This window comes from Cibotium barometz, chromosome 51 (genome assembly GCF_041138505.1).
Source record: "Cibotium barometz isolate CiBa-2024 chromosome 51, ASM4113850v1, whole genome shotgun sequence".
Classification (NCBI taxonomy): domain Eukaryota; kingdom Viridiplantae; phylum Streptophyta; class Polypodiopsida; order Cyatheales; family Cibotiaceae; genus Cibotium; species Cibotium barometz.
This window is the reverse complement of record NC_141096.1, coordinates 45,773,449-45,917,627: the sequence shown is the minus strand read 5'-3', so window position 1 is coordinate 45,917,627 and position 144,179 is coordinate 45,773,449. Positions and strand designations below refer to the sequence as shown.

General features: G+C 42.9%; 1 protein-coding gene across 7 annotated transcripts; it reads left to right on the top strand.

The window, feature by feature from the left end:
- Window positions 1-50,742: 50,742 nt before the first annotated feature.
- Window positions 50,743-139,919, top strand: LOC147609683 (P-loop containing nucleoside triphosphate hydrolases superfamily protein). Of its 7 annotated transcripts, none has more exons than XM_086787396.1 (10): window positions 50,743-51,013; window positions 51,090-51,162; window positions 51,304-51,413; window positions 51,575-51,680; window positions 79,052-79,160; window positions 99,251-99,603; window positions 99,750-99,823; window positions 99,999-100,303; window positions 126,820-127,066; window positions 139,259-139,919. In XM_086787396.1, exons 3-10 carry the CDS (start codon window positions 51,402-51,404, stop codon window positions 139,514-139,516), a joined length of 1,464 nt encoding a protein of 487 aa, XP_086643522.1. In that variant the 5' UTR covers window positions 50,743-51,013; window positions 51,090-51,162; window positions 51,304-51,401; the 3' UTR covers window positions 139,517-139,919. The 7 variants fall into 7 exon arrangements, with proteins under 7 accessions (XP_086643522.1, XP_086643520.1, XP_086643516.1 ...); XM_086787394.1 differs by having other exon boundaries at window positions 51,530-51,680; XM_086787390.1 differs by having other exon boundaries at window positions 50,747-51,013; window positions 51,537-51,680.
- The last annotated feature ends 4,260 nt before the right edge of the window (window positions 139,920-144,179 follow it).

Genomic DNA, 144,179 nt, shown 5'->3' with positions numbered 1-144,179 from the left:
GAGTCTCGATTTATGGATCCATCAGTCCAGCCTAACCCCATCCAGTCCCATGGGTTAGCCAACCGCCCAACCACTGTAGTGATGGGATCCAATTTAGAATTTGGTTAGGTTTTGTCCCAAGTACTAGGGAAAAGAGTTCCCAGGCCCCCTAGCCGGATATTCATGCAAATTTAACATTAGTCATGCCACTTACACACCCAATATGAAATTGCCTTTTTTCACAGATTCAGCCATCTTTAAAACAATCATTTAATGAAACTATAGTATCACCGATCACAATCCTCCAAAATATCCGGTTGAATCTTAATTTCTGATCGTTCCTTTATCGGAATATCTATGGCATCATTTGCAACCGGAACGCTCACCACCTGTCCACTCAGGGGCCTTTTCAATAGTTTGTAGCTCATAGTACCCGGCAATATAATCACTTATAAAAATCAAGATGAAATCTCTGTTCATGATCAGCAAGATCAACCAACAGATCCATATAAAAGAGCCATGGACTCATCCGTTGAGGACCAGCAAGTTCGATCAACCAGATCCATGCCCGGTTTCAGAAAACAACTCTTACTCCTTGTTTCAATATCTTCCATGACGCACGTGTGGGTATCTTCGGCGACCCAGAGCCCGAGCACCGTATGGTCAGCACCCTCTAGGATCCTTCGCAGGTCACCTAGTGCTTCACTCATAGGCCGCTTCCTTGGTCCCTCATCCACCGTACCGGAAGCTCACCATTTAAATCGAACCGAGGCTGGTCAAGACCTCGGCCGACCATGCTACACGAGACGTCCTCCGTTGACTCTCCGTCAGCTGTTGCAACTTTATCAGTTACAAACAGGTCACAAATACAGTTTCTATAATGAAATCTCGTCTTTCCACATTATCCCTCATCAGTCCACATTACTTATTCCACATTCCATTCATATGTGTACTCATTCTCATCCAATCATATCATTTTCTATCTCATCACATCAGATTCATTCACATCACCTATCATTTATCAGTTAGGTCTCCACGACCTTAATCACAAGACGGTCAAAATGCTTCCCCAGCATTCTTGACATAAAACAGTCATTTACAAACAAGTCACAAATACAGTTTCTATAATGAAATCTCGTCTTTCCACATTATCCCTCATCAGTCCACATTACTTATTCCACATTCCATTCATATGTGTACTCATTCTCATCCAATCACATCATTTTCCATCTCATCACATCAGATTCATTCACATCACATATCATTTATTCACATCCCAATTCACATGTCATCACATCTCATCCATTCACTCATATCGACGTCACATCATTTCACATACACATTCGCATTCATTATTCCACATACACATCCACATTCGTACACCCACATCCATACATCCACTTCCACATCCGCATTCATACATACACATCCACATTCATACATCCACATCCATACATCCATTTTCACATCCACATCCACATCCATACATCCATTTTCACATCCACATTCATACATCCATATCCACATCCATATCCACATTCATACATCCACATCCCCATTCACATTCATACATCCACATCCACATCTACATTCTTACATCCACACATCCATTTCCACATCCACATTCATACATCCACTTCCACATCTGCATTCATACATACACATCCATATCCACATCCATACATCCAGATCGACATTCATACATCCACATCCACATCCACATCCATACATCCATTTTCACATCCACATCCACATCCATACATCCATTTTCACATCCACATTCATACATCCATATCCACATCCACATTCATACATCCACATCCACATCCACATCCATACATCCATTTTCACATCCACGTCCACATCCATACATCCATTTTCACATCCACATTCATACATCCATATCCACATCCACATCCACATTCATACATCCACATCTCCATTCACATTCATACATCCACATCCACATTCACATTTATACATCCACATCCACATCTACATTCTTACATCCACACATCCATTTCCACATCCACATTCATACATCCACTTCCACATCCGCATTCATACATACACATCCATATCCACATCCATACATCCAGATCCACATTCATACATCCACATCCACATCCATACATCCACATCCACATCCACATCCACATCCATACATCCATTTTCACATCCACATCCACATCCACATCCATACATCCATTTTCACATCCACATTCATACATCCATATCCACATCCACATCCATACATCCATATCCACATCCACATTCATACATCCACATCCCAAGTCACATTCATACATCCACATCCACATTCACATTCATACATCCACATCCACATCTACATCCATACATCCATTTTCACATCCACATTCATACATCCATATCCACATCCGCATTCATACATCCACTTCCACATCCGCATTCATACATACACATCCATATCCACATCCATACATCCACATCCACATTCATGCATCCACATCCACATCCACATCCACATCCACATCCATACATCCATTTCCACATCCACATCCACATCCATACATCCATTTTCACATCCACATCCACATCCACATCCACATCCACATCCATACATCCATTTTCACATCCACATTCATACATACATATCCAAATCCACATTCATACATCCACATCCCCATTCACATTCATACATCCACATCCACATTCACAGTCATACATCCACTTTCACATCCGCATTCATACATCCACATCCACATCCACATCCACATCCACATCCATACATCCATTTCCACATCCACATCGACATCCACATCCACATCCATACATCCATTTTCACATCCACATCCACTTCATTCACACATCAAACCACATCATCCATACATCAATCTACATTAATCTACATCATTCACACATCAAACCTCATCATCCATTCATCCATCTACATCAATCCACTTCATTCACACATCAAACCACATCATCCATACATCAATCTACATCATTCACACATCAAACCACATCATCCATACATCAATCTACATCATTCACATATTAAACCACATCATCCATACATCAATCTACATTAATTTACATCATTCACACATCAATCTGATTCCTATCACATATCACATCTATTTATAGAATGTAAGAGAATTCTAATTTTTTGATATAAAGATTCTTTACGCATCTAATTAGGCATAAAGATAACTTTAGTAGGAATAACACTTTTATAAAAATCCTTTTATGCATCTATTTATGCATAAATTTAATTTTAAGGAAAATAACACTTTCAAATTAAAAATAAACCTTTTATGCATTTCACTATGCATAAATTCCATTTTAATGAGAATAACACTTTCAAAATAAAAATAAATCTTTTATGCATCTATCTATGCATAAATTCAATTTCAATGAAAATAATACTTTCGAAATAGAAATAAATCTTTTATGCATATTTCTATGCATAAAATCAAAATTGATAAGAATAACTCTTTTGGATTAAAAGTAAAATTCTTTATGCATAAATTAAAATTGATGAAAATAACTCTTTTGAATTAAAAATAAAATTCTTATGCATCTTTCTATGCATAAAATCAAAATTGATAAGAATAACTCTTTTGGAATAAAAATAAAATTCTTTATGCATCTATTTATGCACAAAATCAAAATTGATGAAAATAACTCTTTTGAAATAAAAATAGATTTCTTTATGCATCTTTCTATGAATAAAATCAAAATTGATGAGAATAACACTTTTGGATTAAAAAGAAATTCTTTATGCATCTTTCCATGCATAAATCCAATTTAGTAGGAATTACACTTTTAGAATAAAAGAATTTCTCTTATACATCTTCCCATGCATAAAAACTAAATCCAATGAAAAATAACTCTTTTAAAATAAAAACTTTCTTTTGTGCATCTATCTATGCATAAATTCAATTTTGATGAAAGTCACACTTTTATAATAAAACAATTTCTTTTATGAATCTACTTTATGCATAAAATCCTTTTATGATGAAAATCACACTTTTAATATAAAAAAATCTTTTATGCATATAATCATTTATGATGAAAATCACTCTTTTAATATAAAAGAATTTCTTTTATGCATTTATTCATGTATAAAAATAATTTATGATGAAAATCGCACTGTTAATAATAATAAAAATCTTTTATGCATATGTTTATGCATACAAATCATTTATGATGAAAATCACTCTTTTAATATAAAAGAATTTCTTTTATGCATCCATTCATGCATAAAAATCATTTATGATAAAAATTATACTTTTAATATAAAAAAAATCTTTTATGCATATGTTTATGCATACAAATCAAGAGTGATGAAAATCACTCTTTTAATATAAAAGAATTTCTTTTATGCATCCATTTATGCATAAAAATCATTTATGATGAAAATAACACTTTTATAATCAAAATAACAATTTCAATATGCTTCCTTCTAAGCATAGAATTTAGTTCTAAAGAAAGTAACACTTTTTTAATAAAATATTTTAGTATGCATTTTTCAATACCTAGGATGAAAAATAACACTTTAAGAATACATATACAATGGGATTTACTCTTTTTGAATAAAAAAAGTAAAACTTATTTTACACAATTTTAGAAAATTTTGCCATAACCTCCTTTGTATGGCTGACCATTTTTCAATTTTTAACTCTCTACAATTAATTAGAATTTCATCAAGAGTATTTAAATCATTCTTATGTAAACATTTTCTACTCATTTAAGAGAAACATTATGAAAAACTTGATTTTATCCATTAATCATTCATCTAGGATAAAGAATGGTTGGATTTACTAAAGAAGACAGGGGAATGCTATTTTTCAATGAGGCATAACATCATATTCATTTTAGAGAAGACAAAAATCATAAAAACCATAAAATGAATAGAAAAAAGAGAGAATTTTCAACTTACGAAGGAATTTGAGAGCTTTCCTTTGGCTTGATGGTTTGAGGGATCTACTCTTGTTTGAAACAAGAGTGGCCACCAATCTTTAGAAGAGGGAAGGTAAAAAACTAATGAATTATGAGAGTAAATTCACAGTTTTTGGCTCTTGGGAGAAGCAGGGTAATAGTGCAAAAAACACTATTAAGCTTCAACAAAGGGGGAGGCTTCTATTTATAGGAAAAAGTGAGCCTCTAACCAAGAAAACTGATAATAGAATTTTTCAGATCAGTTTGGTCAATTTTTGACCATTTTTAGGTTAGCTTAGAGAATAACTCTTTTGGAATAAAAATAAAATTCTTTATGCATCTATTTATGCACAAAATCAAAATTGATGAAAATAACTCTTTTTGAAATAAAAATAGATTTCTTTATGCATCTTTCTATGCATAAAATCAAAATTGATGAGAATAACACTTTTGGATTAAAAATAAATTCTTTATGCATCTTTCTATGCATAAATTCAATTTAGTAGGAATTACACTTTTAGAATAAAAGAATTTCTCTTGTGCATCTTCCCATGCATAAAAACTAAATCCAATGGAAAATAACTCTTTTAAAATAAAAACTTTCTTTTATGCATCTATTTATGCATAAATTCAATTCTGATGAAAGTCACACTTTTATAATAAAATAATTTCTTTTATGAATCTACTTTATGCATAAAATCCTTTTATGATGAAAATCGCACTTTTAATAGAAAAAAAATCTTTTATGCATACAATCATTTATGATGAAAATCTCTCTTTTAATATATAAAAGAATTTCTTTTATGCATCCATTCATGCATAAAAATCATTTATGAGATGAAAATCACACTTTTAATATAAAAAAATACTTTTATGCATACAAATCATTTATGATGAAAATCACTCTTTTAATATAAAAGAATTTCTTTTATGCATCCATTCATGCATAAAAATCATTTATGATGAAAATCACACTTTTAATATATAAAAAATCTTTTATGCATATGTTTATGCATACAAATCATTTATGATGAAAATCACTCTTTTAATATAAAAGAATTTCTTTTATGCATCCGTTTATGCATAAAAATCATTTATGATGAAAATAACACTTTTATAATCAAAATAACAATTTCAATATGCTTCCTTCTATGCATAGAATTTAATTCTAAATAAAGTAACACTTTTTTAATAAAATATTTTTAGTATGCATTTTTCTATACCTAGGATGAAAAATAACACTTTAAGAATACATATACGATGGGAATTACTCTTTTTGAATTAAAAAAAGTAAAACTTATTTTACACAATTTTAGAAAATTTTTCCATAACCTCCTTTGTATGGCTGACCATTTTTTAATTTTTAACTCTCTAAAATTAATTAGAATTTCACGAAGAGTATTTAAATCATTCTTATGTAAATATTTTCTACTCATTTAAGAGAAACATTATGAAAAACTTGATTTTATCCATAATTTAATCATTCATCTAGGATAAAGAATGGTTGGATTTACTAAAGAAGAGAGGGAAATGCCTTTTTTCAATGAGGCATAACATCATATTCATTTTAGAGAAGACAAAAATCATAAAAACCATAAAATGAATAGAAAAAAGAGAGAATGTCCAACTTACGAAGGAATTTGAGAGCTTTCCTTTGGCTTGACGGTTTGAGGGATCTACTCTTGTTTGAAACAAGAGTGGCCACCAATCTTTAGAAGAGAAAAGGTCAAAAACTAATGAATTATGAGTAAATTCACAGTTTTTGGCTCTTGGAAGAAGCAGGGTAACAGTGCAAAAAACACTATTAAGCTTCAATAAAGGGGGAGGCTTCTATTTATAGGAAAAAGTGAGCCTCTAACCAAGCAAACTGATTCTAGAATTTTCCAAATCAATTTAGCTTACTTTTTGAAACTAGACTTGAATTTGGTCAGTTTAGCTTACTTTTTGGAACTAGACTTGAATTTGGTCAGTTTCCAAATTCAAGTCTAGTTCCAAAAAGTAAGCTAAACTCCACCAAACATGTGAAGTAGGCGCCTCCTTCATGAGGGGGAATCCCCATCTTGAGGTGTCAAAAATTTATTATTTCACTAAATATCTCTTCTTTTTTAACTAATATCCTTGTCCTCAGTCAACTCTTCATCTTATGTGAGTATTTACTCATTTTTGGGGGACTTTTCTTTATTTCTTCCATTTATCTCCTCCACACATTTGGATGAATCTGATTAGCCTCTCAAAACCTTAATTTAAAATTTTTAGAAAATCTGGACCCCCAGGATAAGGCCTTTTGAACAGATTATAATTTATTTCGAATGCACCTTCTGAAAATCTTTTTCAACTTCTGTTTTGGGGAAACTTATTTAAATATGAAGAGATATTTTTCCATCCAAAAATATCCAAAATTTGAATAATCTCTCTCTAGAACATTTTCTCTCTCTAGGCCAAAACAGGTAGAAACAAGATCTTTTATATTTCTGAAGAGGGATTTGACTACAGGAGAAGATACTAGACATCCTGAGAGGCTGGGGAGGAATCTTACACAAGCTATTTATGTCGTTAAGATGAATCTGATAGACATAAAATGCAAGGCTAAAGAACTAGAGTGGTTAAGTGAGTATGCAGATGTGTTCCCTGAAGAGCTAACTGAGATGCCTCCGTCTTGCGAAGTAGATCATGAGATTGACATAACCCTCGGAGCTTCGCCAATAGTCGAGCGTGCATACAAAATGCTAGTCCCTGAAGCCATAGTACTTAAGGAACAATTCAGACAACTGTTACAACAGGGATTCGTCAAACCCAGTGTCTCACCTTAAGGTGCACCCGTTTCTTTCAAAAGAAGAAAGATGGAATGTTAAGGCTCTGTATTGAATACAGAGGATTGAATCAATTAACAATTAAAAATAAGTATCCTATCCCTAGGATTGATGAACTTCTGGATCAGTTAAGTGGGACCCAAATGTTCACAAAGATAGATCTCAAATCCGAGTACTACCAAATCAGAATCAAGGAACAGGACATCCCGAAGACATCATTCAATACTCGCTATTTTACACAGTCATGCTATTTGGATTAACTAATGCCCTGACGACGTTTAATCGTCTTATGCACGATATTCTTAGAGAATACTTCGATGATTTTGTTCTTGTCTTCTTTGATAATATCTTGGTATACTCAAAGAATGCTAGAGATCATGAAGATCATGTGTGCAAGGTCCTGGAAATCATAAGGAAACACCAACTCTTTGCAAAAAACAGTAAGTGTTCTTTCTCTGTTGTGACCAGGTAGAATACTTGAGATTCATAGTGTCAAAAGATGGGATTTCTCCTGACCCGGCTAAGATCCAAGCAATCACAGATTGGCCAAAACCCAAGACGGTAAAGGAAGTCAGAGGATTCCTAGGATTAACTGGATGGTATAGGATCTTTATACCCAGGTATGCTCAGATAGCATCCCCTTTAACTAACCTTCTCAAGAAGAGTACCCTATTTCAGTGGACTGCAATGTGTCAGAGTACCTTTGATAAACTGAAGACAACCTTAGTAACCAACCCTATCCTTAAATTGCCAGATTTTACCAAACCTTTTGGGGTAGTTATTGATGCCAGTGGGTTTGCCTTAGGCAGTGCTCTTATGCAACAGGAAGGTCATGCAGCAGTGGCCTATTAATCCAGAAAACTTAGAACACATGAGAGAAATTATGCCGTCCACTTGGAGTTACTCTCAGTAGTTTATGCTCTGAAGTTGTGGAGACATTATCTTTTATGATAGAGGTTCACCTTGATGACAGATCATCAAAGTTTGAAGTGGATCTTCACCCAAAGGGATTTCAACATGCATTAAAGGAGATGGATGCAGACCCTGCTAGAATTCGATTTTGAAATTAAGTATCGACCAGGGAAAGAAAATGTGGCCGTAGATATGCTCAGCAGAAAAGCCTCCTTGCTTGCAATTATAGTGGTGTCAAACCCATTAATCAGTGAAGCAAGGGAGAAAATCATGCAGGATAAATTCTTTGCCCCTATTGCTACCCTTCTGATGCAAGAAAGCAAGACTCCTCGAGAAATGAGTCGAGTACTTGGGTAAAAATTGGATGAAGGATGCATGCATTATAATAATCAGCTATGCATTCCCAATGATGAGGGAATAAAGGGAAGAATTATGAGAGAAGCCCATGATAGACTGATAGCTGGACATCCAAGTTTTATAAAAACCTATATGTCTGTGAAGAAAAGCTTCTTATAGCCTGGATTCAAAAAAGATGTACTTGATCATGTGCGGCAATGCTTAATGAGTCAGAGAGTCAACGCAGAGAGAGTCAAGATGCCAGGGAAACTGCAGCCTCTAGACATTCCACAGATGAAGTGGGAATATATCAGTATAGACTTTGTCATTGGATTACCTTCAATGCAATCAGGTTACAACTCCATTTTTGTGGTAGTGGACAGACTAACAAAAGTTGCCCATCTGATTCCAGTGAAAGAAACATACACTACAGTGGATGTTGCCAGAGTTTTCCTTAAAGAGATCTTCAGATTGCATGGCTTAGAGGATAGTAAGTGACAAAGATCCTAAATTCACATTGAAATTCTGAACTATATTCTTTGAAGCAGTAGGAACCTTCTTGGACCTCAATATAGCCTATCACCCTGAAACAGATGGCCAGGCTGAAAGAGTGAATCAGGTAATAGAAGATATCCTTTGGTCATGCTGTGTGGTAGGGAACCCAAGAAGTGGCTAAGCCATTTGCATCTGGTTGAATTTTCATCTGGTTGAATTTGCTTACAATGCTTCTTATCATCGAAGCATTGGGATGAGCCCTTTCAAAGCTTTGTATGGACAAGATTACCTTACACAATTGACTTGGTCTGACCCATTGATTAGAGTCGAGATGTCCAAACAAATGCTTGATCACATGGACCAGCAAATGTAATCAATCCGTAAAGATATTAAGGCAGCCCAAGATAGGCAAAATCAGTATGCAGATAAAAAGAGATTAGAGAGAGAGTTTGAAGAATCAGATATGGTCTTCATTCGAGTACGATCAAAAAGAAGTTTCTTATCTTTAGGGAAGTACAAGAATCTCTCTCCCAGATATTGTGAACCGTATGCTGTTATAAAGAAAGTGGACGATCTAGCTTATAAACTTCTTCTACCTCCCCATCTCAAGGTACATAATGTATTCCACGTTAGTTTGCTTAAGAAATATGTACCCACGGCCCGAGTCACGTGCTTGTTGATGAACAATTGATTTTTCTGACTCAAGGCCAGATGGTACTCTAACCTGAAAAAATCATTGACGTTCGGGAGAAGGTTCTCAAGAGCAGAGTCCTCAGAGAGTTTTTAGTCAAGTGGAAGTTCTTCCCTCTAGAAGACGCCACCTGGGAGAAAGAAGAAGAGTTGGCAAAAGATTACCCTCACTTTGCGAGATGAGGACAACTCGCATTCCTCAAATGGGAGAGGATGTAAGATTCCCTCTCATCATAATTAATGAATAAGCTTTTATTTCAATCCCCTGTAATCATTTCCTATTTCTGAATACAAGAAAATAAAAATTTTCCTTGTTTTTGTCTCGAGAGAAGAAAAATTCTAGAGAGAGGTAATTTAATATTGAGATATTTTTGGATAGAAAAATTCTCCTAATATCAATAATATATTTCCTTAAAACAAAAGTTCAAAATAACTTCTCCAAGGTGCATTAGGAATCAATTAAAAATGATATAAGTGACCTTAGCCTAAGGGTCAAGATTTTTAAAATTTTTTGGATTATGGTCCAATTAAGGTTCCAATGGATCAATAGGATCAATCCAAGTGTTGCAACAATGAGATAAATCTAATGAATAAAAGAAAATACCCAAAAATGAGTAAATGCTCACATAAGATGAAGAGTTGACTGAGTACAAGGTTTATTAGTTAAAAATTAAGAGATATTACTAAAAAAATGAGATATTTTGGAGGAATGATGAATTTTTGACACCTTGGTAGTAAGGAGAGGGGTACCTTTGAGGTATGCACCTCCTTCACATGTGTGGGAGGGTTTTTAATTAAAAAATATTGTGATATTTTTATCTCTCCTCTTTCATGGATCAAACTGGATCAAAATGGGAGCTAAATTGGTCCAAATCTTGTCCAAATTCAGCCAAACTAAAGCTGGAAAATTCTAGAACTTAGTTGGACTCAGTTAATGGCCTCTCTCACCTATAAATAGACCCTCATTCTTTTGTATTCTCATCTGTGTGCTATACCATGCCAGTATTACATTAAAATAATCACATTTTTTATTATCCCTTAAAAATCCTCTACTTTTGGAGAGATTGGAGCTTCTCTCTCTCTTCAACAACTCTTGGAGCTTTCTTCTCAACTTACTAAACCAATTGATTGGTTGGGGGCTTCACTTCTAGATAAAGAAGCAAGCCAAACCTTGAGGTAAGAAGGAATTTCATGGTTTTTGTTAATATTCTCAAAAGGTTTCACTTCTCAACCCCTCTCAAGCTTGAGAAGTTTCTAATTAGTTGTTTTTAATGCAAATCAAGCTTTCCCTAAGAATTTTAATGATTAATCACAAAAAAGTTAATTTTTATGTTTTTTATGTATATCTCTCTCTCCCAAAAGAATAGTCATTCCTATGGCTATTTCATTAGAAAAAGAATACTTCTCATTGATAAATTCTTAATTCAAAACCAATCTCTAAGCTTGTTAAGATAGAGGATAAGAAAATGGTATTTTTATGCTTTTATGATGATAACAAAATAATGGTAAATTCTTTTAAATTATTTATAAGTAGTTAAAAAACTACTTTAAGTGATTCTGAATGTGAAAGAGATAATCCTATCATTTTGAGAAAAGAGGAATAATAGACATAGCATAATCTAGTAGAAATAACCATAATTAAGTGTATGAATATTGCTAAATTTATGATTTAATTTCATAATTTAAATTTAAGTTTAAGAATAGATCTTCTATCATAATTGTATTGCAATTTCTTATTCTTTTCTAGAAAAATTAAAAATTATCTGTAATGGCAGCAAAGCTACGGTAAATTTTTTAGAAAATAATACATATCTTATTTTTATGCTGGTAAAAGAGGACTTCCTACCATATTTTATGATGGGATATCCTATGCTAAAAGAATGATTTTCATCATATTCATGAGAAACTAATTTTTATTATTTATGCGTAAATAATGAATTAAAGTAAAGAGAAATTTTTGGTAATTTTATTTTTATGCAAAAAGAAGAATTCCCATGATAATGGAGATCCATGTAATTAAATGAAAAAAGAGAAATTTTGGAATAATAAAATAATGGATGTTTTTATTTAATTTTAAGAGAATTTTAGATAAATTTATTTTATGCATGAGAAATTTTAAATGATAAAAGAGGAATTCCCATGACATTTGGAATTCAATCATTTAAATGGTAAAAGTGGAATTCTTGGCATATTTGAAATAATGGATATTTTTATTTTAATTAAAGAAAAGATAAATTTTAGATAAAATTATTTTATGATAAAAGAGGGATTCCCATGACATTTGGAATTCAATCATTTAAATACAAAAAGAGGAATTTTAAGCATATTCAAAAAAATGGATATTTGTATTTAATTAAAAGAATAATTTTTGTGGTATTTAAGTAGAGAAAGGTTTAAATTAAATTTTAGTGATAAAAGAGGAATTTTCACCATAATTCCACCTAGAGAATTAGGGATGATAAATTAATTCGTTAGAAAGAATATCCTTAGATATTTTATGTGGATAAATCACCAAATTGATATTTACCCAAAATTAGATTAAATGGAAGAAGAGTATTTTCATAAAAATCCGATATTCTCATATAAAACCATTTCTTAATGTATTATGGTTAGAATAAAATTCATAAAGTTGGAATTTTCTTATGGTTAGAAGTTCAGTAGATGTTTATCTAAAGAAAATCCTTGGAATCAAAGTTAGAATTAAACGGAATAATTTTGGTTAGACCACAACTGTGAGAGGGATGGCCAGTAAACTACTTGCCCATCTCTTGATCTAAATCAAGTAAAAACTTCGTGACTAATTCCAGTTCTTAATATAAAGAATAGACTACCATTGAATTAGCATAGTTTAACCTTAACCGAAATCACTAAGAATCTAGTTGGAAATTCAGTTAAATGATGGGTAGATTACCTTGACGAGAGATCAATGATTCTCATTAAGAAAACATGGATTAACGAAAAAGGATTTTGTGGAATCAATCTCAAACTGGGAAGTTTACTTGCATAGAACCTCTGTTTTCTTTTAAAGGACTGCTTTATGCCAGAATCTTGGAGGAAGAATTTTGTATGTGTTTAACTAAGAAGAGGCTCGTTTTGCAATAGCTTGGTGGGGAGTCGTCGAGGGACGTCGCTCACGACAAAGGCTGTCGAGGACTTGACGAGCCTCGGTATACTTAAAATGGTGTGCTTTCGGTACGATGGGCGAGGACCAACGAAGCGATCCCTGAGTGCAGTGCTAGGACACCTAAGTAGGATCCTAGAGGGTTCTGACCAAGTGATGCACGGGCTCGCGGTTGCTAGGACACCCATGTGTACGTCGAGGAAGATTCGAATGGACTGAAAAGAATGACTTTTGTGAATTGAATTTTGATATATTGGATCTCGTTGGTTGACCAGGTGGTCTTCAACAGAGAGTCCAGATGATATATTTTGTAATACAATAGACTCAATATTTTGGAGGATTATGATCAGTAATACTATGACTTTCATTGAAAGATTGTTTTAAAGACAACTGAATCTGTTATAATGGCAATTTCATATTGGGTGTGTAAGTGGTATACCTACCTTAAATTTTGCTTGAAACACTGGCTAGGAGGCTTGGGAACTCTTTTCCTCGCTACCCGGGCAAAACATAACCAGATTTTTATAAAGGAATTCCACCAATACAGTGGTTGGGCGGTTGGCTAACCCATGGGCCACAGCTGGATCGGGGGATTCCTGCGATACAAATAGTTACGTTAGTTGGATTAAGTCCTAGGAAGACCCTTGTTCTGTGGGAGGGAATCAGTGAGACTGTGCCTGGTTCAAGGAGGAAAAAAGCGATGATTCTATGGATAAGGTGCAAGTCTCTTCTTTGATCTGACCATGTGACTTTGGGTTCGGTTGGATCAGTTTGGAATAGTTAAGACTTTGACTCATTAGATCAATTCGTGCGTTAGAAGATTTTAGTGGTGGAATCGCCCGTGCCTTCCGGGCGAGGGAAGTTTTTTCGAGCTTGGTTTTGGAGGAACCACCGGGTTGGTCTCTTATAAGGACATCCGTGGGCAAGGCCTCGAGTGTGGATCCCTACCTTGCGCGAGAGGCTGACGCTGCTTCCATCGCCAGTGCCCTTGGAGGGGGCATGCGGAGGGGGCGGGGGTCTCACAGCTCATATTAGAGCTTTGTTGAAAGCTAATAAGGAGAAATGAATTCTTATCAGAAATTTATAATAAAAACTTAGAAAGAGCATTTACGTATTGTATTTTCATTCCTTAAGCTTCATTAATGAAGATTTTTAATAAAAGAATTTGGTTTTATAGATGGAAGTTCCACACTTATCTGGTGTTCTCGATCTCACCCAGTCACACAAGATATGAATGCTTTCGCCTTCAAACATCTCATCTCTTTTGCTATAACTCAAACGAGCTGAGCCAGAATCGCATGCCATTTCAAGGATTTATATTTCCCAGATCCAGCGGAGAGACGGTAGCACAAGTGGTTTGTAGGGCAGTATGTCCACGCCTCTTGCGACCAGCGTGTGATGCTAAGGCAAAATATCTCATTGGCCATGATTCTGATGAGGCTAAAAGTGATACGTGGTGTTATTTTATATCACCCTACACCTCAAGATTTTGGACTTTCCTACCATATCTATAGACTTCTTAGTCGCTTTATTCCTAAAAGGAGAAGATAGTAGCTTCCTTGTTGTGGCAGTAAGGGAACATTTGTATAGGGGCATGTCTATAGCTTAGTATCGCCGTCTTATGCGTCTCCCGAGGAGATTTTGACTTTCTAGAGCCGAGATGCTCTATGTATATATTGCAACCTTTATATAAATAAAAAAATGTTTTGTGGAAAAAAATTCCCTATTGTATAAGTGATTGTTTATTATATGACGAATTGATGAAGCAAAATCTGCTATTGGGACATATGTCATAGATCTCCAATAAGATCGTTTATCTTGTTTAAGAAATTATTTTTCGAACCTCTTAAGTCTTAGGATCTCGTTGACGAAATCAAAATAAAAATTTAATAATGTATCATTTTTGGCAGAATCATGAGGCGAGGGAACCGTGGCCGTCAGCCAAATCCTCTCACTAATGAGGAAGAGCTTGACCCCAACGTTTGCAAGGCTCTTCACAGAACTCAGCCAGGACCCTTCTAAAGGTGAAGGGGAGAACTTGGGCGAGGCTATCGAGAAATGGGTTGAAGCCATGGAGGAATATTTTGATATCACTGGATACAATGAGAGGAGCAAAATGGCTCTTGCTAGGCTGAAGATTGTGGTGGAAACAGCCAGGGTGGCATGGAGAAACCATTATGATACCAACCATCTGGATATGAATACCCAGTCCTGGAATGATCTTAAAGCCTATCTAAGGAAGAGATTTTGTCCCCCCAGATTTTTAGAAATCAAGATGAATGAATTCTTAGAGCTAAACCAAGGGAGCAAAACCATTGAAGAATATCACCAGGCATTTGCTCTTCTCCTCAAGTACTCACCACCGCTAGATAAGAGCAACTCATGGCCAGGTTCATTCGGGGAATGAACGAACCTTTAGACACCCTGATCAAGAATGCCAAGCCAGTTTCCATGGCAGAAGCTGTAAGAATGGCGAAGGACTTCTCCAAAGCCTTCATCGTTAAAGTCCTGCCAAAGTCATCTCCTTCATCCTTCAAGAGATTCCAGACACTGGGAAGTTCTTCCAACCTTCCGCCTCCAAAGAGACACCAAGGTCCCAACCAGAATCTGGAGTCAAGAAGTTTTAGGAATGGAAGACCTTTCCTTGAAGTTCTTTCTCAAGAACTCCAGCTCTTTCAAGAATGCAGAGAGAAGAGCTTCGAAGTGAACATGTGCTTCGGATGTTAGGGGTTTGGGAACCAGCTAAAGAACCAGAGTGGTTAAGTGGGTATGCAGATGTATGCCGTCACTATAGTTGAGGAAGCGGAGGAAGAAAAAGGATAGATCTATGCCGCAATAGAGCGTCAAGGGAATAATCGTCAATTTTCAGTCCTCCAGACTCCAGCAGAGTACCAGGGTAAGCAATTCAAGCTTTTGATTGATCAGGTAGTACTCATTCTTTTATTTCCCCAAGATGTCTGCGTAAGTTTGTCCTAAATCAAAAATCAGGGAAACCTATGCAAGTGGAATTGGCTAGTGGAAAGATTCCTTTCACACACCTTGAGACACACACCTTGAGATAGACCCTATTTAGTTTAATCTAGATGGAAACGTAACAGATCAGAGTCCCGCCCTTGGGAGTCTATGATGGAATCCTTGGAATGGATTGGCCCCATAAGAATCAAGCTGACATTCATTGTTCACAAAGGAACCATCTCTTTCCTTGACCTTCATGGGAATAAAGTTCAAGGAACTGGAATTTCTGGATCCCCAGTGCTGCAATTAGTCAAGGCTTCTAAATTGTTAAAAGGGCTCAGAAAGAGGCAAGCTGTTTATGTCATTAAGATGAATCCGAGATAGACATAAAATGCAAGGCTAAAGAACTAGAGTGGTTAAGTGAGTATGCAGATGTGTTCCCTGAAGAGCTAATTGAGATGCCTCCATCTCGCGAAGTAGATCATGAGATCGAGTTAACCCCCGGAGCTTAGCCACCAATAGCCCAACGTGCATACAAAATGCAATTCTCTGAAGCCATAGAACTTAAGGAACATGTAAGACAACTATTAGAGCACGGATTTGTCAGACACCCAGTGTCTCACCTTGGGGTGCACCTGTTTCTTTCAAAAGAAGAAAGATGGAACGTTGAGACTCTATATTGACTACAGAGGATTGAATCAATTAACAATTAAAAATAAGTATCCTATCCCTAGGATTGATGAACTTTTGGATTAGTTAAGTGGTACCCAAATGTTCACAAAGATAGATCTCAAATCAGAGTACTACCAGATCAGAATCAAGGACCGAGACATCTCGAAGACATCATTCTCAATACTCGCTATGGGCATTATGAGTTCACAGTCATGCCGTTTGGATTGACTAATGCCCCGATGACGTTTAATCATCTTATGCACGATATTCTTAGAGAATACTTGGATGATTTTGTTCTTGTCTTCTTTGATGATATCTTGGTATACTCAAAGAATGCTACAGATCATGAAGATCATGTGCACAAGGTCCTGGAAATCCTAAGGAAACACCAACTCTTTGCAAAAAAGAGCAAGTGTTCTTTCTCTGTTGACCAGGTAGAATACTTGGGATTCATAGTGTCAAAAGATGGGATTTCTCCTGACCCCACCACAAAGATCCAAGCAATCATAGATTAACTGGAACCCAAGACGGTAAAGGAAGTCACAGGATTCCTAGGATTTGTAAGATTCCTCCCCAGCCTCTCAAGATGTCCAGCATCTTCCCCTGTAATCAAATCCCTCTTCAAAAATATAAAAGATCTTGTTTCTACCTGTTTTGGCCTAGAGAGAGAAAATATTCTAGAGAGAGGTTATTCAGATTTTGAATACTTTTAGATGGAAAATATCTCTTCTTATTAAAATAAGTTCCCCCGAAACAGAAGTTCAAAAAGATTTTCAGAAGGTGCATTAGAAATCAAGTATAATCTGTTCAAGAGGCCTTACCCTAGGGGTCCAGATTTTCGAGAAATTTTAAATTAAGGTTTTGAGGGGCCAATCAGATTCATCCAAATGTGTGGAGAAGATAAATAGAAGAAATAAAGAAACTCCCCCTAAAAATAAATAGAAGAAATAAAGAAACTCCCCCCAAAAATGAGAAAAACTCACATAAGATGAAGAGTGGACTAAGGACTAAAGGAATTACTAAAAAAATAAATTTTTGACACCTCACAATAGGGATTCCCCCCTCATGAATGAGGCGCCTACTTCACATGTGTGGTGGAGTTTTAAATCATCAAAAATTGAGATATTTCATCTCTCCTCTCTCCTAATTCAAGACTAGTTCCAAAAAGTAAGCTAAAAAAGTAAGCTAAAGTGACCTAAAAATGGTCAAAAATTGACCAAACTGATCTGGAACATTCTAGAATCAGTTTGCTTGGTTAGGAGCTCACTTTTTCTTACAAATACAAGCCTCCCCCTTTGTTGAAGCTTAATAGTGTTTTATGCACTGTTACTCTACTCCTCCCAAGAGCCAAGACCTGTGAATTTCTTAATAACTCACTAGTTTTTGACCATTCCCGCTTCTAAAGAATTGGTGGCCACTCTTGTTTTGCAAACAAGAGTAGAACCCAAGCCAAAGGAAAGCTCCCAGAATTCATGTAAGTTAGAAATCTTATATTTTTCTTTAATCTTTTATTGGTTTTATAAATTGTTTGTTATCTTAAAATGATAAACAGATGCTATGCCTTCTTGGAAAGGCTTCCCCCCTCTCTCATTCTTAAAATCAGCCCTTCTTTATCCTAGTTAAGTGATCTAATTGTTGGAATTAAACTTTTCATATTATTTCTCTCTTAAAAGTGAAAATTGATTAGTTTAGAATGCTTAAACTAATTGGGGATAATTCCTAAGTAGATTAAGGTTAGAAAAATTGAAAAATGGTCAGCCATACAAAGGAGGTTATGGTAAAATTTTCTAAAAATTTGTGAAATAAATTTCATCTTTTATTAATCAAAAGAGTAATCCCCATCGTTTGTGTATTCTAAAAGTGTCATTTTCATTCATGCATAGAAAGATGCATATTGATTATTTTTATTATTATAAAAGAGTGATTTTTAATAGAATTAAGTTCTATGCATAGAAAGATGTATATTGATTATTTTTATTATTATAAAAGAGTGATTTTTAATAGAATTAAGTTCTATGCATAGAAAGATGCATATTGATTATTTTTATTATTATAAAAGAGTGATTTTTAATAGAGTTAAATTCTATGCATAGAAAGATGCATGTTGATTATTTATTATTATTATAAAAGAGTGATTTTTAATAGAATTAAGTTCTATACATAGAAAGATGCATATTGATTATTTTTTATTTATAAAAGAGTGATTTTTAATAGAATTGAATTCTATACATAGAAAGATGTATATTGATTATTTATTATTATTATAAAAGAGTGATTTTTAATAGAATTAAGTTCTATGCATAGAAAGATGCATATTGATTATCTTTTTATTATAAAAGAGTGATTTTTTATAGAATTAAATTCTATGCATAGAAAGATGCATATTGATTATTTTTTTATTATAAAAGAGTGATTTTTAATAGAAATAAATTCTATTTTCTATGCATATTGTTTATTTTTTATTATAAAAGAGTGAGTTTCAATAGAATTAAGTTCTATGCATAGAAAGATGCATATTGATTATTATTTTTTAATTATAAAAAAGTGATTTTTAATAGAATTAAATTCTATGCATATTGATTATTTTTTTATTATAAAAGAGTGATTTTCAATAGAATTAAATTCTATGCTTATTAGAAAGATGCATATTGATTATTATTTTTATTACAAAAGTGTTAATTTCATCAAAATGGATTTTTATGCATAAATAGATGCATAAAAGAATATTGTTTTATTTATAAAAGTGTTACTTTTATCATTATGGATTTTTATGCATAAATAGTTGCATAAAAGAATATTTTTTTAATTATAAAAGTGTTACTTTCATCATTATGGATTTTTATGCATAAATAGTTGCATAAAAGAATATTTTTTTATTATAAAAGTGTTACTTTCATCAATATTGATTTTTATGCATGAATAGATGCATAAAAGAATATTTTTTATTATAAAAGTGTTACTTTCATCAATATTGATTTTTATGCATAAATAGATGCATGAAAGAATATTTTTTTATTATAAAAGTGTTACTTTCATCATTATGGATTTTTATGCATAAATAGATGCATAAAAGAATATATTTTTATAAAAGTGTTACTTTTATCATTATGGATTTTTATGCATAAAATGATGCATAAAAGAAATTTTTTTATTACAAAAGTGTTGCTTTCACCAATATTGATTTTTATGCAAAAAAATGATGCATTAAGATTTTTTTTTTAAATCAAAATAAGAGTTCACTTTAATCCTATGTTTAAATCCCATGAATATTGGAAAAATGAATAAGTAAATACTCAGTGAAGGAAAATTATACCGTTTTATATTCTCTAGGATAGTAATGAGAAAATTCAGAAAAACTATCGAAGTCAAAATTTTAGATAAATGACTAATTTATTTCTCATAGGAATTCGTGTTTAGTTTTGAATTCAGTAAAGTAGTAATTGAATTCTTACCTTCGAGAAAGATAGATCAGGGAGAACCTTTCCAGATTCAAACCCTGAAATCAGACTATAACCAAGATATAACTCCTTCGTCAGTTTCATGAATTGGCGATGTGATCAGTTCAGTAATCTATACTTAAATCACCCACCGAATCTAAAACTAAGTTGAGACCTTTGATTTTGATCTGAGGATCAAGAATTCAGAATTCGAGGAATTCTTCTTGGGAATCCAGACCTGTGATCTAGAAGTCTTGGGATACGGAATTAAGATATACTCATTGTATTCAAAACTGAAAACTTGCATAGAAACCCTGTTTTCTTAAAGGACTGTCTTATGCCAGAATGCTGGAGGGAGCATTTGGTATATGTGTTTTTCTAAGGGAAGTTCGGTTGCAACAACTGGCGGGGAGTGTTCAAAGGACAACTCACGCACGGCAAAGCCTTGACCAGCCTCGATATGGTTAAAATGGTGCGCTTTCGGTACGATGGATGAGGGCTGACGAAGCGGTCTCTGAGTGAAGTGCTAGGACACCTAAGGAGGATCCTGGAGGGTTTTGACCAGGCGATGCACGGAGTCGCGGTGCCGAGGACACCCATGTGTATGTCGTGGAAGATATATATGTATGATGACGAGAAACTTATTGTAATCTGTTACTGGATCTCGTTGTTGACCTGCTGGTCTTAATGGAGAGTCCAGAGTGATACTGTTTTGTGAGAAACAAGGATTGAATGGAAATTTTGAGTTGTGACATCTGTACCCAGTAATTGTTTGTCAATGGATTGTTTTATAAATTAAAGTTTAAAGAGGAGTGTGTGAGTATCTGTATTCTAAAGCAAAAGTTAAGAAAGGCTTTCAATTATGGGTGGGTGAGTACTTGTCTGGTTCTACTATTCCAGTGGTGGTTGGGCGGTGGCTAACCGGATGGGGTTAGGCTGGAATCAGTAGAGTTTTATAAATTAAAGTTTAAAGAGGAGTGTGTGAGTATCTGTATTCTAAAGCAAAAGTTAAGAAAGGCTTTCAATTATGGGTGGGTGAGTACTTGTCTGGTTCTACTATTCCAGTGGTTGGGCGGTGGCTAACCCATGGGCCGGATGGGGTTAGGCTGGAATCAGTAGAGTTTTAATAATAAAATTGATTAATAGGATTACGCTTAGAACTCGAGTAGTTTCCTTAGCCATGATTCTGATAAGGCTAGGGCTTGTTCAGCATGTGCAACTCTTTGATCATTCACCCAGGAACTTCAGAACTTCATGCCGAGTTTTTAGGCTTCTTAGCCGCTTTATCCCTAGAGATAGAATTACAGCACCTCTTTTTGTAATGAATCGTGTGTACCATGGTATGTCTTCTTTGCAATTTTGCTTCTTTATGCGAATATGATTGAGGCAACAATTTTTGGGAGCCGTGATGCTCTGTGTATATATCGAAAACTTTTGATAATAAATGATGTTTTGCAAAAAAATTCCAAATTATTTTCCTGATTGTGAATATGGTTAATCTTGTTTCATGAAGTATGATGAAATAATTATCTATTTAAAGAATAAATTATAAAAATTAAATAATCATAAATCTGTTGTCAAAGTTAAGTTGACAAAAATCTCGTTTTGTCAGAATCATAAGGCGCGCAGCCCGTGTAAGGCAACCGGATGCTCTAACCGATGACGAAGAGTTAGATCCAGATGTTCGAAAAGCCCTGCACAGATCCCAACCTGGTCCCTTCAAGGGTGAAGGGGAACAGTTAGGTGAAGTAGTGGAAAAGTGGATTGAAAAAATGGAGGAATACTTTGATCTATCTGGCTACAATGAGAGAAGCAAGATGGCTCTCGCCAGGTTAAAGATTGTGGAAATGGCCAGGGTCGCTTGGAGGAATCACTGTGAGACTAACCGTCTCGACTGGAATACCCAGACCTGGACCGATCTTAAAGTTTACCTCAGAAAGAGGTTTTGTCCTCTGGTCATGGATAGCATAATTCCTCTCATGCATTCTGAGTTTTTGGGATTCATAGGCCACTTAATGACCTTCCCGCATGAGTGCACCTCCCAGGGCAAAACCACTGGCATCAGTTACTACCTCAAAGGGTAGAGAGAAATCTAGTAACTTCAGAACGGGATTGGTTTACCAAGGCGGTCTTCAGCTTATCAAAAGCACTCTGGCACCTGGCAAACCATTGAAACGGGATATTCTTCTTGAGAAGATTAGTCAGGGGGAAAGCTATAAGAGCATACTTTGGTATAAAAATTCTATACCAACCAGTCAATCCCAAGAATCCTCTGACTTCTTTCACTGTCTTTGGTTCGGGCCAATCTATGACTACTTGGACTTTCGCGGAGTCTGGAGAAATTCCATCTTTGGATACCAGAAAGCCCAAGTATTCAACATGGTTGGCAGAGAAAGTGCATTTGCTCTTTTTTGCAAAGAGTTGGTGCTTCCTTAGAATCTCAAGAACTTTTCTGACATGAGCTTCATGGTCAGTTGTATTCTTTGAGTAAATCAGAATATCATCAAAGAAAACAAGAACAAAATCATCTAAGTATTCTCTGAGAATGTCCCGCATTAAGCAATTGAATGTAGCTAGGGCATTTGTCAATCCAAATAGCATGACAGTGAATTCATAATGCCCATACCGAGTATTGATGGCTGTCTTCGGGATATCTTGCTCATTAATCCTGATTTGATAATACCCTGATTTGAGGATCTATCTTTGTGAAGATCTGGGCTCCACTTAGCCTATCTAGAAGCTCATCAATTCTGGGGATAGGATACTTATTCTTAACTGTGCTGATTGAGACCTCTGTAGTCCACACAGAGTCTTAGCGTTCCATCTTTCTTTTTTTGAAAGAGAACTAGCGTACCCCCAGGTGAAACACTGGGTCTTACAAACCCTTGTTCCAATAGTTGTCTAAGCTGTTCCTTGAGTTTGATGGCTTTAGGAACTGGCATTTTGTACATGTGCAAAGGCTACTGGGGCTGAGCTCTGGGGGTCAATTCTATGACATGATCTACTTCCCAAATTGGAGGCATCTCTGTTAGCTCTGCTAGGAATAAATCATCAGAATCACTTAACCATTCAAGTTCTTTAGCTTTTAACTTTGAGTCTCCCGGATTCATTTTGACAAGATAAATGCGCTGCTTCTTTCTAAGTCCTTTTAGTAACTTAGAAGCCTTTACTAACTATAGACTTGGGGATCCTGAATTTTTGGTTCCTTGAACTTTGTTTCCGTGAAGGTCAGGGAAGGATATGGCTCCATTATGATAGTGAATGTCAGCTTGATTTTTGTGGAGCCAATCCATTCCAAGGATCCTGTTGAAAACTCCCAAAGGTATAACTTTGAACTGACAGTCAGTTAAATTCCCATCTAGATTGAACTGAATACGATCTGTCTCAAGGTGAGTAAAAAGAATCTTCCCACTTGCCAATTCAACTTGCATAGGTTTCCCAGATTTCTGATCTAAGACTAGCTTACGCAAGCATCCAGGGGAAATGAAAGAATGACTACTGCCTGAATCAATCAAAATCTTAAAAGTCTTACCCTAATACTTAGCTGGAGTATGAATGATGAAGAATTGACGGTTTGGCCCTTGGTTTTCAATTGCAGCATAAATCTGTCCTCTTTCCTCTTCCACTACTTCTGTAATTGTGATTGCTATGGCTACTGCAGTCTGAGGCTGAACTCTTTCTCTTTGGTTGCCCCAATTCTTCTGGGAAGGAGTTCTGAGGCTACTCTGGACAGAGGCAGATGGCTGAGCTGGAGTTCTCCTAGGATTGCTCTGATTTGGGCAATATGGACCCTGATTTGACTGATAGGAAGGGGTTGGTCTTTGCACTCTTGGTCCTTGACTTCCCTGTCCCCTTGACATGGTAGGAGTTGGGCAGTCTTTCAGCTGGTGACCAAAACCCTGACATCCAAAACACCAGTTCTCACTTCTGAGCTCATCCCTCTGAATCCTTGAAATAGGTGGGGCTCCTGAGAAAGTGTTCTGGGGGAAGGGTCTTCCTTCACTTCTGAATCTTCCCGCATCCTGATTCTGATTTGGGCCTTGCTGCCTCTTTGGGGGAGGAAAGTTTGAAGTACTTCCCAGGGTTTGGAATCTTTTAAAGTTAGAGGGTGCAGGCTTTGGCGAGACCTTAACAACAAAGGCTTTGGCAAAGTCCCTCGCCATTCTTACTGCTTCGGCCATTGAGACAGGTTTGGCATTCTTCACTAAGGTGTCCAATGGCTCATTCATTCCTCGAATGAACCTGGCCATCAGCTGCTCTTCATCCAACTGAGGGGAATATTTGAGAAGAAGGGCAAAAGCTTGATGGTACACTTTAATTGTCAACTACTTTCAGTAGTATATGCCCTAAAGTTGTGGAGACATTACGTACCGGGTCAAAGATTCACTTTGATGACAGATCATCAGAGCTTAAAGTGGATCTTCACTCAGAAGGATCTCAACATGCGCCAGATAAGGTGGATGCAGACCCTGCAGGAATTTGATTTTGAAATCAAGTACCACCGCCCAGGCAAAGAAAATGTGGTAGCAAATGCCCTCAGCAGAAAAGCCTCCTTGCTTGCAATTACTGTAGTGTCAAATCCTTTGATTATTGAAGCAAGAGAGAAGATCATGCAGGATAGATTCTTTGGCCCTATTGCTACCCTACTTATGCAGGAAAGCAAAACTCTACAGGAGTTGAACCGAGTTCAAGGGTACAGCCTGGATGATGGAATTATGTATTATAATCACAGGCTATGCATTCCCAATGATGAGGGAACTAAGGGTCAAATTCTGAATGAAGCCCATGACAGCCTTATTGCAGGACATCCAAGTTTCATCAAAACCTACATGTATGTGAAGAAAAGCTTCTTTTGGCCTGGTCTAAAAAAGGATGTGCTTAATCATGTATGTCAATGTTTGACCTGTCAAAAAGTCAAGGCCGAGAGAGTAAAAATGCATGGGAAATTACATCCATTAGACATCCCCCAGATGAAGTGGGAATGCATTAGTATGGATTTTATTACTGGATTACCTTCAATGCAATCAGGTTACAACTCCATCTTCATGGTAGTTGATATAGACTAACCAAAGTTGCCCATCTGATTCCAGTAAAAGAAACCTACACTGTAGCGGATGTGGCCAGAGTGTTCCTCAAGGAAATCTTCCAATTGCATGGCCTACCCAGAAGAATAGCGAGTGATCGAGATCCCAAATTCATGTCAAGATTCTGGACTGCATTTTTTGAAGCAGTAGGAACTTTCTTGGATCTGAGCACAGCTTACCACCCTGAGACCGATGGGACAAACAGAAAGGGTAAACCAAGTAATCGAAGATATACTTCGGTCATGCTGTTGGCAGGGAACCCAAGAAGTGGCTAAGCTATCTGCACCTAGTTGAATTTGCCTACAATGCTTCTTATCACAGAAGTACTGGGATGGGTCCTTTCAAAGCTTTGTATGGACAAGATTGCTTAAATCCATTAACTTGGTCCGACCCATTGATTAGGGTTGAGATGTCCAGACAGATGCTTGACAGCATGGAGCAGTAGATGCAGTCAATTCGCAAAGATATAAAAGCTGCCCAAGATAGACAGAAGCAGTATGCAGATAAGAAGAGGACAGATAGAGAATTCGAAGAAGCACATATGGTCTTCATTCGAGTACGTCCCAAAAGAAGTTCTCTATCTCTTGGGAAGTACAAGAAGTTATTCCCCAGATATTGTGGGCCTGCTTCTTGCTCAACCAAGATATGCATGAGCTACCGAGCATGAAACAAAAACCACTTGTGGACACTCTTGTGTCATAGCAACTAGCCCAATCTGAGTCTGAAAAAGCATGCAAATCTGGCGGCAACGATCCCCCCTTGGGATAAAACAACCCAAGATGTATGGTGCCACTCAAGTAGCGAAAGATGCGTTTAACTGCCTTCCAATGCTGAGACCCAGGGCTATGCATAAACCTGCTCACCTGTGAGACTGCAAACTGAATGTCCGGCCTCGTAATGCATACATAAATGAGGCAACCAACAGCTGTCTGATAGAGTGTGACATCAAAGTGATCTCCAGCATCATGAAGACTCAACTTCAAACCTGTCTCCATTGGAGTAGCAATAGGCTTGCAGTCTTCAAGGCCAAATCTCCGCAACAATGTCTCAATATACTTTGTTTGACACAAAGCAATACCTCCATCATATTGCTTAAACTGTATCCCCAAATAATGATGCAAATGCCCCAAATCTGACATCTCAAAAGAGGCATTCAAATCAGCCTTAAAATCAGCAATATGACTCTCATTTGGTCCTGTGAGCAGCATGTCATCAACATATAGAGCAATGATTAGATGTACATCATCCACATGTTTTTCTGTTGGACTATTCTGAAAACCTTGTGTAGTCAAATATGCATGTATCTTTTCATACCAAGCTCGTGGAGCTTGCTTTAAACCATATAAAGTCTTTTTCAACCTGCACACTTTGTTTTCCTATCCTCTTTGAACAAAACCACGAGGCTGCGATACATACACCTCCTCATGCAAATCTCCATTCAAGAACGCAGTCTTTATGTCCAACTGATGTACATTCCAACCATTATGAGCTGCCAATGCACAAATGCTACGAATGGTAGTCATACGACAAGTGGGAGCAAAGGTCTCATCAAAATCAATGCCCTTTTCTTGAGCATAACCCTTTGCAACAAGTCTAGCCTTATAGCGATCAACACTGCCATCTGGCTTTTGTTTCAACTTAAAAACCCACTTACATCCAATGGCCTTTTTACCAATAGGCAAATCACACAAAGACCATGTACCATTCTTCATTATAGCATCATATTCACTTTGCATTGCAGCCAACCAATTTTCTAATTTTTGTGCCTCATCAAATGAAAGAGGTTCTTCCTCTTCACACATACTACACACAGCCAAAGCATAACAATTTGATGCATAAGAGGCACACTGAAAACCTGAACGAGTACGACTAGACATAGGTACATCAATTTTACTATCACGCAAGGTTTGCACTAGCCATTTAGGCATACCTCTAGCTTGCTCATTTTCAGCCCTATCCTCATAGATTACATCCTGTAAATCTGCATCAGAAATAGGCTGATCTATGATGTCGTTTGAAATCTGCATAGGCTCAATATTTGCCTCATTAGGACTTACATTTGAATTTCCACCTGTAAACAGAGGCAACAACGTATCAAATACATCCCGTGAGCTCACACCTGTCTCTTTGGTACATGATAACAAAGGCTGTACAACATCTTCCACAAAAACAACATCTCGACTAATCAAGATACGCTTTGACTGCGAATGATACAATCTGTAACCCTTGCTCTCAACACTGTAACCAACAAAAATGCATTTGACAGCCTTATCATCCAATTTTCTGCGTTGTTGCATAGGCACTAAAGTATAGGCCAAGCAACCAAAGACATGCAAGTGACTAATAGAAGGCTTCCTGCCATGCCAAGCTTCATATGAAGTAATAGACTGCAAGGCCTTAGTGGGACACCTGTTGAGTACATATGCAGCACACATGACAGCCTCAAGCCAAAACGCATGTGGCAAAGCTTGGCTCTTGACCATACATCGTGCCATCTCCATAAGTGACCTGTTTTTCCTCTCAGCAATACCATTTTGTTGAGGGGTATACGGCACTATACATTGGTGTTTTATCCCACGACTAGCCAGAAATGCATCAAACTCTTTAGACATGTACTCCCCCTCTCGATCAGAACGGAGGGTGCCCACAGTACAATTAGATACATTTTCAACTATAAGCATAAACTATTTGAAGCACAAAAACACTTCGGACTTTGCCCTTCAGTGGATATACCCATGCATGCCTTGAGTAATCATCAATGAAAGTCACGAAGTAAAAGTGTTTACCAAATGACGGAGTTTGCATAGGCCCACATACATCACTATGTACAAGTTGCAATTTGCGAGTGGCCCGCACAGAACCATCCTTTGGAAACGCAGAACATTGCATTTTGCCCAAAATACAGCCTTCACAAACATGTTTCAATGGTGCCTCAAGAGGGGGCAATAAAGCAACCATATCAAATTTCTGCAAACGCAGCAAAGTAGCAAAGTTCAGATGACCAAAATGAGCATACCATAGTTTTGCATCTGAAACTGCCTTTCCATCCGAAACTGCATTTGCTGAATCTTCCACACACTTGTCATAAGAATTGAGCCTATAGAGTCCACGAAACAAGGTGCCAGATACAATAATCATATCACCAGAAGTCAAATCATGAACAGTACATCTGTCATCCACAAATTTGACTACAAGTCCAAGTCCACAGCAAGCACAGAGACAGACAATAGATTCTTCTTTATCCCTGGCACATACAAAGCATCTGAAAGTGTGAAAGCGCTGCCATTTGCAGCAGTAAGCATAATTTTACCAATGCCCTTCATTGGGTAAGAAGTATTATTGGCACATGTGACAGTATTCCCATTAGGGACAGCCTCAAGATAAGTGAACATATCACGATGCGAGGTAATGTGCTTTGTAGCACCACTGTCAAAATACCATACATGAGAGTCAACAGAAACTGCCAAACATGCATCATGTACAGATGGGTCATACTGGCAATACACGCTAAACGCCCATTCTGTATCCTGCACAACATTTGCAGCATCTGCATTTGTAGAAGCATCCGCTATTGTGGCTGCATTTGACTCTTTTTTCTTTGCCTCTTTAGCCTTTAGCTTAGGGCAATTCTTAATGACATGATCATTTACCTTACAATAGTTATACCTGATCTTTTTCTTGCCTTTATCAAGAGCCTTCTCAGACTTATTGTTGCTACCTGTGGAAGGAGAAGAAGCTGCAGATCTATTAATAGGAGAAGAAATAGTGGAAGGGGATGCCTTACCACTTCTGATCAACTGCACGCTGCCTAGCCCTGTTTTGCCTGGACTGTGCTTCTTGTAAGAGCTTGTTGACTAAATTATCATACTTGGCAACATCAGGTCTGTCCTCAGTAACAAGTCTCCACGTGGAAGCAAAAGTCTAATATGACTCAGGTAAAGCATCAAGAACAGTCTGCACAAGAGAATGATCAAGAATAATCTCACCTGCAGAAATCAACTATTCCTTGAGATCTTTAATCTCAGCAAGAAAAACATTCATGTCATCATCTTCCTACATAATCTTCGATTCTAGCTCTTTACGCAGGTAAGAGATTTTTGCCTCGTTATGACCTGTATACAAACCAGCTAGAATATCCCAAGCCTGTTTTGCTGTTTTAGTTGAACGAATATGTGGGGTGATGTTACGTTTGACAGAAAAAGTTAGCCCTAGAATGATGGGCGTATATACAAGCCGGGGGAAAAAACCTCCTAAAGAGAGAAAAAGTGCCCCGGCGGTCCTAAGTGTGTTCACACACATCACTGCCTATATATATGGCAACAGTGGTCCTATATGATGCATCATGTATTGGTTTCCAAAGGGCTTTGGAATGTTGTTATTGGCATTGGGGCATGTCTTATCTTGCTAGCATGCAATAGTATAGGTACTTTGAATGGTGTCACTAGTTTAGATGTAAATGTGGCATCTGCCTTTGCGCCTCCCATAGCGAAAGAAGCCATGTGGGATGGTAGGAATACATAGACACATGCATTGGTAGCACTTTCCATGAAAAGGAGCATTATTCCTCATATTCGCTCATGTAAAACTATCAAGTAGGCTGCGCTTGTTGCTACGTTTTACCAGGCACGAGTGGCATACTTGTGCAAGCAATTATTTAGTTATTAAGACACAAGAGGAATTAAAACCAAAACCCAAATAGGCGAGAGTCTTAGACATTGTATACCCTAGCACCTTTGAGATGGATATTTCAATTTTACCAACACCTTTATATGGAAAGGGGGTGATGGGTTTGTCTCTAAACATCCCTAAACTGTTAGATTTTATGGCTTCACAGACAAGCACAACTAGCACTCAAGCAAGATACATTTTAATATCTACACATACTATGCTACAAAGACTATGTCATAAAATGGGCTAAAGCAAGAGCTTCGAGGATGGTAGCACTATAGCCATAGCTAAGTTTCTTTATGAGAACATTATTACCTATTTTGACTATCCTTTTGAAATGGTAAGTGACATGTAATCAAATATCTTACCAGAACGTTCATGATTGGACATTGCAAATCCACACTATACTACCCACAAGCAAAGAGCGCCAACGAAGTCCTTATTTCTATACTAACTAAAATTGTTGAGTCTCAACACAATGATTAAAATTTTAAGCTCAATGCAGCTTTATGGGCTTATCACACCTCTTACAAAGTTGTAATTGGTTACACACCTTTTAAGATGATATATGGAGTTGAGGCAATAATGTCTTGGGAATTCATGGCACCTAGCTTAAGGGTAGCCATAGCTGAGAGATTTGAAGGTAATATGTTGGCAAACTGATTATTCATTATTGAACAACTTGAGGAAGTAAGACAAATTATTATGTGCAAAACATGTTAACTGAAAAGAATTGCCAAAAAAATGGTTCGATAATAATCTCAAGAATAAAGAAATTAAAATTAGAGATAGAAATACCAAGGTACTTGGAATACTAAAAATTGACATATATTATGATAATAAGCACTTGGTGTGGAAGACTTCCTAGTTATGTTTGTAAGAACACCTATCAACATAAAACCGTGCCCTATCTTGAGTACTCCTGATAGAATCCCAAGCTTCGGTCAACATTTCTTGCATATCACGCAAGAAATCCCTCGATACATCAAGCTCGATGTCCTTAAGACCGACATCAATAGGTGCCCTGGGTTAATACCCATACATAAGCATGAACGGACTAAAACCAATAGTCGTATGTTTAAAATTGTTATAAGCAAATTCCATCATTGGAAGATATTTTTCCCAATTAGATGCTTTTCCAAAGACATATGCATGAAGCATATTCTCTACAATCTGATTCATATACTCTGTTTGCCCATCAGACTGCGGATGATCATACTCAAAGTAATTTCCTCGTCGTAAACCATTCGGAATAAAGTAGGAAAACATGGCATTATAATAGCAAGAACTAGGGATTCATCAGTGCCCTGCACATCTGCTCATGGAATTATCGGTGTCCCGAGTTACCCATATCAATATATAGAGGGTCATTAGCGTCTCGATGAGTCACATATGTCCATCCGTAAACCATTAGGTTGACTGTATAAATCACCTAAAGTACGGACCTAGAGAAAAAAATGCCAACAAAGGAAAGATCCAAATTTCCTTAATCTGAACACAACAAGATAAATTCGTTGAACTCTAAAGAAAGAGATTTCAACAAGTAAAAATGTTGACGAGATTACACTCATCAGTACATGTAGGCTATAGATAAAAGAAGTTTATCTAGAGAATGCCCACACTATAACTTTAAATGAATTCAAAAAATGAGATTGTCTTTGAATGTTGAGGTCAACATGCTAAGTGATGTAAGCAAAGCAACAATCTTGAGCCCAAATTATCCCATAAGATAATATATGTGAGGGATCACTAGCGTCCCATACCACCATGATACCACCCATACATACCTTAACAATTTGAAACTCCCTAGTATGCCGTCTAGGAAATATGAATAAAATCCTGTATAAAAGGAATAAGATGGCCTTATCTTAGACTTTCACATACTAAAACCTGTCTCTATATTCTTGAGACCACATCAAGGAATAACTCTTTCCCGAGTACATCATTAGAAAAGAAATTGAATTATTGGTGCCTTTCTAATGATAACTACCCAATAAACACAATAAAGTTGGGGTAGAAAAATAACTCACCTAGATACATAAGCAACTAGGTATCTAAGTTGGAATATGTACAAAAAGTACAAGAAGGAACATAGTCCAAAATTATGTACAAAAAACCGAAGACAAATACTACCTTGAAAGCACATGATATTATCCAAAAGATCAAAAGATCCTTATAAAACCATGGATAAAAGCATAGAAGCTCCTCGAATCCATGAAAACCATAGTTGATCATAAAAATTAATGCATACTATCTAATGGTCATTAATCATGCCAAAAGAAGCATTAAAATTGGTGACCAACTCATCAATCTGGAGTATATGAACATGGTGTCGTTCAAGCAAAACTCCAAAGTAAGCAAGTGAAACACATGTGTGTAGCACTTATTAAAAAACCCCTAGACACAAGTGATCTAGGCAAAACCTAATGAGTCCAAATAAAACTTGGAAAACATCCAATAAAATCCACCAAAACAAACCGATCAACTAATCCATGATAGAATTTGTCTTAGGCTTAAGAAATTAAGCACAAACCACACTTAAACAAGTGAAAAATAAATTATCATGGAAAAGTGTCAAAGGTGAAATACACTTTGAATGCATATTATAGCTATAAAAAGAAATTAAGGAACATGTCCAAAAAGAATGGCTAAACAATGGTAAAAAATCATGAAAACATCGTTTAGAATTAATCCAAACAAAAATAACTACTAATACGAGGTACAATCATATTAATAATATGCGAATAACCCACATCTATCTAATGTCAGTACGAGAAAACGTACTTTAACATTAAATAACCCTCAAAAATATTAAATTCTTGAGAAAAAGAATTATCATGATTTTTCCTAATTTTATAAGACCTCAAAATATGATAATTTTAAATTTCACCAAACCTATCTTATGGCATTCCCAAACCTATATTTTTCTTTTAAAAAAATAGCAATTAGATTTGCCAAAATACCATTGATATTTAAAAAATACCAATTTTTAAGATTTTTAAAAATAATTTCTAGAAAATTTCTATTTTTTTTTAGAATCCCATTGTTCACGAAATTTCTAATTCCGCTTGACAATTCTCAAATCCAATGAAAATTTATAATTTTAATAGATTTTCTAATTTTTTGGGTTAAAAATATATTTTAAAAGGAATTTTAATGGTCACGGGTGCCCGAATGGACACACCACATGCCAAATACCAAATCCACATTTTTCAAAAATTTAAAATAATCTTTGTCTAATTTTTCACTAATTTTCAAGAATTTTTAAAAAAATTTAATTTACCCTGAACGCATTTAGAATACGAACGGTCAAAAAATTTCAGAATCCCAACGGTTTTCCTAGAATACAAAAAGCCAACAGTTCTGAAAAAATCAAAAGACAAAAAAAATCGAAATGTGAAAGGTCAAAAGTTTCCAGAATCCGAAAGGTCAAAAGATTTTCCGGAATTCGGAAAGCCAAAAGGTTTCCCGGGAATGCGGAAAGCCAAAAGGTTCTCGGAAGATGAAAAGCCAAAAGGCACTAAGAAAAAAAATTTAGAAATTTTCAGAGAATTTTTTTTTCTCAGATTTCAAATTTTCTCTAATTTTTAGACTTTTTCCAAGCTTTTTTTTAAAACAATTTCAAAAGCCTTTTTTTGTAAATAACAAAAAACTCATTAAAAAAACAATTTTAATAAGCTTTAGTTAAAAGCTTATAAAAAAGTTTTTAGGGGGGGCAATTTTCACCCAGCGGGGGCTGCAGCGCAGTCCTCCCCTCTTACGTGCGCCAAAATCCAAGGGAGGGAGAGATGGAGTTCTCTCCCTTCTCCCCTCTCTCCTCTCCTTTTTCTCCATTCCATTATCTCTCCTCCCATCTCTTCTCTCTCTATTAATCAGACAGGTTAACATTTCATGAACTTTTAATCAGCCTTTTTAATCATAATTATGATTAATATTAATAAAAAATATGTTTTTTTAAGAGAGGTTTATACACACGAGAGGAAAATTCAGAATTGAGAGACGAAGAGGATCCCATGCACACAGGAGAGCATTCCATGCATCAACATGCTATCCCACTGAATTTTAGTAGAAAATTGGTAGAAATTTGATTGCATACCCGCGGAAAACCCGTAAAAATGTATTAAAAATATATTTTGTCATAAAAATGCTCTAAACAATTCTAAAAAATAGGAAAAATTTTCTAAAATTTCTAGAAATTCAGGAAATCCATTCTACCAAAAATATCCACAGTAAAATATGTGGTATTTTTGTAAAAATTTTCATTACTGCTTATTTTAAGCCACAAAAATAGAAAAAAAATAGCATTAAACTCATGGAATTCCCTCGCAATGTCGATTCGTCCATTGAATAGTAGTAACAAGCGTTCTAATCGCCATATCAACAATCCACATTTAAATCATCAACACAAATCAACAAAATAACATTTTTATTAGTAGTAAATATTAAAATTTACTTCAAAAAACTATCAAAAATTATAATAAAAAAGAAGAATAAAAAATAATTAACTAGAGATTGCTCTGATACCACTGTTAAAACCCTAAGATCTCTCTAGATAATTGTTATGCATAAATCAGGCATAAACTCATCCACCCAACCACCCCCGAGCCCAAGGGATGCACACATGAAATATAATGAAATACATCATACCTCTACCTTGATGTACCATACCATCAAGAGGTATAACTCCAATCCAATAGCATTTAGCTATATTGTGAAATGGTAGGTGAGTAGTTATGATCCTCTACATAAGAGAACATAACATAACCTAAGCCTTCTCAAGATAACATAGCCTTGGCCTCCACCAAAGCCCCAAGCCTCCCTTGAGTGTGCCCCATGCCCCTATTATATAGGAGGACCCTCAAGTGACTCTTGACTCTCCATTTCCCATGTGTGACCCTTGGATGCCTGACCCTAACCTTAACTCTTAACGTTAGTCCTAACCCATGTTCCACTAGAGCTTGTTCCCATGCTCCCATGCTCACAAGCCTAATGTGGGTTAGCCTCCTAGTATATGCACACATAATGTGCATATAACAGGATCCCTAAGTAAGAACAAGTACCCCTAGCCTCACTGATGTAAGTCTCATTAGTGGTCACAAGCTCTAAAGGTTCAAAATCACACACGCAAAAAACAAATTTAGATGAACCTTCACCATCATCACCTAGTAAATCAGGATCCTTAAAAGATACCCAAGGTTAATAAGTACCTCAGAAAGGGGAATGCGTGGGGAATCTTCTACTTCTATGTAAAAGGTTACAATACCCTTATTAATATCCAAATCCAAATCCCATTCATGTCCCAAGGGGAGCCCATCACATAAATAGAACTCACCTTACCTTGCAAGCACCACCTCCAATGCTCATTGGAACACCTCATTTCGGCACATTTATTTCCAGCTTCAAGGTTGGTAAGGGGCTTTCATAAGACCGAATGGGGCTTATGGGATTTCGCTCATGTCTAAACAACTAACATTCATAGAGAAAAGCTAGAGAGGATAGTTAAGTAAGACCTACAACACCTTTTGAGATACAAAGGTATGACATGAAGTATGAAGGGGGGATGTTATATGTACATTATGTGTGCTATGTTATATGCACACATAATGTGTATATAAAATAGCACACATAATTATGTTATATGTACATTATGTGTGCTATGTTATATACACATTATGTGTGCATATAACATAGCACACATAATGTACATATAACATGGGACAACGTGCTAGTTGCTACACTTCCACCCCAGGTCTTTGCTCCTTGACAATTTTCATGCACATATAGGGAGGGAGCTCATTGGGAAAAGCTAGCCCCACAACAATATGGCTTGCACCAACATGTATAATAAGATATCACATATACACAAAACAAAAAACAATTTAAAAAAAGATAATGAAAGAGCACAAATTAATTTTTATAATTTTGCTAAAAAAGAGAGAGAATAAATGTAAGTCTATCTTATATTACTTTTGTTACTATAGGCCTTGAGTAGGGACTTTTAATCATGGATTGATACGGGTGCCCCTATCCTGGACATAGATTGTATGGAGTGGTAATATTAAGGGGAGTTAAGTATTCCCCTTTCCAAACTCAGTCTGCTATTTTTGTGCATCATTAGGTTCCTTATTAACTTAGAAAGGTGGCTAGTCAGATCACTTGCGTGTAATATTTTTCATGCCATTTTAAAGTTAGCATGCCTTAGAACATTGCCCCATACATCTGAGGAGGTGTATCTATTAGAGACAATACGTGAGGAGGAGGATGACCCTAGTGAATATAAGTTAGACTTGGTGTATGAGTTATAGCTCTATCTGATGATGAATTGTTATGATGAGATTAAAGATATTTTAAGGTTCAATAGGATGCAACCACTAAAAGAAGTCTACATAATACATGATACCATTCTACAAGAGAAACTTCCAAGCCATACGATCAACTAGGTGCATTTAATACCAATTCTCACGTGTCTCTATTATTTTTAATTTTTATTTTTATTTTTTGGTGTTTAATTGAGTGTCTAATCATGTTTCATATGTCTCGTTAAAATTTCGTCTAGTTATTACGTGGATGAACATTATCGCAAATTTTCTCTCTTGGAAATGGTCCTAGTTCAATCTTTACTTCGATTGGACCTTAAGGTATGCCAAAGGAGTATGCCGAGCACTCCACCTTCCTTTAGTGTGTCCTCTCTAGTTAGAGTGTGGCCTTCTAGGTGAGTTGCAAAGGTGAGGATAGTTTTATTTAAAATTAAAAAGAAAAAGAACAAAATTCTAGAATTTAAAGAGAGAAGATAACCATCGCCATGTTAGATCTTGGTAGGTCTTTTGGCTCCTAGTTCCAGTGCCTTGGGGCCGTAGCTTTGACCTTCATGGGGTGGGACCTTGTCTTTGAAAACGTGCTAATAAAAGGCTAAAGCAAAACTATCATTGAAATCAAGAGGTACTTATTAGCAGTTCTTAGATACTCTTGATAGAGGTCTTTGGGCCATTGCTTTGGTCTCTGCAAGGTAGTGCCTTATTACTAATTATTTATTTTAGATTAAATAATATTAATTAAAAATAGCTTTATAAATAAAACACTTAGGAATTTTACTTATAAGGCTAGACTATGGCTTGAGATGTGTTCACATAAGTGATAGTGTATTGAGACTAAGGCCATAACCATAGGTGTATTCTTAAGTAAGTTTTGGTTTCATAGAATTTGGACCAACTTTAATATTAATCCTTGTAATAACCAGGGAAATTCGACCAGTCATAAACAGAGTTTCATGATTGCATGTTTAAGTATTAAATCATTGTCAAAGTGTTCTTATTGAACTATTTGCCATGTTGTCATGTAGATCTTGCTAGACTTCTCGACACATTCCCATGAGATCTATAACACAATCATGTAACATGGACCTATCCTGCATATAGCATCAACTCATCTTCATTAACATATTCTGAGGGTAGAATCTACATTAAGAAGGGGGGGCATGTTAGCCCTCACTATAGAGACGTCTTAACTATCAATGCAAGCCACTGTATCATTTTCTTCTCTTTTGACCATGGGCATGGGCATTGGAAGGCCGAATTTACATGGGCATTAAGAAGGGGGGCATGTTAGCCCTCACTATAGAGATGTCTTAACTATCAATGCAAGCCACTATATCATTTTCTTCTCTTTTGACCATGGGCATTGGAAGGCCGAATTTACATGAAATAATTGTAATGTATTATTTTACTTGCGTGATTGCCACTTGAAAGGCATGCCATGGGATAGCTTAATTAAGGATACCAATGAGTATAAGGTTTACACTAGTGTAAGTGGTCTGGGAGGCCTACATCTAATTTTTAGCTTTGGCTGCCTAAATGGTGTAAACCCTAAAAACTGAGGAGATAAGGCAACATGTAGCCCCATTTCCTTGCTTGATTTGAGCTCTAGTATGTTTATCTACACATGTGTGAGTGTTTGTGTGTGAGCTACGAGAGGAGGCTGGAGCTTCCCTTGTGCGTGACGTCAAGCTCTCATGTGCTCTATTAGTGATGCTTCCTACGAGGATTGAGGAATCCAAGAATTCACAAGGTGTTTAACCACAATGGTTAACATTACTCAAAGCGTGGTTACACTTCATGTAATTTATTCTTTTGCAAAACCGTACTATAGGCGCTTCATGTAAAAAGATACGAGATGACCGAACTTAGGCAACATGTGTAATGCCTACCATGAGCTACAAAGTCTAGATGTACATAGAGCTAGAGAACCAATTCGGGCCCCAAATTATTAATGGGCAGCTGGGCAGCTGGCCATTGTAAAAAAAGAGCTCATGTATATAAGTGATTTAATGAAATTTGAAAAGGATACAATCCCATTATCACAATTGAGTCTTCTTCTTCTTCTTCCCTCTTTCTCTCTTGTGGCTATGGTGGTAAGCTTATGTGTTAGTGCTTGCTTGATTGTGAGTGTGCTTATAGGTGATGCACCCTATCTTCTGTCCATCTTCTTCTTCTCCCTTATCTCTCTCTCTCTCTCTCTCTCTCTCTCTCTCTCTCTCTCTCTCTTGCACACATGAAGGCATTAAGATAGGGGTTAAGCTTTCCATAGCTCCTTTTCTCATTGCTCTCTACCTAGCTCAATGAAATCTCCACTTGGGTTCCACAAGTGGTGGTGGAGTGAGCCCCTAGTGGCTTCACATCGAGGAGTTATCTTTGGCACCATGGGGATAACACTTAGCTTAGGGTCCTTCACAATCTCTTCCTAAAAGCTAGAGACTTATGTTGCTCGGATGGAATGCAAATCCACTCGTTGTAGGAGTTTGGTATGATATTCTTGTTTGATTTGTGTTCTTTTTGTCTTTCTTGGAACAATGGAGTTGAAATGGAGCATTGGGAGTAATAGGAGATTTGGAGACTACATCAAAGGTGGAACTACGAATAAGTGCCTTAATTTTGCCCTTGATTCTAGTGATTTTGGGTTTTTTCTTCAAGTAGATAGAAAAATTGGATGTCAGCTTAATCACACCATTATTGCTAGAATATTAGGTTAAACCAGGCATTCCTTGCATTATTAGGTAGCTTAGGACTAGCCTAAGCTATGCATAAAAAGAAAACCTCAAAAAATCACTAAGGAGGAAAAATCAGGGAAAAACCAAGAGAAAACTAGGCGCAACTCTTGGGTTGCATTTTTGAGAAGTGAACACCCGTTCACTTCACAGAAGTACAACTATAACTTCTTTAGCCACACTTGTTCACTCCCAGCTAGAGAATCTCTCCAAATCTATTTCATGAATGAGAGTAATGGGCATTAAAAGAGCATAAATGTTCTATAGTTGACTATGTTAGGAGAATATTTAGAGGTGGCTGTCAGAGATACATTGTTTTAGTGTAGTGGAGACACCTGCTTTACTAATTTGTGAGAGCGAACGTCCGTACCCTCACAAACCAACGTCCATTCCTCCATGAGTGGATTACCATACCTAGACAAGCCCATGACCGTTTCCCCATCGGTGAACATGCTTTTCCCAACACTACCATGTGGCAGTACCTTCTAAAAATCGAACATCTATTCCTCTACAGAAGAGTACATGTTCTTATACCTAGCCATGGTTGCACCTTCTTGACATACAAATTCTTGTTCCTCTGTGAGAGAATGTTCATTCGTGTTCTAGCCCATGACCATACATGAGACGACGGTCATAGCTCTAGTTAAATAGCTCTAGTTAAGCCATGCCCATACTCACAATAGACCAATGTCCATTCCTTTGAGTGTGTAAGATTCCTCCTCAGCTTGATTAATGAATAAGCTTTTACTTCAATCCCCTGTAATCATTCCCTATTTTTGAATACAAGAAAATATTATTTTTCCTTATTTTTGTCTAGAGAGAAGAAAAATTATAGAGAGAGGTAATTTAATATTGAGATATTTTTGGATATAAAAATTCTCCTAATATCAAAAATATATTTCCTTGAAACAAAAGTTTAAAATAAATTCTCCAAGGTGCATTAGGAATCAATTAAAAATGATATAAGTGATCTTAGCCTAAGGGTCAAGATTTTCAAAAATTTCTGGATTATGGTCCAATTAAGGTTCCAATGGACCAATAGGATTAATCCAAGTGTTGCAATGAGATAAATCCAATGAATAAAAGAAAATACCCAAAAATGAGTAAATGCTCACATAAGATGAAGAGTTGATTGAGTACAAGGTTTATTAGTTAAAAATTAAGAGATTACTAAAAAAATGAGATATTTTGGAGGAATGATGAATTTTTAACACCTTGGTAATTAAGGAGAGGGGGACCTTTGAGGTAGGCACTCCTTCACATGTATGGGAGGGTTTTTAATTAAAAAATATTATGATATTTTTATCTCTCCTCTCTCCTCCTGGATCAAACTGGATCAATATGGGAGCTAAACTGGTCCAAATCTTGTCCAAATTCAGCCAAACTGAAGCTATACCATGCCAGTATTACATTAAAATAATCATATTTTCTATTATCCCTTAAAAATCCTCTACTTTTGAAGAGATTGGAGCTTCTCTCTCTCTTCAACAACTCTTGGAGCTTCCTTCTCAACTTACTAAACCAATTGATTGGTTGGGGGCTTCACTTCTAGATAAAGAAGCAAGACAAACCTTGAGGTAAGAAGGAATTTCATGGTTTTTGTTAATATTCTCAAAAGATTTCACTTAACCCCTCTCAAGCTTGAGAAGTTTCTAATAAGTTGTCTTTAATGCAAATCAAGCTTTCCCTAAGAATTTTAATGATTAATCACAAAAAAGTTAATTTTTATGCTTAATTAGAATGCTTTTTATGTATATCTCTCTCTCCCAAAAGAATAGTCATTCCTATGGCTAGAAGTGAAGCCCCCAACCAATCAATTGGTTTAGTAAGTTGAGAAGAAAGCTCCAAGAGTTGTTGAAGAGAGAGAGAAGCTCCAATCTCTCCAAAAGTAGAGGATTTTTAAGGGATAATAGAAAATATGATTATTTTAATGTAATATTGGCATGGTATAGCTCATAGATGAGAATACAAAAGAATAAGGGTCTATTTATAGGTGAGGGAGGCCACTAACTGAGTCCAACTAAGTTCTAAAATTTTTCAGCTTCAGTTTGGCTAAATTTGGATAATTTGGACCAGTTTAGCTCCCATTTTCATCCAGGAGAGAGGAGAGATAAAAATATCATAATATTTTTTAATTGAAAGCCCTCCCACAAATGTGAAGGCGGTGCCTACCTCAAAGGTCCCCCTCTCCTTACCAAGGTGTCAAAAATTCATCATTCCTCCAAAATATATCATTTTTTTAGTAATATCTCTTAATTTTTAACTAATAAACCTTGTACTCAGTCAACTCTTCATCTTATGTGAGCATTTACTCATTTTTGGGTATTTTCTTTTATTCATTAGATTTATCTCATCCTAACACTTGGATTAATCCTATTGGCCCATTGGAACCTTAATTGGACCATAATTCAAAAATTTCTAAAAATCTTGACCCTTAGACTAAGGTCACTTATATCATTTTTCATTGATTCCTAATGCATCTTGGAGAATTTATTTTGAACTTCTGTTTCAGGGAAATATATTTTTCATATTAGGAGAATTTTTATATCTAAAAATATCTTAATATTAAATTACCTCTCTCTAGAATTTTTTTCTCTCTAGACAAAAACAAGAAAAAATAATATTTTCTTGTATTCAAAAATAAGGAATGATTATAGGGGATTGAAGTAAAAGCTTATTCATTAATCAGGCTGAGAGGGAATCTTACATCCTCTCCCAATTGAAAAACGCGAGATGTCCTCATCTCGCAAAGTGGGAGTAATCTTTTGCCAACTCTTCTTCTTTCTCCCAGGTGGCGTCTTCTAGAGGGAAGAACTTCCACTTGACTAAAAACTCTCTGAGGACTCTGCTCCTGAGAACCTTCTCTTGAATGTCAAGGATTTCTTCAGGTTCGAGTACCATTTGGCCTTGAGTTGGAGAAATCAATTTTTCATCATCAAGCACGTGTGGTTACATATTTCTTAAGCAAACTAACGTGGAATACATTATGTACCTTGAGATGGGGAGGTAGAAGAAGTTTATAAGCTAGATCGCCCACTTCCTTTATAATAGCATACGGTCCACAGTATCTTGGAGAGAGCTTCTTGTACTTCCCTAAAGATAAGGATTTTCTTTTTGGTCGTACTCGAATGAAGACCATATCTGATTCTTCAAACTCTCTCTCTCATCTATTTTTATCTGCATACTGCTTTTGCCTATCTTGGGCTGCCTTAATATCTTTACGGATTGATTGCATTTGCTGGTCCATGTCATCAAGCATTTATCTGGACATCTCGACTCTAATCAATGGGTCGGACCAAGTCAATGGTGTAAGGCAGTCTTGTCCATATACAAAGCTTTGAAAGGGCTCATCCCAATGCTTTGATGATAAGAAGCATTGTAAGCAAATTCAACTAGATGCAAATGGCTTAACCACTTCTTGGGTTCCCTACCACGCAGCATGACTGAAGGATATCTTCTATTACCTGATTCACCCTTTCAGTCTGACCATTTGTTTCGGGGTGATAGGCTGTACTACTGAGATCCAAGAAAGTTCCTACTCCTTTGAAGAATGCAATCCAGAATTTTGATGTGAATTTGGGATCTCTATCACTTACTATCCTCCTAGGTAAGCCATGAAAATTATGACATCTTGGATAACATTGTCGATAAACTCGACCTGTTTATGCTAGATGATATACCAAAAACACCGGCCAACTACAAGGTGGTTGCACGTAGCTAATCAGTGGATCATCAGCCAACGGATGGTTAGAATTTTATAATAAGCATCAACATTTAAATATTTCAGAGTCTTCTCTTTATCATCCATTTGTTATTATTAAACTTTACCACAATATCCATAAACATTTGGAGGCTATGATAACTAATGTAATTTATAACTTTGATAAAACACATATCAAATATCCTAACATTACTACAGAAGATCTCACTGACCTCCAAGAGTTCATGAAAATTAACAAGCCTACCCACCCACCCCCAAGTTCAGGTGAGGGTGAGGAAGAAACATAAAGCTCATCCATTCCAACTACATATCCAGTGTTCTCTTCCATTGTTGCAAGCAAATTACTAAACCTCTTTCCAAGTGTGACTCCTACTAACAAGACTGAGGTAGACTACATATTCTCTTACATAAATTCTATCCCTCTAGATTTTCCCACTAACATTCCTGCCCCCGAGGAGATGCAGGCAACAAATTTGTCTCCACCCCACGGTCGTTTCATGAGGTATGTCCTATTCATCCAGAAGATGACATTGAAACTTTCACTGACAACAATATCCTTGAGTCCTTGTCATGTACAGAATATGAGGGTTTATCAGGGTAGGCAACCCATTATTGAAGCCAAAGCTCATGTTTAAGGTGTTGATGCAAATCACACCATTTGAACCAAATCAAAAGGATCTTGCCAAATGCCTATTCTGCAGTGACATCAACACGACAACCTTATGTGCCCTATCCTCTCCATGCACCAATGCCAGATTTGGAAGAGCTCTTACCAATTACACGAGAAAGTACCTTATGGGAAAATGTGGCAAAGCATACAAAGCTGGCAAACCCCCACTTAGCGGACATGCTCGAGATCAGAATTGTTACATTCATGATTAGTTACTATTTCTGCAGGTGGTGCAAAGCAAATCTCGTTCACACAAGGGGGGTTACACAACCATCATTACAGACGATACCAATCCCCGCATTGAGGATTTTGGTATACACCCAGAGTGGCATAAGGAGTATTTGACAATTCTTGAATATAGTTAGCAGTACTAGTGCTCCCCACCAACTCACAGGATTGATCCACTATACATGTCTATCAAGTGGAGGCTGACACCATTAGAATTTCATGATGCTAAACGCCAGGATTCTCATGTCTGCTATAATTTTCCACAGTTTGCACCATCATCATTTCCAGATATTATGAGCCAAAGGCAACAAATGCTCACCTGGATACGAGTTTGAAACCGTATTCCAAATCCAGATATTGTGGCAACAGTCAAATTTTTTAAGCTGATAGTGGTCTTGATAGATTAACCTAAAGAAAGATATAATGAATTTGCATCTAGACAGCTCTGCTTCGACATGACCATATGTCCTAATGACGGAGGAATGATGTTATACTATCATTGCCTAAGGTGTCTTCCAGGCTACATGGATATTACATTTGAAGATATGGTCGACACTGGGTTCAAGACGTCACACACAGCTTTTAAAAGAACCCTAAAAAAGCTTCAGTCACGTCACAACTTCTACAGGCATGAGTTCGGCAACCACGTCTTTAGACCTCGGTAACAGGTTTTGAGGACAGAACCTACATCAGGTAAGGGGGGATGTTAATCCCATTTTGGGATTAACAAATATGCTCCCCATTTGAGGACATTAATAAGTGTTATGCAAAGGCACTATAAAAGTTGTATATTATGAGATACTGGCCATCCAAGGCCTTAGTTAGTATATTATGAGATATTGGCCACCCAAGGCCTTAGTTAGTAAGTTTTGGGAGCCCAAGTGTGAATAAGAGACAGTTGTATATAAGGTAATCTCTCATAATGGAAAAACACAATCTCCCTTTGTGCTATGAGAGCTCTTGTACTTTGGAGAGAGAGAGAGAGAGAGAGAGAGAGAGAGAGAGAGAGAGAGAGAGAGAGAGAGAGAGAGAGAGAGAGAGAGAGTTCTCTAGTACGTATGCCTCTTTCATGCATGCATGTGTATGAGGAAATGAGAGGTGGTTGCCTTGCATTCGTGGTGTGAGCAACTTCACGGTGACAACATGGAGGTGGTGTTCGGAGGAGTGGAGCTTTCAAAGTGAGCTTAGGAAGCCTCAATGGACACAAGCTTGAAGCATGGTAAGTACCCAACGATTGTTGTGTCTATTGCTTCTCCCATTGGTGTTTGTGTGGAGTTCCTTCTTGGGAGGTGCGGTAGCCCATAACATACATGCTTTAGACACTTTGTTTCTATGGCTAAAAATATGTCTACATGTAAAGTTGGCACCCTTCGAATAAATCGAGGGGGGGAGTATATGTCAAAGGAGTTTCGTGTATATATGATTGGAAGAGGGCATAAAATATCAATGCACTTTGCATGGTTATAAGGCCTCGTGTTTTTTGGTTAGAGGCAATTATGTGTACCACTTAAATGCCCCGCCAAGGCCTTGTAGCCCCCCTTACGAAGCTTTTAATGGCAGGAAGCCTTCTATAGCACCTTTGTGTGTTTTTTATTGTCTTGCTTATGCTCTTTTGTCTGAGCAACGACACAATAAGCTGGACAATAAGGCCATAAAATGTATTTTTGTGCAAAGGATATAGACTCTGCCATCTGACCTACAAAGTGGATTTTGGTGAGTAGAGATGTTGTCTTTGTTGAGAGGTTGAGAGCTTAGTTCAGCCCATGCTTTTATGTAAAAAAACAATAAAATGTATGCTCACGGGACATCTTTGATACACTTCTACCTTTGTATAATGGTAGGTAGCCATATGTGGAGCAAAGGAATGCTAAAAAAGGTGCTACAAATTAGCTTGTACCAACTGGAAAATTAGCTTGAATTTCAGTCCACAACCTATTGATGATGCAGAGGAAAAGGCAGTCATACAGCCATCCTTTGCCAAAATGGATGTGCAACATAGCAAATTAGCTACTCGTTTACTTAGTAGGACACACACATGTTCTCATCGTGTATCTTATTCTTTTATAGATCACGCTAATGAAGTGGAACCTGTTTCCTTTGAGAGGAAGCACATGAAAATGATTATTGGATGTAGGCCATGCATGATGAGTACGACTCAATCCTCAAAGATGACACTTGGTATTTAGTAGATTTGCCTTATGGGCAAAAGGCCATTGGTATGAAGTGGGTTTATAAGCTTAAGCATAAAGTTGATTGCTACTACAAGGTTTTTTACAAAGGGTTATGCTCAAGGGATGAGATAAGACCTTTACACCCACATCTTGTATGACTACGATCAGGTGCCTTATGGCATTGGCAATGCATCATGGACATCAGTTAGATATCAAGATTACCTTCTTAAATGGTGATTTGCATAAGGAGGTTTATGCATCTTTGCCTCGTGATTTTGCTAAGAAGGGCAAATCACCATTTAAGAAGGTAATCTTGATATCTAACTGATGTCCATGATGCATTGCCAATGCCATAAGGAGGTTTATGCATCTTTGCCTCGTGATTTTGCTAAGAAAGGGTAGGAATCTAAAGTATGCAGGTTAAGAGAAGCTTTATATGCCCTTAAGCAAGCTCCAAAGCATGGTATGAGAAGATTAACGCCTACTTAGTTGCAATAGTCCAACTGAGCATACCCTCTACGTAAAGAGGAGTAAAGATTATTTTTTTATCATCATTTTATATGTTGATGACATGTTGGTCACTGGACATAATGAGGAGAAGATTTCAACCTTCAAGACTGAATTACATGTTTCATTTGAGAGATAACAGATTTGGGCTCGTTGCATTATTATTTAGGCATACAATTTATGCAACGTGATGATGGTATTGTGATGTTACAGTCAAAGTACATACCAAGGTTGCTTACATGGTTTGGACTTGAAGACTATAAGCATGTTGCTACGCGAGTAGAGACAGGTGCTAGTCTTAGTCTCCACGATACATGTGAAACATTTAATGCATCATTTTATTAGCTGATGGATGCCTCATCTATCTATGTAATACGAGGCCATGCATTTAGTTTAGAGTCTCTGAATTAAGCAGGTTTATGTAGTTTCGAAAGTAAGCTTTGGCAAGTTGCCAGTGTTTAGATACAATTCCTTAGCTTATTTTATACTAAGGGGGGGGGTGATGTTCAATTACATGCTTTTAGTGATTTTGACTTGGCTAGATGTTATCACACCAGTGTCACCTAGTAGATTTTGCTTTCACCTTGGTGATTCATGTATGGCTCAACAAAAGACGCATCCTCGACAATGGCCACTTTGAGCTATGAAGCTAAGTACATGGCAGCTCTTATATAGCGACTGTGGAGTGTGTATAGCTCATTTATATGTAGTCATGTGTGGACGTAGGTTAATAGATGGACGAGCACTTTTTTACCTTTTTAGGAGGTTTTTCCCCCCGAGTATATGTACGCACTCTTATGAATGTGTGTGTAAGTGAACTTATCATGTCACTTCGCTTATCCTCTACTTTGAGTGTTGTGCTTGCATCTATTTCTCCATGCTTATTGTATTTATGTGTGTATGGTGCTACTTTGATCTTCACTCCAACAAGAGCATGTCCACCCTTGGAGCTGATCTTTTGCTAGTGTGGAAATCATTGCCAAGGCTGTCTACCCATGTTCCCATTAGGAGTGGTTTCTACTAGCCAGACTGTAGCCTACAACCACCACTGAGCCTATCCACTCTTAGGCCACAATTGAAGCTACTTTTATGCCAATTTAAGCCCTTGCTACCTAGCCTATCCGCCGCTGCTCCAATGCCACTTTGACATCCCCCTCACCAGCATTGCAATTTTCTTTGGATCTAATTCCTTGTCATTTGGACTGCATAATTCATTCCAAGTATGGATGTGTCCTCTTATCCCTTATCATCGAATTTAGGGATCGTTCATAGTTAACCCACTTGAGGTCTTATTTCTGTATCTTCTCTATGCCCACTTTTCCTTTTAGGGATGGGTCTCTTTAGGGCTGAACAAGGTCCAATTATCTCCCTGATCTTTGATGTTTCCTTAAGAATATTCGACTTTCTTGGGTCTCCAAGTAATATGAATGTGATCTTGTTTATCCCCCTGATGGTCTTCTCTTAAGAGTTAGGAAATCACCTCATGAAGTTTGTTTTAGGAGGGTAGGGTCTTATGGTTTGTAACACTAAAACTTGATCCTCTATCCCTTTACATGGTTAGATCCTTAGAGGATAAAGAATCCTTCCCTTGTCTTACCAAGGATCTTAAAGGATATTTTCCTAAAATTTGACTTTAAGCTATAGGAAATATCCCTTTCACTAACTCTCCTTAAGAGGATAAGGGTATCGATTAAGTATTCTTAGTTTAACCAAGGATCCTTTTTCTTCCTTCATTAGTATTTAGAGATCCTATAATCTTTAAAGACTTTAGCTAGATCATTGTACACTCTAACCCTCATAAAGTCCATAACAATCCTTAACCCTTTGTATATTTAGAGATCATATAATCTTTAAAGACTTTAGCTAGATCATCGTATACTCTAACTCTTGTAAAGTCCATAATAATCCTTAACCTTTTGTATGTTAGCCCTTAATAGTCAATAATCAAGATAATTAAGGTTGCTTAAGAAGTTAGTCTTTGTTTCCCTTTTGGTCTTAACAACTAATAGTTAAGGTTAATTAAAGCTACCAAATGATTAACTTCCTTCTTTTTCTTGTAGCCTTATAAACTAATAATTAATAGAAATTTATGGTTACTTAAAAGTTAAATTACCACTCCTAAATTTATGGGCTTTTAAAAGTTAAATCACTGCTCCTAAATTTAAGGAATGAGCCCTAGGAGTTTAGGTTATATAGGTAATATTTAGGAAAATTTAGACAAGGATTTGCAACTCTTCAATCCTAATCTTAAATCATAAATGATGATCTTCATTAATCCATTATTAACAACTCATAATAAGGACATTTGGGAATCTAGACACGAGATTTCATCCTACTCCATCACATTGACTAGGTCCATCTCTTCCCCTAAAAACAATTCAACTTTCTAATGATCTACACCCTAATAATTAGCAACCACTTAATCAAGCTTTTTATAAGTGATTATCAATACTAATATTTTTCGAAGGTTTTTATAAGTGGTTATTAACGTTTGATCATGCTAATATTTTCATAAGGTACATAAACCCTCATTCTTGTTTAAACTATTGCCTAATCTCAAAATAACAATCTAATTTACCCTTAATCTTTATTAATTACTCTTAATTACTTAACTATCTCACTGATCACCCTCTAAAAAAGGAAGAACAAGCCTTTAGCTCATAATCAAGAGCCAATGATTAAGAGAGCCTAATCAAAATGTATAATCTCCCCTTATGCCTTAAGATCAAGTTAAGAAAACCTTTAGATGAGCTAAAAATTCCTTAATTATTTCCTACGCATGCATTAATTTTATGGTTTTTTAACCAAAGCATCAAATCTCAATCATTCAATAGTGCTAAGAGCTTAGCAATGAGGGCCAAAAAATTAGATTGTGATTATCTAGCCTAATTTAGTGATTAAGAGCAAAACGAGTTCACTAATCACCCCATAATCTATGACGAGGAATTCTGATAGCCCTTTGAGCTTTTGCTAAACATAAACCCCTAAACAATTGAGCCCTTAATCATCAGCTTTAATGAAGACTAGAGCCTTAATTGCAAATCATAGAAATAAAAGACTTAATTGATGCAATTAACCACTTACCTGATGCAAAGAAGCTGGGAATGAAGCCTTGAGTTGAGTAGAAGCTTTGAGCTATACCTAAAAAGCTCCGCAATGTAGAAGATAGCATAGATTAATGCTTGATCTACTCTTAATCACACCCACCAACTCTTAATGCTCTCCCAAGGCACTTTATTTATAGCTTGTGAGGGCTCCTCTCCAAGACTAGGAGCAAGGATTGAATGGGACTTACTTGATGCAAATAAGCTAGGAATGAAGTCGTGAGTTGAGTAGAAGCTTTCAAGTGCACCCAAAAAGCTCCCCAGTGTAGAAGATGCTGTTAAAAATAAGAAAAGCAATGCTTAATCTACTCTTAATAACACGCCCGCCTGCCTTAATGGTTTCCCAAGCCACTTATTTATAGCTTGTGATAGCTCCTCTCCAAGGTTAGAAGCAAGGTTTGAGGAGGGAATGGGTATGGGAGCTCTCTCATGCCGGTGAGCTTCTATTTCTAGTTTTTTTGGGAATATTTTATCATATATATTTTTCTTAATTAGAGATTAATATTATGGTTTTGATCCTTTTCCTTATATTCTCACAAGGAGACCATGGCTCTATTCTCACTTTCCACACTCTCCAAAACTTATTATTAATAGTTTTTCAATTACTCTTATTCAATTTTTAGACCATGTTCGCATTAAGCCATGCTTGGAGGGTCGGATTGCAATCCTTGTTTTCTCAATCAATCTCGAAAGGCTTGGATGAAGAATTTTGAGTGGTCACGGGACCTCCTCCCCACCCGAACGGCCATTTACTGACTTTTCGACCAAATCAAGTGAGTTTACTAAATCGCTTTTGACGCCATGATTAAAATTTTGACCCAAACGAAGTTTGATGTAATTTCGAGCATATCCACGTGTTTGTTAGACTTAATAGAAAATTTGTAAATAATTATTTTTGTGAAACCAATTTCTCTCTCATAAAAATACTCAAATTGAGAAAAAAAGGTACAAGCACAAGTGCCCAAGCATTCTAGTTGACACAATATATTATGTGAAATCTAATACATTAGTAATAATTAGTCTATTTATATAATTGTTTATTTACTTTTTTTAATTAATATTGATTTGTGTTGGGTTTGTAAAGGGGCCGAGAGAGAGATTTTACCCATTTGCAAAAGGGTACCTTGCCACTATCTAGTGTACACACATTTATACTAAATCTATTTTTTTTTCATAAACAAAAATTACATAGAAATTCTCCCATCGTTGGATCCCAGTAGGCAAGACCATAGATAGTGTTTTGCCATTAGGAAAGACAAAAAAACAGAGGAGAAAAAGAGAGAGAAAAACATCTGCCTGCACAGTACCTTGAAACCCTTGCAGGTTGAGAGTGCCATCGCCATCCAAAACAATGAAGAGGAGAAAGAGAGTGCACGCAAGCGAGGAGGAGGAGACAGAAGCACCCGAAGAAGAGCAGCGCACGCCTTTTGTCTCCTGCCGCTTCCAGGACCTGGGCCTTTGTGACACACTCTCCACCCACATGCACGGTACGCATGTGTGTGTGTGTGTGTGAGAATAACTATCTCAAGCTGATGAATATCTGGGGTTGCCTGTTTTCTACAGAGCGAATGGGCTTTTCTGCTCCTACCCACATTCAACAGGCCGCTATTCCTATAATCCTCTCCGACAGGGATGCGTATCCTGCTGTTTAGTGCATATAATCTGAAGCTCTAGAAAAAAAAAGAAATAAAATTTGAAAGAGGCAGCTGCTGCAACGGCATTCATGTATTTAAGTAAGTGAACATGGGGTTATCTTCCTTTACTGTATTGCGCTCAGGCTGGTGAATGCTGAGACAGGAACTGGAAAGACAGTTGTATATCTGGCACCAATCATTCATAAATTGCAGGCTAATATGAAAAAGATATCCCGGTCTGATGGCACATACGGTACGCTGAGTCCTCCCATTGCTATCAAGATTGTGTTCTAGTCAATGTTTTTGAAAAATCTTCCACCATAATCTAAGATTGAAGCAACAACTTGAGAGAGCATGTTAATGGATCAGGCAGCAGCATTGGTGCTTGTTCCCACCCGGGAGCTATGCTTGCAGGTTTACGAAATTGTAAAGCAACTAGTGCACCGTTTCCAGTGGTTGGTTCCAGGCTACGTGATGGGAGGAGAGAACAGATTGAAGGAGAAGGCACGGCTACGCAAAGGTGAGTGAAATGGTGTAACGCTACACCAAAGGATGCAATCGATGACATTTCATTACTTCTGTAAACGAACAAAGCTGATGCAGGATAGTCGAATCTATGGTTGTTTTTCTATCATCATTTCCTCCAAGACTGAAGATGATTTCAAACTTTGATCTCGTGAAGATTATGTGTGTTTCTCACACCGTTGTATTCATCAGAGGATGCTAGCTTTTTACTTCTAGAAATGCTGGGGATTAGGCATAGGAGGACAACAAGGGAGTTAGTAGCTTTTTCTTGCAACTGTAAGTAGCAAGCTAGAATTTTGTCTCCATGTCATTTGGAAACTATTAGCAAGACAAAGTAAAATAGCAAACCTAGTCCTATTAGACTTGCTAAAATTTTATGTGGTTGAGTAGAAATAGCCTAATAATGTAGAAACATTGTACACCTCCTACAAAAGCACATGCATTTGGACCCTACAAAAGAGGTCTTACACCCATTCAACTTAAACGGTGCAATTGGCATTGATTGGTCTCCAGTGCTACTTGGACCTTGCTGCTTGGTGTAAAAATTGGTCCTCACTTGAATGGAAGCTCCTCATTGCTGCCAAGTCTCAAAGACGCCATCTCTAAAAACCAGATTATGAATGTTGCTCTTCAAAAACTACAAACCAAAATACCACTTTGACCATATTACAGGTAGGGAGCAACATCTCCATAAACCAACCTTTATAGGTACGTGAGCAAGCCAAGTGTGACACACCTCACTTGTGGTACACAAAAAAGATAGGTTCTTGGGAAGGGGCAAGTGCACCATGGCAGGTCGTGGACCTGGCTTACATCAATAAACGGACCAGTAGCATTGGTGCATACATATTATATATACGTGGGTAGCCAAATTGTCATAATCATGTGCTTTCCTCAACGTTGTGTAGCCATTTTATATGGTAGTGAATCATGATGTGTGGACGTAGGCTAATAATGGACCGGGACACTTTTTCCCTCCTTAAGAGGTTCTTTTCCTTGAGTGTGTGTAAACGACATTATTAGGTTAATAATGGGCCGGGGCACTTTTTTCTTCCTTAGTGTACACACGCTTGGTAGAAAAGTCCTAAGGAGGGAAAAAGTGTCTTGACCCATTATTAGCCTACGTCTATACATCACTACCATATAAATGGCTACACATCATGTCACTTACATACACTCATAAGTGTACACATGCTCAGGGAAAAAACCTTCTATGGGAAAAAGTGGCCCAGTCCATTATTAGCCTATGTCCATACATCACTATGATATAAATGGCTGTAAATTCCCCCTTAGTGATGATGTGAACATATACAGGGATCATGTGATTGAATCAATCTCCAAATGGCAATAAGTCCAAAGCTTTGCGAAAAGCTTCTCTTATGAGAGAGCTTTCATGAACATATCTGCTGTGTGTGTAGAGACATAAGCCATGCTAATCTCTCTTGTGATGAGCCTCTCCCCCCTAACATAATGTGTAACTATTTGGCCCTCCTAGCTCTATTTCACATAATGAAATCCACGCCCGGACACCAGACAGGTGGAAGAAGACATGGGGACAAGGTCCATAAAGATTGATTAAGAAAAAGCACCATTCTTGGTCAAAAAGCAAGAAAAAGTAAAAAGTCAAAAACAGGATTGACCACAAGTCAAGGGCACCATTGGAAAGAGGAGACTAAGCCGGACCAAAAAGCTAAAAAAGCCACTTTTCCAAAAAGTAGCTCTAGGGTTAAAAAGCAAGGCCTTGAAGTTGTAAAAGCACAAATCAAGAACTTTGGCTATTATTAATAATATTTAATAAAAAGACAAAAGCAAAGCAAAAGCATTACTTTTTGGCAAAAAGCAAGGATTCCCCAAGTATAAAAGAAGCATGAGCCTCTCTTGAGCATCAAGTTGAAGAAGAACCTCTTCATCGTGTTGCCATCTTCGTTCAAGCGTGGAGATTATCTTCTTCATCATCTATGAATCAAATCATGGAGTTTTTCATCGTTACCCACTGATTTCAGAGCGACTTCAACAACTGCAGTGCCACGTCACCATCTTTCCGTGTGACTGTACGGATTCGCGACTGCACGGATTCGTACAGTTGCACGGACATAAAATTTCAAAAACCCTAAAACTGCTCAAAAAACCCGAAAAATTACTTTTTGGAGGTTTTGATCGCTCGAAAACCATTAAAATAGTTTTTATATTAGTTTTCTTGCCAGAAAGAGCTTCTCTAGGGTTTTCATCATCGACAAGGCTATAGGAATTGGGGAGATTATTCATGGGATGAGCGAGTGGATTTAGAGCTTGGACATGGAACTTGGGCATAGAGCTTGGACATGGAAGCTTGAACTTGAGCATAGACATGAAGAACTTGGACATAGAGCTTGGGCATGAAGCACAGAGCTTAGACATGGAGCTTGGATTTTGGACTTGGACTTGGACTTGGATTTGGATTCATTGGACTTAGAGGATCCATTGGATTTGGATATTGGATTTGGTACTAGCCCGGTGAAAGATACTTGTGGGTCATCCCCGTGGTGTGCTCGACATTAGAGATCTTGTGCGTTGACATCAACATCGACTTGGATATCCTACATTGGCATATTTGTTTGTTTTGTATTCATCGATTGTATTGATCTTGGCCAGTGTGCCCGTGGATTGTTCTTGAATAAATTCCTGAAAGGGGGCGGGGCCTGTTCCCTGCTCAATGTGGTGTACTGTGCAAGATCCCCATTCCCTTTTCTCTCTCCCCTCTCTCTTTATATTTTTATCTCTTGGACACGTTGAGTCTGTCACTGCATGCCCCGCTGGCCTTACATAATGATAATGCACCTCAATGTGCTTTGTGTGAGCATGAAACATTGGGTTTCTCACAATGGCTAATGCATTGTGGTTGTTAGTGAAGATGGAGGTGGGGACTGTTGTCCAACACCAAGATCTGTCAAAAGGTGTTTGAGCTATACATACTCCATAGTCGTCGTTAAAGCTGCCGTGTACTTAACTTCATAGCTCGAGGCCACCGTTGGCTACTTCTTGCTCACCCATGGTATGAATCACCAAGATTAAAGCAAAAGCTACTAGTGGACATACACGTCATAACTCCCCTTAGCATAGAATAGCCAGAGGGATCAAGTGTCGTGTAAGTATCGGAATACTCGCTTGGTAGCCTGCCAATGCTTACTTCTGGGTCTGTGTATAAACTTGCTCAATTGGGAGACCCTAAACTGAATGTTTGGCCTCATATTGCATAGATAGATGAGGCATTCAACAGCTTGTTGATAAAGTGTTGTATCAAATGGTTCACCTTCATTGTGGAGATTGAGTCTATCACTCGTCTCTACTGGTGTAGCAACAAGCTTATAGTCTTTAAGACCAAACCGTATAAGTAGCCTTTGTATGTACTTTAACTGCAACATCACAATACCATTATCACGTTGCATAAACTTATGTTGAAGTAATAATGCAACGAGTCCATGTAATTCAGCCTTGAAGGTTGAAATCTTCTCCTCATTAGGGTACGTGAGGAGCATGTCATCGATAAAATGATGACCAAAAAGTAAATTTTACTCCTCTTTATATAGAGGGTATTCTCAATTGGACTGTTGCAAAAACCATTTGCAATTAAATATGTGTTTATCTTCTCATACTATGCTCTGGGGGCCTGCTTAAGGCCATATAAAGCTTTTCTTAATTTGCATGCTTTAGAGTCTTGTCCCTTCTCAACGAATCCACGAGGTTGAGATACATAAGTTCTCAGCAAATCACCATTCAAGAAGGTAGTCTTGATATCCAACTGATATACACTCCAAAGGTATGGTCTACAGGCTGAAAAAGGCCTTGTATGGTTTGAAACAAGCCCCCAGGGCTTTGTACAAGAAGATTGACGCTTTCTTTCAATAGAAGGGTTTCAAGCAGTCAGTGACGTATCCAAATCTCTACATCTTTCTTGAGAAAGGGTTGTATGCTCTTATCATTCTCTATGTGGACGACTTGATCATCACAGGCAACCATACAATGCACATTGCTTAGACAAAGGTTGCCCTCAGTAAGGAATTTGAGATGACAGATCTCGGGTTGCTTCACTTCTTTCTTGGATTGGAGATTTTTCAGCACTTAGATGGCATATTCATTTCTCAACAGCGGTATGTTACACGGCTGCTAGAATCTTTCAGGATGACAGATTGTAAGCCCATCACTTCCCCCATGGATCCCAGCATCAAACTCTCCTCTTTTGGATCCGATCTAGTGGCAGATACACTTTTGTATAGGTGGTTGGTTCCTTGATTTGGTTGCTCAACACAGCTTGATTGTGCATTTGTGGTGGGAACTCTCAGTGCTTTCATGCATGCACCTTTGGATGTTCACTGGTAGGCAACACTCCGCTTGTTGCAGTACTTGCAAGGTACCAAGGATTTTGGTATTTTCTATGGAGAGGGGGCCACTTTATGTGGCTGGAGCAACTCCGACTGGGCTGGAGATGCAGATTCCCGATGATCTACTACAGGGTATTGCTTTACTCTTGGATCTTGAGCAATTTCATGGACAAGTAAAAAGTAGCCTACGGTGGCGCTTTCATTGACCAAGGTGGAGTATCGAGGGGCATGTTCGGCTGCTTGTGAGGTGATTTGGTTGTAGCGGCTACTTGAGGAGATTAGTTTTTGACAACAGTAGCCTATCCTTATCTCATACGACACAACTAGTGTTGCTTGGCTATTGCTAAGAATCCGCCATTTCATGCGTAGACCATGCATATAGAGATCCTTTATCACTTTGTGCGGGAGCGGATCTTGGAGGGAGACATTATCCTTGAATATTGCCCTACTTAGGACAGTGCTGCTGCAAACTTGTTCACCAAAGGATTATCTTAGTCAGCTATTGGCATTCATTGTAGCTCCTTGGGCCTTGGGCCACCCCCAGAACCTGAGAGGGGGTGTTAACATATATCTGTTAGAAGTCATCTCTTGTCTATATTTATACACCAGGGCCTCTGTTGTGGGTGTGCCCGCCCTGTATAAGGTGTTTTATCATTTTTCCTCACTCCCCGTATTTTTCCCTATTTTTTCCCATTTTTCCTAGTGGTGGGGAGGGATGCCAGAGGTTGGCAGGAGCACTCCAAGGCTGGCCGACTGTCCCAACAGCAGTCCTGTGGCTGGCCGACTGCACACAGATGTTGCGTAGGCTTTTGGATTGCTGGCCGACTGCATTCACACAGTCGTGGACTTCTTATGTTGGCCGATTGCATTTATGCAGTCGTGGACTTCTACAGTGCTGCCGACTGCTCTCCCAGGGGCATATAAATAGGCCCCTTGCCCCCACCACTTCCTCATTCAGTTTTCTCGGGCTCTTGTGTATAGAGAAGAGTTTACACATCTCTCTTTGTGTTTCTTGTGCTGTTTATTTTCTGCAGGCTACTTGCTCTTGTCTACCCAAGTTTGGTTATCATTTCCGCTGCATATTCTGACATGGTATCAGAGCCCTAGGCTCGAGATAGATCTTGGGAGTTTTTCTGAGCAAGAGGGGGAGCGTTAGGCTGCTGATTGGTGGACTGTTTTGGGCTGTACGGGAAGAGAAGGCTCCGCGATGGCAGATTTCCTAGAGATGGCTGAGAAGCACGTGAAGATTCCGACTCTCCCCACGTTCCCAGTGGATCGTCAGTTGGATGGATCCAATTACGGCATCTGGAAGGTCATGATGGAGTCGGTGCTGGAGTCATATGACCTTGCTGATTTTATCATCATCGGGGTTCCACGGCCGGAAGCTGAGGAAGGGGAGTTACTGTCGACGAGGAAGGACCGAGAGGCACAGGCACACATGTGGGATCGTGTCAACGCCAGGGTCCGGTCGTTTATTTTCCTCAATTGCACACCACAAGTGATCAATCATGTGAAGCACATGACGCTGGCGAAAGGCATATGGGAGCACTTGGCTTCTTTGTATAACAGGGTATCACCCATGAAGCGGATCTCCTTGGAAGTGCAGATGCGGGTGATGAACCCTGCAAAGTCTTCGACGATGCGGGAACACATTAACAAGCTGCAGGCCCTTCAGCAGGAAGTCCTACAAGTTGGGAAAGAGATATCATCTGAAGACATGGCCATCACTTTGCTGTCCCACTTGCCTGGTCAGTATTCTGCTTTCTATTCCGCGTTGATTACGAGTGGCAGGCTCAGCACCATAACCTGGGAGGAGCTTGTGCCAATGGTCTTGGACCAGGAGGAACGTTTCACGAACCCTCCTCACAGCGGAGGTTCGGAGGCCTTAACTGGCCAACGATCGAAAGGCCGGAATAACAACAAGGGCAAAGGGAAGGCTTCACCGGAGAAGTCTTTTGAGAAGAAGCCTGATTCAGAACGAGAGAAGCTGAAGGTCGAAAGATCTTGTAATGATTGTGGCGAGAAAGGTCACTACTGGAGGAAGTGCCCTAAGGGGATAGGGAAGAGTGTTGATTCTTCAGCCTCAGCTGCAAAGACTCCGGCATTTGTGCACTTAGAGATGGTGGACTCCGATGCTTCATCATCTTCGAGCGAGGAGGCAGTTGGCTTCACCGCGAAGGATACCCGGGAATGGATTCTCGACAGTGGTGCTTCCAGGCACATGACTCCATCCCGTGACTTCTTTCTGGATCTGAAACGGCAGTCAGGTCGCATCTTTATTGGCGATAACTCCACTATTCCGATACATAGTGAGGGCCGGATGGAGATTATTCCCGACGGCAAGGGGGGCAAGCATGCTTCCCGTGTTCTTTATGTCCCTGCTCTGGGTTTTCATCTTCTGTCAGTGCATGAGGTATGCAAGACTGGCTTTCGGGTGGAATTTGAGGAGCATTCAGTTGCTCTAAGGGACCGTGAGACTGGCCAGGTTGTTTGGGAAGGCGGTGTGGAGAATGGTATCTACAAGCTCTCTGCACTCTCCACATTGACAGGTTCTCAGGTCGGAGATTTGTGGCACTTTCGTTTTGGCCACTTAAATGTGGATGCATTGAGGCGAGCTTTCCGGGACCAGATGGTGGTTGGCTTGCCAGATGCTGGTAGTAGGCAAGGGCGTTGCAGCTCTTGCATACGTGGTAAGCAGCACAGGGAATCCTTTCCGAAAGCAGGCTTCCAGGCGGGCTTCGAAACCATTGGAGTTGATTCACACTGACTTGTGTGGACCTCAGCAGATACCATCTTTGGGAGGATCTCTCTACTTTATGCTGCTTGTTGATGATTGTACCAAATTCACGTGGGTCTACTTTCTTTCCCAGAAGGACCAGGCTTTTGCTCGGTTCAAGGATTGGCACGTGATGGTGGAGAAAGAGTCTTGATTTCAGGTCAAGACTCTCAGGGCTGATAAAGGAGGTGAATTCTCCTCGACTGTATTTCTCAGATTTTGTGCAGATCATGGCATCAAAAGGGAACTGGCCAATACCGGATCTCCTTCGGAGAATGGAGTTGTTGAACGCAAGAACAGGACTGTGGTGGAGATGTCGAGGACCATGCTGGAGCATCGTGATCTTCCTCGTCCACTTTGGGGTGAGGCTGTGGCAACGGCTGTCCATACCATTAACCGATCTCCGACGAGTACCCCATATGACTCCATTTGAGGCATACTTTGGCAGGAAACCTGATGTCTCGCACTTCCGTGTCTTTGGGAGTGACGCGTATGTACATATTCCGAAGAAGCAGAGGGGGAAGCTTGACTCCAAGTCCCGCAAGCTGGTATTTGTGGGGTATAACTCTCTTTCCAAGGGATACAGGTTGTATGATCCAGACAGGAATGAGATTGTTGTCAGCCGGGATGTGGTCTTTGACGAGCATGTTCTAGCATCCACTGTCGAGGAGCTGCCACTTCTTGGAGATCCAGAGGAGTCTGATGATGATTCACAGTCTATCATTCCAGTTGATCCACCTCAGTCACCACAGGAGGTTGAGCCCGCAGCTGGAGTAGAGCCCCCGCGACCACAGGAGGCTTCACGATCTGTTCGAGTACCTAGGTGGTTGTTAGACACCCTTCGAGAGTCAGGTGTCACGGAGCTACCCTCCGAGTGGACCACAGAGGACAGCCCTCGATGATCACATAGAGTCCGAAATAAAAGCAACACAGCGGAGCTTCTTCAGGTGAACTATGCTTTGATGTCTCGTATTATGCGGGATAAAGAGTCCACTTCCGTAAAGGAAGCCCTTTCACAGGATACTTGGAGGAAAGCCATGCAGGTGGAACTTATGCCATCGAGAAGAACAACACTTGGGAGTTGGTACCGAGGCCGTCGAAGCGGTTAGTCATTGGTGTCAAATGGGTCTTTAAGACCAAATACGCGTCTGATGGGTCGGTGGACAAACACAAAGCCAGACTTGTCGCTAAAGGTTATGCTCAGCGGCCAGGCATCGACTACAAGGATACCTTTGCACCGACAGCGCGGATGTCCACGATTCGGACCGTTCTTGCCCTTGCTTCTTCTCAAAGGTGGCCCGTGTATCAAATGGATGTAAAATTTGCGTTCCTTAATGGTGACCTGCAGGAGGAGGTGTACGTTGAGCAGCCTCCAGGCTTTATTGTTCCAGGATCGGAAGGGATGGTTTACAGGTTACGTAAGGCCTTGTATGGTCTTAAGCAGGCTCCCAAGGCATGGAATCAGAAGATTGATTCCTTCTTTATTCGGACTGGATTTCAGAGATCGGTTGCAGATCCGAACCTGTATCTCTTTCGGGAACGCGGCATGGTCACGCTTATCATCCTTTATGTGGATGATCTCATTCTCACCGGCGGTCATGTGGAGCACATTGGAGTGACGAAGGCTGCCTTGTCAAAGGAGTTTGAGATGACCGACTTAGGCTTACTCCACTTCTTTTTGGGATTGGAGATCTGGCAGACCCAGAGGGGGTTTTTTGTCTCTCAGTAGCGGTATGTTCATGAGTTGCTTGAGGCCTTTGGGATGGAGAACTGCAAGCCTATTACTTCGCCGATGGACCTGAACACAAAGTTAACCGTTACTGATCCTTGTGAGCTTGTTGATGCCTCGCAGTACAGGAAGTTGGTTGGTTCATTGATGGTGAACACCAGATTGGACTTGAGCTTCTCCGTGGGACTGTTGAGCTCTTTTATGCAGACGCCATTGAAGTCTCATTGGGACACAGGATTGCGGATCCTGCGGTATCTGCAGAGTACGAAGGATCTGGGACTCTTTTACACAAGAGGGAATGGAGTCAGGCTCCAAGGTTGGAGTGACTCAGATTGGGGAGGAGATCCAGACACGAGGAGATCTACTTCAGGATACAGTTTTACCCTCGGCTCAGGAGCAGTTTCTTGGAGCAGCAAGAGGCAGCCAACTATTGCCCTTTCTTCGACAGAGGTAGAGTATCGGGCTGCTTGTGAGGTTGTAAGGCTGCTAGGCGAGATTGGGTTTCAACAGAGGGAGCCCACAGTCATCGAGTGCGATAACCAGAGTTGTTTAGCTATTGCTCGGAACCCGGTTTTCCATGCCCGGACCAAGCATATAGAGATACAGTATCACTTTGTACGTGAGAAGATCTTGGCTGGTGACATCTTGCTACTTTATTGTTCGACGGAGGACAATGCGGCGGACCTCTTCACGAAGTCTCTACCTTAGGCTACGCTCAGGCGGCACTCCAGCTCCCTTGGGTTGGTTTCACAGCTAGGAGCTGAGAGGGGGTGTTAGAAGTCATCTCCTGTCTATATTTATACACCAGGGCCTCTGTTGTGGGTGTGCCCGCCCTGTATAAGGTGTTTTATCATTTTTCCTCACTCCCCGTATTTTTCCCTATTTTTTCCCATTTTTTCTAGTGGTGGGGAGGGATGCCAGAGGTTGGCAGGAGCACTCCAAGGCTGGCCGACTGTCCCAACAGCAGTCCTGTGGCTGGCCGACTGCACACAGATGTTGCGTAGGCTTCTGGATTGCTGGCCGACTGCATTCACACAGTCGTGGACTTCTTTTGCTGGCCGACTGCATTTATGCAGTCGTGGACTTCTACAGTGCTGGCCGACTTCTCTCCCAGGGGCATATAAATAGGCCCCTTGCCCCCACCACTTCCTCATTCAGTTTTCTCGTGATCTTGTGTATAGAGAAGAGTTTACACATCTCTCTCTCTGTGTTTCTTGTGCTGTTTATTTTCTGCAGTCTACTTGCTCTTGTCTACCCAAGTTTGGTTATCGTTTCCGCTGCATATTCTGACAATATCATCTCCTGTTGATGGCTATTCTGGTGTCTACGGGGGCCCTTCCCATGGTCAGGCATCCCCTTATTTTTTCCCTATTTTTATGGGCCTCAGATGTGGGCTACCCACCCTATTTATGGCATTTATGTCTATTTTTCAGGTCGTGTAATATTTAGGAGGGAGTCATGCAGCATTTAGGAGGGAGTCATGCAGCTCATGTGGAGAGTATATATATGCTCGCCCTCCCCCCTCACTTATCATCGCTTTTGAGTTATGTGGTTCTCAGAGAGCGAAGGTATTTTTTAATATCCCCTAGGTATGTGGAACTACCCAATCGTGATAGGATAGTTAATTTGATTGACTACGACAATTTTCTCTCTAATGTAAGATTATTCGATTCCTCGGGGGCATTGTTCAGTTCCTTATGACATATGCCGCTACCCAGTAAACTATGAGATCCGTGGGAGGTTTCACTGTCTGTTTCGTGGGGGATTTGGTCCACTCTCCAGGATCTTGGACTTCTTGTACCGGGGTTGCCTAGGCCTCTTCTTGCTTGAGCTCCGCAGACACAGGGACACTGTCTTGAGAGAGCTTCGGCCCCAACCACCCCGCCCCCTCCCTTGCCAGCCAACCATCACCAGTGTCTTCCGGACCCAGGAGGTGGAGGACACTGATATAGTGGATCTTGTGGACCCACCTCAAGCTGCTCCGGACCCACCTTGCCCCAGAGGAGTTACCTCGGACCGAGCCTCTGCACTCTAGTGTGCCTGATCCCCTTGACCCCCCGGTCGTCGGCCACAATCTGCTCATCAGCGCGAGATCCAGGACATGCTCCACGGCCATCAAGCTACCTTTCCATTTGACGTAGCAGAGGGAGATCTCTTGGCCATACTCATTAGCCCCAAGCTTGATATTTTGGAGAGTGGTATACGATCTACCGGGGACTGGTGCTGCTCTCATGTTTCTATGTTCCTAGTATTCCCATGATGAGCTTTCATGGACAGTTTTGTATCACGCCAGTGAGAGAGCTATGTTTATGCTTTGTTTCTGTTTTATTTTCCATTCCATGATGAGATATGCCATGGACATTATTGTATCACTTTGGTCTCAAAGGCCCATTGGACCTTTAGTAGACACTTAAGATATCTTTTCAACCACCAACACCCCCCCCACCCCCCCCCCCCCCCCCCTGCGGTAATGGTTGGTTGATTAGATTACGAAAATGTAATACAAAGCAAAGGTCGCATGACCAGCTATACAAACATTTACATAGAGGCTGTCAGACCGCACACACTAAAAAGCCACATGAGGCATGCCCACCGTACAAAGAGCATGTAACTAGAGGTGAGCTTGTGCCCTGGTGATAAGGTGTGCATGGATCAAAGAAGAAACTTGCCAAAGCAATAGACCACGAACATGCTGGACATGACCTTTCACCCCTAATTGTGAATCAAAGATGAAAACATTTCGCATGAGCCAATTATGCCAAAGACCCAACCATCGAAAGAAACAAAGAAGACCTCATGTTGCTGACTGTCCCCCCTTGGCTGATCATGTCCAAATACCCACTGCCTGGGTGACAAGGAGTGTCCAGTCACCATTTGCCACACTGAAGAGATGAACTCCCATATTTGGCGAGCCACCGGGCAAGAAATAAATCTGTGTCGACTAGATTCTGGACAAGTCTGGCAGAAGAAACAGTTGCCATTTGAAAGTCTCCGATGCCGAAGTGCAGTGCCAAAGACAGGTCCCCAACCATGACTTGCCAAATAAACACTTTGCCCTGAAAAGGAAGCTTGGAATGCCAACCACAGAATAGGATGCACTTCCACCAAGAGGCCGTTTTCTTAACATTCCTTCTCTTGGACCAAAAGATGATATACAACATTAGCAGAAGCCTTCAACAGCCTGGTGTTGCGACCCAACACCCAATCATCCCATGCATGAGAAGAATCCATCCTAGGAAGGCGTCCCCGAGACTGCACTTGTTGCTGCAACTGCAACCAAATACACCTGTAACCTTGGGGCACACGAAATCTATGACGAGCACGGCGGAATGATAACATTCGCAGCCGCCCGGGCAACAAAGTATGAGACATCCTCACAACACCCAGTCTCACCATACGATTGAATTGCCATGTACAATTATTCTTCTCTGGCCAAGTAATCACACGAGAGGTGGCCAACACCTCTGCAAGCAGGGAGTTGTCATCTCGACGAGAATCTGGAGGTCTCCAAGAAGTGAACTGTAACACCTCTTGCCATGATTTAACCAAATGATCCAACAGAGGAGAAGTAGATACACGCACAGATTCTAAAGCATTTAGAACATCCCACCAAAATGCAACAATCTGGGTCTCTCTCTCTCTCTCTCTCTCTCTATTTTCTGCGCATCTACTTTCAGTTTTGTGCATTATTCTCGTCGCTTATGTGGTTGGTTTCCAGTTTGCGGTGGACCACTCCTTTTGGTGTGACTCCTGTCCCTCGAAGGACGGTTGGTTTTTAGCCTTCGGAAGCCTCTGGAAGTCTCCCACACACACAGTGGATGGTCGGATTGCGCTCCGGAAAGGAAGTGCATTTTCTTGCTATGGCGAGCTACGACAACGAGAGAGAACAAGAACCTTGGGACCGAAGTGCACTAGGCAGTCCATCTAGGGCATCATGCATGAGTGTACCAGAGATGTATCAAAAGATGATGCAAGCAATCGCAGAACAGGGTACCAAATTGGAAGAGTAGAAGGCGCAGATACTGGCTCTGGAAGAGCGCACCCGTTCTCCGGCTCCTCTTTTTCCATCTCCTCCTCCCTCTCCTTCCGTTTCCTAGATTCCAGATCCTCTTTAAAGGGACCCTTTCGAAGGGTCACGACCGCAGCGGAGTTCGATGCTTGAGTTGTAGATGCGTGCAATGGAGATTCGACAACGTGAAGACGACACCGTGCGACGCGTGGAACATGAACGATACCTTGCGGCTTTGGACACAAGATTGAGCTTCCTCAGGTCATTTTCCCGAGAAAATGAACTTCAGTAAGTATAATGGTAAACTTGACCCCACAACTCTTTATTCATGGTTGCATCAGTTTGAAGCTTATTTTGCCGGAATTCGAAAAAGTGATTCTGACAGGGTGATCTTAGCTAGTTGGTACTTGGAAGGTGAGGCCATTCCTTGGTGGACCCAGTGGGCTTATGTCCACACCAGATTAGGTATGGCAGCTTTGGGACGAGTTTGTCCTTGACCTTAAGCGGTGGTTTCCCTTGAGCGACTCAAAGACGAGATTAGGAGAGCGCTTTGACGCGCAACGAGTCCTTCAGTTTGCCAATAAAATTTCAAACTTATGTTTGCAGTTGGGCTTATCTGATAAGGACAAGAAAGGGCAATTCCTTTATGGCCTTGACACACAAATCTAGTGGGGGGTGTGTATGTTTAGGCCAGCCACCTTCGAAGACGCCCTCTCACTTGCGGAGAGTGCTGAGATGAAGCGCAATGGCGGAAAGCCCAAGACTTCCAGCCTGCTACTCCCAAGACTAACACCTCGGGGGAAAAAGGCCAGAACTAGATGGGGTCTTTCCCAGGACAGAGCACGGGAGCCTTTGGCTTCAAGAACTCGATCAATGTGCCCAAGCTTACTTCAGACTAGAAAGCTCAGGCAGGCAAGACCGGTGGCAAGTTGAGTGTTGAGGAGACCGCTCAGTACAAGGAGGGTAGGTGTTTCTTTTGTCATACAAAAGGACACACTTCTAGGGAGTGTCCTGAGAAGACTGCCACTCCAGAGACTGTCACCCTAGCTTCCACGGCTTTAGTGGTGAGCCCAACTCCCACATAGACCCCAACGGTTGTCCCTAGTTCTTTGGATCCCAATGCTTCGGTTGGAGCAATCATTAGCCGGGAGCTCGTGGGAATGAGCCTGTAATTTGGGGCTACTCTGCCCAACACCTCTTCATCGACTTGAACCAGTTCTTTTTGGTTGTTTTCACTCCCTTGTGGAGAAATCTGGCCTGTCAGGCCCATGACACTTGTACAAATATAAATACTCCAAGAAATACAAAAAGTATTGAGAGGGGGGGCCGGCCCTTTCCGGCCCCAGTGGTGGTGTCATTTGTATTTTTAGTATTTCTAGTATTTGTGTTGTTGATGTTGTTTCCATTGTTTAATAACATTTAAATTAAGTGTTCTAAATATGTGTATATTGTCTTCCGATCTGCAGGCCTCTTGTAGGGAGCAGTCACATTGGTATCAGAGCCCGGTCGTCTCTCTTTCTCAAGAGGAGACACGGAGTTTGAGATCGAAAGCAAGCACGAACACTTAATTCAATGGACAGCCAGGGCAACCCATTGGAAGTGCCGAATTCGAGGGGCCAATCAAGTGCTTCACGGGATTCCGATGCATTGCATGGAAGGCATAAGCCTCTTGAGAGAGTCTATGACAGTGCATACATGGGACAGCCATCACGTGGTAAAGAACCCATGCACGAGGAAGAGCCCAATGCATTGAGGGTTGAGTTGGAGCACATGAAGAGGCTCTTGTAGGCAAAAGAGCAAGAGCTGAAATTCTTGCATGAGGACCCCCATGTACAAAGTGTCATAGAAGCCAAGAAAGCTGATGCTATGGTGGACATGACTTTTGAGTCTATGGCTCGAGAAGTGGGTAAGAAGCCAAGGGAGCTGGCACTCTCTTATCTTATCCGCAAGGGTGATCTTAAAGAGGGAGATGATGGACAGCTTATGTTCAAGAATCCACCCCGTTTGCAGCATGGAGACCCAACCTCTCAAAGGTTGAGATCATATTTGCATAAAGAAGAAGTATCGGTCACCTCTCAAAATGCATCCACTCCTCATGGCACAGGAGGAAACAGATCTATGCATGCTCAAGGCCATTTGGATTCTAGGTATGTACATCATGGGGACAGTGGTCGGCATGCAAGCCAAAAGACCTTGCCTATTGAGTTGTCTCGTGGCGAGACAAGGCATCTTTCAGCGAGGTCACATGCAGTGGGGCCACTAGAATCAAAGACCCATGTCACTTTGGCTAGTGGAACACTTATCATTGCCCATGAAGCTCATGCAGAGAGAGCTGCCCCGTTGGATAAGGGGAAAAGAAAAAGAGGAGAACATGTACCACATCCCAAGAAGCTCAAGGAGTTCAAGGCAGGGGACAAGTCCGTGAAATTTGATGCCTTCCATGGAGAGTATGATGCCTCTAAAGTGCTAGCTTTTGTGGCACAGTTTGATATTGCTTTTAGTGATGAGGACTTCACTGAGAAGTCCAAAATTCGTCATGCAAGCATGTTCTTGAAGGACAGCTGCCCATTGGTGGATCACTGAAAAGACCACCAAAAGACCCCATTTGCACTTGGAAAGAGTTTAAGGACAGATTTTATGCCTAATTCTTGCCTCCTAATGCGGAGCAAATTCTCACCCAAAAGTGGGAGAGACATGAGCAAAAAGATAATGAAAGCGTGTAGCAGTATGTCAATAAGTTTTGGAAAGTGTTGCTTGAGGTAACTCCCTTTATGCAAATCTCCGAGGATGAAAGAAAGAGGAAGTTTCGCTCCGGATTGCAACCAGCTTATCGTTTGGGTATTGAATTGCACCCGAAACACACTCTGCAATAGCTTATAACCTCTGCTCTTGCTACGGAGCAATTGGTGCTCAAAATTAAGCAAGATCAAGGGGGTTCCAAGGGCAAAGAGAAGGCTGTCCCAAACCTGCAAAAAGGTGGACAACCACCTAAAAAGAGCTTCCGGGAGGTCCAGAAGAGAGGTAAAGCTGAAAATACCTGATCTAAGGATCATGGGCCAAAGAAGAATAAATTTGGCTTGACCCCCGAGCAAAGGGAGCAATATTCCAAGGAGGGGAAATGCTTTTCTTGTGGCAGCAAAGAGCATATGTTTAGACAATGCCCTAACCGCAAACCAAAGCATGAGGATAAGCAAACCAAGGCAAATGTGCATGCAGTTCCCGATGTGCAGGGAAACACAAAGCATGACGGAAAAGAGAGGATGGTATGCAAAGCATGGGGTCAAATCAAGGATCAGCTCGCCCTATTTATGTTTGATGATTGTGCAACAGATAACTTCATCTCTATTTAGATGGCAGCCGCCTTGGGTATTGAGGTTGATGACATGTGGCCTCAAATTGAAGCAGAAGCTGCCTTTGTTGGTAAAGAGGTGCAGGTTACCCCACTTATTGGGAAGTTGCGCATACATATCTAGGGTTACCTTGATCATGAGCATTTCTTGGTTGCACCACTTAATGGATGTGATGTATTGCTTGGCAAGCCATGGCATCACAGGCCTGAGCCCCGCAAAGAATACAAGACAAACAGGATTTCCTTTATGCATAGAGGCCGCATGTATGTTATTGATGCTGGCAAGGAAGGGGATTTCATCCCACTTGTATCTCACATCCAGATTAATAAAGCAATGAAAAAGAGTCTTTCTGCGTACTTGGTTTTTGTTCGTGATAGCATTGAACCAAGTCATCAAAATGTGGATGTTTTGACTCAGGATAGGCTGAATTTTCTTCATGCATATAAAGATTGTTTTGCTGATGCATTGCCAGGTGAACTACCTCCTCAAAGGCCCGAGGATCATTGCATAGATCTTGTGCCAGGCAGTTCTCCACCTAACAAACCCGCATATCATGTGAGTGCCGTACAACAAGAAGAGATCATGAAGCAGATTAATGAGCTTTTAGAGAAAGGTTTGGTTCAACCAAGTTCCTTACCTTATTGCTTTCTCGTGCTTCTGGTTCAAAAGAAAGATAGATCATTCTGCATGTGTGTGGATTATAGAGCTCTAAATAAGCTCACCATTAAGAATAGATTTCCAATCCCACGTATTGATGACATTTTGGATAAGCTTGATGGCTCGGCTTGTTTCAGCCGTATTGATTTGAAGAGTGGTTATCACTCACCAGATACGAGTGGTGCCACAGGATAACCACAAAACTGCATTCAGGACAGCTTTTGGATTGTATGAATTTTTGGTGATGTCTTTTGGTCTCACCAATGTCCTAGCCACATTCAATCGTATGATGGATAGGTTATTCCGACCCCATCGAAAATTCATAAGTGTATTCTTTGATGACATCTTGGTTTTCTCCAAGAATGAGCAGGAGCATAGGACTCATTTGGCCACAGTGTTTGAAGAGTTGCAGAAGCATAAACTCTTCATTAATGCCAAGAAAAGTGAGTTCTTCCTTTCAGAAATACACTATTTGGGTCACATTGTATCCAAGGATGGTGTAAGAATGGATCCTGCCAAGATAGAAACCATTCGGAATTGGCCAGAGTTGCAAAATGTACATCAAGTACGTAGTTCTCTGGGATTATGTTCATTTTATAGGCGTTTCATAAGGCATTTTGCTATGATAGCCACCCCTCTACATGATCTCACGAAGAAGAAAGCCACTTTTAAATGGACTCCGAAGGAGCATGATGCCTTCTTGCAACTCAAGAATGCTATCATATGTGGACCCATATTGATTGTTCCCGACTTGCAAAGGTCATTTATAGTGGAATGTGATGCTTGTGGTGATTGTATAGTGAAATGTGATGCTTGTGGCGATTGCATAGGGGCTGTCCTAAATCAAGAAGGTCATGCAGTTGCATATATGAGCCGTCGATTGCATGATGCCGAGCTTCATATGGATATCTATGAGAAAGAGCTCTTGGCTGTAATTCATGCCTTAAAGATATGGAAACATTATCTTCTTGGAGCTGAATTTGTAGTCAAGACAGATCATCAAAGCTTGAGATACTTTCTATCTCAAACAAAGCTTGCATGATGTCGAGCTTCATATGGATATCTATGAGAAAGAGCTCTTGGCTGTAATTCATGCCTTAAAGATATGGAAACATTATCTTCTTGGGGCTGAATTTGTAGACAAGACAGACTATCACAGCTTGAGATACTTTCTATCTCAAACAAAGCTTTCGGAGAAGCAGATGAGAATGGCAAACTTTCTTTCCATGTTTCATTTTTAGATTGTACATACTCCGGGAAAGAAAAATGTGGTGGCAGATGCATTATCCAGGAGGCCTTATGTGGTTGCAGTTTCAGTGGCCTCTCATGGACACTTATCTGCCATGCGAGATTTGTATCAGTTGGATGCTGATTTTTGCCATATATGGACTGATTTGATGGCTGGTCACTCGCATGCCTCTTATGTGATCAAAGAGGGTTATCTTATGAAGGATAATTGCTTATGTGTGGTGAAGGAAATGCGTCCAAAGGTTATGGAAGAATGTCACGCTACACCTTATGCTGGTCATAGAGGTATCATGCCTACTACATGCATGATTGAGAGAGATTTCTTTTGGCCAAGCATGCGTAAAGGCATTGAGGCATATATACGTGCATGTCTTACTTGCCCCAAAAGGTGAAATTTGACAGGCAAAAGCCTCTAGGTTTGCTTCAGCCATTGCCTATTCCCTTGCAGCCATGGGAAAGTATTACTATGGACTTTATTATGGACTTGCCTAGATCCCAGCATGGGAATGATGCTATTTGGACCATTGTGGACAGGTTTAGCAAGCAAGCTCACTTCTTGTCTGTCAAGAAAACCATTAAAGTTGATCATATGGTGAAGCTTTTTCTTGCTAACATCTTCAAGCATCATGGTATGCCTAAGTCCATTGTTGGGGATAGAGATCCGAGGACTACGAGCCTCTTCTGGAGGGCTTTATTTGATAACATGGGCACTAAACTTGAGTTTTCATTAGCTTATCATCCCCAAACAGATGGCCAAAGTGAAGCTGCAAATTCAGCCGTGTTGGATTTGTTGAAGTGTTATGTGGCCGATCAAAAGACTGTATGGGAGAAGTATCTTCCACTTGTAGAGTTTGCCTACAACAACACAGTTCATGCCTCCACGGGAAAGGCCCCGCTTGAGATTATTTATGGCAGAGTGGTCTTGCCACCCATCCTTCGTACAAAGGATAAGATTTTTGCAGCTGATGAGTATGAGCGTGACTTGGATGTAGCCTTTGCTAAGGTGTGGACAGCCATTGCAAGGTCACAAAAAAAGCATAAAAGGGCTGCTGACAAGCATAGGAGAGACATGCAAGTCAAGAAAGGTGATTGGGTATTGCTGAAATTTGAGAAAGCTAGGCTTCGGAAGAGGCCAGGACGAGAGGGATCATATCCAAAGCTTTCTACTCGATATTATGGACCCTTCCAAGTGATTGACATGATCAATGAAGTGTCCTTCTTCAGGCTTGCTTTACCCAGCCATTGGAAGATTCACAATGCTTTTCATATGAGTCTTTTGCGGAAGTATGTGGGGCTAGATCCACAGGAGCCTGTCACAGAAGATCCGCCAGAAGTTCATCAGCTTGAGGAGATTCTTCAGCTAGAGTAGATTGTATTTCACAAGGAGAGAAAGTTACCACATGGGAAGCTTTCCAGGAGATACCTAGTGAAATTTAAAAATTATTTACCAATTGATGCAAAGTGGATAGATGAGGATTATTTTGCTGACTACCCTCAGCTTCTACAGGCATATCACGAGGCTTTTCAGTTGAGGTCAACTGTTTAGAAGCCCGGGGGGATGTCACCATTTGGTTCATCTCCATTTCTGGAGCCACTTCTATGGGACTGTCACTCCATAGAGCGGCCAGATTTGTGCCATGTTCACATGGGGCCAGGCCAGTGTCCCATGTGAAAGGGCCAGTTTTATGGTGTCACATGGACGGGAGCCAGATCAATGCCACCCGTGTGCGACCAGTGCTGCGTCACATGGACGGGAACCAGTTTCGTGTCACCCGTGTGTGATTTGCTTCGTGCGCTGTATGGACGGGAGCCTGTTGGTGCCACCCGTGTATGGCCAGGATGGTGTCTTACCTATGGGACTGTCACTCCATAGGAAGACCAGGACATATTTATTTATATTTGTCGCGCCAGTTTTGTGCCCGACAGGAACCTCTTGTGCAAGTTTCATGAAAGGGAGATTTCGTCCACTATTTGTGCACATGCATTTATGCCTGCATGCATAAATTTGTTTTTGCATGACTTGTTTGCGTGTGTCTGCGTGTTATGCTGTGCCAGTACACTGGACGGGGACGCCCCCAGTGTACCGTGGAATGCTGTTTGCTGACTTGGTGGTGTGGTGTGTGACCAGGTGGTAAGTATATTCATTTTTCCCTTTTTAAAAGGTGAAATCCATAAACTAGAGTAAACCTTAATTTTTTATAAGCTAATGTGTTCACACACATTTAAAGTTGGGCTGGACATTTACTTTCTAGTGTGGGTGCCAATAAGTATAAATTATGTATTAAAGTATTATAACCTTTGATAAGCCTTTTTGCATGGAACATTATTAAAACTTCCCCAAGTGGTGGGTTGGTGGCTCTTTTTCTCCATCGCCTCCTCACGGCTGCCCACGCCTGATGATTGCTGGCTGTACCCCCCCATCGCCTGCTGGAAGTGCTGCTGTGGTACCCGCTTGCTGTACCCATGTGCTGTCCCTGCTGTACACGCTTGTTCCAGCCTTCCTTGCAGCCCAGCTGCACCCGCCTGTACCAGCCCCTTGTGTACCTGCTGTCCACGGCTGTACTGTCCCTTGTGTACCTGCAGTCCACGGCTGCTGGCTGCTGAATCTGCAGTACCTGTTGTACCTGCCTGTACTAGCCCCTGGTGTACTTATTGTACCTGCTGGTTGCCCATGGTGTACCTACTGTACCTGCTAGCTGCCCCTGGTGTACCTAATGTACCTGTTGGTTGCCCCTGGTGTACCTGCTGTACCTGCTGCAAATACAGGTACTTGCACACTTGTGAAGTACCTAAAGTGCTTGATTGTACTTGCTACAAATAGTCCCGGTTGTATCTGGATTGTACTCACCGTAATAGGTGCTCTCTTACTCTTTTTCTCGTTTGAATGAATCTGAAATTTGCTAATTTAAATTCAGAAAATGCTTTAAGTTGTGTAGTGCAGGAGCATGGCATGTATATGCTGACCATGTTCAGGAAATTCTTCCTTGGTGGTTAGTATATTTCCCTGTGTGGTGTTGTTAACCGTGTTCTTAGAGCTTCTGGGAGCGAGTGAAGGTTAGACTCACCAGGGAATTTGGGAGCAAAGCTCATTGGGGAGAACCAAGCCACGTTCCCTCCGCGGTGTACTCCTTGGCCTGCGTCAGTACAGGCGTGCCTGTCGGTGCACGGTGTCGGAAGACTAGTGAAAGCAAAGTCCACCCAGTGAAGGTGGGAATGAGCATGTGATTTGGGGCTACTCTGTCCAACATCTCTTCATCGACTTGAACCAATTCTTTTTGGTTGTTTTCACTCCCTTGTGGAGAAATATGGCTTGTCAGGCCTGTGACACTTGTACAAATATAAATACTCCAAGAAATACAAAAAGTATTGAGGGGGAACCGGCTCTTTCCGGCCCCAGTGCTGGTGTCATTTGTATTTTCAGTATTTCTAGTATTTGTGTTGCTGATGTTGTTTCCATTGTTTAATAACAGTTAAATTAAGTGTTCTAAATATGTGTATATTGTCTTCCGATCTATAAGCCTCTTGTAGGGAGCGGTCACACAATGCCGGTGTTCATTTATTCATCCTCCTTAATTGCACACCACAAGTGATTAATCATATAAAGCAAATAACGGTGGCCAGAGGGATTTGGCAGCATTTGGCTTCTCTGTATAGCAGGGTATCACCCATGAAGCGGATCTCCTTTGGAAGTGTAGATGTGGGTGATGAATCCTGCAAAGTTGTCGACGATACGGAAGCACGTCAACAAGTTGCAGGCTCTTCGGCAGGAGGTTCTTCAGGTAGGGAGAGAGATATCTTCAGAGGACATGGCCATCACGTTGTTGTTCCATTTGTCCTCTTAGTACTCAGCATTTTACTCCTCTTTGGTCACCAGTGGTAGGCTTAGCACCATCACGTGGGAGGAGCTTGTGCCTCTGGTCTTGGACCAGGAAGAGCGTTTTACGACTTCTCCACAAGGCGGAGGTTCTAAGGCCTTGACTTGTCAGCGGTCGAAAGACCGTAACAACAACAACAAGAGCAAAGGGAAGTTTTCATCGGAGAAGTCTTTTGAGAAGATGTCCGATTTAGACTGTGAGAGAAACTGAAGGCCGAGCGGACCTGTAATGATTGTGGCGAGAAAGACCACTATTGGAGAAAGTTTTCTGAGTGGAATACCGGGAAGAGTGTTGATTCTTCAGCTTCAGCTGCAAAGACTCCAGCCTTTGTGCACTTGGAGATTTTGCACACGGATGCTTCATCTTCTTCGAGTGAGGAGGTAGTTGGCTTCACTGCCAGGGATAACCTGGCGTGGACTCTTGATAGTGGTGCTTCTAGGCACATGACTCCTTCCCGTGAGTTCTTACAGGATCCTAAACGACAGTCAGGTCGCATTCTCATTGGCGACAATTCCATTATACCGATTCATAGTCAGGGCAAGATGGAGATCATTCCTGATGACAAAGGGGGGAAGCATTCCTCTCGTGTTCTTTACGTCCCCGCAGTTGGTTTTCATCTATTGGTAGTGCATGAGGTTTGCAAGACTGGCTTCCGGGTGGAGTTTGAGGAGCATTCTGTTGCTCTCTGGGACAGAGAAACAGGCCAGGTTGTTTGGGAAGGCGGAGTGGAGAATGGTATCTACAAACTCTCAGCACTCTCCTCTCGAAGAGGCACTTAGATTGGTGACTTGTGGCACTTTCGGTTTGGCCACTTGAATGTGGATGCGTTGTTGCGAGCTTTCCGGGACCAGATGTTGGATGGCTTGCTAGATGTTGGCAGCAGGCAGGGACGTTGCAGTTCTTGCATTCATTGGTAAGCAGCACAGGGAATCTTTTCCGAAGCAGGCTTCGAGGCGGGCTTCGAAACCTTTGGAGTTGGTACACACTGACTTATGTGGACCTATGTAGACCCCATCCTTGGGAGGTTCTTTGTATTTTATGCTGCTTGTTGATGATTGTAGTAGATTCACATGGGTTTATTTCCTTTCCTAGAAGGACCAAGCTTTTGCTCGGTTCAAGGAGTGGCATGTGATGGTGGAGAAAGAGTTTGGTTTGTAGATAAAGACTCTGTGGGCTGACAAAGGAGGAGAGTTTTCTTCCAATCTGTTTGTGCGGAACATGGCATTGAGCGGGAGCTGGCTAATACAAGTTCACCTTCAGAGAATGGAGTAGTTGAGAGAAAGAACGGGACTGTGGTGGAGATGGCAAGGACGATGTTGGAGCATCGTGATCTTCCTCGTCCACTTTGGGGAGAGGCTGTGGCTACGGTTGTCCATATCCTCAACCGATCTCCGACGACTTCAGTACCAAAGATGACTCCCTTTGGCAAGAAACCAAATGTCTCCCATTTCTGTGTGTTTGGGAGTTGGATTTCAGAGATCAGTTGTTTGCAGATCCTAACTTGTATCTCTTTCGGGAACGCGGTTTGGTCATGTTGATCATCCTTTATGTGGATGACCTCATTCTCATTGGCGGTCATGTGGAGCACATTGCAGTGACGAAGGCTGCCTTGTCGAAGGAGTTCAAGATGGCCGACTTAGGCTTACTCCACTTCTTCTTGGGATTGGAGATCTGGCAGACCCATAGGGGTTCTTTGTCTCTCAGCAGCGGTATGTTCATGAGTTGCTTGAGGCCTTTGGAATGGAGAACTACAAGCCTATCACGTCACTGATGGACCCGAACATGAAGCTTATAATGAATGATCCCGGTGAGCCGGTTGATGTCTCTCTGTATCGGAAGCTGGTTGGTTCATCGATTTGGTTGCTGAACACCAGATTGGACTTGAGCTTTCCTTTTGGGCTGTTGAGCTCATTCGTGCAGATGCCTTTGAAGTCTCATTGGGACGCAGGATTGTGGATCTTGCGGTATCTGCAGGGTACGAAGGATCTTGGACTCTTCTACGACACTGGAGGGGAAACGAAGAACCGAGTCCGACTCCAAGGCTGGAGTGACTCCGATTGGGGAGGAAATCCAGACACAAGGAGATCTACATCAGGGTACAATTTTACCCTCGGCTCAGGAGCTGTTTCATGGGTAGCCAACTATTGCCTTGTCGTCTACAGAGGCAGAGTATCGGGCTGCTTGTGGTGCTGCTTGCGAGGTTGTGTGGCTGCGGAGGTTACTTGGCGAGATTGGGTTTCCATAGAAGAGCCCACGGTCATCCAATGCAATAACCTGAGCTGTATCGCTATTGCTCGGAACCCGGTCTTCCATGCTCGGACCAAGCACATAGAGATACAATATCACTTTGTTCGTGAGAAGATTTTGGCTGGTGACATCTTGCTTCTTTATTGTTCGACGGAGGACAATGCGGCGGACCTCTTCACGTAGTCTCTACCTCAGGTTATGCTCCGGCAGCACTCCAGCTCATTGGGGTTGGTTCCACATCTTGGAGCTGAGAGGGGGTGTTAGCAGTCATCTCCTATCTGTACATTACACCAGGGCCACTGTTGTGGGTGTGCCCACCCAGTTTTGGTGTTCCCCCATTTTTCCTCACTTTCCATGTATTTTTCCCATTTTTTTGGGTGTAGAGGGTTGTCGGCTGTCCCCTTCTGCTGGCCGACTGGTGTGTTGTTACCCAACCTGCTGTGCAGCACTGGCCGATTGTTGGTTAGCTGGCCGACTTGCTTTTTGCTGGTCATGGGCTACTGGTGCTGGTCGTGGGCATATATGCTGCTGTCGGCCTGTTTTGAACTGGCCGACCAGCAGCTTGGGGCCATCCATGTGGTGCTACATAATGACAATGTGTGATCATACAATGATACCATCCTCCTCCAGAATAGAATGCAAACCAGCCATAGCATCGCCCCTCTGTGATGGGAACTCGCCATATCATCTAAGGATATCCTCAATCTGAAGCTTCCGGGTGGAGGAATGAGGCCTATGAAGCATGGGGTGTCTAGCTCTCCCATGCTCACTAGTGGTACCCCATGTACGTGGAGATGGAGGATCACACATCCTACGCAGATGCTATGGACTGGGCTACTCATGCTGCTGCTCATGCTGCTGCAATGGAGAAAGAAATGTCACATGCAATCTACACTCTACTGCATGGTGACAAGATGGCTCATCAGTGCTCCATTTACAGCAGTAGAACCCTTCAGGATTTTATATTGTCGTATGCCGTGACCCCATTGTAATCCTCAGTCCAGGATATGTTAGGCACGAGCTACGTAGGTCATTCCTCACCCTTAGAGAGTCAGTCAGTCAGTCAAGTCCCTTAACCACTTAAAGAGAATCATTCATGCATATAGAGTCAATAGAAGCCTTAGGGTTTGCATCAGATCATGGTTGCATATTGCATATCATTCATCCCATATGCACATAGACCACATAGACCATTGCAGAAGGCTTAGAATACCATTCAGATTTATTGCATAATTTTACCATATTTATGAGCATTTTATTCTAGCATTTTTATCATAATATTTCAGCATTTTACCATTATTTTACCATCATATGCAAGTCGTCTAGCAGTCGGCCAGTTTCATTGCCAGCCGACCAGCACATATAGCATATAAAAAGCCTTGTTTTGCATCACACATTCCATCATCATATTTGGAGCTAAGCGATTCAGTCCCTCAGCCTTGGAAGCATCATCGCTTGGAGCACATAGGCACACATCAGCAAAACGCATCATCTCCAACATTCAGCCTAGGAAAGCGCTTCAGTACCTTGCATTTTTCAGCATACAACAGAATTCAGCACTCATACACATCATTGTTTTGCTACAGCCAGTTCGGTAAAGGTAAAACGCATCATATTCATTCATTCATAGTGCATAAACTCAGCCTAGAACAGTCCCAAAGCAGCCCTCTCTCAGCCTCAGCTTGCAGCCTTCCTACATTCCATTGGAAGAGTGCATTGGCATTGAGATTGGCCATCATTGGTGCTTCTACAACTGGGTACAGTTCAGCCCGACTCTTGGTCTTTCAAAGGTCTTGTGTTTCGCTTATCTACAGTCCAAAGTCAGTCTTACATTCATTCTCTTCAAATATAATAAAGCAAACTCTCCTAGCAATAGGAGGGGACCCTTCACTGGGTAATTTGGGACCCAATAAGGTGTTCAAATCTATCTCGTTCTCTCTCATCTCTTAAAGTTTGAAGTGTGGATTTCTAAAGACTCGCAAAACTCAAGATAAAGAAGGCGGTGTGAGACTTTGTGTGACAGGATCCTTCATTACGCATAATTCCGCTGCATGTTACATTGGCATCAGATTCAGCTGTCAAAATGCACAGCGGAAATGAAGACAACTGCTGTAGAGAGCAAAACGCAGATGAGAGAGGGAGAGACTCTGCCAGAAGGAGGTTGAGAATGAGGAACATTATGTATGCAGATGCAGAGCATATAGTGTCATTAGAGAGAGATACACCACCATCTTCAGTGGATATCCCTCACTCCGCTAGATCATGGAGTCCGCAGACCAGCGCAGATTTGGCTAGTTCTTGTTAGAGACACAGTGCCACAGAGAGACACTGATACGGACTCATACCACAGGGAGAGGTGGGCGACAGCTCTAGCTCACTGATTTCTTCCAGAGATCTATCCCAGTGCCTACCCTGACACAGGAGGGGGTTACACTTAAGCGCGCTGCGGACCTCCGAGCCAGACAGACCGAGAGCACCAGGCTACCAGACTCCCAGACTACATTAGAGGGAGATCACAGAGATACGGGCTCGACATCAGCACCATATCCAGGAGCGGCTAGCTCACTTACACTCACACCCGGAGATCATGCTCCGAGATATTTTTGCCTCGCCATCGCCTATGTATCACATATTACACCCCCATTATGGTACTGGTTGGAGCTAGAAAGATCTGCATTGCATTCTTGTATACCCTACGCATATAGGTTGCATGCTGAGCCTCTAGCAGTAGTGCTCCATCCATCACACCCCCCCACTAGCTTAGTACTTTCATAGTTTATTTCATGTTCATTTTGTTCTTTTTTTTCTGGACATCCAGAAGACATTGACAGTTGTACATTGATTTGTCTCATAGGTCGAGTTCGGCCTCTGGTAGACCTTAATACAGCTTTCTCTCTCTCTCTCTCTCTCTCTCTCTCTCTCTCTCTCTCCATTGTATCCACATGGCGTGGGTAGTACATTGGCCCTGTTTTTCTTTGTTGCTGTCTTGACATCTAGTCTCATGGATCATATGTAACATCTCTTGGTCGTATAGACCCTTTGGGTCTTTTGTAGACGTTAAATGCAACCTTCCTTTCTTTTTGTGTAACATTTTTTTTTTGGGGGGTCTGATTGCAGGTGTCACAATCTTGGTGGCCACTCCTGGCCGTCTACTAGATCACTTGCAAAATACCGCGTCCTTTCATTATGAAAATTTGCGGTGGATGGTTTTTGATGAAGCTGACAGGTAAACTTCAGTAGATGGATCTTGAGAAGCTTCGTGAGGGTTTTTTTTTTTTCTTGTTTGTTTGTGAAACTTGAAAGTGTGCCTTTTTTTAGCCCTCACCATGAAATCAACTGTGTATTTAACAAAGGGTACGCTGCTAAAATTGTCTTATGGAAACTGTGTCTACTTTTTCTAACTCAACAAGATTAGAAGCTGTTATGCCTCAACTTATGGCAGCTAGAGAAGGAGAAGAAATGCCACTAACTGCCACAAAGTCTTGCATGTATGAGATTATGTAACTCCAATCAGAGCCCCTGGCTGTGCAATTTTTGAGGTTGTGGATAGTCTTGGTAGCAGATTGTGGGTGGTAGAATAACAGCAATGTCCGGATGGCTAGCTGGATACATTGAGTAGTATTTCAGCCTGGGTTTTAAAATGGCTGGGTTTGTAAGGGGGCCTACTCATTTCCTCACTAAGGATTTCAGCTGGGGAATAGGGTGAAGTTAGTGATCTTGGTTTTCTTAGCAACATATAGGAATGCACGCCTATTGCTTTAGACCGATTGTGTGTATTTGACATGCATGAGGGCAGAAACATCTGAAATGCATGACAGCGTGCATGAGAGTGCGATTGTTGAGCTTCCAGCATAGCTTCTCCTTTCGATCCCTTCTAGACTCAGATTCTCCTCTTTGTATGCGGAATTCAAGAGACCTCTTTTTGAAGACACCCTTAATATCATAGTAGAGTGGACATCTACAATGGTTTACTTGCTAACATAAGGGTCAATGCTCTTTTCATCAACATGATCAAAAACCTTATTCTTACAATATTTTATTAGTTCTAGAAGGTATCAACTAGAAGAAAACGTACACCAATTTATTATGAGTTTGCTGAACATATGCAATGCTTATCAAGACCAATCCTAGTTGCCAAATTAACACGTTTTGTACCCTTCAACACTTTTTCTTGAGGTTCTTGAAGGTTTTCTTCAAGTTTGTTTACTGCAAATTTGGAATATGAATCATGATCCATGAATTGGCTCCTAACACCTATCTTGGGCCTACAAAAGGGAAGAGAGAAGAGGGGGAGGGGGGGGGGTTGGTTGTAATTGGTTTGTTTGTGGCTCTTATACTCTTGGCAGAGACTTTAGAAGAGTCAAAACATACACAACATGCATATCTTCAGTGTCTAAAACATGTGGAAATGGCAAGGTTTGAAAGCAGCTAGTGCGACTCAGAGCTGGTCCTTTTTGTTATGTTATAACTTGTCTTGCAAGTGCACACTCATTATGTGACACACCTACGAGTATGCATGGCATAGCTGGACATTAGATAGCAGCTGGCAGACAGAGTTGGATAACGCATGTGACACGTGGCACGGATGACATGGTAGTCGGGTACAAATGACCGACAACAATACTACTGGTCAATTAGGAGCAGTGGTGCATATATAAAGTGCTAGCCAGGAGTGTACAGTAGGTCACAAGGCTGTGATTTGACGTCTTCATTCTCAGCCACATCTTGTAATTGAATTTCAGTCGTATTACTTATTTCTTGTACATAGTGCAGAGCAGTAGTTTAGGACTCTTGAGTGTGCTGTATGTGTGATTCCGCCGTACTCTTCTTTCTATCTCTGGAAAACCCTAGCACATAGGCACAAGTGTTCTATAGTTGGTATCCGAGCCTAGGAAACGGGCAATTTTTTTTTCCTTTATTGGTACCCGGGATTATGACTGCTTGGATGGGGTAGAGCACTTAGATTCCAACAGTGCACAAGTTTTTAGGAAAAGTGAATATTTGGCTTCTTTGCATTGAACCTGGGTTGATTGGGGTATATTGTGCTTTCCTGCCCCACCAAACCCTTACCTCATCGCGTAGGGTTGAAATCCCTCATTTGGTCCTTGATCACTTGATATTTATCATGGATTCACAACTTATTGATTTGCTTCTCGGCATGGATCTATGCCCTTCACCTTAGGAGAAGTGATAGAAACTCAGGTTGTTGGTCTCTGTATAAAAATTGCCCCCTTTTGGTTAGGACAAATTTTTTTATATGTAAACCGGCACCTACTTTGGGGCGTTGATGACGTGAGTAGGGATGTTGCAGCACCTAGTCCATGCTATGCATGATGAAGTTGATGATCTTATACTTCATGATTGGACAATCTTTGAGGTAAAGTTCACACTTCTTGTATTCTTGTCTTTACTTGTTTTGTTTGTGAATTAGTCATTTAAAGTTTGGTTTTGCTAATTAGTTATTAAAAATTTATTTAGCTTGTTTGTTAGAAATTCTTTTGTTGTGGTTCAGTAAAGAATTTGTTTGTGTATGTGATTTAGTTATGTATTTGTTTGTTTTTGCAAGTTATTATTACTATTATTATTATTATTTTTTGTCGGGTGTCTCTATTTAGCTTTTTTAATTTTTTAAAATTTTGTTTGTTTTTGGTGATTCTCTTCTTTCTTTTAAAATTATTCGTAAGTTTAGATTCATCTGGCCTTATGACTGTATATACATCTATGGACACGCGGCGGCTGAAATGGAGGCTATATTTGCCTGTCTTGACAGGATGATGTCGGCACTTCGAGCACCTAGTAATTTGGATCTGCAATCTATAAGGATCCATGCTTCGGAGCAAGTGTTGGACAATTCCAAGGACGAATTGCCAAAAGTTTCTTGTCCTTTGAATGCAGGCTCGGTGACCTTTGCTCCCAGTCCAACAGTCATCATTCTACACTTGCACCTAGTCGACAGGAGAGATGCCATTCGCGTCACCGACAGTCTCCTTCGTGGAGTCCCTCTCCACCAGATTATCTGGACAGTTCTTGCTGGCCTTCTTCGGCTTAAAGTCAGGAGACTATCGGTTTGCCGAGTTCTTCCTCCAAGCCTGGTGAGGAACGAGCTCAATTATTGAAGCTTCTGAAGCCTCCCAATTTCAACGGGAAGATGGATGGAGAAGTGATCACCAATGTGGGCATCATCTACCACAAGGAGCAGAGGTTGAATTTGCAGTATACTTCTGGATGCTCCTTAGAGGTGATTGGGGAGTCCTTACTTTCTCACATAGGCCTTGTTGGAGTTATATCGCCCTTGAGATGAAACGGGTGGTACACAAAGGTGGTCATACATGTATGATATATGTCCGGTCTATTTAGCTTGACAACTTGGCGGAGTTGGGCAGATAAACAACGCATTTCGGATGAGCAAACCAACCTTATTCCTTGCAAGTTAGATGCAGATGCTCAGAAGGTGACCATGCTTCTCATCCGGGAGGTGTTTGGCTAACATGGACTTCTGAAGAGGATGGTCTGAGACATGGTTCCAAAATTCACAAGAGGTCTTTGGAGGGCCTTGTTCTATGGGTTGGGGACAAAGTTACAGTTCGGTACCGCCTTTCATCCCCAGACATATGGCCAGACCGAGGGCATGAACAAGACTATGATCACAATGTTGCGGTGTTATTGTCAGAAGCATTAAACTCTTTGGGTGAAGTTCTTGCCATTGCTGAAGCATGCCATCAATGATACATTGCAGGCATCGACCAAGAAGACTCCCTTTGAGGTGGCATATGGTCGTCCAGTTATTAACCCAATGACTTGAGCTCTCGAAACTTCCACAGAGAACTATGGTGGAGACCAATTGGTTTAGGATTTGGACTAGCTATTGTGGCACCACGTCAACACTGCCACATGGCAGTGCCACGTATGTCACCTACGATGTTTGTATGTGGCAGCTGACATGCAGAGTTAGACATCGTAGGTGCCACATACAGACATCGTAGGTGACATACGTGGCACTGCCATGTGGCAGTGTTGACGTGGGAGCCGGATACAAGTGACATGCATCAATACTAGTGGCCGACTTGAAGCATTGGTGTATATATATATATATATATATATATGTGTGTGTGTGTGTGTGTGTGTGTAATATTCACTTGCTTTCCTCAGTGTTGGACTTCACAGAGCATTTCTCTGTAAGCGAAGTACTAGTCAGGAGGGTATAGTAGGTCACAGGGCTCAACCACATCTTGTACTTGAATTTATGTCGTATTACTTCTTTCTTGTACATAATACAAAGCAATAGTTTAGGACTCTTGTGTGTGATTCCGCCGCACTCTTCTCTCTCTCTCTGGAAAACCCTAGCACATAGGCACAAGTGTTCTACACATTAATATTTGGGCTGACACTTAGTTAAAGAAAGCCAGGCTTATTATTAATGTGCTCGGCCAAGGCAAAATGGATGCCCTCTTTTATTAAAGTGTGGGCTTGTGTGTGCATGTGGGTACCCTTCATTGGACACACACTACACTTATGGTAAGTGAGGCCATGTGTGGGGTGGCCGAACACTGGCATTCACTAGGTGCATGGCCAACTACCCCTCATGAAAGGCGTCCATCTTTGGCACACCTTCTACTCGACTTCTCCATCTTGCCACCCCCCTTTGAAGCTGACCATGCCTACCTCTCTTTCACTCTTACTTGCACACCACCCGTCCCTCCGCCACCACCCCCCATCTCACTTACACCCAAGTCCATTTTGAACACGAGCTTGACCTTGTTTACTCCAACCACATCTACTGCCAACTCCAGGATGTGGAACCTACTGTCCCCCTACCCACCCTCACATCATAGCTCACCACCATACTTCACACATCCACCACCACTTCTTTCATTGGCACACGGCGGTCTACCTCCAAGCCACCTTGCAGTCTCATGTCCAGAACTGTTGGTGTGATGACGAATGCCGAGCCACGCGCTCCCGTCTTAAGCATGAGGTACGTGTTGGGCAAATCTCGAAGCATGTTACTATGCTAAAAAGGACAGGTTTATTCATTTGTGCAATCATACTTGTACGCTTGCTTCCCAAATCCCCATCCTCAAAGCCGGAGATCCACTTGATCCTAATATATTATAGGATGATCATGATTGGCCAAACTCTATGGATTGGTGCTAGAGGCAAAGCTCAGTTCATTTGTAGCGACATAGGGATGCAGAGCCTCAGGACCCATCCCTCCCTCCCCCCCCCTCCCTTCTGCTTCTCTAGCACTCTCGTCGCCCCCCGACAGTCCCTGACCCGGAGTGGAGGCAGCCGGTGGGATCAGTCCGTTGCTTGATTCACCGTTTTTCCGAGCCGGTATCCCCAGGGGGCCCCAAGATCCTGGGGAAGTTTGTGGATTACAATTTCTTCTGGTGTTTGCCGACGGAAGAGACCGACATTTTTGAGGAGAGAGTAGCCCCTATTTGGGTTTGTGTGGTTTTTCACCACTCTAGGCCCTCTACGCCAGATAATGGCACGATGATCTTCTCTTTCCCCTTTAGTGTAGCTCCAAGGACAGAGTGGGATCTTGAGTTGGTGGCAACTGCCATCCAGGGTCAAGCAATTGAGCTCTCCACCATCTCCACGATCTCTGCATCACCGACATTCTCACCCATTTTTGGCCTCTGGCTAGGATGGAGCTTGGAGGTTCAGTCCATCGAGGCGAGGACGGGGAGATGGTAGTCTCTAGTCTGGAGGTGCTGCTTTTTGTGTTCATGCATACTTCTGTTGCGGTACCTCTTCCCCCCTCTTACAGATACCTCTACTATGACCGATGGAGTCTGGAGCATGCATACGCGCGTGCTCGTACACATTGGCGTCACATGGAGGACTGGATTAGTGCCCACCTGGCGCGACTTTGCCCTCGCACGGATTGTGATCATTCCCTGTCTAAACCCTCGCCCAAGACTCTTTGAGTGGAAGTGCCGCATCACACTGAGATTGATATGCTGATCGTTTCATGGAACATTCAGGGTATAGGGGGGCCTCGGTGCTTTCATAGACGAGGCTTCCTATGTGGCGAGCTTCAGAGGGCCCTAGTGGGGGGACCCATAGACATTCTGTTCCTCCAAGAGCATCATCTCTCAGAGGGGTGCACCCGCAGATGCGGGAAGATTCTTCCAGGCAGGAGTCACTTTTTGATCCCCATCCTTCGGCCCCTCAGGGACGTAGGGAGGGGTGTTTATATCTATCAGTGAGTAGCTGTTGTCAGGAGTGACTGGCTTAGGAGTCATTGTCCCAGGGCATGCACTGTGGATTACCGTTACTATTGGAGAGGATAGCGTTGGCTTCCTCAACGTTTACGCTCCGAACGCTGCTGCAAGTAGAGCCCTCTTTTGGAGCTTAGTACGACAGGCCCTCCCTCAGGCTGACTTTTGGTGCTTGGGCGGTGACTTTAACATGATAGAGGCAGCAGAGGACAGACTTGGAGGTGGCACGGCCACAGTTTCAGGAGCAGAGTACTCAGGGTGGGAGGAGATGATTCTTGCAGTCAGGGAACAGGACCCTTGGCATCTTCCAGAGTTTGAGCGTAGCCCTGGGAGCCTTTGCTTCTCAAGATCGGATAGGTGTACTGGACCCAATCTCTCCAGACTTGACAGATTTCATGTTGATGAGTGGGCTTGCAGCTGAGGGGGTATGATTGGTATTTTGGCAGGCACTTCATTTTCAGACCACGCCCTGGTTATTTTGTTCTTAGAGGATCCCTAGAGGCATGAAACGTATGTGAGCTCGAGGATTCCGTACAGCCTCATTCAGGACCCCGAGATTTGCAGCAAGATAGAGCAGATATGGGTAGGATTGGATTTTCTTTCAGGCTCTGTTGCGTGCACATTAGATGAGGGCTTATGAGAGATTAGCTATTTCTTGTGGAGGCAGCCGAGAGCCGACTAAAGGGTTTCCGGGAGCAAGAGAGGAGTTTGAGGAGGAGTCTTCCCTCTTTACAACGGCTTTAGGAGAGTTCCCCGGATAGCCAGTGGATCGAGAGTTAGCCTGCCGTCGCTTGCACGGAGATTAGATCCATAGAGGAGAGGAGGGTGGAGTACAGGTATCATGCTAGGGCCTCTTTCTGGACTCAGGCAGGCGATAGAGTCACAGGGGATTTCTTTGAGATGGCCAGCTCCCACAGGAGGAGAGACAGTATTCATAGGTTGCGTGGCCAGGATGGAGCTATTGTTTCAGATTTACATCCCATCCACCCCCCCCCCCCCCCCCCCCCCAAGGTGAGAGCCATCGCCACAGACTTTTTTCGATCCCTCCTCATTGGTGCCCCAACATCTCCACAGGTGGTGGAAGTGTGCGAGAGGGTCTGGCAGCATATGAGGGAGGTGGTTCCTCTTTCTCTCGGTCATTCTTTTTGACACCATTCGCTGCTGAGGAGTTGGCGGAGGCATTGACGCCACTTCCTAGGGCAAACACCTAGGGGCGGATGGGCTTCTAGTCTCCTTCTTCCTTTGCCATTGGGACCTCATGGAAGGTGGCCTTCGAGTTGCCTTCAATGAGATTATGATCACAAGTGCCATGTCAGAGAAGCTCTTAGAGGGCTTGATTCACTTGATTCCCAAGGAGTGTGGTGACAGATTGGAGATCCGACAGTGGAGACCCATCACTCTTCTAGGAATAGCCTATAAGATCTTGGCCAAGGCCATCAGCAGGAGACTTTAGCCGTTTCTCTTAGACTTGACCCATGACACTCAGACCGGCTTTGTTCAGGATCAGAGCATTTTGGATAACAACTTTACCTTCTGGGAGGCGACAACGTTGGCCAAGATGCGGAAGTAGGACCTCATTGTGCGACTCCTAGACTTTGAGAAAGCTTATTTGACAGGGTGGATTGGAGCTTTCTAGAGGGTACTATGTGCCGGATGGGATTCCCCATGGATTGGATTCGTGGAGTCTTAGGACTTTACTGAGCCTCACACAGCCAGGTTCTCATTCAGGGAGCCCATGGCGATAGATCCCCCCTCTCTTGCTCGGTTAGACAAGGCTGTCCTGTGGCACCTTACCTCTTCCTATTCGTCACCGAGGCCATGAGTATTTTTCTCTCCGCCTAGGAGACCGGGCTTCAGGGATTGCGTCTTCCCCACCGCACGTTTGAGGAGTTGCCAGACTTAAGAGTTTGCAGACGACAGAGCAGCTTTGTGGGGAATCTACAGAGATTTGCGGAGGTGATCGAGGTTTTCTGTCGCACATCAGGAGCACAGATCAACTGGCACAAGTTGTGTGGTTTTTGGGTGGGCTCAACACCCGCACCGTCTTGGCGACCAGTTGAGGATTTCCAGTGGATCCCGAGGGGCACTTCAGTTTGATATCTTGGCTGCCAGGTTGGCATTGATATCTCTCCTGAGCAGCAGCTTGCCCCACTTCTTCTAATGAGTATTCGGAAGAAGCTTCTTTATTGGAGCTCGGAGAGGCTATTCCTAGCAGGCAAGGTGGTGGTGGCGAAATAGGTACTTCTGGCCACCATGTGGTACATCACTTCATGATGGGCCTTTTCTCGGGCTTGTATTGGCCAAGTATAGCGATTGATCGAGAATTTCTTAGGACCGGAAGTGATGGGAGGCCAGCCAGGGCCAAGGTGACATGGAGAGTGATTATTTAGCCTCGTCGCAGAGGGGGGCTAGGCCTCATTGACTCGGCTATTCAGAGCCGCGCCTTGCTGGGCAAGTTGATTGTTAAAGGCCTCCTTCCCGGTGGTGAGCCTTGGAAGGATTTTCTATTGGCCCAGATTTTAGCCCGCACTCTGAGTCTTGGGGGCCCTTGGCCGCAAAGTACCCGGTGGATCTTCACAGAGATGCGAGCCTGTGGTTTTAGCATGGCTTTTGAGGACAGATTTGCAGCCAGCTTACTTCATGCTTGGGAGCACCTTAGGCTCGCCCTCAGACAAATAGCTCCAGTTGCATTAGAGGAGCGGCTTCGACAGCCTTTGGTCTGGATCCCCTTGATCAGTTTATCCAGTGGCCACATGCTAGCGGCCTGACCGCACGTTTCTTGGGCAACCTTGAGCATGGGACCAGCCAAGTCTCTTGGAGATTGGATCGCCCACATGCAATTAACCCCGGAGGTGCAAGAGAGAGGCCTGACAGGGATCCGGGGCAGAGATAGGCTCAACATCGACATCGACTTAGCTATCCCTCAGGAGTGGCTGACTCCCTCAGACCCACTCCCCCAGTGTGGCTAGGTGTGTTTACTCAGCACGATATCCTAGTGGCGGTCCACGGAGCAGACGAGGACAGTGGTCTGCTTAATTTCTCTATTGGATCCCATGGTAGACTAGAGAGATCTGAGCTTCCTTTGGAGGATTTTAGTGACTGCACCTTGCAGAGGGTGAGGGTGATTGGTTTTCGGGCACGGGAATGGCATTGATCCAGCACCGACCAAGGTGGCCTGGGAGAGATTATGGCGGCTATGGATATGGGAGTGCCACCCTCTCACGCGCTTGCAGTGGTATCCGGGAGTGTGGACTTGGCATGATCCAGCGGATCGAGAGGAGACTGGATGACCCCTTCTTTGCATATACTGCGCGGCTAGGCCGCAGGATCCAGATGCCCGAGATAGATGGCACATTGGCAGTAGCAACACATTGGCAATCTCAAGGCCTTTCACAGCGTTTCCTTTCCGATTTCTGGAAGAGTGTGGGATAGCTTTCGGCCAAGAAAGACTCATTCTTTCTTTGGTTGATGGCACATAGGAGTTTAGCGGTCGGTACTGTCACGATTGTGACGTATGTATGTATCAGATCCTCTCTTCATTGCTGATTCCTGTTGCAGATGCAAAGAGTAACCAGCCAAGGGAACCCCTACCCTCGATTGGTTGCGACTCTTCGCCAAAGGATGTACCTCTTCATCGAATAGCCACATCCCTTCGACGAATGGTTGTATCCCTTGATGAATGGTTGTGCCTCTACATCGAATAGACACATCCCTCAGCCTAAAGTTGTATTTTTTCTTCTATGGTTCATTTCCTTTCGTCAAAGGACACGCCTCTTCAAATGTCTCTCTTCATCTCCTATATAAGAGACCTATTGTACTTAGTTTAATCAATTCAAGTCAATTCCATCTTCTCTCAAGTGTTCTCCTGAAGGTTCTTGTTCTCTAAGTTAAGTACTTAAGTAGTAATTAGTACACAATATGATGGATTAACAATATAATCCTCACAGTGGAATCAGAGCAAATTTTTTCCTACTCGTGGGTTGTGAAGCCCTCACCCTCTCCGCGGCACCCCCTCGTCCACCCCTCTTCTCGGTGTTGTATGGAAGCAGCGGAGCGATGGTGGACTTGGCGTAAATCTTTGCCCATGGTGATGTAAAAAATAAATAAAAATTCCACACCCATACACACGCACCGTGTGTATTGCAGAGAGGGAACCCTTGCTGCATACCTGGATTACCCTCCCTCCCTGTTGCCGGTGGTGTTAGTCGTTCGCTGCATGGTAGGAACCCCCCCCTTGTTGCCGAATATGGAACACCCCCCCCCTCCTCGCTGCATTCGCTGTCGGGCGTGAGCCCCTTGCTTGCGTCGTGTAGCTGTCGGCCCTGAGCCCCTCGCCGCCGAATAGCAACCGCCCTCCACCTCTTCACTTAGTTGCTGGCGGCGCCTTTTTCGAAGCGGCGCACTCTTCCTCCGGTCGGCTACGTGATCCAGGGCCGTCACCTTTACACCATTAAAAAAAATAATAATAAATAAATAACATTGGCACGTGGTACTTTAATCAAAAAAAAAAAAAACGGGCGTGTGCTAGTGTGAACCGAACCCCCCCTTTCCGTTGGCGATTCGGCAACCCACCCCCCCCCCGCGGCTGTCAGGATGCCGCCAACTCCACGTTCGCCCCCCTCTTCCCGGCGATTCGGCGACCATCCTCCTCCCGGCTGTCAGTGGGTTCTCCCGGCTCTGCCCACGCCACATCGTCTGTGCGCTCTCGCCATCTACGTGCATGCTTCATGGACAACTTTCCGGAGGAGCCCAACATGCACATCTCCTACCTGAGTTACATCGACGAGATCCCCGAGGCTCTTCTTCCCGAACACAGCCCTCCTCGTGCCCCCACTCTGGAGCCGGTGCCACTTTCCGCTGATGCTGGGTGGATTCCAAGTCTCCCGGACTCTCCTATCCCAGTAGCCTCGGTCTCACAGGTATACCGCATACATGTCAGCAGCCCGCATGTAACCGAACCCGACACTTGGGCGATCTGGACTATTTTCCTCATTTGCGAGCCACTGCATCTTACTCATTTCGAGTACTTTTTGTCACGGTACCCTCAGTTGGCACACTTTCTTTCAGAGTGCAGTGTGGATGGCCTCCGCAATATCTCCTCCACGCGCCCTCCTGTGACATTCTACTGCGAGATCTTCGTCCCCGATTATACTCCATTATCTCCGGTGACCAGCTCTTTGGCGGAACCAAACGAAGAAGTGGAAGCAGACGAAGTAACCTCCGAGGACGATCCCGAGGAAGTAGAGGACCCCGACTTCGAGTACGAGGATCCCGTTACTGCCTCTCCAGCAGTTGTTCCTTCCATCCTACATTTCGGGTGGACCTTTCCTCCTTCACCTCAGTACTCTCTCTGAGTTCTCCAGATGTCGACTTCGCACGACAACGTGCCACCCGCCGATCCTCAGATAGAGGTCTTGCAGCAGATGACCACTCTTCAACAACAGATGGAGGACTTGCAACGGGCCCTTTTCGACGGTATGGCATCAATGCGATCACAAATGGAAGACATGCAACAACGGCACCAACACCAGCGCGAGGGATCCAGGAAGTCACAGTGAGCGCGTCGTTCGCGTTCCCCAACATCATCATCATCATCCTCGGTGGGCCAGCAGGACGATCCTTCAACTTCTTCCGATCCGACTGCCGAGGTAGACAATGTTGAACTCAAACTTTTGTATAAATTAATGACCACAGCACAGACAAGAAAGATGGATATCAAGTTACCTGAGGCCTACAATGGCCGCCGCGATAAGCGGTTAATTGATCACTGGCTCTACAAGATGGAGGTTTATTTCTCAAATACCGAATTGCCCGAAAATAAAAAGGTGGAATTGGCAAGTACCCTCTTGAAAGATACCGCCTTCCTTTGGTGGCGACACAGGATTTCAGATGGCAAGTCTACTCCGACGTGGGATAAATTCCGGTGTACTCTTCGCAAGGCTTTTGAGCCTGCCAATGCGAACTTTCATGCCAGGTCTTCTCTCCGCCGCCTGAGTCAAACTGGCTCCGTGGCCGTTTACATCTCAGAGTTTCAAAAACTGGCTCTCAAGATAGAGACACTTAGTCCCTCTGACCAGCTTCACAGTTTCATTGACGGGCTTGAACCTACGATCCAAGACGAAGTCCATAAGTACAATCCTGCCACACTGGATGAAGCAATCTTGTATGTCGAGCGCATTAGTGATTACAAGCGTCCTCCCAGGAACTTTTCCTCCGGCGCCCGTTCTTACCAACGGAATCGACCCAATGGGACTAGCCAACCCTAGCGTCCCAATCTTGGACAACCAAACTATCGGCGACCATATTCTAGACAACAGTCCTTCCGGTCGCGCTTCTCCGAGCAAGCTCTCGCGTCAAACGCAGGATCCTCTCAGACCGAATCCTCTGGCAGCAGAAATCGAGATCGGTCCCGACAGGACCGTCGCAGCAATGATCGGCGCAACTTCAAGCGAGAAACCTCTTCAGGACAGCAAACCTCTTCATCGACTGCCACTTCATCCCAACCTAGTCGTCCATGCCTCTGTACAATTTGTTCTCGCGATCACCGGTGGTATGAATGTCCTCAGCGCCCTAAACCCTCCAACACTCCGCGCAATTCTCAGGTGGACAGTTGCCACCATGCTGATCATGACCCGCCTCCTGTGAAAGACAAAAACAAACAAATAGCTTGTTCTGCTCGCGTTTCTGAAGTTGTCAGTACCCTGATGCTTAATGGCCAAAGTACCAACCCTGTTCCGGTGAATCTTTCCAAGCAGGTCCTTAGTCTTCTGGGTTTCATTGGCGACCATCCCATCAATGTGCTGGTGGACAGTGGCTGTTCCACTAATTTTGTGGGCACTTCTTTGGTTCACAAGCTTCGCCTACAGACCCGACATTTTGTGGATGCTTTTCAAGTAGAGCTTGCTGATGGTTCCTTCCTTAATTGTAACAAAAAGGTGCAACAGCTTCAGTTCCAGATTCAAGATTACCAAATCACCTTAATTTTTCAGTGATGCCGTTGTCACATTATGACATGATACTAGGACAATCTTGGCTGTATCGATATGATCCAGTGATCAGCTTTCGTTCTCATTCAATCCAGTTATACCATGATGGTCGAGAACTGGAACTTCGTGGCCTTTTTAGTGCCAAACCATCACTGTTGTTTCTGCCTTGCAAGTCAAACGCCTCGTCCGCAAACGTGACTGTACAACATCCTTGGTCATGTTACGGGAGATTGAAGCAGAAACTAGCGAGCAATCTCAAGCCTCGCCATCAACAACTGCTTACTTGGAGCAACCCGTCTTCAGGCCTTTTCAGGATCTGTTTCCGAATGATCTTCCGACAACATTGCCTCCTCGTCGTCCTGTGGATCACCTGATTGATCTTATCCCCCAGGTCAACCTCCTCCAACCCGAGCTCCATACCGTGTTTCTTACTCTGAATCTCAGGAGATACAAAAGCAATTATAGGAGTTGCTGGATAAAGGTCACATCCGTCCTAGCAAAAGTCCCTTCAGAGTCCCGGTTTTGCTTGTCAAAAAGAAGGATGGATCAATGCAGCTTTGCATTGATTACCGTGCTCTCAACCAGCTCACAATTAAGAACAAATTCCCTTTGCCTCGCATCGATGAGTTGTTCGACCAACTGCTTGGTGCAAAGGTGTTTTCCAAGATTGATTTGAAGTCCGGCTATCATCAAAATCGTATCCGTAATGGTGATGAATACAAGACAGCCTTTCGGACAAAATATGGCCATTGAATTCTTGGTCATACCTTTTGGGTTAACCAATGCCCCGGCCACTTTCATGACCCCGATGAATGAAATTTTTGGGCCGTACTTGGACAAGTTTGTGATCGTTTATCTCGATGATATTCTGGTGTTTAGCCGATCTATGGTCGATCACAAAGAGCATTTACAGATTGTCTTTGAAGTACTACGCACCAATATGCCGTACATCAACAAGAAGAAGAGCGAATTTTTCAAGAACCATGTGGAGTATCTTGGTCACATCATTTTTGCTAATGGCATTGCAGTAGATCCTAAGAAGATTCAGGCGATTGTGGATTGGCCTTTGCCTCTCACCATTTCAGATGTTCGATCTTTCTTGGGACTTGCTAACTTTTATCACAACAAGGTGCATAGGTTTTCAGAGATTACTGCCCCTTTGACAGAATTGACAAAGTTGGACAAACTTCAGTGGTCTTCTAAACCTGAGCAATCCTTCAATGATCTCAAGCATGCCTTGACAACAACCCCGGTCTTGGCCATTGCAGATCCCACCCAGCCCTTTGATGTAATGACAGATGCCTCAGATCGTGCTTCTGGTGGAGTTTTGATGTAGAATGATCGTGTCATTGCTTTTGACAGCAGGAAGTTTTCAGCCATTCAAAGCAGGTATCCTGCGTATGATAAGGAGTTTTTGGCAATCGTGCATGCTTATCGGACTTGGAGACATCTTCTTCTTGGAGCAGATTCAGTTGTACGTACAAATCATCAATCTCTGACGTACATTTTCACTCAACCAGTTATGAACTCTCGACAAGGCCGATGGTTGAATTCTTGGCTAATTTCCACATGATGATCCAGTATGTTCTTGGTCTTCAGAATGTGGTTGCAGATGCTTTGAGCCGCATGCCTCGAGCCACTAATTTTGCCATCACAGATGTACAAATAGAAATCCCTGCTTGTTTCAAAAATGAGTATGTGACTGATAGAGATTTTGGAGATGCGTTCCGTGCTCTCAAATCTTCTAATCCCAGTCCCGCATAAATGAACATGTTTGCAGCCTGCACCATCATAGATGAGTTGCTGTTCTTTTCTGATCGCATTTGTGTGCCTCACAATAATTCATTGCGGAAGATTCTCATTCAAGAGCATCATGAAGTTCCTTATGCTGCTCATCCTGGTATCAACAAGACATATCGGCTTTTGTCTGCTACATACTTCTGGCCTCAGATGCAGCAAGATGTTATCAAATTTGTCAAAGCTTGTCATTCATGTCAGATAATGAAAGCATCTCGACAACTTCCTCAAGAGTTACTTCAACCGTTGCCAGTTCCCAATGAGAGATGGGAAAGTATCAGTATGGATTTTATTACCACTTTGCCTCGTTCATCCAAAGGCAATGCTCAGATTCTTGTGGTGGTTGATCGATTTTCCAAAATGGCGCATTTCATTCCTTGCAAGAAAGCTGCTTCAGCCCCAGATGTGGCGTCATTGTTCGTGCAACATGTCTTCAAATTGCATGGTTTGCCAAAGACCATCATCTCTGACAGAGATCCAAAGTTCACTGGACATTTTTGGACGTCTTTGTTCAAATCTCTTGGCACGAATTTGTTGTTCAGTTTAGCCTATCATCCTCAAACAGATGGAGAGACTGAAAGAGTCAATCAGATATTGGAAGAAATGATTCGACATTACATTCAATCCCGTTTGGCATCATGGGAAGATTATTTGCCACTCGTGGAATTTGCTTATAATAATTCCCATCATTCAGCAATTGGATTAACTCCATTTCAAGCAGCATATGGGCATACTCCTCTTGTGCCTACAAACTTTGTTTTACAACACAAAGTGGCGTTGGCAGATCAGTTGGTTCAGGAGATGCAAGATGTGCTTGTGCAAGTTCGAGATAAATTGATCCATGTGCAACAAAAATATAAAAAACAAGCCAACAAGCATCGTCGACATGCAGATTTTCAAGAAGGAGATTTAGTCTTGTTATATGTGGCACCTCACCGCTACAAAACAGTGAAATCAGTTTTTCCAAAGTTGCGACCTCGCTTCTATGGACCTTTCAAGATTCTTGAGAAAAGTTCAGTTGTCAGTGACAAGTTGGAACTTCCACCTTCATGGGGGAAGGTTCATCCGACTTTTCACATTTCTTGGCTCAAACAGTATGTTCAAGGAGATTCGCCTAAAAAGAATTAACCATCATTTTTACTAGATTAAAAATCATGAAAATATCTAATCTCTTTCTCTAGCTTATCAAGCCTAGAGCAGGCAGAGGGGTATGCACAGCAGAGAGAGCGAGGGTCTGGCGGGCAGGAGGAGGGAGGCGCAGGGAGAGAGGGAGGCGTAGAGAGAGAGAGAGTAGAGAGAGGGAGGCGCAGAGAGAGTGAGGGGCTAGCGGGCAGAGAGTGCAGGAGGCACAACAAAGAGGGGGGGGTGTAGCGGGCAGAGGGGTATGTGCAGCAGAGAGAGCGAGGGGTTGGCGGGCGGTAGGAGGGGAGGCAGAGAGAGAGAGAGAGAGAGAGAGAGAGAGAGAGAGAGAGATTAATGTCTACAAGAGGCCGAAGTGGCCTATGAGACTAAAGTACCAATACATCCAAAGCTGAAGGAAACTAAATGTCCTGAGTAGAAAATGAAAAGCAACTAGCTATAACATGTGGCCAAAGAGGAACTAGTGGCCTGATACAACTACCAGAACAAGGCATATCTGATAAAAGTGTGGAACTGGAAAAATGGTAGGCTATGGGAAGCAGCTAAGATAAGACTCATCCCATAATGTTTTGCATAGGTCGATCCAGGGATGTTTTGCATAGGTCGATCCAACATTCGTCGAGGTCGTGCCAATATCGCATGTATCCTCTGATAATGTCTCGGCTGGGGCCGCAACCTAGCGGGTCGTGGACGCCGTGCTCTACATAGCTCTCCAGCTCTGTCCAAGGTGAATCCTCGAGGTGGCTGTGTGGGCCCAGTCGACTCGTGGTCAACGGTACGCGGGGTTGCTGCTGCTCTGAAGAAGTCAGTAAGGGTGCGCTGGCCTGTGTCTCGGACATGTCTCCCTTGTCTGGAGCGTATGATGTCAGATGTGGTCTCAGTGTCTACTAGGTCGAGGAGAAAAAGCGCAAGGCAATGTTGGTCTGAGTAGTCCATCACTCTGGACAATGGCCCAAATCCATCTCGGAAGAGGCAATGAAAGCGCCCTCGGATCTTGTAGTACACTGGGCACCGACATATGTAGTGCTCCTCAGTTTCTAGCTCTAGCTGACAAAGCTCGCAAATCCGATTCTTAAGGGGAAGGGAGACGGCTCCATATCGACCGGTCTCTATCCTCAGCTAATGTGAAGATGTGCGGATTTGGCCAATAGCACATTTGACTCCGTGAGAGAGGTGAATGTCCATGTACCTCAGGCAAACAACAAAACCATCAGGGGATAAGTGGAGAAGATGCTCTCGGTAGAAAGCCACTTAGCCATCTTCGTCCCTACTAGTGGCGCGGCCGGTGTGATCCATGTGCGTGCTATGTGTAGCTGAATGATATCCATCCTGATGATCTTGTTGAGCTCACTCCAGCTCAACTCGAGGAAGGGGGAGTCCAGGCTGTACTCTAAAGGTGGAAGGCAGTCTAGTCTGGGCATACCTGCACTCTGTGTCGCCGTGTGATGTGAGCTGTCTAGACGACTCTAGTGCGAGTCTAGATTATCTGTGCTTGGAGAGGCTCCATAGCCTATGTATGAAAGTGACCGTCTGGAAGAGGGCCTCGGCTACGATCGGGATTCGGTGGGGCTCCCATCTCTGCCCGGACTATCTCATGTGGTACTGATGATTTACTCTTGATCATGCAAGAGATCATCATCACTAGTGGTCTCTCCATCTGCTCCCACCCATCATAAAACTCCCCTCCACTCGAGGCTGGCAGCTCTGCTGTAGATCCACTCCTCCGCCTATGTTAGAGACTCGGTCCCCCAGATGGGAGTGCCGTACAAAAGCACTGGTGTAACCAACGTGTCAAATAACCAGAGCTTCATCCGAGGCTCATGAAACTGGATGTGTGCACACTGGCTCTCAAGTGCAGCATATCCTATATTGAATCTGTCCTCCACTACCCTCCTCATAGTAAAGGGTGGTCCAGCAAAAGTGACCCCTAGGTAGACATATCTCCCGACTCTCTGTACTGTCTCCCCACCATAGGTGAACTCAGGCAACCGGTTGGCCCACTGCTGAGAGGTGTTAAACACCATTACCTTGGTCTTCCCAAGGTTCACTGTAAGGCCCCTATCCTGGGTAGCACACAGAGAGAGAGAGAGAGAGAGAGAGAGAGAGAGAGAGAGAGAGAGAAAGCTGTATTAACGTCTACTAGAGGCCGAACTCGACCTATGAGACAAATCAATGTACAACTGTGAATGTCTTCTGGATGTCCATAAAAAAAGAGGACAAAATGAACATGAAATAAACTATGAAAGTACTGAGCTTGGGGGGGTGTGATGGATGGAGCACTACTGCTAGAGGCTCAGTATGCAACCTATATGCGCAGGGTATACAAGAATGCAATGCAGATCTGTCTAGCTCCAACCACTACCATAATGGGGGTGTAATATGTGATACATACTTGATTGCGAGGCAAAAATACCTCGTGGCACCGTGTCAATTGTTTGCGGAAATCCACAAAGCAGCAGTATAATCTCTTCTCCCGCACCCTAGCCTGGTCAATCAGACATCTCAGAGTGAATATATGGTCAATAGTGGAGAAAGCTCGCCGGAATCCAGCCTGCCCTGGTGCTCGCAGTCCCTCCTTCTGTGCATATGAGCTCAACTCTGCCTCGAGCACAACGCCATAAAGTTTGGCCCCCAATGTATGACCAATCATGATAGTCCTGTAGTTGCTGGGGTCTAGCATGTCTCCCGCTTTGTGGAGAGGCACGATGGTGTGCATAGTCCACTCAGCTGGTAGGCCCTCCACTAGTGCCCTATTAAAGAGGTGAGCAACAAAGGGTCCCAGTGTGTCAGCTGCATAAATAAGATGCTCACTCTGTGTACCTGTGTGGTCAGCCGATCTCCCATGCTGTAACCGGCGGATAGCTCTCTCTACCATCGAGGCGGTAAAGAAAGTAGAGGTGGTAGGGCGGGATTCCTGAGAGAGAGTAGCAGCACACAGGACTGGATTCCAATAACCCTCAGAAGGGCCTTTACCCATAGGAGTATTTGCTTGTATTTCTGTATGAAGTAAATGACTGACCTGCAGGGCTGTAAAACCCTGTGTGTACTGACCGATTCATCGTGTAGATGCTGGAAATTTGGGGCTGAATGCTGGCCGCCTAGTAGAGCATGTGCTGGATATTAGGAGATGGTGCGTTTTGCTGTTTACAAGCTGAAACATGTGCGTTTTTACTCCACGCTGACTTGGGACTGCTTTGGGACCTGGTCTCCTTGCATTAATGTTGAGGACTCCCTCTGGCAGGGGCATCTACCATATCTGTATGCAAGATTGTTTGAGATACCTGTCCAGGACTGAAATGCATATAAGGCTGGCTGACTTTTGTCGTTTTTGCAATTCGTGGGGAATAAAACCCTTTTGCCAACTTGTATTGGGCATCCACCTGTATGGGCCATGGGCGCCTGCCCATGGGTCACCTAGAAAGGCCATGGCCCCCAAATAGGGTGGCCACATGGCTGCCCAAGATTTCCATACATGGAAATGACCATGTCCCCAAACTGTGAGGTGTTGCTAGTACTCCAAAGAGAGATTCGTACACACCAGGGTGATGATGCATTTGACCCTTGACCTGAAGAAGGGCACCTGACCAATGTCCTAATAAGTGGCCGGGACGACCTGAGAATGTTACAACATTCCAAGAGGGTTACAATGGTGTGCGGTACGGGCATAATGATATGTGTGGGACATGCATGACACTGACCTTGACTACCCCTTGGCCGTACACACTGGCGGCTTGTCCCTAGACAAGGCCTCACAAAATGCTTGGTGCACTACCTTTCTTAGGGAATGGGATCATGGGACTTCTCTTGCACTCCCTCAGAACTCTCTTGGAATCATCAAGTTCCAGATTGGTTGCACACACCTTGCCTTCTGTGATGATTATTAATTGGTCTTTGGCCATAATTTTGTATTGGTCTGTTCATACTTAATAGAATTCTCATGTCTTGCAAAAAAAAAGTACGGGTCTTGCATTATGCAAATTACAGATGAGGTCAAGAACAGGCGGTATGCTCTTACACGTTGTGAGCTAAGTATAGAGATGAAAATTTGGTGGATTGAATACCAGGCTGCACTTTTCTTCTTAAAATGGGCTTCCTCGGTTTGATAGATGATAAGTCTTGATTTGCAAAATAAAAGCTGAATCTTTTACATTCATTTGTTGTTGCAGGCTCTTAGATCTTGGTTTTGGTAAAGAGATAAAAAGCATTCTATCTTTTCTTGATTCCCAGCCATCTTCTGTTTCAAAAAAGCACTCAAGAAGCAGAGAGAGAAATCGTCAGCATCTGCTATTATCTGCTACCTTGGGTGATGAAGTTATGGAGCTTGCATCTCTAAGCTTGAGAAATCCAGCAACAGTGGGCCTAACAGAAGCCCCACAACCTCAAATCAAATTAAGTGCTGAGACATCTGCTAAATCAACAAAATTGTGTGCTTATGGTGATGGCCCAAAAAATACCAAGGTTGCTCATGGTCTCTTGGAATACACTATGCCAGTACAGCTAGTTCAGACATATGTAACAGGTACTGTGCACTTTATACTTATTGACACAGGTGCCTTGTAATTTTGGGCTGCAGAAAACAGATAAGTGTGTTAGTGAGGTAAGTATCCACGGAGGGTTAGCATTCCATGCATACTTTGTTTCATTTCTGACTTGCTCTGGTTTCAGTGCCATGCAACTTGCGGTTAGTGACATTGTTGGTGGTGCTACGGATGTGGCTGGACAAAGCTAGTGGTCATAAGGTCTTGTTCTTCACTTTAATTTGTTATTCCCATAAAATTATTAATGTTCACTGAGTCATGTTCTAGTTTCGCCTTGCCTTTTGGAGATTTTGGTTGATCTATGGTTTTCCGACAGCAGATCATATGGTCTGTTCATGTATTCAATGAGCTTGTACTCCTACATGGTTTTTTGCAGGTAGTTGTATTCCTCTCTACATGTGATTCTGTGGATTTCCACTACGCTCTCTTGAATGATTTTCACTGGAGTTTCTTTCCAAGAGAAGAGCAAAATCATGCTAGAGGCTTTCTTGAGTGCAAGAGTTTACGTTTGCATGGCAACATGTCACAACAAGAACGAACAGACACCTTTTTTGAATTTAACAAACAAGATTCGGCTCTCCTCCTATGTACGGATGTAGCTGCAAGGGGTTTGGATATACCAAAGGTCACTCACATATTGCAATTCGACCCCCCTGGTGATGCCAATGCTTATGTTCATAGGTACAATCAAGTCTCGGGAAGTTATTTAGTGTGTTCATTTTCAGGGGAAGCATGATGCTTTGCATTCATGCATGTTGTGTGCTCTCCTCTCCGAAAACTCTCGGCCTCTTTTGAAGGATGCATGCATTATTGTGCTTGTTGAAATTCATCTAACCTAGCCCTCTTGCAGGTAACCACAACAGTTCTTTGAGAAAACACTTGTCTTCAGGTTGTGTGTGTCATCACTTGGGCATTTTGCGCACTTCTGACTTCTGGACGAGCTTTGAACCTCTCCTCTGGACGAGCTCCATGGTGTGGAGATGACACCTAGATGGCAAGAGACTATGTCTATGCCAAGGGTCATGTGGATTGGCACTTGGATGGTAGGGGACTTATGTTTGTGTCAAGGGCCAGTAGGTTGGATCTAGTAGGGTTGGGGACATTGATTGAGAGTTCGATATTCTGGTTAGCCTGGGGACATTTTGTCTACACCCAGAATGACCACACCAGCTACAAGCTAAATGAAAGGGAGATTGTCCAATACATTTTGTGCATTGCATGGCATACCTGCTGGTTGGCCAAGAAGCTTTCCAACAACACTGTTGCTACATGGGCTGAATTCGAATTGTTTGCGAAGAACATATGCAAAAAGTGGGATTGATTGGGCCAGAAAGAAGGGGAATCAATCACTTCTTATGTATCAAACTTTTGGAAGGTACTATTGGAAGTGATTTCCTTTATCATGATAGATGAAGGGGAACAAAAGAGGAAGTTTGAGTTGGAGCTGCAACCCATCTTCCAAAATGCACTTGAAATTTACCCAAATCAAACTCTACAACAACTCATAAATTCAGCTTTAGTCTCCGAGCAACTCAATGTCAAATGGGTGCAATGAAATATTGACCTAAGCATGGAGAAAGGAAAGGACAAAGTTGGTTTTACAATGCAAAAAGGTGGAGAGCCACCAAAAAGGGGCTTCAAGGATTCCAAAAGTGCTCCGAAAGCTGAAAATGTACAAGAGAATAAGCCATGGAACAAGAGGAGCACTTTCGGGTTATCTTAGCAGTAGAGGGTCTAATACATGCGAGAGGGCAAATGCTTTAAATGTGGTGGTAAAGATCACATATTTAGTCGCATTGATCTCAAGAGTGGTTATCATCAAGTGAGAGTGACGTCTCTAGATGTACTTAAGATAACCTTTCACACATCTTTCGGTCTCTATGAGTGTTTGTTACATAGTTGTCAGGTATGAAACGAAGGTACGAAAAAACAATACCGGTACGGGACTTTTAAATTTTGAAAAATAAGTTCGATTGAGGTACGATCCACTTTAAAAAACACTTGAAAAAAAGATATTTGTACACATGTAGAGATGCAAAGTCTAGAGAAGGTGTAATTTGTCATATGACATAAACTAATACAAAAACTCAAGAGTCATGAACAATGAACATTGAACATGCCATAAATAAGAGTCGTGGCCCACGACCTACAATAGGAAATACAAAAAAGTGTGTCGTGACCACTGACTAGTCACAACACTAAGTACAAAAATGTCTAAACTCTAGACTCTAGAGACTAGAGTCTAGACTCTAGTCCTCCTCCTCAGAGAAATCACTAGGGGAAGGAATGCCCTCGCTAGAGGTGCTTCCATCATCAGAGGCCAACCCAAAACTGCCCTCGCTAAGGACATTGCCCTCGTCATCGTACTCGGGCTCTCTGATGCCTGCAATAGCAGCATCCTCTTCTTCAGCAACAAGTGCTAAAGTGCTCCTCGAAGTCGAGCCGGAGCCACGCCTCACATATGTAGCCACCGAGGTCGAAGTAGGGTGCCGAACAGTGCAATCGCGACCTCCCACTTGTGTGCCACCTCTAGCTACGCGATCTCTACAAGTACGAGAAACTCGACGGTCAATCTCCTCTAGCTCCCTGTAGAGATTGGCATATATGGCCTCCTCATCTAGATCTCGCTCCTTGTGGACACTCTTAATAGTGTCCACTGTCAACTTGAACTTGTCGACATTCACCTGAAAGCAAAGTTCCAACATTTATAAATTATTAGACTTTAGTCATGCATTTATAAATCATTATTAATGAGTCGAACTTTGAACTCCGGAGATCTCTACTTGTTTGGAGATCTCCATGTCATGCATCTTCTCTACCATGCGCATGTTAGCACGGCAATATACAAGCCGCTCTAACTGCATGGTGTTGAGACGGTTTCGTATCTTTGTGTGTATGAGTGAGTAGGAACTCTAGTTCCTCTCACATGCCTCCGAAGAGAAATCCTATGAAAAAGAAGAAAGTTAGAAATTAGAATGTAAGAACTAGTTAGTAGTTATGACTCTAGAGTATACACTATATATTGAATATTCAATAGTCACTTGTGACAAGACTCTTAAAGGCACTTTTTGTACGTGAGCCATTTGATAACCAAATGACTCCCACCAAAAAAGTGGCCGGACCATTGACTCCTTACTCAAGCAAAGTGGGTTCGTGAAAGCGGCTCTCCTGTGATCATTATACCGAATGAGCTCTTGAAGGAAGTCTCTTTGCTTGTGGACGGGAAGTATCCTTGGCAAGTAGGCATCCCGATCGGAAAGTAGCTCCTCATCGGCGAAGAGTCTTGGTACTTTGTAGGCGGGATGCAACAAGGCCGCAAGACCATGGATAGGTCTATGCATCCATCGCCGCCTCCTCTCCACAAGCGCCACGATTGAATCACGTCGCGGAGTGGGTGGAGGCTCGGTAGGATCCCTAGAATGCAAAAATTTCACTTTAAGGTTAAGTCTTTAAGGAACGAGAAAGAGATGTGAAAACGAGATTTGAAAACATGGGACATGGGTTTACCTAATCCCCTCCATAGGAGTGTCGGGGTCCTCATCAAGCACAGTGGTGCACGAATCTCCGCTAGAGGCTCTCGCATGAAGTGGGTGAGTAGCCCCAATGTGGACCCTCCATGTTGGCCATGCGCAAAACCCTATACAAGGGAGTCACCGCAATGACAATGGCTCGCACTTCGCGCCAAAAGGACTCTCTCATGCATAGCCGTTGAACGGCTCGGGCCTCATCCGCACTAGTTACCAACTCCTCTCTTAGCCATGCGACGAAATCCGGGGAGACGGTTATCTGGAGCTTTGGTTGCACGTCATTTAGCCGCTCCAAGAGAAGCCACATGTAGGCAAACCGCGTGGAAGAGGCCTTCTTAAGCTCCGAGTCACTTTGCTCGCGAAACATAGCGAGCACCTTTACCTTCTTTGTGAAGAAATTCACAATGAATAGGCCTTGTGCAACCACCCTCTTCACCCACTCTAGCTTCCCCACATCCTCCATGAGTAGGTCTAAACAATGGGAGGCACAAGGAGTCCATACAATGGATGGGAACTCCACCTCTACCAAGCGCCCCATTTTGCGGCAATTGGATGCATTGTCCGTGATGACTTAAATTACATTTTCATGTCCGACCTACAAGTAACACAATGGCAATTTGGCAAATGCAATGACATTCTTAGAAGTTAGAAGCTTGAACATAGTACATAGTACATACCTGTATGATGGCTTACTGGATGTGACGATAGATAAAGTCCCCCGATATTTTTTGCCCCGCCTTTCCGATATCCACGGCGCGTAAGAAGTATGTGCCGAGAGCGCATGAAACAAGGATGTTTATGATACCTCTCTTCTTCCGATCACTTCATCCATCGGAGAGGATAGAGCAACCATACTTCTCCCATCCTTCCCGCACGGGTGTGAGTTTGTCGTTGATCCTTTGCCTCTCGTCATCAAGCGCGGTGGTGCGCATCTCATGGTAAGCGATACCATGCCATTCACCATGGGATGGCCCACCTCCGCAATGGCCTTCACCATTTTGTGCCATTGTGGAACCTTGAGCACATTGAAGGAGAGATCGCAGTCTATCATCGTGCGTGCAATCTCCTCATTCACGGCTTTCATCTTCGCCTTCACACAGGTGAGGTTGTTAATGTTTGCACCGATGGCGGTTTGCCTCATTACCGAAGGGCTCTCCTCCCTTGGCCTCTTTGATTGGAAGTTGGAACCGCCGGAGGCGGAGCCGGAGCCGGAGCCGGATGGGATGGGTGATGGAGTCACGGATGTGGAGGTACCGGACATGGAAGCTCCGGCTCCCCCACCTCCACCTTTGCCTTGGTTGCGGATGAGCGAGTACTTCTTCACTATACCATCCGCAATTTCTTGGGGAATCTCCTTGCACGGCGCTACTTCCCCACCAAGCTTGGACACATGTGCAAGGAGCCTTGTGACGCTACTTGTGTAACCCTTCTCGCAAAAGTTACACGTCCATTTCCATGACCCCGAATTACCGGTAGGTTTCTCAGTTGTGGTATATAAGGCGAGTGCCTCATACTTGTTCTTTCCTCCGGACCTCATTGCCAAAGTCTAAAGAGAGAGAGAGAGCTTGAGAGAGGGAAAGAGAGCTTGAGAAATGAAATGAAATGAAATTTTATATTAATGTCGTCAAAAGGCCAGAGTGACCTATGAGACCAAAGTTACAACCATGTGACATCTGATACACTGTCTGGAAAAGAAAAGAGATAGCCCCACAATATATCATAGGGGGGAAGCTAATGCTACTAGTCAAAATGGGGTACATGAGTACATGGATACCTGAATACATGAATATGGGGGAGTACAAAAGTGACAATGAGTACAACAGTATATGGCTGGAGTCGTAATCATCCTAGGAGCTCTAGCATGGGTCTCTGCCGGATGGCCTGGATATCTGCCATAGTGAGATGCCTGGTTGGACGAGCCCGATGCCTCGCAATGATGCTCTGAATCCTCCGGTGTAGGCACTGTCTCCGATGTAAGGATCCGCAAACCCTCGAGCGTCTAGATCTGCCCAACTGGATAGCTCTCTCAACTAGAGTACCACGGGGTGCCCACTGCTGGGCTGTCGGCTGTGTCCCCTCCCGGGTAGTCCCTCTAAAGAAGTCAGTAATCTGTCTCTGTGTGGACTCCCTGCCAATTGGGCGTCTACTTCTGATAATGGACTCTTTGAGCATGCGGATCTCCAGGAGATGAAAACCCAAGCATCGCTAATCACAATAGTCCATGACTCTAGCCAGTGGTCCAAATACCTCTCTGAAAAGGCAATGGTAGCGCCCTCGAATCTCATAATATGCTGTGCAGCGACAGATGTAGTGCTCCTCCGTCTCTGGCTCTATCCAACAAATGTGACAAATCCTGTCCCCTGGAGGTATGCCTCTAAATCTGCCTGTCTCTATCTCTAACTGATGTGAAGAGGTGCGGATCTGCGCAATGGCGCACCTCAATCCATGAGACAGATTGGGTATCCATGTAGCTCGGTCTAAGTATAAAGCCATCCTCAGTGGTGCGGAGAAGATGGTCTCTATAGAAAGCCATCTACGTCCCCAACTCCTGTGAGGGCTCTAGCCATGTCCTCCTAGTGTCCAACTGAATGAGGTCCTGTCTAATGACTCTACTAATCTCAAAATGTGTCAAGGTGAGGGAGGGTGCCTCCAGAGAGTACTGGAAGGGTGGAAGTCTGTCTAAACTGAACCCGTGGAGGTCAAACCAGGATGCTATCTGCGCATACCAACATGAAGTGTCTCCCTCCATGGCTAGCTGATGAGAGGACTCTAAAGCAAGTCGTGCATACCGGTGTCGGGGAAGCTCCCATGTGCTATGAATGAAGGACACTGATTTGGCAAGAGCCTCGACTACGATCAGTGGTGCTCCCATCTCGGCTCTAATAATCTCATGGGGTACTGAGGCCTTAGCCCTTGAGCCTAGAGAGCTTGACCCTTGGCCCTTGACTCTTGAGCTTGAGCCTTGAAAGTTGAGGGTTGAGCCTTGAGAGAGAGAGAGAGAGAGAGAGAGAGAGAGAGAGAGAGAGAGAGATTAACGTTTACGAGAGGCCAAAGTCGGCCTATGAGACAAAAAATAATACAACTGTGTTCTTCCGGTCATCGGCAGAAAAGGAAAAGAAAGGAAAGAAAAAGTGTGCATGTGTCTGGATACAACTGTGATCATCATGGATCGGTGGAGCCCATATACAAACAATATAAAGGGGGGTGGGGATGTGGATGGAGTGCTAAGGCAAGATGCATCTCTATATGTTGAAGGGGTAGTACAAGCATGCTATGCAGATCTATGTCTAACTCCATCCAGTGCCATAAGAGGGATATAAGATATCATACATCGCCGATGGTGAGGCTGTGAGTGGCGTGAACATGTCCCTTGAGTCTGAATGAAAGCGAGCTAGCCTCTCCTGTGTCTCCATCTGGTGTCTCATCCGGATAGCTGCTATCTCTCGGTGACGGAGTCGGGGTGCTCTGTGTCCAGTCTGTCTAGGTCTCCTCCTGGCTCTCAATTCCTCTGCTCTCTGTGCGGTCACCCCACGTGGTACATCAGCTCGCACTGGCATAGCTCTCTGGAAGAAATCTGTGAGCTGGGACTGTCTCCCACCCCTAGTGGGAGCGGGTGTCTGGAGGAGTCTCTCTCGAGAACTATGAAGCTCTAGTAGTAGTCTGCCAAGCTGTTGTTGGTCTGAGGCCTCCATCAACTGATGTAGTGAAGAGTGCTCCTCAAACAATCCTACATAACTATCTCTGACCCCCTAGTGGGCTCTACATCTACATACAAAGTGATCCTCAGTCTCCACCTCCTCGCGGCACAATCTGCATATCCGCTCGGCTCTGGGAACCCGTGCCGCTCTCCCAGCCTCTATCTCTAGCTGATGTGATGAGACTTGTAGCTGTCCAATAGCAATGCAAGAGCTGTGTGGCATGTATACATCCATATACCACGGTCGCTGTATAAACCCATCCCCTGAGATGCTCATAAAGTGGTCTCCGTAATACAGCATCTTCGGTGGTAGTGGGCTCTCTGGTGCTGTCCATGTCTCCTGTATGTAGCGCTGCCATATGTCCTGTCTCATCACTCTGTTCCTCTCATTGAGAGAGAGGTAACCCCGTGGAGCAAACTGATCCTCTCATTGAGAGAGAGAGAGAAATGAAATGATATATTAACGTCCTCAAAAGCCCAAAATGACCTATGAGACCAAAAAGGTTACAACAATTGGTGGATCTGATACAATGTCTGTGCAAGAAAAGCTAAAATACCTAAACAACTAACTGAAACTGAAACAACAACTATGAGGAAAAGTAAGGTACTAGGAGCTCCTAATGGATAACATCTGGGAAGGAAAACTCCAGCAACAAAGGTAAGCATCATATACCTCACTATCCAAAGATGTCTCTCATCGGTCGATGGCGGATATCCTCAATGTCCTCCATGGTGAGCACTCTGACTGGACGTCTCCCATGCCGTGTTAGTATGGTCCTGATCCTCTGTTGTAGTCTCCGCCGGTGTCGAGATGGGCCTCTCATCTTGGGGCGTCTGGACTGGCCCAGCTCTATATCCCGATCAATCAGTGTACCTCTGGTGCGGCTATACTCTGGGGCTAGCTGCAATGCCTTCTGGCCTTACTGCTCAATCTCTAGTCGAAATAAGTTTGTAATTTGCCTCTGTAGGTGTCTCTCCCTCTTTGATCCCCTCCCTCTCAAGAGACCCTCTCTATGTCTACGCAGCTCCAGCAAGTATAATCCGAGGCATCTCTGATCCTGGTATCTCATGACTCTGGAAAGTGGTCCGAAACCCTCTCTGAACAGGCAGTGAAAACGGCCTCGTATCTCATAATATACTGGACAGTGACATATGTAATGTAACTCTATCTTTGGCTCCATTTGGCACAGCTAACAAATCCTGGCCTCAGCTAGTACTCCTCTGAATCTGCCAGTCTCAATCAATAGCTGGTGTGAGGATGTGTGCATCTGACCAATAGCACACCGTACCCCATGAGAAAGATGAGTATCCATGTAGCTGGGTCTAATCACAAACCCATCCTGCGTGAGCTGGAGAAGATGATCTCTATAGAAAGCCATCTTCGTACCAAGCTCGTGTGTCGGCTGTATCCATGTCCTCCTAGTGTCCAGCTGAGTCAAGTCCTGCCTGATAAGTCTGGTAATCTCTGCCGGTGTGAAAGAGACGGAGGGTGCATCCAGGGAGTACTGAAATGGAGGTAGCCTGTCCATACTAAAGCCATGCGGTTGAAACCAAGCTGTCAAGTCCTGCCTGATAAGTTTGGTAATCTCTGCCCGTGTGAAAGAGACGGAGGGTGCATCCAGGGAGTACTGAAATGGAGGTAGCCTGTCCATACTAAAGCCATGCGGTTGTCATCTGTGCATACCAACATGATCTGTCTCCCTGTGATGCCAACTGTCGTGAAGGCTCTAGGGCTAAGCGAGCATATCTGTCTCTAGGGAGAGCCCAAGTGCTATGTATAAAGGAGACTGATGGAGTGAGTGCCTCTACTACCAATGGGGCATCTCTGCATGGATAATATCATGTGGTATGGAGGCCTTGGCCCTAATCATTCGGGAAATCATAGAAACCAAGGGCCTCTCCATACATCTCCATCCATCAGTGCTACCAGCTCGGCTGTGGTGATCCACTGAGGGTCCTCATATCTCCACTCCATATAGCATGGCTGAAGTGACCAAAGTGTCAAAGAGCCAGAGCTTTGTTTGAGGTTCCTAAAACTGAACCTGCGAACACATCCTCTCTAGACTCCCCAATGCTGCATAAGCTCTGGTCACTCTGGTCTCCGCTGCTCTCCGCAAGGAAAATAGTGGGCCACTAAAAACCACACCAAGGTAAGTATATGCATGTGTATACTCCACTGTCTCCTGACCATATGTAAAGGTGGGTGGTGACCTCCTAACCCACTGTGCTGTGGTGTTAAACACCATCACCTTGGTTTTACCAAGGTTAACAGACAATCCACTGTCCTGTGCAAACGTGTGCAATGCATCCAAATGACGCTGCATCCCCTCTGGAGAATCTAAGATCAGCACAATATCATCAGCATACAATAACAGCAGAATCCATGTCCCTGCTAGCTGTGCTCCTTTGTCACCCTCCCACTCTACATAGTCCAAAACCTCATCCACATACATCCCAAATAAGGTGGGAGAAAGGGGGCAGCCCTGTTTCACCCCAATAGTGGAGTGAACCATCTCAGATATACCCTGAGTAGTACGTACCTGCCCCACAACTGTCCTGTATAAAGCCATGATTCCCCAAATCAGCTCTATGCGCACTCCCATCTCCTGTAGTCTGCGCATCAGTCTGGCTCTCGGTACTGTGTCAAAAGCTTTGTAGAAATCCACAAAGCAACAATAAATCCTCTTGCCATATAATCTGCCCTCCTCAATAATAGCTCTGAGTGTCAAGATATGGTCAAGAGTGGAGAAACCTCTCCTGAACCCTACCTGCCCTGATGCACGTATGCCCTCTCTCTCTGCCCATCTACTCAACTCCTGCTCAAGAATAGATGCATATAATCTAGCCAATGTGTGACCAATCATGATGGTACGATAATTCCCAGGAAGCATGGGATCCCCTGACTTGAAGATAGACACAATTGTGGACATATTCCAAGCCTCAGGAAAACCCTCACACATGGCTTGGTTAAACATCATAGCAATAAGCTCTGCAAGCATATCTCTGGCATGAATAAAGTGCTCTGCTACCAAACCATCATGATCATATGCTCGCCCAGTCCTCATCCTGTCAATAGCTTTCCTTTCCTCAGCACATAAGCGTCTGTATATCTCATCCGTGTACACGGTGTCAGTCTCCCAGGTATAATGAGTGTGTGTGGAGACCTGTCCCAATGGAGCGGTGCTGAACTGAAATGTGAGAGTGAAGGACAAGATAGCATGATCCACTGCTATTCCAACCGGCCTAGTGCCTACCATAAAATCCTCAAAAGAGGGAGCTGAGCCATAACATAGTCCACTATACTAGCACCATGCCGATGTGGAAAGCTAGTGAAACCGCCCGCTGTCGGGAATCTCTGTAGGCCATTCAGGATGGCCAATCCATTTGCAGTCCCCATGTCTATCAAATACGGCCCATACTCAGTGTGTTCCTCATCTTGTGAGTTTCTAGATAGGCCCATATCCCTAACATCAAGCTCCCTCAACATCTCCTCGATGATGGCACGGAGGGTGAAGATGTGGTCAAGGGTAGAGTAGTTCCTCCTCCAAAAGCCAGCCTGTCCTGACGGGGCGAGAGAGAGAGAGAGAGAAAGAAAGAAAGAAAGAAAGATTTTATTAACGTCTTCCAAAAGACCGAACTCGGCCTATGAGACAAATCGGAGTACCTGTATGGGGTATCCTGTGTCATCCCAACAAAATGAAAAAGTACTGAAAGAGAGAGAGAGAGAGAGGGAACCATCACCCACATCAAACTGGCTGTACAGCCTGCACATACTGTTTGTACATGTGCGCCAACTTCTTTTGTACAATCCATACATCAGTACAATGACATCATCATCTGTGCCTTGCTGTCCGTACAGTCATAAGTCCTGGTCGTACTGCTCCGTACAGTTCATGAGCTGCTTCTGTACCTACTAGGAGTACTTCTGTACAAATCTGACGCCACCATTTTCCGAAATCTACTTCTTGGCTGAGAGAAGAAGAAGAATCAAGACACCTGCTCTACATCCACGTGCTTGTACATATTGGTCTTTGGTGTCCCCGCGTGGCGCACACATCCCCACGTATGGATGCCAATCTTTGTATGATGAGGTGTTGGGGGTTGGGGAGTGAGGGACTGCTCGCCTAAAGCTTTGGATTGATTTTGCATTGACACAAACATGTTTGGTATCTATTTTCATTGCACGAAGTGTCATTGGAAATCTCGCATTCATTGCCCATGAAGCTTGTATCTGAGAAATCCTTGATAATACAAATATTGCAAAGGATTGTCTGCCCTTTCCAAACCTGTTGCGAGTGTCATTTAATTTTCGGCATTGCTATCTTGTTTGGCGTCGTGCCATTTCATAGTGTTTATTAGCATTACTAGTTTAAGTGAGTATCATGATTGTGCCCAACCCCAACCAGGGGTATTTGAGTATGGCTTTGTTTTTCATCTATGTTTGCTAGATAAGATCTTTGTGGTTCATTGCCCAGCAAACGTCTCCCAAATATTTTTCAGGTTTTGTAGCCAATATTTTTAACAAACTCATCATGACTCCTGCTTGTAACCCATGTGTCAGGCGCATCCTGCCCTTGGATGCCACGTGGCCATATCTGTAATTCAGGTGCAGGACCTAGAGTGGTAACTGGCCCTTGGTGAGCCCTAGTCTGGGACGAGTCAACCAAGGATCCACTTTAGAGTCCATGGTCAGGTGTACAAGTCCCATACATGGTCATGGTCACGTGTGCATGTCCCCCCACACTAGGCCACCCTTTGGAATGTAGAGGTGTACCACGCATTGTTAGGCTTTCAGCTAGATGTAAGGGCACCAGAACAAGCATGTAGTTACATTAACTGCATGGACAAAAGCTTGCTTTGCTGCCCTGCACTTGGGCCTGTTTTGGGGCAGCCCATGGGCCATTCTATGACCCATAAAGCCCCATAAGAGCCTTATCGGGCCAGCCCTAAGGGCATACCTCTTGTTGGCCAGCTGTAGGCCCTGTTGGCAGCCAGCACTATTGCTCAAACATGGGAAAAGCATGCTGAATATTCATGTCATGGGTTGATAGAAAACAGGCCATCAGCACCTTATGCAAACCGACGACTAGCATACTTTGGTCATATATAAGTGAGGCGCAGCATAGAGCATAAATCATCTCATTTTCTGCAAGTGCTGAAAGTTCAGGGCTGTAGACAACCAAGTGAAGGGCCAAAGCAAGGTGGAAAGGTGTAGATCAAGGGGACTGTTTCAGGCCGAAAGGTCTCAGCCAAGGTCTCAACCAAGGGAAGCTGTCCAAAGTCAGTCCAGGCTATTTACAGCCAGCAGTCTTATTCAATAAAGCAAATACACCATATGTGGTGGGGGGCCCTTGAGAGGGTATATGGTGTTGGGGTAAAGGCATAATGCCCACCCTTATAGTGTGTACAAGCCCATAAGTTATAGTACATAGTACACTTAGTACTTTTAATGTACTAAGTGCACTATGTGTACTAGTGCAATATACATGTGTGATAGGGGAGTCACACACTCATTTTGATTGATGAGTTGACTTATCCCCACAACTCTCTCTCTCTCTCTCTCTCTCCCTTGCTTCTCTGTGTATGTCTCCCATGAATGAACTCTAAACCCTAATTCAGGTTTTCTCCCCATCAACTGGTATCAGAGCCGGTGCCCGTCGAATCTCTATGCAAGCAGGCTTGCTCGTGTGGATGTGGTGAGGCGCCTACATCAACTAGTCGCAAGGACACGACAAGAGCACCACACAGGCTGCGCCCAACAGGAGAAGAACCAGCAGGTAGTCTACGCTGCCCAACAGTCGCAGCAGCCAAAGCAGGTTGCGCTCATAAGCGAGCGAAGAAGATAGGCGGGCTGCAAAGCGCATTAGCGCTGGGCGTATAGGCGCTAGGCAAGCGAAGGCGAACGTCGAGCGTGGAGCACTGGCGGCGAAGGCTTTAGTCGACCGCTGGTCACCTAGCGAAACCACGCGAAGCGAAAGCTAGTAGGCTCCGGCGCCCGTCAACTCGCGTAGCCAACAAATAGACGCCCAGCGCTCGCAGCAGGGTGCCGACCCTTCCATCCGCCCCGACGCTGACTATCCTGCTTGGCTCTTCACCCTTCTCCACCGTCCTAAGCCGTCCACGAACAGCGGGTTCTTACCCTGCACAGGCAGCGGGAGCGAAACCCCCTCACTGGGGCAAGGCCGCAGAGGCACTGCAGCCCAGCCACTTCGAGGACGTCAGGCGCATGGTACGCCAGTTCTGGGAGAGCGAGAAGGTGGTACTGTGCGGCAGCAGCCTGACGGTGGGCCAGGTGACGGCGGTGACCCAGAGGGCCGTCGTGAAGGTGGAGCTGGACGAGGCGGAGGCCAAGCCGCGAGTGGACGAGAGCTCCAACTGCCCTTTTCTGCAACAGCATCAACACAAAATTCAGCCTGCAAATTGCATCAGAAATTTCAGAGGTATTTTTGCCTCTAATTTTTGCGAATTTCTTATCAATTTAATCAATTGAGCAGGTACAGGTGCCCAATTGCTCAATTTTTGAGCAAAATTGGCAAAATTGGGTGACATTGGTCACAATCAGGATAAATTTGCAGGAAATTGGTCAAATCAGGATCAATTTGCAGGAAATTGGATGTCAAAATTTGGGGCTTTTTGATGTAATTGTGCAATTAAGCACTCATACATGCTGTATGATGTGAAAAATCGCACATTTGGGCAAAATTGCAGCAAATTGCAGTGCAAATCGAGGGGCTTTTGTGCCGATTTGGTCGATTTGCATGCAGGCAATCGCATTTGATGCTGTGGATAATGTGTTGATGCCTTACAAGCACTCAATGTGCCTGTAAATCAAGGGGCTTTCATGTATTTGATGTATATGTGGCCAGGGGGAAGCATCGTGAACACTCTGGATGCCTTCATGTGCGTCAATGTACCATGCATGATCAGAAATTGATCTCAAATCAAGGGGCTTTTCAAGTTTGTATGCTTGTTGAGCTTGGCAAAGCAGCAGGCAAGACATTTATGCCTTGAATCCTCAAAAATCAGCTTGCAGTCAAGGGGCTTTTGCCCTATTTCTGTTCGGGACTGTTTTATGCAGTGTTCGGGACTGTAAAAGTCTGATTTTCACTCATTTGGACAGCCAGGAGAGCATTTATTGCTACTGTACCTGCTAGTACAGATTTGGCACAGCTTTGTGCATGTTTTGGCATGGCTGTACACTGTTTTGAGTGAACAAAAGGTTCAATTTCAGCTGCTGTACTTGCCGGGACAGGTTTGGTACATCATTGGTGAGCGCTTAGTACTGCTGTACAGTACTTTGGAAGGGCAAAAGAGCACATTCAAGGTGCTGTCCAAAATCTGCAGCAACCAGATTTTGGTGTTTTCATCACATAAAGTGGGAGAAAAGTTGCATTTGTGCTTCCGCAGTGGGAGATAAAGCTTGGGAAAACATTTGTGAGCACTTTGTGTGCTCTAGGTGCAGTGTTTGCACATCTTGGGTGCAGTGTTTGCACATTTGCAGGGAGTCAGGCATTAAAGGTTGCATATTGCTATGGCAACCACAGGTGAGAGCTCTTCATTGCTTCACATCAAGAAGCTTGAAGGCTCGCAGAATTATGACATTTGGCAAACCCAGTGCTACAATGTGTTGCTTCAGAAAAAGCAGCACAAGCCTATCAAAGAAAGGGGTGTGATGCCCGCTTCTCTTACTGCTGAAGAGTGGGAAGATATGGATGAGCTGGCAAGATCTACTATCATGTTGTCTGTGTCAGACTCATTACTTTTCAGCATTCGTGAAGAGAAGACAGCTTGGGGAATGTGGCAGAGATTGCAGGACTTGTATGCCCAGCAAAGTGCCTCAAGCAAAGTGTATTGGTTGAAGAAACTCATAGGTCTTCAGATGAAGGAAGGGGCATCTATGACAGCCCATCTCAATGAGTTTAATGGTATTGTCAGCCAAGTTATAAATCAAAAGTTGGCAATGGACGATGAGTTCAAAGCCACTTTTTTGTTATGCACTTTGCCAGAGAGTTGGGACACATTCAGGACAGCCACTAGCAATTCGAATGCTATGCTGTCATATGCAGATGTTGAGGGTGCTCTTCTTCAAGAAGAGATGAACAGGAAAAACAACTCTGTTGGAAAGTCCAATGCAATGAATGCACGTGGGAGATCCCAACAAAGGGGAAAAAGCCAAGAAAGGGGAAGGAGCAAGTCTCGCTCCAAAAAGGATTTGGAATGCCATTATTGTGGCAAGAAGGGACACATTAAAAAGCAATGCTACAAATGGAAAAATGATCAAAAGGAAAAGGGAAAAGGCAAAGACAAAGAGAAGGATGAAGCCAAAGATGTAAAGCCAAAGGGCAAAAGTGGAGTCAAGATCGAAGAAATCAATGTGTCACATGCAGGTGGCAGTGAGGATGAGGTCCTCTTTACGTCTTCACTTGATGCCCATTCACTTCTTACAGGTGGTCATGGTATGCACTCATGGATCATTGATTCAGGTGCCTCCTTTCATGTCACAGGTTGCAGAGACTTGTTTGTCACGTACACTGCTGGCAATGAAGGAGTGGTTTATTTGGGTGATAACCATGCATGCAAGATTCTTGGTGGAGGTGATGTGAGGCTTGTGTTTTCAGATGGCTCACAGCTTATGCTCCATGATGTCAGGCATGTGCCTGAGATCAAGAAGAATCTGCTTTCTACTGGACAGCTTGATGATGCTGATTATGTTACCACATTTGGTAGTGGAAAGTGGAAAATTAGTAAGGGCTCACTGGTTGTTGCCAGAGGCTCTAAGGTGGACACTCTTTACTTTATGCATGCAGGTGTTTGTCACCATGCTAATGTAAATGCAACCGAGCTGCCGGAAATTTCTATGTGGCATAGCCGGTTGGGACACATGAGTGTCAAGGGAATGGAGCAATTGTCTCGTTTGGGTTACTTGCCTTCTCTAAAGTTTTCAAGTTTTCAATTTTGTGAGCATTGTATATATGGTAGGCAACTACAGTGCCCCCACAAGAAAGCTCTTGGACAGAAAGATGCTCAGTTAGAGCTTGTGCATACAGATGTATGTGAGATGCCTCAGCTTTCTTTGGGAGGGGCAAAATATTTTGTGTCTTTTATAGATGATGCCACACGCAAGGTGTGGGTCTATCCTCTTCGTTTGAAGAGTGATACATTCTCAGTGTTTCAGAAGTTTGTTGCTCTTGTTGAGAATCAAACTGGCAAAACACTGAAGGCTTTGCGTTTCGACAATGGTGGAGAGTACATGTCCAAACAGTTTCAGGACTTTTGTGATGCGAAAGGCATCAAGAGGGAGCTCTCTACTCCTTATGATCCTCCACAAAACGGGACAGCAGAGAGGATGAACAGGACCATACAGGAGAAGGTCCGTTCTATGTTGTCACATGCTGCATTACCTCATGGTTTTTGGGCTGAAGCTGTTATGACAGCCGTTCACCTTATAAACAGGTCACCTAACACGAGGCTTGGTGGGAAAGTGCCAGAAGAAGTATGGACATCGAAGCCTCCGTCATACAAGCACTTGAGAGTGTTTGGTTGCGTTGCGTACGTGCACATACGCAGGGAAATGCGCACCAAACTTGATCCTAAGTCTCACAAATGCATATTCCTAGGATATGGTGACAGAGGTGAAATGGGGTATAGACTTTGGGATCCCACAAATAGAAAGATCATACGCAGCAATGATGTCATTTTTGATGAAACATGCATGTATAAGGAGCCTGCAAGGCAACATGAGCCTGGCAGAGTCATCTTTGATGATGATGGACATCATGGACAACAACAAAGGGCTGTAAATCAGCCATTACAGCAGGAAAACCAGCCCTTAAATGGTGCTGAAAATGGTCCAAATGGACAGCCAGAGATGGCAGAAGATATCCCTATGGATATACCACAGTTAGAGGAGATACCGGGCATGATTTTTCAGCCTTATGGCATGGAACAGGAGCCACCAATGGGTGATATGCAGGCTGGACAGCAACCTGCAAATGATGGTCATTGGGTACGGAGGTCCACTAGACCCTCCAGAGTCCCTGACAGGTTTGTTCCAGGGGTTGACTATTTGATGCTTACTGACTGTGGGGAGCCCTCATGTTATAAAGAGGCTTTACAGAGGGCAGACAAGGCTCTATGGGAGCGTGCCATGAAGTCAGAGATGGATTCTCTGCATAAAAATGGAACTTGGAAGTTGGTGCATTTGCCTGCAGGCAAGAAAGTTTTGCCATGCAAGTGGGTATACAGGCTCAAAATTGCACCAGATGCAAAGCCAAGATACAAAGCCAGGTTAGTGGCTAAGGGCTTCAAGCAGGAATATGGTGTGGACTTTGATGAGATCTTCTCTCCAGTGGTCAAAATGACCACACTTAGAGCTGTGTTGGCTTTGGTTGCGCATGATGATCTGGACTTGATTCAGATGGATGTGAAGACTGCTTTTCTTCACGGTGATCTCCATGAGGAGATATATATGCAGCAGCCAGAGGGTTATGCAATAAGTGGAAAGGAGAAGCTTGTATGCAAGCTGAAAAAGAGTCTTTATGGGCTCAAACAGGCACCAAGAGAATGGTATCATAAATTTGATACATTCATGAAATCTCAGAAATTCAGGAGAAGTGACATAGATCACTGCTTGTACACCAAGAAAGCTTTGGATGGCAGTCTATTGATTCTCATTTTGTATGTTGATGATATGTTGATTGCCGGGAAATCTCGTAAAGAGATGGATGCTTTGAAGCAGAGGCTGCATCAAACCTTTGATATGAAGGATTTGGGTGATGCAAATCACATCTTGGGTATGCGGATACTTCGGGACAGAAATCAGCATGTGTTGTATTTGTCTCAGAAGGAATACATTGGCAAAGTCTTGCAGAGGTTCAATATGGACGAGGGGAAGAAAGCTAGTACTCCCTTGCCTCCATATGTGAAACTCAGTGCTATGGACAGCCCACAGTCAGATAGAGACAGGGCTGATATGGCCAAGATTCCGTATGCTTCAGCTTGTGGCAGTCTCATGTATGCCATGGTTGCTACTAGGCCGGACATTGCATTTGCAGTGGGAGTGGTTTCTAGATACATGGCCAACCCTGGCAAGAAGCATTGGGAAGCAGTGAAAGGTGTCATGAGATACCTGAAGGGCACACAGGATATGTGCATTTGCTTTGGCAAACAGGATGCATTAGTGCATGGTTACACGGATTCGGATTATGCCGGTCATCCAGATAACCGGAAGTCTACTACCGGTTATGTATTTACATTCACAGGAGGTGCTGTGTCATGGATATCCAGGATGCAGAAGTGCACTGCCTTATCTACTACAGAGGCCGAGTATATTGCAGCCACAGAGGCTTGCAAGGAGGCATTATGGCTATCTCGGTTAGTGGTTGATTTGGGCTATACAGGGGATATTCCATTGTTGCATTGTGATAGTCAGAGTGCCATCCAGTTGGCAAAGAACCCTGTCTTTCATGCAAAGACCAAGCATGTGGATGTGAAGTATCACTTCATCAGAGAGGTGATAGAGAACAAGCAAATTCAGCTTGTTAAGATTCATACGGATGACAACCCGGCTGATCTGTTGACGAAGAGTTTGCCTCTGGAGCGGTTTGCTCATTGCAGACACTTGATGGGCATTGGATGAGGCCATTTTCAGCCATGATATGGTCTTGTATATTATCATGTACATGCTGATTTTTTCTTTTCCTCTACTTAAGGGCACTTTGCCTTTAAGTGGGAGGTTGTTGGGGTAAAGGCATAATGCCCACCCTTATAGTGTGTACAAGCCCATAAGTTATAGTACATAGTACACTTAGTACTTTTAATGTACTAAGTGCACTATGTGTACTAGTGCAATATACATGTGTGATAGGGGAGTCACACACTCATTTTGATTGATGAGTTGACTTATCCCCACAACTCTCTCTCTCTCTCTCTCCCTTGCTTCTCTGTGTATGTCTCCCATGAATGAACTCTAAACCCTAATTCAGGTTTTCTCCCCATCATATGGGACCCAATACTTTGTATTTGTCTTCTCTCTCTCTCTCTCTCTCTCTCTCTGGGCAGAGGATACCCCATACAAGTACTCCGATTTGTCTCATAGGCCGAGTTCGGTCTTTTGGAAGACGTTAATAAAATCTTTCTTTCTTTCTCTCTCTCTCTCTCTCTCTCTCTTTGGGCAGAAATGGAAGCCCTAAAGGACCATATAGTGGAGGAAGGGGAACTGAATATTCAGGAGGGTCTAAGGATGGACTTGGAGCAGCTGAAGACTACAAGCGATAAGTTGATAACATGGGTACTAAACTTGAGTTTTCATCAGCTTATCATCCCCAAACGGATGGCCAAAGTGAAGCTGCAAATTCAGCCGTGTTGGATTTGTTGAAGTGTTATGTGGCAGAACAAAAGACTGCATGGGAGAAGTATCTTTCACTTGTTGAGTTTGCCTACAACAATACAATCCATGCCTCCACGGGAAAGGCTCCGTTTGAGATTATTTATGACAGAGTGGTATTGCCACCCATCCTTCGTACCAAGGATGAGATCTTTGCAGCTGATGAATATGTTCGTGACTTGGATGTAGCCTTTGATCAGGTTCGGACAGCCATTGCAAGGTCACAAGATAAGCATAAAATGGCTACTGACAAGCATAGAAGGGACATGCAAGTCAAAGAAGGTGATTGGGTTTTGCTGAAATTTGAGAAGGCCAGGCTTCGGAAGAGGCCAGGACGAGAAGGATCATATCCTAAGCTTTCTCCTCACTATTATGGACCCTTCAAGGTGATTCAAAAGATCAATGAAGTGTCATACAGGCTTGCTCTACCTAGTCATTGAAAGATTCACAATGCATTTCATGTGAGTCTATTTCGGGAATATGTGGGGCCAGATCCTGACGAGCCTGTCTGGGTGCAGGTGGCGAAGAAGCACAAACCCCCTACAGAGCATCATACATGAGCCTGAGGAGACACGTAGAAAGGATAGGGCCCTCCATGTGCGAGTGCGGGGGCTACATGCATAGTTCATATCATACTCGTTTGATTGGTGAAGCAAACGTTTGCTAACGTATGGTAAAATGATGTATGAAACTGGCCTATCATTCTTGCTCTTTTTTGTGAATAAAAAATTTGGGACTTTTTTGCTGAAAGTGACACCGTGGGCTGGTCTGCACCCTGTAGGTACTAGGCTCGGGCTGTAAAGAACCTGGGCCTCAGGTTGGGCTGTGGGCACTATATTGTGAAAACTCCCTACACTGTACCAATGTACTACACATACTTATTAGTACATGTAGTACATAGCACATGTACTCTGTACATTCAAGTTTTCATTCTTCAACTTCCAAGTTTCAGCCTTCAAGTTTCAACTTTCAAGTGTCAAACTGTCAATATTTTGAAGTCCCAACACCCACATGCATATATAGCCACAAATTTAAGGCCACGTATGAAACTCCACCAGGAGTTGAATCATACTTTATCATACCTATCATTCTCCTTGACGTATATGGCAGTATGAAACGTATGATATGAACTATGGCTACAGGTGGGGGCTTCCCCAAGGCGGATGCCATGATTTTTTTGCGAGATCATAGGAGTGGATGAGATCGCCCCCCCCCCCCCACCCCCCTTTTTGCAGATACATGGAGGGTAGGCAATGATATGACATGAGAGCGGCCCCTCATCATTAGATTCCCTGATGCCACCAGCAGAGAGGCTTTCTTAGATAGATGGGCTGCCCTCAAGGGTACACAGGTGTACATGGGAGATGATCTCACACTAGCATAGGTGGCACACTGGCGTGAGGCGATGGTGACAGTTCATGAGGCCCATAGAACGGGCAAGTGGGCTATTTACAGAGATGGTATAGTCATTATCATTGAGCGTTGTCCCAAATAGGGACGCAGGGTCTATGAGACCAAACACCTGAGGTTAGCAGTATGGAATTGCAACGGCACCCTGTGGTTGAATCCAAGAGGTTTGAGTGAGATTCTCACAGGAAGGGGTGTCATTTTCTATACAGAGACTCATCAAAGCCCTGAGAGGGGCTTACCATAAATAGTGGGGTGCGAGTGGGAGTCAGCTTTCCGAGGTGAGACCCACACATTAGGAGGAGTCCATGGCTCAAGAGGGGTAGCTGTCCTTTTTAGATCCTATCTCCGACACATTCTTAGCATCGTCCGGACTCTGGAACGACCAGGATGCATAGTATCTTTGGTGGGTGCGGCTACAGCTTAGCGGTGACAGAGTCATCCACATTGCTGCGTGTTATTTTGCAGCGTGCCACTCCCCTTACGCCGCACAGCATGGCCAGTTATCGTACTTACCATTATATGGGGATATTATGGAGTTCTCACAGCGTGGAGAAAGTCCTCTTGCTTTGGGACTTCAACGCCAAGACGGCGAGTCAGCAAATCCCACCACTCGATCTGGATGACCCTATTAGACTACAGGAGTTGGACATCACTGACACGGGGTTGCAGATATCATCACAGGACTGTGAGGAGGTCACGGTGTATGGGAGATATTTCTTAGCAGGAGGTACTAGCATTGTTGGCTACCTTATGGGATCTCCGGCTTTGGCACACCTTCTCCCCGACTTCTCCATCCCACCGCCCCCCTTTGAAGCTGACCATGCCTACCTCTCTTTCACTCTTACGTGCACACCACTTGTCCCTCCGCCACCACCCCCATCTCACATTAGACCCAGGTCCATTTTGATTAGGAGCTTGACCTTGTTTACTCCAACCACATCTACCGCTAACTAGGATGTGGAACCTATTGTCCCCTACCCACCCTCACATCACAACTCACCACTATACTCCACACATCTGCCACCATTTCTTTCATCTGCATGCGGCAGTCTACCGCCAAGCCACCCTGCGGTCCGATGCCCTAGAGCTGTTGGTATGATGATGAATGCCGAGCCCCACACTCTCGTCTTAAGCATGAGGTATGGATTGGGCAAATCACGAAGCGGCAAGCGTAATGGATTTCTCAACGGCTCACCCAACGCAAGAAATGGGAGTTCTACGTTCGGACAGAGGATGAGTTATAGTGACTTTTTTAGGGCCGAACTACAAAGGGGCATGGAGGAAACTCTGAGAACATCGTGCCCCCACACCTATCACCTGCCCAGACACATGGCACTCCTATGCACGCTCCCTCTATCATATCCCCCATCAGCCACCTCTACTCCCACCACCAGATCCCTAGCCCACTACCTCCACCTTCTTCTTCACAAAGGGCATGGTCCTCAAGGCCATTTGTAGACTACATAATGGGCGAGCCCAAGATCATGAGGGACTCACCACCAAGTACATCTCACATGCCGATGATACCTTGGCACCATAGTCACAATGCAACGGGAATGGCCCATGCTGTCCGAAATGGGAATGGCATATAGGGATTAGGGAATGGGAACAGAAACACCACATCAACATATATATATATATATATATATATATATATAAAAGCTATTGATCTTTCATTTAAACATGACAAACACGGTACATCATGAGACTTGATGATTGATGGAGAAGAAGATGAAAGTAGCACACATAAAGTAGCAGCTCCTTTTTTGTCATTCAATCCTTATCAACACAGCAAGTACCCGTTTGAAGGTAGTTTAGTACCTTCGGTACTATATTAGGTACCTTTGGTGCCTTCGGTACCCTTGATACCTTAAACTGCAACATGACGGCCGTTGCATGCTAGGCCCTCACATGGAACCGCCGTTCCAGAAACGAGAATATCGTTCCTGAAACGGCACAAACCGTTCCCAAATGAGCAGCCGTTCCCAGCCGTTCTAGCGTTCCACATGAAAGGGAAACGCCATTTTGTCGTTCCAGACCACATGGAACGTCGTCTCCTGTGAATATGCATGGCGTCCCTACTAGCCTACTTGTTCAATAGAGCTCTTAGTGAAGGATTTCCACCCTCTTGGTCCACTAACACCATCAACCCCATCCTCAAATCCGCAGATCCACTTGATCCTAATAATTACAGGATGATCATGATTCATGATTGGCCACACATTGGCCAAACTCTATGGATCATTTGCAGAGAGAGAGGGATGTAGAGCCTTAGGACAGGCAGGCTTTTGGAGGAGCTACTCTACCCTTGACCACATCTTCACCCTCCGTGCCATCATTGAGGAGGGTAGAGCACGACATTAGAGGATTTATTGCTGCTTTGTGGATTTCCGCAAAGCTTTTGATACTGTACCCTGAGCCCACCTCCTATACCATCTATAGGAGATGGGAGTCCCATCTTGACTGTTTGGAAGAGTGCCTCACATTCATTAAGGATGGATTCATCCAACAGCCGGGCTACCTAAGGGTTCACATGTCCGATGCCATGCGGATTGCGATTGGCGAGATATGGGTTTCATCCCAGAGTGGAGACAGGTAGAGCTGTGCGCATCTCAGAGCCAGAGAGCTCAAACAGAGACCCAGAGAGGAGAGCATCTGCCGATTATGCCACACAGATCTTGAGACAGAGGAGCATTACATATGTTGCTACCCAGTATACTATGGGATCCGCGGGAGGTTTCACTGTCTATTTCGTGAGGGATTTGGTTCACTCTCCAAGATCATTGACTTCCCGGACTAGCGTTGCCTAGGGCTCTTCACGCTTGAGCTCCGCAGACACATGGAAACTTTCTTCATAGAGCTTTGGCCCCAGCCACCCTAACCCCTCCCCAACCATCACCAATTTCTTCCGGACCCAAGAGGCGGAGGACACCCATACAGTTGATTTTTTGGACCCACCTCAAGCTGCTCCGGACCAGCCTTGCCTGAGAGGAGTTACCTGTTACCTGGCCTCTACATTCCAGCGTGCCCGGCCACAATCCCCTCATCAGCTCCAGATATCAAGCTATCTTTCCATGTGACGTAGCTAAGGGAGACTTCTTGGCCATATTGATTAGCCCTATGCTTGATATTTTGGAGAGTGGTATACCATCTATTGGGGGCTGATGCTTCTCTCATGTTCCTGGTATTCCATGATGAGTTTCTATGGACAGTTTTGTATCACCCCGGTGAGGTAGCTATGTTTTGTTTCTATTTTATTTTCCATTCCATGATGAGATATGCCATGGACATTATTGTATCGCTTTGGTCTCATAGGCCCATTAGGTCTTTAGTAGACGCTTGATCTCTCTCTCTCTCTCTCTCTCTCTCTCTCTCTCTCTCTCTCTGCACTCTTATCTTCTCTACATTGTGCTATTCATTGTCAAGAACCAAGGGCTGAAAGAGTATAATCCTCATATGTAAGCCTTCGGGTGTTACACCGTGCTTGGTCTGAAACTCACAATGGGCTTGCTCAGAGATGGTGGCCAGCCACTGGCAACCCATTGTGTGAAATCTTGGTTAGGCTCTTGCGAGATAGCGTATACAAGAAACTCTCATAGTTACTTTAGTCCTATGAGAGTTTTTACACTTCTCTGAATCTCTCTATGAGAGGAGGCGGCAATCCTAGGAGCTGGTTGGATTACTTGTCCATGAGGAGCAGACATGGAAGAACAGATTCAAGGGTGATGCAAGTAGAGGAGACCAAGCCTTCTTCTCTAGCGGCAAAGGCAAAGTGGACTCGTCGCAGGATGACACACCAAGAAGAAGAAAGGAAAGTGTCATTACTGCCGCAAGAAGCCAGGGCACCATATTGAAGAGTATCGGAAGAGACTTGCAAAGCTGAAAGTTGATGAAGGCTCTACAAACTTTGCTACTTCTACCTCTGACGATAAGAAGCAGCAGCCGGAAGAAAAAGCAAACCTAGTCAACGATGATTGGGCTTTCTAGCCATGTCATCACCATGGGGGGGAATTCTAAATATTAACAGTGATTAATGTGGGAATAAACATGTGCTAGGTGGCTGTGTAAATTGGCACCTACTCTAGGTTGAAATAAAGCAGTTCTAGTGTGTGTGAATAGCTGTGTGTGGGTTCTTTTGTGTGTGGGAACAACCTCATAAGAGGATCTTATGTGAGCAATGATGTGTGCAGGTTACACCTCTTAGGGACACTTGGCATCATAGTTTGAAATGTGGCATATGTGGTGGCAACAGATATATGCACCTTGTAAAGGGGGCTCTCTCCTAGAAAAGGACAATTTCATAATGATTAAAGTATGCCGAATCTTTCGGCTTATCGCATGCCCTCTTGCTAATCACTTTTGTTTAACATTGTGATTTAACCCTAATAACCAACACCATTCAGGGCAAATAAATATGATAGTTTTTCATACCAAAGGGTTGCCACTCCAAGGTATTTGAACCTCTAGCTTATTTCGTGGTGTGGACCTCTTCTAGAATTCCCCCTAGCTTGGTGAAAAAGCATGGCGGTTTCTCAAATCAAAAGTATCTTAACCTCTAGTGTCAAGATGCCTTAATTTAGTTGGCAGATAGAAGCTTGATTGTTATGAACTCACACTTGAACCCTCACATTGTAAGAAACGTATCTACTTGGAAACCCTCCTTGAGTAGAGATAACGTGCTTCAATACTGGCAATGATGACCACGATAGATTGTCTAGCAATGCTCCTCCCAGCCATAGGTTCCTTCGTGGAACTACCCTCAAGCTTGAGGTCTGGATTATCCCTGAGTCAGTCTCATGCATGATAGCACGAACCTGTCCCATGCCCATAGTAACAAAAAAACCTGTTTCTAGCTTTTGAAACCCCGAAACCTCGAAACTTCAAAACGGTTTTTGAAAACCTCGAAACCTCTCAAGTACGGCAATTTCGCCCAAATTTCAGGTTTCGTTTTTTTGTTCCCCCTGATTTTTTTGGGATTTTTTATTTTTGTTTTTCTTCCATATCCTCCTCATCACCTTCCTTCCCTCTTCTTCTCATGCCTTCCTGCTTCCCTTTTCCATCTTTTGCCTTCCTGCTTCCCTTTTCCATCTTTTGCTACTTCTCTCACCTCTACTCCTTCCTTCATTCTCTTCTTCTCTCCTCTTCTTCTTCTTCCTTTCTCTTCTTCTCCCTTGCTCTTCTTCTTTTCTTTTCCTCTCTTCTTTCCCCTTTTTCTTCATACACCATCCTTCAATGTCTTCAATCTTTTCCAATATCTACCTTCTCTTCTTCAATTTCTTAAGAGTCCTTGATTGATCCACTTGTGGCATCTAATCAAGCAAAATTGCCATAACGCCTCACCAAAATAAGGATGGTTCCCAGAGATGTGGAGAAGATACCATTTTTTCATCATTACACTATGTTTTTAGATGGCTACCATAAGTTCCTTAAGTATTTATACTTATGAAATTATTGATTTTTTGAAACCTCGCGGTTTCTTAGCCAAGGGACGAAACCTTTCGAAACAAAACCCGAAAAACCTCAAAACGAAAAAAACCTGAAACGTCAAAAACCTGAGAACGAAAAATGTGATTGTAATAGCTTATAATTAGCCCTTGGCTTGCTTTTGCTTGACCCTAGGCCATCCAGAGCTCATCCTAAACACCCTAAAGGTCAAGCTTTTACATTCATGCAACAATATAAGAAATTCTAAGCCCAGCTAGACCCTAACCCTAATCTAGGGTTAGTTTTTTAACCCTAACCCTCAATCTAGTTGATTTGGGTTAGCGTATTCCTTAACTATGGCACACATGCTGTTCACTTTTGTTTTCCAAATAAATGCGATCCTTTCTCAAACCAAAGGATTGCCATTCCGAGGTATCCTAACCTCTAGCTTATTCATTGGTGTGGACCTCTTCTAGAAATCCTCCCAGCTAACATGATCGTTTATTAAACCAAAGGTATCCTAACCTCTTATCTTCAAGCCTTCTGAATTTAATTGTTGGACACTATTGGTTATTGTCCTCAGTTTTCTTATGGTTCTGTCCCCACATATATGTCATTGAAGGTGACATTTCTTTATGCCGGGGAAAGGTTTACGTTCTTTTTTCTCTCTTTCTTTTTGAGTGATTTGCTTGCATTTGAAAGCTGTCAGCATGTGGTAACCTAAGATACGTGGCCTGATTTTTCCGTCATGTAGAGTTGGGAGAACTGCGCGCCTTGGACGAAAAGGTGAAGCACTACTTTTCTTGCAGCCTTGTGAGAGAGATTATCTGAATGAGCTGCAAAAGCACGGCGTGACCTTAAAGGAGTTTGCCCTCATGGGTGTTTGGGGCAAAACATTTGTAAAAACTAAATTGAGTAGCATAGAAGACCGTGATGCATTGGAAACACATCCAACCGTGTTGGTTTTGCAGAAAGCTTTGGAAGCTTTTGTCAGCAAACAGGTATTTCCATTGCCTTGCTTGATGTAAACCGCATTTTAAGTGTGTCACTGCTTACAGTTTTTAATCCATGCACGATGATGCAACCAGTGCCACTTTGTCCACAAACATGTTGTATGATATGTGACAGTGTTGAAGTTTCTCTTAAACAAGATCATACATTGATGACAGCACATCTCCACACTATGAAGCTATAATTTTGCAGATGCTGAGCTGTTAAAATTAATACACGCTTGATTTGACTTAATTTAAAGAGGTTAATGGGGGACACAACTCAAATAGCAGAGAGCTGTTGATACCCACACACGGAATTATTACATGATGAAAATAGAACCTACACGTAAGTATCAAGAAGGTCAGTATCAACAAGTTCGGGATGTGCAAGGTAAACCTATGTATGCTCAGACCGTTCCCGTTCTATGGCAGTCCCCATGCTTATGTCAGCCCACACCCATGTATGATTGTCATGAATCATCTGGGCAAATACTGAGGAGGCAGTCTTGATGGTCAAGTATGCGAGCAAAGCAAGAACCCATAGCTGTCACCTGTTGCTGGCTACCAAGCAGAGTGAGAAATCCCTCCAGATCTTGTTGGAATCTATGCCTAGGCTGGGAAAACAGGACGTGTATGTTCATCAGTCTCTATCTCCTGCATGTCATGAAGGGTGCATAGTCTGTTCTCTTGTGCTGTGGTTTGGAGCCTTCTCCCCACACAAGCCTCTACAGTAGATCACTAGGCATGAGCTTCAATTTTGTGATTTATCTGTGCACTGTTTCAAGGCTGATACTTGCTATGGCATGCTCTGTGTGTGTGTGTGTGTGTGTGTGTGTGAGAGAGAGAGAGAGAGAGAGAGAGAGAGAGAGAGAGAGAGAGAGAGAAAGAAAGAGTGTATTAACTTCTACGAAAGAATGGAAAAAAAAAACATCTGCCATACGGACAGGGCCAGCATACTACGCTTGCCCTGTATTGAAATGGGCAGAACTCATCATGTGTCACCTAATCCATGAATTGAGTACAAAGCATCAATGTCCACCTCTATGGCGGGGCCTCTTCATGGCATCGAAGTATGTCCTGAATCTTGTGGAGGGTCTGGAACTCTGGATGGGGACGTCCACTTCTCTGGAGGGACTGTGATGACTCCATGTGCACGCAGGTGAAGGGATCAGAAGGTCGGGTGTGTTGTCCATGATCTGTCTGCTCTCTTTGATCATGTTGGGCCCAGGGAGTGGTTATCATAGCCATCTGTGAGGGCCAAAGAAGTTTGTGATGGAGGTATACCCCTCCCTTCTGCCTGCGCTCGTGCGCCCCTCCCCCCATCCCCTCGTTGCAGCCTGTGCCCCCCTCCTGCTTTCGCCAACCCTCCCCCGCTGCCCGCCTGACCCTCACCAGCCGCCTCCATCAGCACCCCTCCCTGCCCCCTGCACGCTTCTTTCAGCCCCCTGGCGCTTCCTTCAGCCCCCCCCCTCCATCGTCTGATCGTTTGCTCTGCTTCTTCCTTCTGCCACCACCTCCCTACTTGGCTGCCCCCTTCCACACCTTGACCCTGTGCTGCCCCCACCCTGGCCTCTCCTTTCATCCAACCCTCTTCCTCACGCTTCCCCCCTCCCGCATTGTCTCCTCCCTCCCCAGTTCGCGCATCTCCCGTGAAGGCAAGGGCGCAAGGACTTGTTTCCTTTTCTGGCACAGTGTCGCACCTTTGGTCTTTTCCCACACGAGGACTCCATAGCAGACGCTTCGACAAACCTGATTGAGGCCGCCCCTCCTTGCCTGTCTTTTTCTGAAGCAGACCTCCAACTCCTCGCAAATGCAAACTATTTGGTAGCTGCTCGGCGTGTGGACAGCACAGGGATCTTTTGCAGGTGAGCCTCATCGGCGAGCTGGAAAGATCACCAATATTCATCCTCTGGGGCGTGGATACTACCAGGTCAAGCTTGATTCGCCTGCAGCATCGAGCAGTCATGCAGCTGTGCCCAATCGCACTGCGTTTCGGCCTAGGCCTTCTTTGTGAGGTGGCAGCACCTCTTCAACCCAATGTCCACCCCCCTAGCTGGCGTCTCAGACTTTCCCATTACAGTTTGCTTACATGTGGCATAAGTCCATTCTTGGCATAAAAAATTCGCAAGTAGATGTTCTGTGCACACACCATCGAGGGTAAGGTTTCCCATGCTTTTCATTAAATGTGGCACTTGGCCACGACTTACTCTCTATATAGTCTAGCTTATTGGCGATAGGCTCATGACTATTCTCTAATGGGCTTGAGAGAGGCACCTATCCTTTCAATCCTCAATGACCAGTTCCACATGCTCTGGTCCCACATACGTTTGTAAGAGGGTTACATGGAATGCATTGTGGATCTTCCAATTATCTGGCAACTTAAAGTGAAAAGCCTGATCTTTGCCAGAACTTGGAAGGGTCCATGGTACCTTGTGGAAAGGTTGGGATACAAGCCTTCCCTGGTCACTTCCGCAGTCGAGCTTTCTCAAATTTCAGCAATACCAATCATTCTCCTTGATATCCATTTGTCTTTTATGGTATTTGGAACATTCTTGTGCTTGTCCTAGGACCGCCTGTGGCTGTCCGCATCTGTGCAAAGGCAAGATCGAAATCCAGTACATACTCGTCGGCTGCAAAATTTTCATCCTTAGTACGAAGAATGGGTGGAGGTACCACCTTACCATAAATAATCTCAAAAGAAGCCTTGCCCATAGATGCATGCACCGTGTTGTTGTATGTAGACTACCAATGGCAGTATTTCTCCCATGTAGTTCAACAAAGCACAACACAATGGTTTGTAGCTTCACTTTGACCATTCGTTTGAGGGCCAATGAAAAACTAAGCTTTGTACCCATATTGTCAAACAATGCTCACCAAAAGAGGCTAGTAGTCCAAGGATCCCTATCTCCCACAATGGACATAGGCATGCTATGATGTTTCAACTCGTGCGACATAAAAAATGCAAACCATGTCATATCATGGCGTCGAAGATCAGCATCATATCTGATGGAGGGTCGTGATGTTCTGACTTGGGGAGTCTAGCCTGCAAGAAAGATTGAGTTTTATCATTGAGAGGACCCCTCTCTATGTTGGGTTTTATGCTGTGTATGCACCCAGGGGAGTGCTAGTGATCATCAGTAGGTTACTGGGGCACTTTTTACTTCAGTTAGTGGAGGTTTTTTCCCCCAGTTTTAGCTTTTTTTTTTTCCGAGAAAAGATCCTTTCATTAGTTATATAAAAATGCCCGTAGGGCTACAAAAGATCGCTCTTGCTCATAAGAGAGACAGAGCAGTGAGTACAGCATGGCAGCCCGGGAGACTCTCCCTAGGTGCTGCAGAATACAAGCATCAGGACAAATGACTGAGAGGCTAAATCATACAATAGGGGGGGGGGGAGAGCCAAATCGGTGGCCTGTAGTGCCAACGGGGGGATCCCGTGTGTAAGGTGTAGAAGGGGCCACAGCGCCAAGTGGTGTGAAAGGCCTGGCGCCGTAAGACCGCCTCGTCCGAGTCACCTCGGATGCGGTCGTACTGTCCTCGCAGGGTGTGGATTAACTCCTGCCGAATCCCCCGTATTGTCTCTGCTGGTGGCTCCAATCTCCCCTCAAAGGCCGTAAAGTAAATGGCCCTCCAGGTGAACCAGATGGTGAGGCTACTGAGGAGCTCCCATCGTAAATCCCTCTCCTGTGTCCAGCTGGCGGACGAGAAATCCGGTGCCGGAACCAGGCGAGGCTGGCCCCTAATAAATCTGATGGCCTAACTGCCCTGCTCCATCTCATAGCCCATAGCAGGCCCTGACGAAGTCGACCAAGCAGCGGCACCCCACGTAAACATACCCTCTGGAGAGAGGGGAGCCAGAATACGCAGCATCCGCAGCCAAATCTGCTGCGCCTGAGGGCAATCCCAAAGGCAATGTCTCTGTGTCTCCAGAGGGTGGCCGCATCGGACGCAGGCCGCCAGAAGACCGCTGTAAACAAGCCAAGTGCCAACTGCTGAGCCCCTGTGGGCGACCAGCCACTGAAAAGTCGAGATCCTGCGGGCCTGTCGACTAGCCCAGAGCCGAGCCCAAAAATCCTCCAGGAACTCCTGTGAAAGTCCCTGTAGCCGCCAATGCCCCGCTGCCGCTGGAGAGACCGTCCTCCTCGCCGTCAAAATATGCCGTCCCAGCCGAACAGTATACTGGAAAAAGGTAATCTCTGTGGTCTCAAGGGATGCATAAGGATCATGCCACTCGTACTCCCCGGGATCCCACCGTAGCCGGGCCAAGGGGCGCGCTGCATATGCCCATATGCGCCAATCCGGGAGTACATCAGCAGGGTCGGAGTCAATATGCCACTTCCGAGAAGCGGCGGCCACTACCCGAATCCTCTGAAAAGTGCACTCTGCAACCAAAGGCGACTCCACCTCCACTCGCTGGAGTCTGCCCTCATCCTGAATCTCATAGTAGAGGCAACTGCCATCCTCAGTGCAAGCTCTGACCGCAATCAGGATCTCCAACTGAGTAAAGGCTCCCATCCACCGTGGGGCCACTGGCTCGAGAGGCGTGAACCATCCTCTGTGAGTGCCTCCTGGATATCATCCCTCATAATCAACCCCCCTCTGAAGTGACTCAGCCTCTCCACCTGAATCTCCTCTGGGAGACTGCAGAGCGGCCTGCCAGTCTCCAAAGCTACGAGCTGGGCCTGCCGCTAAAGGCCCCCAGGCTAGACGAGGCCGAGAACCCAGCATATAACCCTGCTCTGTGCGAACCGCAGGGCTCCAGATGAGCGGCTGTCTGGCCCGCTCCTTAACACAAGAAGGAGGTCGCTGAGAGAGCCCCGGTCTCAGCAGCTCCCAAGCTCTCAGGATACTCAAAGCAAATCTGTCCTCCCATCCTCTACTGAGGCCTGTCCTCCTCATCTCTATGAAGATCCAGCGAATCTCTGGTGCCCAAGTGCCCCCTGCTGGGGGCACTCGAGCCTGCAGCCGCTGCAAGAGGAGCTCTTTCCAAGGCTCAGCGCCTGGAAGCAACCCCCGAACAATAAGCTTTCCCAATAAGGCTCTACTCTGATTGACTGGATCTATAATGCCCAAACCTCCCTGAGCCAACGGAAGTGTAATAACTGCCCATGCAACCTTTGCCCGAGCTGGCTGACCGTCCCGCCCAGACCACAAAAAGTTCCTGATCAGCCTCTGTACCTGGCTGATGCAAGAGCTCGAGAAGATCCAGCAAGACGTAATGTACCACATGGTCGCTAACAGCACCTGATTTGCCACCACCACCCTCCCGGCCAAGGATAGTCGAGTTGTACTCCAATACAAAAGCTTCTTCCGAATGCTCAGAAGAAGCGGGGCAATCTGCTGCTCAGGTGACAAATCTAGGCCAATCTGGCATCCCAAATACCGCACTGCTGTGCCTGGAGGGATCCATCTAAAACTGGGGTCCGGGCTCCATGCCGGAGTAGGAGCACTACTGATCCAAAAGGTGACTGTCTTGCGCCAATTGATCAATGCTCCCGAGGCTGCACTAAAAACCTGGAGCGACTGCTCTGCCCGAAGAAGATTGGCCTCTTGGCCATGCAAAAATAAGCCTGTGTCGTCTGCAAACTCAGCATCAAGCAAGTCCTCCCCCCGGACTGGGAGCTGGAGTCCTCTCAAACCAACCTCCTCTGCTGTCAAATACATGCTCATAGCCTCTGCAAAGAAGAGAAAAAGAAAAGGAGCAAGGGGACACCCCTGACGGACTGATCTGGTCAACTCAAAACTCGGCCCCCGTCCTCCTGCAATCAACACCTGGCTGCGAGCTGTGACCTACAGTAGGCGGGGGGGGGCAGGAGCAAAGCGAGGGCCCCCCAGTTTTAGCTTAGTTGCACTTATAATAGTTTATAAGTGATTTGGTCCACCTGGCACACTTTATGGCCGGACCATGTGAACACACCTTTTAGGTCACATCTTTATGTGGCTATTGTACTTCACTTTTATCACTACTCAATACATGAGAAGTCGTGTTCCTCTCTCTGTCTCTCACGCCCCTTGCTGAAGTACCTTCCAAACCCTAACCCTAACAGCTGAACTCCTTCATTTGGTATCAGAGCAGGCTGGCCTGCCATGCCCGTACAGTTCCACGCCATCAGCTGCCTTCGCGTGTCCTGCCCGTACAGCTGCAGCTCGCCATCAGCTGTTCCATACCCTGCAGCTACGTACAGTCAGTCGCCTCATCAGTGCCCATACAGTCAATCGCCTTCAGCTGCAGCCCCGTACAGTCAGTCGCCTTCAGCTGCAGCCACTCAATCTATCGCCTTCAGCTGTCCGTACAACCAAGTTCGCCAAGCTGCCCGTACTGGTTCGTCTGCAACTGTCCGTACTGCTAGTCGTCAGCTGCACGTACAGGTCTTCGCCTGTTTTGTTCTGAACCCGTCAGTTGCACGTACAGTCCTTCTGCTCTGTACAAGCGCCTGCTTTGCTCCGTACACATTCGCCTAGTACCCGTACAGTACCTGCAGAGGCGACTTGTTCTGTTCCGTACCCTACAGTTGTCCGTACACTCGCCGCCAGCTGCACTCCCAGCTCCGTACAATACATGCCGCGCATACCCGCAGCAAACCGGTCGACTGTTGTTTCCGTACAGTACCTGCTACGTGTACCTGCAGCTCCGTACATCCGTCGTACAATCGACCAGTATTCTGCTTTGGACAGTACCTGCTCCGTACAGTCGACCTCTTTCCGTACAGCCTGCAGTCGACCTGTACCTGCACTGTACCGTACACTTGTTCTGAACAGCCTACAGCCGCCTGTACCTGCAAAATCACACTTGTGGTAAGCTTTACAAGTTTTGAAATTTGGGCATTTTCTCTGTGAAAGTTTTCTGGCAGGTACAGGGAGGTTCCCTTGCAAAGAAATCTCTATAGGCTTTTGCAAGGCCTTGGATGCAGAAATTTTTGGGCATTTTGGCACTGTGTGAGCCATTTTCATTGCTCTACTCAGTAAGTGGTGCATTTTGTTGCACATTCAGAGGATTGAGAGTGCAGGCATATTTGGGTAAGCTGTATTCAGTGGAGTACAGTTGCTTTCAGGGTTGTTGCTATTGGGTTTTTTGATACACACGTACAACATTGTGCATTAGCATAATGGCAAATCAACAGCAGAGTGATGAGTTCACGTACTTGTCGAAGGAAGACAACTTGGATGGCATAAATTACTCCTTGTGGAGTTTTATGCTGAGAAATGTGCTCGTGGCAAAAGGTCTTTGGGATTTTGTTAGTGGTGATGAACCACGTCCAGGTCCATTGGCTCCAGAGACTCCTCCCCAAGGGGGTGCTCGTGGAAGAGGACAACAGGCACAGGCACCAGGTGAGCCTCTGCCTGTTCAAAGAACAAATGCTCAGAAGACATGGGATGCCAGAGATGCACAAGCCTTATCACTTATTGCATTGTCAATACAGAGGTCTATAATACCTCATATTCGTTCAGCTGGCTCTTCACGGAATGCATGGGTGACTTTGGAGCAGATGTATGCTGCTCGTAATGAGGCACGGATCTCATTTTTGAAAAGAGAGCTGGAAAATCAGAAAATGCATGAAGGAGATGATATGTCTAGCCACTTGAACAAGCTGTAGGATTTGAGAGAGCAACTCATCAATGTGGATGAGATTATTCCTGAGACACAGCTTGTATCCACCATCTTAAACTCTTTGCCAAGATCCTACTTGGCTTTTCATACCTCTATGAACCTCAGCATGAGGAATGCTGTTGAGCCCCTTAAGTATCAAGAACTTGTTGCTCTCTTGTTACAAGAAGAGCAAATTAGCAAGAACATGAATATGAACACAAGTGCTGAACAAGCATTTACGACAGGTCAAAAAGGGAAAGGCAAATCTCAGCCAAAGAGTTCAAATCAGAATTCAGGTGATGGTGGTTCATCTCAGGATACCAAGAAAGGTGATGGACAGCCCAAGAAGAAGGGCAAATGCCATTACTGTAAGAAGCCAGGTCACTACATCACAGAGTGTAGGAAGAGGATTGCCAAAGAGAAGGCAAAGGAATCTGGGATGTCAGTAAATGATGCCTCTAAAGCTCCTTCGGAGACTGCTTCTTTTGTTGAAGACAGGGATTACTGTTTCTACACATGCAGTTATGATGCCTCTTGGTCTTCAGAGGCACTCAGTGTGACTGAACATGCGTGTACTTGGTATTTTGATAGTGGTGCTTCAAAGCATATCACATCTCGCAGGGATTTGTTTTGTAATGTATGCCCTGCCCCTGTTGGCAAAACTGTTGAGTGTGCCAATAATGCTTCATATCCAGTTCGTGGCATTGGGGAGATTCAGCTCACAGCCATTGATGGCTCTATCCTTCGCCTTACAGATGCTTATATGTATAAAGAACAATTTGTTGTCCATTTCTTCTTTAGCACACTGTGGTATGCAAGTCCACTTTGATGATGACAAATGCATGGTCAGAGACAAAGCTAATGCTTTGACCTTGATGCTTACTGGTACATTATGTCACGGACTTTATCAGTTGGATGCATTTCAGCCAGTGGATCAGTCTGCTTATAATGCATTCACTCTTACTCCAGCTATGGTTGATGCGGAGTTATGGCATGCTCGCATGGGGCATGTAAATTTTGGTAGTCTTATGCTTATGCAGCGACATAACATGTTCACAGACCTACCTCTTATGGAGAAGCCTCTAGATCACATATGTGAAGGTTGTATTTTGGGTAAAATGCATTGGTTTTCCTTCACACGTGATCAGGCTCTACGAGCAACTGCAAAGTTGCAGCTTATACACAGTGATCTTTGTGGTCCCATGCAGACGAAGTCATTAGGAGGTTGCTTCTACTTTGCTACATTTATTGATGACTTCTCTCGTATATGCTGGGTCTATCCGTTGACACAGAAATCACAGGTATATGATGCATTTTTGGCCTTTGTAGCACTTGCTGAAACAGAGTTAGGATGCAAGGTTAAGACTCTCCGTTCTGACTGAGGGGGGGGAATATGTGTCACACATGTTGAATTCCTTTCTTGAGAGTAAAGGTATCAAACATCAGTATACTACTCCTTATACTCCACAGCAGAATGGGGTTGCAGAAAGGAAGAATCGGTCACTCATGGAGATGGCCAGATGTATGTTAAAGGCAAAGAAGCTACCACATATCTTTTGGGTGGAAGCTGTAATGTGTGCTTGTCATATTTTGAATCGATGTCCCACAAAGGCATTGGTTTCCATTACTCCTTTTGAGGCTTGGCATGGCCGCAAGCCTTCGGTATCACACTTTCGTACTTTTGGGTGTCTTGCATATGCACACATATCCAAAGAGTTGAAGAGGAAGTTGGATGATAAAGCCACAAAATGTATTTTTGTTGGGTATAGCCGTGAGAGCAAGGGCTACCGGTTATATGACCCACTGTCCAAGAAGATATTTACTAGTCGGGATGTGATTTTTGATGAAAAATCAGAAATATCCATGGCTGGTTATGATGCAAATTAGGCTGAAAATGATGTGTTTGAAGGTCTACTACCTATGGAGTTTCATTCCACAGTTGGTGATCCAACCCATGAGGGTGTAGGACAGCCAGCTAATCATGAAGATAGTGCAGAAATTCAGCAGGCAATTGAGCCAGAAGTTGAGCCAAATATGGGGCAGCAGGCTCCACAGGTCAGACACATACCTAGATGGTATTTGAGGACATTACAGGACAGCCATCTAGGGGGTCCTCTTGTTGGTCGTACTCATAGGGAGACACGGACCAATGAGCATGCACACATCATGGATTTAAATATGGTTATGGCAGCCAGTTTACAGGATGATGATGAGCCTGATTCATTTGTGGATGCACGAGACAATGTGCATTGGAATAAAGCCATGCAGGATGAGCTTGATTCTATTAAAAAGAATCAAACATGGGATTTGGTTGATCTGCCCAAAGGCAAGAAAGCCATGTACTAAGTGGGTCTATAAGTTGAAAAGACATGCAAATGGATCCATTGACAGGTACAAAGCCCGTCTAGTTGCAAAGGGCTATGCACAGAAGAAGGGCATTGATTATGAGGAGACATTTGCTCCTACATCCCGTATGTCGACACTTAGGTGTGTCATTGCATTGGCTACACATCGTGGTTGGGTTGTTCACCAGTTGGACATCAAGACTGCTTTTCTACATGGGGACCTCGAGGACGAAGTTTATGTATATCAGCCCATAGGTTTTGCAGAACATGGTCATGAAGGGAAAGTATGCAGGCTGAAAAAGGCCTTGTATGGTTTGAAACAAGCTCCACGAGCCTGGTATGCAAAGATAGATGCTTTCCTACTAACTCGAGGCTTTGTGAACAGTCCATCAGAAGCCACTTTGTATGTAAAGAAAGAAGAGAAAGATCTGCTGGTCATCAGTCTTTATGTAGATGATCTTTTGCTCATGGGATCAAATGATGACAAAATTGCAGCTTTTAAAGAGATACTGCGACAGACATTTGACATGTCTGATTTGGGGCTTGTACACTGCTATTTGGGCATAGAGTTTGTGCAGGATAACAGAGGCATTGGGTTGTTGCAATCTCGGTATGTCGCTAAACTTCTGGAGAAGTTTAAATTTCAGGATTGCAAGCCTATTAGCACTCCTATGGAGCCTGGGATGAAACTGTCACTACAGGATGACAGTATTTTATTTGATGCCACTACATATGCTCAGGCTGTTGGGTGCCTTATTTACTTGTGTACTACACGGCCAAATATTCAGTATGCCGTATCTCAGTTGAGCAGATTCATGCACAGCCCGCGATTGTCACATTGGCAAGCTGTGAAGCGTGTATTTCGGTATTTGCAGGGTACCTTGTCTCTTGGATTGCTTTATCCTGAGGGGGGTGACATGCAGTTATATGCTTACAGCGATTCAGATTGGGCTGGTGATTTTGATACCAGACATTCCACTAGTGGAAATTGTTTCTTTCTTGGCTCTTCATGTATTTCTTGGCTAAGCAAGAAACAGACCATAGTGGCCACTTCGTCTTGTGAGGCAGAGTACAGAGCAGCTTACACTACTACCGTTGAGTGTGTCTGGCTGCGTCGTCTCATGACTGATATGGATATTTCAGTGGAGGAGTCTACACCTATCTATACTGATAGTCAGAGTGCCATTGCCATGGCCAGGAATCCTGTGTTTCATGCTCGCACGAAACACATTGAGATTCACTATCATTTTGTTCGGGAGAGACTCCAGGCAGGTGATATCAGTCTGATCTACTGCCCTACAGATCAGAATGTGGCAGACATCTTCACCAAGGCATTACCACGTCCGAAATTCGAAGCATTCCGCACTGCTTTGAATTTGTTTCCTTTTGGTGGATGATGTACAGTGATCACATATCACTCCATGGGCGTTTGTTGGGTTTTATGCTGTGTATAAACCCAGGGGAGTGCTAGTGATCATCAGTAGGTTACTGGGGTACTTTTTACTTCAGTTAGTGGAGTTTTTTTCCCAGTTTTAGCTTAGTTTCACTTATAATAGTTTATAAGTGATTTGGTCCACCTGGCACACTTTATGGCCGGACCATGTGAACACACCTTTTAGGTCACATCTTTATGTGGCTATTGTACTTCACTTTTATCACTACTCAATACATGAGAAGTCGTGTTCCTCTCTCTGTCTCTCATGCCTCTTTCTGAAGTACCTTCCAAACCCTAACCCTAACAGCTAAACTCCTTCACTCTAGGGTGGAGGACCGGATCTCTAGTGTGGGCGGTCGGCTCTGATGTGGATGCATGACGATCGAAGAAATCTGTAATGGCCCTTTGGGAAGTATCACATCGGGTCTGCCTTTGGGTATGCTGTCTCAGTAACGCATCCATATGACGTGTGAGCTCCATTGAGTACATGCCCAGGCATCTCATTGATAATCAAATTGCATCACTTGTGTGGGTGGACCGAACTCCTCATGGAAGAGGCAATGGAATCTCCAGTCTATCTCATAGTAGACGAGAAAGAAAGAAAGAAAGAAAGAAAGCTGTATTAACATCTACTAGAGGCCGAACTCGACCTATGAGACAAATCAATGTACAACTGTCAATGTCTTCTGGATGTCCAGAAAAAAAAAAGGACAAAATGAACATGAAATAAACTATGAAAGTACTGAGCTAGTGGGGGGGTGTGATGGATGGAGAGAGAGAGAGAGAGAGAGAGAGAGAGAGAGAGAGAGAAAGTTTCATTATGTATGGATGCAGGCCAGTATGAGACAGCTTGCAGCTGATGCTTTCAGGTCGTATGTTCGTGCATATGCTGCACACAAGGGAAATCTCAAGGCAATATTCCAGGTAAAGAAGTTGCATCTAGGCTATGTGGCAAAAAGTTTTGGTCTGTGTGATCGTCCTTCTTTGCTAGGAAAGTTTTCCAATAAAAAAAGGAGCAGAGGAACAAAAGCGAAGGATATGAAAAGGATGAAGAAGAGGAGGAAGCTTCAACCAGCTTCCATGTTGGAGTAATAGTGTTCGATAGGGAGGATGAAGAGTGGTAATCAATGGAGAGGAGAACTTAACTCTATCCTGAGGGATCTAAGCTGTGATAGAGCTCGAAGGACACCATCATGCAAAAACCAATATTTATGTGAATGATTCTCCCCTGAAGTTTTGTGTTGATCTCACAACCTCCAATGAATCAGAATGAGAGCTACTAGATTTTAACCGGAAGGGCATACATGGTATGGAAATCTCCAGTGAAAAGTTGTCTTGCAATTGTTGACATTTGTAGTTTGACGTGTAGAGTTCCTTTTGTTGTTGTATATTCTTCTATCCTTGCTCTTAACAGCCCCTATTCTCAAGCGATGTATTTTTCCATGTTCCTTGTGACACATTTTCAAAAGTTTACCAAAGATGCATCTACTTGAAACCTTCAGCAACTAGTTAGCAACGAAAGTGATAAGAAAGAAACAAAGCTTATGGATTATGTGAAATATAAGCCACAAGAAGATAGAAAAAAATTAAACAAAGCTTGTGTTTGAGGTTAAATTTAATGACACAAGAAATGGATATTATAATTTCGATACATAGTAATTGAACTCAAGTGGTTTTTAATGTGATATCTACTCTCTTATTAGTTGTATCGAGGTGCTTGATATAAGTGAACTAAAATAGAGTTTCTTTGGTTTCGTTTGCTAAGTAGGTTTATGTGCCTATTTCTACCATATAGATGTGACACCTTTGAAATGCAAATCCCTCAAAATTAGTAAAGGAGTCTAAATTCAATCCTTAGAATGTTCCTTTTAAGATCCTTTAAATCTATAGTTTATAAGTGATGTTAATTGTGAAGGAGTCTAAATTCGATCCTTAGAATGTTCCTTTTAAGTTACTGATTCATAGTGTATAAGTGATGTCTACTATTTGACTTTTTGTTCTACAAAGTTCTGAAGGTAGAAGACAATAGCATCAAGACAAAAGCTTAAAGTAATCTTCATGGTTTCATAAAGCTTCGAGTAATAATTTATCATGACTAAGGGGCTATACAAGAGCCTTCTACAAATAGATGCCGTTATATGGTAGTACAAGCATGTTTGTTAACATGAGGTGGATTGTTCAAAGGATATTTAAGTTGGTTGACCCAAGCTACAGTCACATGCTTGTCTACATGAGCATGATGACTAGGAAATCTCATGTTGATGTGGCTTAATGAGGAAGCATGCTAATGTCGTATGATGCCATGGTATAGTCATTGGACATGACAAAGCTCCCAATGACACTACTAAATGAGATACGCATAAGAGTAGTCGGCATGGACATTTCCCTTTGTAAAGAATAACTCATAATTATTGTCCTTTGTTAAGGTTCTTCATGTATACGTGATCAAAATATTAAAGGATCAATGGGCTTACCTATTTTGGCTTGGAAGACATATCGTCACTCAATCTTTACATCTTGCGACATGTTTGTGTATGAATTAGTGATATGCTTGGTAAGATCTTTTGCTTCAATGTGTGGACTTTGTAGCATTGTAATGATTTGGAGCTTGAAGTGTCCCAATAATGGAGACTAGATTGAAGATGTGTTGTTAGTTATGTTGATAATGTTCCCTTTGAGAATTAAGTTCTAGTACAAACCCACATAACATGAGGTTCTAACTCACACGTGGCTAGATGTTATGCTACATAATTCTGTCTCGTAACTTTTGAATAGATTTTGCATGACAATTGACTTGTTACCAAACCTTGACTTTCCATACCATTGGAGCCCACTATCCAAATGTGGCTAGAGTCATGGCCAAGGCCTTGCTTAGGTCTTAATTTGTCATAAACCTCGTTGTGAAGAGTGCACTTATCACTAACAACTTGCTTATATAGAGCTTGGGCTATAAATAAAGTAGGAAAGCACACTTAATAATAAATAAACCCTTTCACACTAATCCGGTCCAAGGTTGTCACTAGGTAGTTGCCTAGGCCCATAACATACTTCATGCTTTAAACTAGATCGGTTGGGGCAATAACTAGCAAAAAAGGCATGGAGCTACCTCGACTCTATTGTCTCCTAAGAATCATCATTTTTAGTATGTACTTTTCACTTGATCCACATCTTGGAAGACTCCTTTTCTTGAGTGCTATATCACGAAATTCCAATGCCAATTATGGCTCCTTTGGAACACTAAAACATACTTTCTAATCAAAGGAGTTCACCAACCAAATTATCTCCAATCATGACCTTTGAATCCTTCTTGAATTTGAGATATAAATGGTTTGACCACAAGTACACCTAAAACTCACCAACGGATGGTCTATGAAGCTCATGATTAAAACGTGAACATAGTTTGCAACAAAAAAGAAAACCCAAAAAAAAATACATGTCCCTAGCCACAACCTATGCACCCCATACCATAAGGTTCCACTAATTGAGGTGTTAAACTATTGACTAGTTATAGGCCTACTGTTTGAGCTTGAAACAAATCTCTAATAAACTTATGTTTACCAAGTATTTCTTTGACCAAAACACTTGCAACAAAAAAATACCTTTGGCAATCACCAAAAAACTAGTTAGCCGTATAAAACCAACTGGTTAGCTTAATGCGTCAAATGACCAAGATGTAGAACAATTTCCAAATCCTCTGTGGGAACAAGCTGCACCTAAGAGGCATCGTAACAACATAATCACCTAAGCAATCTATACATCTCGTCCAAAACCTTAGTATTCCATAGCACTTATGCGTAATATGTAAGTGTCTAACAAATGATATTTTTTTTTAGACATGAGAGTGATTAATCATTACTAGTACTCATCTTGTGCATTGTTACGGTATGTAAAAGACATTAAGAAGCAAAATGCTTGAATGGAAGCCGGAATACAATGGGTCAATCGAAGGGATTTTTTCATCTTATTTTTTAGAAATCCATGGTTAATATGTAACAGATAAATTCTCTCGCTCTAGAAATGTATAATGGGTAAAAGCCAAATTGCATCGCATTCCTAGATATCAAGTTCATGGGTTTTCATGACTTGTTAAAGAAAACCTTCCTTCCCATGCTTTGGGGACACGGTATGAAAACATACCTGACATGAAAAACATTCCAAGAAAAGAAAGCTTTAGGGACTCTAGGTATGTAAACACACCCAACATGAAAAACGATTCCAAGAAAAGAAAGCTTTCTCCTTCGTTCCAAAAGTGAGTCAATTGATCCAATTACCACTACACCCATAGACCAAAAACCAAATTTTAGCAAAGGATTAATCCTCCATATATAAAGGCTTTAGAGGGAATGATAAAGAACAAATTAAGTTACCACCAAACATTAAATTTTGCAAAGCCAATCCAATTAAATGCATCCACCACCATGATTGTAGATCGCTTTTGTAACACATACAACTCTGATCACGGTAAGTTCTAACCACATAGGTTAGAAACTCTGATGAAATTACCCACACCACTACAAAAGTGGATATGTATATATGGTTACACTACTACTTTAATGCTTGAACATTAGTATAAATCCCTTTCTAAATGCTAGCAATGATTATGTGTGATGTTTAGCTTTTATTTCAAAATCTACAAGACGTTCTAGAAGCATCCCCATAGAGATAATTGCCAACATTTGCTAAATGCAACATAAATGCCATGATCACATAATGTTCAAATTCCTAAAGTATATGCTCAAAGACTTTAGACCATAATCACTAGCATTTTTCGAAGGGACTTGCATAGTTGAACATGCTCCATATGAAGATATTCAAGAAGTTACATTGCAATCTCTTATTCTAAGAGACTCACTCAATCCTTTGAAATGATTTGTGCTCTAGAATTGATCTAAACCCTATGCTTATTACTCCTTTAAGAAGATAAAGCAAAATCAGAATAAACATCCAAAATTTGACAAACAACTCCTACAAAACCCTTTCCTCCATTGAAATCTCAATAGTGGGTATAGGAATTGTGCAATAGCCAAATTCATGGCTTGATTTGCTAGAATTGCAACATGATCTTATGGATTTTTGACTCTTTCATGTGGAATTCACCTGTGGGGGCATTGACATTCCCATCCGAGCCACAGTTATTTAGTAATCTATAGCCATTTATATGGTAGTGAAGTGTGGACATAGGCTAATAATGGGCCAGGGTATATTTTTCCTCCTTAAGAGGTTTTTTCCCTCGAGCATGCATACACACTATTATGAGTGTGGGGGTAGCGACCTTCCCATGTCACTTCACTTGTACTTCACTCATTATCATCAATCTACTTTGAGTGGTGTGCTTCTCTTCATCTCTACTTGCTTGCTACATACGTGTGTGTGTGTGTTGCTACCTTTGTCTCCACTCGAACAATTGGTATCGTAGCAAGTTCTTTTTGTCCTCACCCCTTGTCATCTTCTTCTGGAGTTTCTCTTTTGATTGCCTTAGATTAAGCTGTTCTCTTAGGCGGACAAGGTATACCCTATAGTGTGTTGCTAACTATGTTAACCCTATTTTTACGTATTTCAAGGCGTTTCGAGTGCGTTCGTATGCTATAATGTTTTTGTAGACATCCCACGGGAGTGTCAGTTCGAAATAATTTTTGTTCAATTTTGAATTTTCAGCAGCATTTGGTGTGTAGACATGGGTGTCATCGTCATTGATATCACGTCTTCAAGCTCATCATCAACAACTTCGACAACATCATCATCATTGTCATCGATT

Coding starts and splice junctions, on each gene's coding strand:
- LOC147609683 (XM_086787390.1), top strand. CDS start 50,878: ATGAAGAGGAGAAAGAGAGTGCACGCAAGCGAGGAGGAGGAGACAGAA. Junction 51,014..51,089: donor ACTCTCCACCCACATGCACG/GTACGCATGTGT, acceptor TGTTTTCTACAG/AGCGAATGGGCTTTTCTGCT. Junction 79,161..99,250: donor GTTTTTGATGAAGCTGACAG/GTAAACTTCAGT, acceptor TTGTTGTTGCAG/GCTCTTAGATCTTGGTTTTG.